At 51.5% G+C, this 144,179-nt stretch overlaps 1 protein-coding gene across 2 annotated transcripts; it reads right to left on the reverse strand.

Annotated features, from left to right (window-relative positions):
- Positions 1–14,549: 14,549 nt before the first annotated feature.
- GNG7 (G protein subunit gamma 7) lies at positions 14,550–90,940 on the reverse strand. Of its 2 annotated transcripts, XM_078670386.1 has the most exons (4): positions 90,787–90,940; positions 69,362–69,457; positions 48,250–48,370; positions 14,550–16,570 (listed from the first exon to the last, which is right to left on the reverse strand). In XM_078670386.1, the coding sequence occupies exons 3-4, from the start codon at positions 48,328–48,330 to the stop codon at positions 16,445–16,447; spliced, it is 207 nt and encodes a 68-aa protein (XP_078526512.1). In that variant the 5' UTR covers positions 48,331–48,370; positions 69,362–69,457; positions 90,787–90,940; the 3' UTR covers positions 14,550–16,444. The 2 variants fall into 2 exon arrangements, with proteins under 2 accessions (XP_078526512.1, XP_078526513.1); XM_078670387.1 differs by lacking the exon at positions 69,362–69,457.
- Positions 90,941–144,179: the final 53,239 nt, after the last annotated feature.

The raw sequence follows: 144,179 nt of genomic DNA on the forward strand, positions 1-144,179 counted from the left end.
TGCTATTGGACCATTTTTGTTGCTAGGTTCACAGAGTGAACCCGTCTAGGAGCTCGCGGACACCGGCCAGGCCTATGGCAGATGGAGACACAGGTCTTCCAGAAGCAAGCACATTCCTAACTTTGCAAGTGTAGGAATTGAGAGGTTCAAGCACTTTCCTAACTTTATGAGTGTAGGAATTGAGAGGTTTAAGCACTTTCCTAACTTTACAAGTGTAGGGATTGAAAGGTTCAAGCACTTCCCTAACTTTAGAAGTGTATGAATTTAAAGGTTCAAGCACTTTCCTAACTTTATGAGTGTAGGAATTGAGAGGTTTAAGCACTTTCCTAACTTTAGAAGTGTATGGATTGAGAGGTTAAAGCACTTTCCTAACTTTACAAGTGTAGGAATTGAAAGGTTGAAGCACTTTCCTAACTTTACAAGTGTAGGAATTGAAAGGTTCAAGCACTTTCCTAACTTTACAAGTGTAAGAACGGAGAGGTTCAAACACTTTCCTAACTTTACAAGTGTAGGAATTGAAAGGTTCAAGCACTTTCCTAACTTTACATAAGTAAGAATTGAAAGGTTCAAGCACTTTCCTAACTTTACAAGTGTAGGAATTGAAAGGTTCAAGCGCTTTCCTAACTTTACAAGTGTAGGGATTGAAAGGTTCAAGCGCTTTCCTAACTTTACAAGTGTAGGAATTGAAAGGCTCCAGGACATTCCTAACTTTGCAAATGTAGGAATTGAGAGGTTCAAGCACTTTCCCAACTTTAGGAGTGTAGGAATTGAGAGGTTAAAGCACTTTCCTAACTTTACAAGTGCAGGAATTGAAAGGTTCAAGCGCTTTCCTAACTTTACAAGTGTAGGAATTGAAAGGTTCAAGCACTTTCCTAACTTTACATAAGTAAGAATTGAAAGGTTCAAGCACTTTCCTAACTTTACAAGTGTAGGAATTGAAAGGTTCAAGCCCTTTCCTAACTTTTCAAGTGCAGGAATTGAAAGGTTCAAGCGCTTTCCTAACTTTACAAGTTTAGGGATTGAAAGGTTCAAGCCCCTTCCTAACTTTAAAAGTGTATGAATTGAAAGGTTCAAGCCCTTTCCTAACTTTACAAGTGTAGGAATTGAAAGGTTCAAGCACTTTCCTAACTTTACATAAGTAAGAATTGAAAGGTTCAAGCACTTTCCTAACTTTACAAGTGTAGGAATTGAAAGGTTCAAGCCCTTTCCTAACTTTTCAAGTGCAGGAATTGAAAGGTTCAAGCGCTTTCCTAACTTTACAAGTTTAGGGATTGAAAGGTTCAAGCCCTTTCCTAACTTTAAAAGTGTATGAATTGAAAGGTTCAAGCCCTTTCCTAACTTTTCAAGTGCAGGAATTGAAAGGTTCAAGCGCTTTCCTAACTTTACAAGTGTAGGAATTGAGAGGTTCAAGCACTTTCCTAACTTTACAAGTGTAGGAATTGAAAGGTTCAAGCACTTTCCTAACTTTAGAAGTGTATGGATTGAGAGGTTAAAGCACTTTTCTAACTTTAGAAGTGTATGAATTGAAAGGTTCGAGTCCTTTCCTAACTTTACAAGTGTAGGAATTGAAAGGTTCAAGCGCTTTCCTAACTTTACAAGTGTAGGAATTGAAAGGCTCCAGGACATTCCTAACTTTGCAAATGTAGGAATTGAGAGGTTCAAGCGCTTTCCTAACTTTACAAGTGTAGGAATTTAAAGGTTGAAGCACTTTCCTAACTTTACAAGTGTAGGAATTGAAAGGTTCAAGCACTTTCCTAACTTTAGAAGTGTATGAACTGAAAGGTTCAAGCACTTTCCTAACTTTACAAGTGTAAGAACGGAGAGGTTCAAACACTTTCCTAACTTTACAAGTGTAGGAATTGAAAGGTTCAAGCACTTTCCTAACTTTACATAAGTAAGAATTGAAAGGTTCAAGCACTTTCCTAACTTTACAAGTGTAGGAATTGAAAGGTTCAAGCCCTTTCCTAACTTTTCAAGTGCAGGAATTGAAAGGTTCAAGCGCTTTCCTAACTTTACAAGTGTAGGAATTGAGAGGTTCAAACACTTTCCAAGTGTAGGAATTGAGAGGTTCAAGCACTTTCCTAACTTTACAAGTGTAGGAATTGAAAGGTTCAAGCACTTTCCTAACTTTAGAAGTGTATGAACTGAAAGGTTCAAGCCCTTTCCTAACTTTACAAGTGTTGGAATTGAGAGGTTCAAACACATTCCTAACTTTACAAGTGTAGGAATTGAGAGGTTCAAACACTTTCCTAACTTTACAAGTGTAGGAATTGAAAGGTTCAAGCACTTTCCTAACTTTACAAGTGTAGGAATTGAGAGGTTCAAGCACTTTCCTAACTTTACAAGTTTAGGGATTGAAAGGTTCTAGCACTTTCCTAACTTTACAAGTGTAGGAACTGAGAGGTTAAAACACTTTCCTAACTTTACAAGTGTAGGAATTGAGAGGTTCAAGCACTTTCCTAACTTTACAAGTGTTGCAATTGAGAGGTTCAAACACATTCCTAACTTTACAAGTGTAGGAATTGAAAGGTTCAAACACTTTCCTAACTTTACAAGTGTAGGAATTGAAAGGTTCAAGCACTTTCCTAACTTTACAAGTGTATGAATTGAAAGGTTCAAGCCCTTTCCTAACTTTTCAAGTGCAGTAATTGAAAGGTTCAAGAGCTTTCCTAACTTTACAAGTGTAGGAATTGAAAGGTTCTAGCACTTTCCTAACTTTACAAGTGTAGGAACTGAGAGGTTAAAACACTTTCCTAACTTTACAAGTGTAGGAATTGAGAGGTTCAAGCACTTTCCTAACTTTACAAGTGTAGGAATTGAGAGGTTCAAGCACTTTCCTAACTTTACAAGTGTAGGAATTGAGAGGTTCAAGCACTTTCCTAACTTTACACGTGTAGGAATTGAGAGGTTCAAGCACTTTCCGGTAGACAGTTGGGCGCCTTTCAATGAAGGACTCACCAGTTTGTTTTGAAGATTTGGGGCATGTAGGGGCTGGTGAGAGAGAGATCTGGACCAAGGAGCATTTGTAGGTTCTCACTTTGATGGCGGATTGCTGCGGCCCCAACCACTAACAGACAAACTGAACAAGTCACATAAAAAGTTGGATTTTTTTTATTGTTAATCACTGTGTAACAACGATTCGGTAAAATATTAAACACTGTGAAAGAAAGTGCTGCAAGCACACCGTAAAGTATTAAAATCAAGATGCAAATAAGTGAGTGAACAATAAATCTACAGAAACTTTCTGAAACACAAGCGATACAAAATATGTTTGGCAACAGACAAAATTTGGCAAAAATTAGAGGAATGCCTGAGAACACAATGTGGACACTTGGGGCTCCATATCCAAGCCCAATTTGTGTTTATTTAAGGACAATAAATGTGTGTAACGAGGACTGATCGATTTGAGTTGGTTCTACAGTCGGTAGGATACACTGGCTCACAATCCATGTCCCCTTCCACTCCCCAGAATACAAACTCTGCCATGTCTCCCCCCGGGGCTCCCGAAATTTGATGACCAGTGGCCCGTGACAAGAGCCCAGAATGCCAGGCTGAATGTCTGCAGTGTTACTATGGACCCAGAGCCACACTTGTGGAGGGCTCCAGGCGCTACGTCAGGCTCACAAGGTAGTACACAAGTCTGACATGAATGTTAAATGAAAAGGATTAAAGTAGAACTTTGAATTCCTAGATGGTGAACACAAACTTTAACAAACGGAAGATGAACTTGGAAAAACTAGATGAGCAAACGAGAGGGTGTAGAGAAGAGGCCTGAAGCCTCTGGTAAGAACAGTATGGAGTCTGGGTCATGGGCACACCAAGGCTACATGCTCACAGAATGTCTCGAGTATCCCTGCCATAGAGCAGTCTCATATCTACCTCCAGAGACAGCAGAGACTTATGAGGCATTCTCTTGAGGCTACCCTGCAGAAAGTCTTTCACAAATATTTAATGCAGATTCAGGGTCAGGAACAGTACACACGCCCTGATGCACTCAGTAGCAAGAATGATTCAAGTACCCGCTGCATACTACATCTCAAGCGATAAAAGCAACCACAAACCAATACTGTATCCCCATCTGAGGAGGAACACAACCAGGTAAACCAGGCAGACTCTTCCTGTGTGCGCTGAGAGCATCTGCCTCTTCGGAAACACCCCCTCTTCTCCATGTGGAGCAGAGAGAACATATGTCTCTTCTGAAACACCCCCTCTTCTCCATGTAGACCAGAGAGAACGTCTGTCTCTTCGGAAACACTCCCTCTTCTCCATGTGGAGCAGAGAGAACATCTGTCTGTCTCTTCTGAAACACCCCCTCTTCTCCATGTGGACCAGAGAGAACATCTGTCTGTCTCTTCTGAAACACCCCCTCTTCTCCATGTGGACCAGAGAGAACGTCTGTCTCTTCTGAAACACGCCCTCTTCTCCATGTGGACCGGAGAGAACATCTGTCTCTTCTGAAACACCCCCTCTTGCACATGTGGAGCAGAGAGAACATCTGTCTCTTCGGAAACACCCCCTCTTCTCCATGTGGACCAGAGAGAACGTCTGTCTCTTCTGAAACACCCCCTCTTCTCCATGTGGAGCAGAGAGAACATCTGTCTCTTCTGAAACACCCCCTCTTCTCCATGTGGACCAGAGAGAACATCTGTCTGTCTCTTCTGAAACACCCCCTCTTCTCCATGTGGACCAGAGAGAACATCTGTCTCTTCTGAAATACCCCCTCTTCTCTATGTGGACCAGAGAGAACATGTCTCTTCTGAAACACCCCCTCTTGTGCATGTGGATTAGCAAGAACACCTTACTCGTCTGAAACAACACCCAAGGGTTCTTTTGATATTCCAGCATGCCTAAATACAGTCTCTCCTAGGAAGAGGGCATGGCGCTGCATCTGGGATGGTGCTAATCCCACAGTTTTGCTTTGCCACCACGACAATCTTCCTGTTTACCATCCCACTTCATGATACATGGCAAGATCTTTTACTTGGAGTCTTAAAGGAAGAGATGGGATGCAGCATTCTCATGACCATTCTGTGGCTACATAATGGTACTCCATGGTCAGGGTGAGGATTGTTGCATCTAAACACATCTTCTCCTCGTTGCCACTGATAGCCATCTGGGACACCCCTTCCTTCCATCACTTGGTGGTCGAGAACTGTGAGGTACAGCTGCACACTACACCCAAGATGACCTCCGTAGCTAAGGCACTACACACACTATTCAGTATTAGTTCCACAGTGCATGGGCCGAGGATTAGTCTTCAATTGTAGCCCAGAAACGTTGATTCATTCGGCAGGTTTGCCACTTCCAGCCATCGTGGAAAGTGCCTTGGAGGGTGGGATCAGAGACTACAAAATGGCTTCTGCAGTCCTTCTAAGTTCTGCAGATGTGTCAGTCTAGGACTCCGCATGCTGCTTACTGGAGTCCTCATTAAATGTTTATATGTTGTCCAGGGGAGCGGCCGGCTGTACCTCGGGAACAGTTCAACTTTCCATACCACCACTGGATCTTAGCATATTGGGACAAGTATACAGAAATGACTGTCTTGCCTATCTCCTCCTATAGCCAGCACTCCGCTCCAGACTTGGGAGCAGACCGCATTGAGTCAGAAGACGACAACTCAACAGCGAGTATCCGATTTATACTTCTCTAGCTCCGACACCACCTCTGGTCTCTGAAGCGCCTACTATTCGTTTTAGTATGCAGCAAGATGACCCACTGTCTGCAACACCCACAGATGCTTCCTGTGCCCTGCAAGACGAGTCTGATACCCTGAAACACCCACAGATACTTCCTGTGTCCTGAAAGACGAGCCTGATACCCTGAAACACCCACAGATGCTTCCTGTGTCCTGAAAGACGAGTCTGATACCCTGAAACGCCCACAGATGCTTCCTGTGTCCTGCAAGTTGAGTCTGATACCCTGAAACGCCCACAGATGCTTCCTGTGTCCTGCAAGTTGAGTCTGATACCCTGAAACGTCCACAGATGCTTCCTGTGTCCTGAAAGACGAGTCTGATACGTGAAACACCCACAGATGCTTCCTGTGTCCTGAAAGACGAGTCTGATACGTGAAACACCCACAGATGCTTCCTGTGTCCTGCAAGACGAGTCTGATACCCTGAAACACCCACAGATACTTCCTGTGTCCTAAAAGACGAGCCTGATACCCTGAAACACCCACAGATGCTTCCTGTGTCCTGCAAGACGATCCTGATACCCTGAAACGCCCACAGATGCTTCCTGTGTCCCGCAGGACGTGCCTGATACCCCGAAACGCCCACAGATGCTTTCTGTGTCCTGCAGGACGTGCCTGATACCCTGAAACGCCCACAGATGCTTCCTGTGTCCTGCAGGACGTGCCTGAGTGCCTGATACCCTGAAACGCCCACAGATGCTTCCTGTGCCCTGCAGGACGTGCCTGATACCCAGAAACACCCACAGATGCTTCCTGTGTCCTGCAAGACACGCTTGACCAAAGGGGTCTTCCTTCCTCACCCTCCTATGGGGCTAGTAGGTCCCATTTTAAAGGACTTGAATATATTAGCCGCTTAATAGTGGAGCGTGATATAGATCACCCCACCCAGTGGAACCCTCTCACCATACCCCGGTAAGGGTGGAGCTCGTTTTCTGTTTATTTTAGGTCCTGATGAATGCCACGAAACCAACTGGGCCAACTGGCAGAAAGATGTCGACCACTCACATCACGGTAGGGGGACAATAGAATCCTCAACACACCGAACATTGATTTTAATTACCATACAGATGCCAGCTACATTAAAATGAGTTTGACATCTGTAATGGCCCTTTAAACCTAACATTGTTTTGCAAGGGCACCCACTTAGCTATGGAAGTGCATCCCTGTCTTCGGGTGTATGCCCGCCCTCTATCAGACCAAGATTTTAGAGGGTGAGGACTGGTCAAAGATGAAGCATGACACCAGGTGGTGTGTGAGACCAGTCTTTCACTTTTTGTAAGATGCCTGCACTCACAAAATAACACTGTAGCACTTAGGTCACTAGACTGAGAGCGGCTATTTTTGTGCTAAACATGCACAGAAGCCACACATGACCCGCTTTAACCACCACCATGTTGCTCTGTTCTCTTTTTGTTTAGTTCACACCAGGTCTTTCCCACTCATATTCACTTCACATTTTACCAGAATTGTGCTCGAGGTCTTAGTCTCTCCACTATTCCTCCAGCCTTTCAAGAAGGGGAATGTCAAGTACTTAAATAAGCCTGCTATCGAGCACGGTACTAACCGCATCTGCCACTTTCCTCAACATATGCAAGATCCGTAGGCTCATGATGGAACCAAAGGTTCTTTGATCTGCTAGGCCCATGGCACAAGACCTTCTATCCGTGAGCATTGCACATCATCATCCACACTGTGTAGCACTGGACCTTCTATCTGTGAGCATTGCACAGCATCGCCTATGCTGTGTGGCACTGGACCTTCTATCTGTGAGCATTGCACAGCATCACCTATGCTGTGTGGCACTGGACCTTCTATCCGTGAGCATTGCACAGCATCATCCACACTGTGTAGCACTGGACCTTCTATCTGTGAGCATTGCACAGCATCGCCTATGCTGTGTAGCACAGGACCTTCTATCTGTGAGCATTGCACAGCATCACCTATGCTGTGTGGCACTGGACCTTCTATCCGTGAGCATTGCACAGCATCATCCACACTGTGTAGCACTGGACCTTCTATCTGTGAGCATTGCACAGCATCGCCTATGCTGTGTAGCACAGGACCTTCTATCTGTGAGCATTGCACAGCATCGCCTATGCTGTGTAGCACAGGACCTTCTATCTGTGAGCATTGCACAGCATCGCCTATGCTGTGTAGCACTGGACCTTCTATCTGTGAGCATTGCACAGCATCGCCTATGCTGTGTAGCACAGGACCTTCTATCTGTGAGCATTGCACAGCATCACCTATGCTGTGTGGCACTGGACTTTCTATCTGTGAGCATTGCACAGCATCGCCTATGCTGTATAGCACAGGACCTTCTATCCGTGAGCATTGCACAGCATCATCCACACTGTGTAGCACTGGACCTTCTATCTGTGAGCATTGCACAGCATCACCTATGCTGTGTAGCACAGGACCTTCTATCTGTGAGCATTGCACAGCATCGCCTATGCTGTGTAGCACAGGACCTTCTATCTGTGAGCATTGCACAGCATCGCCTATGCTGTGTAGCACAGGACCTTCTATCTGTGAGCATTGCACAGCATCGCCTATGCTGTGTAGCACTGGACCTTCTATCTGTGAGCATTGCACAGCATCGCCTATGCTGTGTAGCACAGGACCTTCTATCTGTGAGCATTGCACAGCATCACCTATGCTGTGTGGCACTGGACCTTCTATCCGTGAGCATTGCACAGCATCATCCACACTGTGTAGCACTGGACCTTCTATCTGTGAGCATTGCACAGCATCGCCTATGCTGTGTAGCACAGGACCTTCTATCTGTGAGCATTGCACAGCATCGCCTATGCTGTGTAGCACAGGACCTTCTATCTGTGAGCATTGCACAGCATCGCCTATGCTGTGTAGCACAGGACCTTCTATCTGTGAGCATTGCACAGCATCGCCTATGCTGTGTAGCACTGGACCTTCTATCTGTGAGCATTGCACAGCATCACCTATGCTGTGTGGCACTGGACTTTCTATCTGTAAGCATTGCACAGCATCGCCTATGCTGTATAGCACAGGACCTTCTATCTGTGAGCATTGCACAGCATCGCCTACGCTGTGTGGCACAGGACCTTCTATCCAGGAGCATTGCACAGCATCGCCTATGCATTGGGTGGCACAGGACCTTCTATCTGTGAGTATTGCACAGCATCGCCTACGCTGTGTGGCACAGGACCTTCTATCCGGGAGCATTGCACAGCATCGCCTATGCATTGTGTGGCACAGGACCTTCTATCCGGGAGCATTGCACAGCATCGCCTACGCTGTGTCAGGACCTTCTATCCGGGAGCATTGCACAGCATCGCCCACGCTGTGTAGCACAAGACCTATCTGTGAGCAATGCACAGCATCGCATACGCTGTGTGGCACAGGACCATCTAACAAAGAGCATTGCACAGCATCGCCTATGCTGTGTGGCAGAGGACCTTCTATCCGTGAGCATTGCACAGCATCTCCTGCGCTGTGTGGCACTAGACCTTCTATCTGGGAGCATTGCACAGTATTGTATATGCTGTGTGGTACAAGACCGTCTATCTGAGAGCACTGCACAGCATTGCCTACGCTGTGTGGCACAAGACCTTCTATCCAGGAGCATTACACAGAATCGCCTACGCTGTGTGGGACAGGACCTTCTATCCGGGAGCATTGCACAGCATCGCCTACGCTGTGTCAGGACCTTGTATCCGGGAGCATTGCACAGCATCGCCCACGCTGTGTAGCACAGGACCTTCTATCCGTGAGCATTGCACAGCATCGCCTACGCTGTGTGGCACAAGACCTTCTATCTGGGAGCATTGCACAGTATCGCCTACGCTGTGTGGCACAAGACCTTCTATCCGGGAGCATTGCACAGCATCGCCTACGCTGTGTCAGGACCTTCTATCCAGGAGCATTGCAAAGCATCGCCCACACTGTGTAGCACAGGACCTTCTATCTGGGAGCATTGCACAGTATTGTATATGCTGTGTGGTACAAGACCGTCTATCTGAGAGCACTGCACAGCATCGCCTACGCTGTGTGGCACAGGACCTTCTATCCAAGAGCATTGCACAGCATCGCATATGCTGTGTGGCACAGGACCTTCTATCCGTGAGCATTGCACAGCATCGCCTACGCTGTGTGGCACAAGACCTTCTATCTGGGAGCATTGCACAGTATTGTATACGCTGTGTGGTACAAGTCCGCCTATCTGAGAGCACTGCACAGAATCGCCTACGCTGTGTGGCACAAGACCTTCTATCCAGGAGCATTGCACAGAATCGCCTATGCTGTGTGGGACAGGACCTTCTATCCAATAGCATTGCACAGCATCGCCTACGCTGTGTGCCACAAGACCTTCTATCAGAGAACATTGCACAGCATCGCACACGCTGTGTGGCACAGGACCTTCTATCAGAGAACATTGCACAGCATCGCATACGCTGTGTGGCACAGGACCTTTTATCCGGGAGCATTGCACAGCATCGCCTATGCAGTGTAGCACAGCAACTTCTATCCGGGAGCATTGCACAGTATTGCATACGCTGTGTGGAACAAGACTGTCTATCCGAGAGCACTGCACAGCATCGCCTACGTTGTGTAGCACAGGACCTTCTATCCTTGAGCATTACACAGTATTGTATACGCTGTGTGGCACAAGGCCGTCTATCTGAGAGCACTGCACAGGATTGCCTACGCTATGTGGCACAAGACCTTCTATCCAGGAGCATTGCACAGAATCGCCTACGCTGTATGAGACAGGACCTTCTATCCAGGAGCATTGCACGGCATCGCCTACGCTGTGTGGCACAGGACCTTCTATCCAGGAGCATTGCACATCATCGCATACGCTGTGTGGCACAGGACCTTCTATCTGTGAGCATTGCACAGCATCGCCTATGCTGTGTGGCACAGGACCTCCTATCCGTGAGCATTGCACAGCATCGCCTACGCTGTGTAGCACAGGACCTTCTATGCGGGAGCATTGCACAGCATCGCCTATGCTGTGTGGCACAGGACCTTCTATCGCGGAGCATTGCACAGCATTGCCTACGCTATGTGGCATAGGACCTTCTATACAGGAGCATTGCACAGCATCGACTATGCTGTGTGGCACAGGACCTTCTATCCGGGAGCATTGCACACGATGTGTGGCACAACACAGTCTATCCGAGAGCACTGCACAGCATCGCCTACACTGTGTAGCACAGGACCTTCTATCTGTGAGCATTGCACAGCATCGCCTACGCTGTTTGGCACAAGACCTTCTATCCGGGAGCATTGTACAGCATTGCATACATTGTGTGGCACAAGCCCGTCCATCCGAGAGCACTGCACAGCATCGCCTACGCTGTGTGGCACAAGACCTTCTATCCGGGAGCATTGCACAGAATTGCCTACGCTATGTGGCACAGGACCTTCTATACGGGGCATTGCACAGCATCGCCTACGCTGTGTGGCACAGGACGTTCTATCCGAGAGCATTGCACAGCATCGCCTACGGGCTGTGGCACAAGACCTTCTATTCGAGAGCATTGCACAGCATCGCCTATTGTATGTGGCACAGGAGCATTGCACAGCATCACCTATGCTGTGTGGCACAGGACCTTCTATACGGGGCATTGCACAGTATCGCCTACGCTGTCTGGCACAGACCTTCTATACGGGCATTGCACAGCATCGCCTACGCTGTGTGGCACAGGACCTTCTATCAGGGACCATTGCACAGCATTGCCTACGCTATGTGGCAAGGGACTTTCTATACGGGGCATTGCACAGCATCGCCTACGCTATGTGGAACAGGACCTTCGATCCGAGAGTATTGCACAGCATTGCCTACGCTATGTGGCACAGGACCTTCTATCCAAGAGCATTGCACAGCATTGCCAATGCTATGTGGCACAGGACCTTCTATCCAAGAAGATTGCACAGCATCACCAACGGTATGTAGCACAGGACCTTCTATCAGGGAGCATTCCACAGCATCGCTTACGCTGCGTGGCACAGGACCTTCTATCTAGGAGCATTGCGCGGCATCGCCTACGCTGTGTGGCACAGGACCTATCTAGGATCATTGCACAGCATCACCTACGCTGTGTGGCACAGGACCTTTTATCCGAGAGCACTGCACAGCATCGCATACGCTGTGTGGCACAGGACCTTCTATCTGAGAGCACTGCACAGCATCACCTACGCTGTGTGGCACAGGACCTTCTACCTGGGAGCATTGAACAGCATCGCCTATGCTGTGTGGCACGGGAGCTTCTATCCGTGAGCATTGCACGGAATCGCCTATGCTGCGTGGCACAGGACCTTCCATCCGAGAGCACTGCACAGCATCACATACTGTGTGTGGCACAGGACCTTCTATCCGGGAGCATTGCACAGCATCGCCTATGCTGTGTGGCACAAGACCGTCTATCCAAGAGCATTGCACAGAATCCCATACGCTGTGTAGCACATGACCTTCTATCCTTGAGCATTGCACAGAATCGCCTACACTGTGTGGCACAGGACCTTCTATCCGAGAGCACTGCACAGCATCGCATACACTGTGTGGCACAGGACCTTCTATCCGAGAGCACTGCACAGCATTGCATACACTGTGTGGCACAGGACCTTCTATCCGGGAGCATTGCACAGAATCGCCTACACTGTGTGGCACAGGACCTTCTATCCGGGAGCATTGCACAGAATCGCCTACGCTATGTGGCACAGGACCTTCTAACCAGGAGCATTGCACAGCATCGCCTATGCTGTGTGGCACAGGACCTTCTATCCGGGAGCATTGTACAGCATTGCCTATGCTGTGTGGCACAGGACCTTCTATCAGGGAGCATTGCAGAGCATCGCCTACGCTGTGTGGCACACGACCTATCAGGGAGCATTGCACAGCATCGCCTATGCTGTGTGGCACAGGACCTTCTATCAGGGAGCATTGCACAGCATCGCCTATGCTGTGTAGCACAGGACCTATCAGGGAGCATTGCACAGCATCGCCTATGCTGTGTGGCACAGGACCTTCTATCAGGGAGCATTGCACAGCATTGCCTATGCTGTGTAGCACAGGACCTTCTATCCAGGAGCATTGCACAGCATCGCCTACGGTATGTAGCACAGGACCTTCTATCCAGGAGCATTGCACGGCGTCGCCTACGCTGTGTGGCACAGGACCTTCTATCAGGGAGCATTGCACAGCATCGCCTATACTGTGTAGCACAGGACCTTCTATCAGGAGCACTGCACAGCATCGCATACGCTGTGTGTCACAGGACCTTCTATCCGGGAGCATTGCACAGCATCGCCTATGCTGTGTGGCAAAGGACCTTCTATCGTGAGCATTGCACAGCATCTCCTATGCTGTGTGGCACAGGTCCTTCTATCAGGGAGCATTGCACAGCATCGCCTATGCTGTGTGGCACAGGACCTTCTATCAGGGAGCATTGCACGGCATCGCCTATGCTGTGTGGCACAGGACCTTCAATCAGAGAGCATTGCACAGCATCGCCTATGCTGTGTGGCACAGGTCCTTCTATCAGGGAGCATTGTACAGCATCTCCTATGCTGTGTGGCACAGGTCCTTCTATCAGGGAGCATTGTACAGCATCGCCTACGCTGTGTGGCACAGGACCTTCAATCGGGGAGCATTGTACAGCATCTCCTATGCTGTGTGGCACAGGTCCTTCTATCAGGGAGCATTGTACAGCATCTCCTATGCTGTGTGGCATAGGACCTTCTATCAGGGAGCATTGCACGGCATCGCCTACGCTGTGTGGCACAAGACCTTCTATCAGGGAGCATTGCACAGCATCACCTATGCTGTGTGGCACAGGACCTTCTATCAGGGAGCATTGCACAGCATCACCTATGCTGTGTGGCACAGGACCTTCAATCAGAGAGCATTGCACAGCATCGCCTATGCTGTGTGGCACAGGACCTTCTATCCGGGAGCATTGCACAGCATCGCCTATGCTGTGTGGCACAGGGCCTTCTATCCGGGAGCATTGCACAGCATTGCCTATGCTGTGTGGCACAGGACCTTCTATCAGGGAGCATTGCACATCATCGCCTATGCTGTGTGGCACAGGACCTTCTATCAGGGAGCATTGCACAGCATCGCCTATGCTGTGTGGTACACCAGATACACCAATAGACTTGTGACCAGGGATTTGCAAATATTTGAATGTCTTCAAGGTAAAGGGATGGGTATACATTGCACAACATCTGGCTCTTGGCCTGCTATATATTCATAGAGCATCAGGCTCGTGGCACGGAGACTTGTATATATTGCATGCCATCAGCTTCATGGCACAGGAACATATACATACGTAAAACATTAGGCTCACATGCGGGCCGTGTACACATCATATGAGAGCGGCTCAGGATTGAGTGAACTCCAACTCTCCTGAACACAAAGTTTAATGCCTGTGATGTGCCTGTTCTGACCCTCATCTCAGACCAGGCTCGTGGACATCACCTTCTCCAGTGAACACATCTGGGTCAGTACATTTCAAACTTAAGATTGGTCCCTAGGACAGATCAAGAACATAGAAAGAAAGGGAAAACAAGTACCAGCAGAAGCCTTCAACGGAGTGAGAAGGTGAGCGAAAGGACACAAGGATGGAGTACCCACTCAGTCACAGAATGAGAAAGAGGCAGTGTTTTAACAGTACTGGAGAAAGTAGCAGTGGATGATGAAGTGAGAAGGCAGGGAGCCGCTGGTAGGCACCTTGTTGCATCCACTCACTTTGGCCAAAGTTCAGAGTACAAAATGTAGATAAGAGTTTTACAGAATCCATTTCGAAATGTCCTTTGTCATTCTGCTTAGAAAATAAAAGTGATAATATAGAGAATAATGCCCAAAGTAAAGCTTAGTATGGCACCTTTATTACCGCAGAATGGAGCTGAACTTGGGCCTTAGCAGAGCCACGCCTCTCCTACTGCGGTTAAAGCCAAATATACAGCTTAGCATGGCCACACCTCTACCAGAGCAGAACAAAGTATATTCTACAGCTTAATGTGGCCTTATCTCCACCAGAGCAAAATAAAGTATGGTTTTACAGCTTAGCATGGCCACATTCCACCAGCACAGTGTAAATTCTAATGTACAGCTTAGCATGACCGTGGCACCGTCGGAGCAGAATTAGGTCTAACTTAAAGCTTACCATGACCACAACCCACCAATCCAGGATAAGGTCTAATGTACAGCTTAGCATGGGCAGAGCTCTGGTGGTAAAGAATAAAACATTCTACAGCTGAGCATGGTAACACCTAAGCCAGCACAGAATAAATTCTGATCTAAAGCTTAACTTGGTCATAGCTCAACAGGCCTGACCTCAATCTTAGCATAGCCACACCCCAACAGATCTGACCTCAAGCTTAGCATGGCTACACTCCAACAGATTTGACCTCAAGCTTAGCATAGCCACACTCCAACAGACCTGACCTCAAGCTTAGCATGGCTACACTCCAACAGATCTGACCTCAAGCTTAGCATGGCTACACACAGACCTGACCTCAAGCTTAGCATGACTACACTCCAACAGACCTGACCTCAAGCTTAGCATGGCTACACTCCAACAGATCTGACCTCAAGCTTAGCATAGCCACACTCCAACAGACCTGACCTCAAGCTTAGCATGGCTACACACAGACCTGACCTCAAGCTTAGCATGACTACACTCCAACAGACCTGACCTCACGCTTAGCATGGCTACACTCCAACAGACCTGACCTAAAGCTTAGCATGGCTAAACTCCAACAGACCTGACCTCAAGCTTAGCATAGCCACAGCCCAACAGACCTGACCTCAGGCTTAGCATGGCTACACTCCAACAGACCTGACCTCAAGCTTAGCATGGCTACACTCCAACAGACCTGATCTCAAGCTTAGCATAGCCACAGCCCAACAGACCTGACCTCAAGCTCAGCATGGCTACACTCCAACAGACCTGAGCTCAGGCTTAGCATGGCTACACTCCAACATACCTGACCTCAAGCTTAGCATGGCTACACTCCAACAGACCTGACCTCAAGCTTAGCATGGCTACACTCCAACATAACTGACCTCAAGCTTAGCATGGCCACACCTCCCTCAGCAATGTGTGACACTCAGAATGACTGGATGGCGAGGGGCGAATGAACCCCAGAATCTGATAAGGCTCTCTAAGAAGCAGCCAGAGTTCATGATACATCTATTTACACACGGTCGAGGGACCGTCATGCAGAAACATACTACATTCTTTCATGAGATGGTCACAGACAATAATACAACTGATAAGGTTCGGAGGGTTCCCAAAGGGGCATCAGAGCAGCACGGTAAGACAGCCATTATATTCCAAAACATTCAATCTTTGTAAAAAGAATAAAATAACTGGTCCGCCTCTAAGCCTCACGTTCTAGACTCTACATACAGAGCCTTAGTACAGAAGAGTACTGAGCCCGAAGCGGATCTCAGGTGCTGCAGCTGAAACAAGCAACGCATGTCCGAATCCGTGGGCCTCCTCTGGTGTTGCAGCGCAGTCCGCACACGGTACCCCGGGTCAGTGTCTGCTGCCTGCATACACTGCATTGAAACTCAAATTATTCTGTCATCCGAAAACTTACTCTTCATTCGGTACTTTGAAGCCCACTGAAATACTAGCACCAATTTATTTTCAAATGTAGCTTTGAATTGTACCTAACCCTGACACTTTGTGTTTAATCCTTCACGCTGTGATTCAAGATGTCTTGAATTGGTGCAGGATGTTGCAAACAGCGACTAGAGGATGATGCAGGGCTTTTTGTCCTTAAAGGGGTTCTCCGACGTGGGTACCCCAACCAACAAGGGGTCATTCTTGGCATGCTGCTCACAGTAGTTCATGAGATCGACGGCTGCTTTGGAGACCTGTAGAAGACAGGCAAAACAGGAGCTAAGAATGACAGACAAGGAGAGATGGCCACATTCAAGGGTGCAGGCTGCCAGAAAGGAGTCAATGGCAAAAGCATCACTAAGATGTTGAAAAAGGAAAATGTTACCGACCTCTTACACAAGCATCACATCTCCTCTGCTGCCACTAGTGCTTCAGTAGAAATGGGGTCAGGAGTACTCAAGGGTGTAAACAGCTACTCCTTAGAAAGACTCACCAGCAGTGTCCTCAGCTCTCCGCCTTGACTCCGTCCAGACTGATATATTCCACTACCGAGTTTGGAAGAGTGAAAGGCGTCGGGAGAAAAAGAATTTGGGAACCAGAGAAACATCTGTCAAAGCATGTTCCAGAGCTACAGACGTTCTTAACATGACTCCATCACGAATATAATATCCCATACTGTTATTAATTTTTTTTTTAATTTAGTTTGGACAAAGACGTTCAAATTTTGCCTCTGGCGGAAAAAGTGGTGCCAATGTATAGACTTACACACCGGGTGTCATCTAGATTTTCTATGGTGGGACAATGATGATATCTGATAGAAAATCTGTGTCCTTCTTGGGCCAAGATACTGAAATCACGATAAGAAATGAATATGCTACTTACCAGTATGCATCTGTTCTTGGCATGTAGGGCTGCTAACATTCATATCTATTGCATAGATCGCCGCCTAGTGTTGGGTCCGGATGATTGCACATTGTTGTCCTGGAAGAGTCTTCGAAGTATCACGAGATAGGTGGCTCCTCCCCTGGACTACAGTGCGCATGGGCATCGACTCCATCCCCAGATTGTTTTTAGCCATTGTGGCAGAGATGGAGTGAAATAGTGTAAAGGATGTCCATGCTAATGATGAATGCAAGAGAGTATCTGCAGCCGCTACGGGCACCGGGGAGGAGGGCGAGCGATATGAATGTTAGCAGCCCTACATGCCAAGAACAGATGCATACTGGTAAGTAGCATATTCAGTTCGAGGCATGTGGGCTGCTAAATTCATATCTATTGCATAGAATACATAGCAGTCCCTCCATTAAGGGCGGTTGCCCGTGCCAGCTGCAGAAGCTTGAAAAAGTGTCTTGAGAACAGCCTGTCCTACAGCTGCTTGCTGTTTGGAATGCACATCGACACAGTAATGTTTGGTAAATGTGTGTGGCGTAGACCATATGGCTGCTCTACAAATGTCTTCCAAAGGAATGTTCCCCAGGAAAGCCATGGAGGCCCCCAACTTGCGTGTGGAGTGCGCCCTTGGGGGTATTGTTAAAGTACGCTTAGCCGTTTGATAACAGATTTGAATGCACTTAACAATCCATCTGGCTATTCCTGCTTTGGAAATGGGGTTGCCTTTGTGCTGTGCTGAGAAGGCAACAAAAAGTTGTTGTGTTTTCCTAAAGTGTTGTGTTCTGTCAATGTAGTACATCAACGCTCTCCTAACGTCCAATGTATGAAGCATTCTTTCCGCTACTGTTTGTGGGTTTTGGAAGAATGCGGGCAGGTCAATAGTTTGGTTGATATGAAACTGTGACACCACCTTAGGAAGGAATTTGGGGTTAGTGCGGAGCACTACCCTGTTGGAATGTATTTGGATGAATGGCTCTTGGATTGTGAGCGCTTGCAGCTCACTAACACGTCTGAGCGATGTAATAGCAATGAGAAAAGCCACTTTCCATGTTAGAAATTGAATTTCGCAGGAGTGCAGTGGCTCGAAAGGTGGGCCCATCAGCCTAGTGAGGACCACATTGAGGTTCCACACTGGAGCTGGTGGTGTTCTTGGAGGAATGACTCGCTTCAGTCCCTCTAGGAAGGCTTTAATGGCAGGCACCCTGAAAACAGAGAGATGCTGCCTATTCTGGAGATAAGTCGCTATGGCGGATAAATGTATCCGAATGGAAGCGTACGCTAGATTGCATTTGTAAAGATGTAACAAATAGCAGATGATGTTAGGAATGGATGCATCTAGCGGGTTGATATTGTGGTTTGTACAGTAAATGACAAACCGCTTCCATTTTGCCGCATAGCAAGCTCTGGTAGTGGGCTTTCTTGCCTCCCGGCAGATGTCCATGCATTCTGGAGGCAGGTTGAGGTAGCCAAATTCTAAGACCTCAGGAGCCAGATCGCCAGATTGAGCTGTTGCGGATCCGGATGGTGAATGTCGCCATGGTTCTGCGTCAAGAGCCTGGATGTGAGATGCAGCCTTTGATGCGGTACCACGGACAGTTCTAGAAACGTGGTGTACCATGGTTGGCGTGCCCATGTTGGAGCAACTAGGATGAGAGTCATCGAGTGTTGCTTCAGCTTTCTTGCCACCAGCGGAATGAGAGGCGCTGGGGGAAAAGCGTACACAAATTTGCCGGACCAGTTCATCCATATCGCATTCCCTTGCGATTCCGGGTGAGGGAACCTGGCGGCAAAGCTTTGGCATTTTGCGTTTTCCCTTGTGGCAAACAGGTCTATCTCTGGATGACCCCACTGCTGGAAGTACGGGTGGAGTACTGATGGATGTATCTCCCACTCGTGCATTTGATGGCTGTATCTGCTGAGCAGATCCGCCATCTGATTGTCCTTGCCCGGGAGGTGTTCCGCCATGAGGAAAATGTTCCTCTGAATGGCCCACTTCCACATGCTCTGAGCCAGATGAGACAGCTATGGCGAGTGAGTACCACCCTGCTTTTGGATGTAGTACATTGCTGTCATGTTGTCCGTCCGGATCAACACGACTTTGTTGCACAGATGTACTTTGAAGGATTTTAGCGCCATGAAGATCGCCATCAATTCCAGGTAGTTGATGTGCAACTTCTGTTGCTGAGTGGACCACAGTCCCTGCACAGTGTAGTGGAGCACATGAGCTCCCCACCCTTGGAGAGATGCGTCCGTCGTTAGGATAATCTGTGGCACTGGCTCTTGGAACGGTCGTCCCTTGCAAAGGTTGTGTGGATTCCACCAATGCAGAGAGTTGTATGCCCGACCGGTCACCAACACTAGGTCTGTCAGTTGTCCTTGAGCCTGTGTCCACTGATTTGCCAAGCATTCTTGGAGCGGACGCATGTGCAACCTCGCGTGCGGGACTATGAAGATGCAGGAGGCCATCATGCCTATCAACTGCATGAACACTCTCGCTGGTAGGGAGTGTTGCGGTCTGAACCTCTGGATCAGCGATTGAATATTGTCGATCCTGACTGGGTTTGGCTGAGCCATAGCAGTCAGGGTGTTTATTGTCGCGCCCAGATACTGCCGCACATGGGCTGGTTGAAGGTGCGACTTTGGGTAGTTTAGCGAGAACCCCAGACTGTGAAGGAGGTGAATAGTGTGGGACATGTCCGCGGCGCACTGTTGTTCCGACTTTGCTTGAACAAGCCAGTCGTCTAGGTACGGGTAGACATGTATGTTCTGCCTCCTGAGGTGCGCCGCCACTGTCGCCAGACACTTTGTAAACACTCTGGGGGCAGTAGTCACCCCGAAGGGTAGGACTTTGAACTGATAGTGCCTGTTTTGAATGGTGAACCTGAGGTACCTTCTGTGGGATGGGTGGAGTGGGATGTGGAAATAAGCATCCTTGAGGTCCAAGGTTGCTAGGAAATCCCCTTGGTTTAGCAGGGGAAGAATCTGTTGCAGTGTCAGCATGTGAAAGTGTTCTGACAGTATATACATGTTGAGGGGGCGTAGATCCAGAATGGGTCTGAGGGATCCGTCCTTTTTTGGGATGAGGAAGTACAGGGAATAGACTCCTGTTCCTTCCTCCTCCACTGGTACGAGTTTGATTGCGCCTTTTTTGGACGTTATTCGTCCTGTCATCCTGGAAGCCTTAAACACCTCCATCGTGTCCAGATCGGTCCCACTCCCCTGGAAGTGCGCCATGGTGAGGGCGCTTCTCAAAAAGCCCTCCCTGGACCAGAGCAACTTGTCCAACTACCGCCCCATTTCGCTGCTCCCCTGGCTGAGTAAACTGCTGGAGAGGCACGCCAACAATATCTTAACAGACTATTTGGAGTCCAACTGTCTGTTGCGTGCCTCCCAGACAGGTTTTCGCCCTCAACATGGCACAGAAACAGCCATGTTGGCGGTTACAGAGGAAGCAAGAACGACTTTGGATCGGGGAGGAAAGGTGGCCATTATCCTGTTAGACCTTAGCGCCGCGTTCGACACAGTGAACCATGCCACGCTATTACACCGACTGGCGGGCATGGGCGTGTCGGGCGCGGCTCTAGACTGGCTTACCTCCTTTCTGAGTGAGCGCTTTTTTCAGGTCTTCGAGGGTGAGACAGTCTCTCCCAAACACCCTCTCAGGTGTGGGGTCCCTCAGGGCTCCTCCCTGAGCCCGACCCTCTTTAACGCCTACATGGAACCTCTGAACAGGATAGTCCATCCCTTTGGTGTGCGTATAGTCACCTACGCGGATGATACGCAGCTGGTGGTCTCGTTAGACCACGCAGATGGATCATCCAACACCTTAGGCCCCTGTCTAGAGGCTGTTGCCAGATGGATGCAAGCCTCCTGTTTGAAGCTTAACGGGGAGAAGACAGACATCATTCTCCTCGGAAATCCCTCCCCGTCTGCTCTTGCACCCATCTGGCCTCCATGTCTTGGCGCTCCCCCTGCCCCCAAGTCCCAGATAAAGAGCCTCGGGATCTGGCTTGACACCGCCCTTGATTTCTCGGTCCAGGCTACTAAGACTGCCGCCACTTGCTTTGGACTAATGAGGATGCTCCGGCGGGTGCTCCCTTTGCTCCCTTTCCAGGCGAGGAGGATCATGGTCCAGGCCCTGATTCTCTTTCGCCTGGATTATGGGAATGCTCTTTACCTGGGAGCACCGGCTTCGGTACTGCAGAGGCTTCAGGTCACACAAAACAGTGCGGCCCGCCTACTGTTCAATCTGTCCCGTCGGCAGTCGGCGAGGAAGGCTCTGAAAGACCTCCACTGGCTCCCAATGGCTGCCAGAGTGCAGTTTAAAGCTTTGTGCATTATGCACAAATCCTTTCACCGTGTAGGCCCAGCGATTCTGCATCCTCTGGTCACGCCTTATGTCCCAGCACGCCCCCTTCGGTCTGGTACCTTGCAGCTGGCCACCTCCTCTAAAATTAACAAAGCCCGTTGGGGTGGCCGCTCTTTTTCCCATTCGGCGACCAGACTTTGGAAGGCCCTCCCCTTTGCCATCCGAGGAAATAGCAACCTCCTCTCGTTCAGAAAGGCCTTGAAAACGCATTTGTTTGCTAAATCCTGCTGATCTGCCCCGAGCCTGCGCTAAACCATTTTATCTTCAAGCGCTGCGAGGCCCTAGGGCAGTTATGCGCTATACAAATGCAATTTTTCAATTTTTTTCAATTTTTCCTTTTTGCAGCATCCCCACAACTTCCTGCTGCAATAAGTGCAAGTGCTCTGCCGACATATGACGGTGTCTTGGGGGAATGTTGGGAGGTGTGGATGTTAACTCCAAACAATAACCGTACTGGATAAGTTTTCTCACCCACCTGTCTGTGGTGATGGACGTCCAGACTGGCAGGAACTGTTGGAGTCTCCCCCCGACAGGTGTTGGATGGTCGGGGGGCAGTGACAGAGAGTCACTGTTTGTTGGCGGCAGAGGAACGGGAGTTGTTGTTCCCTCTGCCCCTGCCCTTGGCACTGTTACCTCTGTAACCCCCTCTACCCTGCTTGGGGTACAAGGATTGTGCACCACCTTTTGCGAATTGTGTTTGTTGACCCAAGTATCCTCTGGTAACACCACGTGCTCCTGAGCGACGAAAAGTGCTTCCCCTGAATTGTTGAGATTGAAGCGCCCCCATGGACTTAGCAGTCTCATTGTCCTTTTTAATCTTTTCAAGGGTGGTGTCAACATCTGGACCAAACAGTCTGTCAGGATTGACGGGCTGGTTGAGTATTGTTGTTTGAATGTCGGGTTTAAATCCAGATATGCGAAGCCATGCTTGTCGCCTTAACATGACGCTAGTGTTAATACCCCTAGCCGCTGTATCAGCCACATCAAGTGCACACTTTATTGCAGCGTTTGAGATGAGCTTTCCCTCTTGTATGAGCATTTCGGCTGCTTCCTTAAATTCATCAGGTAGGTGTTGAAGGAGCTGTTCTAGGGTGTCGTAATGCGCCCTATCGTATCGTGCCAATAGTGCCTGTGTGTTTGCTATACGCCAGATATTGGCAGCCTGCGCAGCCACCCTTTTGCCGGATGCCTCAAGCACTGTCGACTCCTTGTCTGGGGGAGGAGCTTCACCCGTTGTTTGGGAGTTTGCCCTTTTGCGGGCATTGGCGACCACCAACGAATCCAGGGGCAACTGTCCCCGAATATATGCAGGGTCCCCAGGTGCTGGCCTGTATTTCTTCTCGATACGTGGGTTCACCACTCTTGCCCTGGTAGGTTCCTTAAAGATCTCTGGGGCATGTTTAAGGACACCTTTGAGCATAGGAAGTATTTTAACTGTTCTTTCTGAAACAGAGAAAGTGTCAAACAAAAAATCTTCCTCCACCGGGTCAGCATGCATGTCCACATCATGATTTGCAGCTGCCCGCTCTATCAAAGCATTAAATGCTCTGAATCCTCTGTTGGTGATGTACGTGCCCCAAAACCCTGTGGATCTTGTACCACCTGATGTCCACCATGGTCCCCAGTGTCGTCATATGAGTCCTGTTGAACATCAGGGTCATTGTCAACTGGGAAATTGTACTGGTCATCTTGGTCCTCATCCTCTCCTCCTGATTGGTTGGGGGAAGGTGATGGACTCCTTCTTGGTGTTGGGAGAATAGGTTCAACAAGGGCAGGAATGTCCTGTGCCGGCCTTTTCTTTTTTAGTGGAATGACATAGGATTCCAGTGGTTGGGAAGTGATTTTCCTCTTGTAGAGGGTCAATTTCCCCGTTTGGGCATCGATGTAATGCTCAGATTGGTCTTCTGAGGCTTGATGTCGATCCAAGCGGCTTTTTTGCGTTGAAGGTTCCGACGTGTCAGCGATTTTCGGCACCGATCTGGGTGCAAATGCCTTCGGTGCCACCTTAGGTGGCAGAGTGTAGAGAAGCTTGGTCGAGGTCTTTGGAGGTGTGTCCACCGATGTCGGAGCCGACGGCGTGGGAGCCGTTGACGACAAAGTCTTCTGCCGAATACGTTTGAGGGAGTCGGTGACCTGCTTTGTGAAGGAAGCAGAGGGTTTTGTAACCGACGACCGATGTTCGGTAGTGTCGGAGTCCCTCGGTGTCGACGAGTATTCCGTCGACGAATCTTCGGCTCTAACGGGTCGCGTCTCCGTAGTAGCCTTTGGCACCGACGCCGTTGCTGCAGATCCGGCATCTTTGTGCCGATGCGTAGTGCCTCCGGTCTTCGGGTCGTGGCTTTTAGTCGACTTTGATTCGACCGTGCGTTTACTTGTAGGCGCCGTAGTGGCGTCCGAAGGCGTGTCAACAGTCTTGGAAGTCCGCACCGGAGCAACCGAGCTCGACACTTGATGGACGGCCTTCTTAGAGGATGGTTCCTTGGGCACCTTTTGCGGCGCTGTCGACTCGACAGCCTTCTTCGACTTCTGTGGGCCGGAGGGCGACGGAGTCGATGAAGGAGCAGGCTTTGATATTTTTTGTTGGACGTCGGCCATTTTAGGTGTTGTCGAATCCGATGGTTTCGGTTTAGTTTTTGGTTGGACGTCGGCCATCTTTGGTGCCGTCGAATCCGAAGGTTTTGGTTTCGGTTTCGATACGTGCAATGGCGGCTCCGCTTGAGTGTCCGTGGCCGGGCCAGAAGGCGGGGCCGGGGATAGCGGTGCAGGGTCGTGGGTAAGGCCGAGTGGCGATCCCGTGACCTGAGCCTGAGTCATGTAGCTTTCGGGGCATAGCTCTTCCTCTGAGCTATCTTCCGCGGCCCCATAAACTTCTTCGTCGTCCCCTACCTCCTCGACGTATTCAAGGTCTTGGCCCTGTCCTTCGACGTGTTATTCGGGATCGGCCTGGACCTCCGTCGACGGTGGTGAAATCTGAAGATGATGGCTACCACCTTCTTCTGCGGGGTCGTCGAATATGTTGTCGGGTGCCGGAGTCGCTCGCTGGGCCTCGAGGCGCGCCGCGCGCCGATGCTTGAGCGTCTTCTTTGACCTGAACTTAGAGCAGGCCATGCAGTTATCCTCGTTGTGGTCCGGCGAGAGGCATTTATTACAGACCGGATGCACGTCGATATGTGGATATTTTGATCCACAGACGGGGCAGAACTTGAACGGGCTCCGCTCCATGTTCAGTACGTCGGGGTCTTGCTGCGACGAGAGGGCCTCGATGTCCGAAGAGTTCCTCGACTCCGCAGAATTCCGGCTCAGAGAGCCGGACGATGCTCGAGACCGTACGCAAACAATACCGACGCAGGTAACGAAGGCCTTTTGGCCTGAAGAACAAATATTTTCGGTTCCGACACGGAGACGTCGAAACCACATCCGAACCCAATGGCGGAAAAAAACAATCTGGGGATGGAGTCGATGCCCATGCGCACTGTAGTCCAGGGGAGGAGCCCCCTATCTCGTGATACTTCGAAGACTCTTCCAGGACAACAATGTGCAATCATCCGGACCCAACACTAGACGGCGATCTATGCAATAGATATGAATTTAGCAGCCCACATGCCTCGAACAAGCCTGTGCTGCACATGCCTCAGTGTCGGGCAGAGATCCACCCTCAACTCTGCCTCAGTGTCGGCCAGAGATCACCTGCCTCAGTGTCAAACAGAGACCCTCCCTCGACTCTGCCTCAGTGTCTGTCAGAGATACACCCTCGAATCTGCCTCAGTGTCGGTCAGAGATCCTCCCTCGACTCTGCCTCAGTGTCAGTCAGAGATCCTCCCTCGACTCTGCCTCAGTGTCGGTCAGAGATACACCCTCGAATCTGCCTCAGTGTCGGTCAGAGATCCTCCCTCGACTCTACCTCAGTGTCGGTCAGAGATCCTCCCTCGACTCTGCCTCAGTGTCGGTCAGAGATACACCCTCGACTCTGCCTCAGTGTCGGTCAGAGAGCCTGCCTCGACTTTGCCTCAGTGCTGGTCAGAGATCCTCCCTCAACTCTGCCTCAGTGTCGGTCAGAGATCCTCCCTCGACTCTGCCTCAATGTCGGTGTAACGGGGTGACACCGCATGCACAACAGGACTTGGGTGACAAGACCCTCACGGAGGACACAGATCACCCCCTCCCTTTCTTCTTGTCATTGCAGAACGACTTACCCTCTGCAGAATCGCCTGTCGGGGCTTCGGAGGAAGAAGGGATGCCCTGGCCCTTTAACTGGGAGACGCATGAGGAGTGGGCGGGGCCCTACGTGGATGCAGCCGCGTCAAATACGGAAGTAAGCAGAGAGACGGGGTGCTTGTTCACCGGGAGAGTTGGAAGTTGAAGAGGCGAGTCGGAAGAGGAGCGAAGCGAGAACGACCGAGAAAGAGCTGAGGAGAAGAGGAGAAGAAGGGAAGCCGTACCACCGACGGAGATAACGCCAGGAGGCCACCATACCCACGAGCCGCCCTGCCACACACCCGGCAGGTGTGTGGCTTTCACAGGTGCCATGGACGTCGACGACCCCAGACACCGGAGGAGCCCAGAGGGATGCCGAAGGACCGAGACTGCCAAACCGAAGACCCGCAGGACTAGCCGCAGTAGATCCCCCCGCCGGGTGGCGCATACAAGGAAAACCTGCACAGATTACTTGTACGCAGCAATAAAGCCTTCTCTAACGTGAACCCATCTCCTGCCCATTCCTTCCGCCCCCGTCACAGTGGTGGAGAATGCGGGCACTGCACCCATCTGTATAGAAGAGATGGAAACCGTAGTGCAACAGCTAATTAAAGGACAGGAACGTCTCGAGTGGGTTGTAGAACAGCAGCTCAACTCAGCACAGGCCGACCGGGAGATATAGATGAAAGCCCTGTCTGCCCAGAACATCGATCCCCCAAAATCGTGGACGGAACCCCCCACGCGGGGTCACAGTGAAGAAAGAATCATTCCCCATGGGTCTGCGGGAGTAGCCGTACAGAAATACTAACCCGGAGAAGACCCGGACTCCTTTATGCTTAATTTGGAGAGGGCATGTGGCTGGCCCATCAGCAAATGGCCTTTTTTTCTGGCCCCTCTCTTAGTCGGTGAAGCTCAAGCGGCCTACCAAGTGGCCAACCCCAACAGGGATACCCCCTACGCCGAAGTGAAGCGTATCATATTGGACCATTTAGGCTTAGATGCGGAAGCCTACTGCCTGAGATTTCGTAAAGAAAGGGGTACCTCTGGGGAAAACCCCAAGACTCTCTTTGTAAGACTAAAGATGGCCGCCGACAAGTGGCTCACACCCAGTGCTTTAAATGGGCCGGTCCTCACCGGTACTGAGTACCGGCACTTCTCCATACTCTCCCACTGACTACCGGGACTTCTCCTGAGGGTTAAGAGCGTACCAGTACTCCCAGTGGCTGGCATGCGGTGGTCAGTCTCTCTGTTTTGGGTGTGTGACAGTTAATGGCGAGTGTATTCCGGCACTAGGTGCGGCTGCAGCCCTACACTCAAAGCCGGCATTTGTTAAGATAGCGCTTTAGGCATTTGGCGCCCTTGCTAATTGTGTCTGAAATGAGGCAGCAGGGGGTCCTTTTTAAGTTGACTGGTCAGTCCCTGGATGAGCAGTGACTGCCCCGTGAACCCAAACACCTCGGGGTCCCCCAGCAAACCTAAATCACCGATAGCTTAGCTGCTAACGGTGATGGGTCTGTTGGTGTGCGTCAGGAGGGGTGAGACAGTGAAAGAGGGTGAAGAAAGGAACACTGAGGTGTTAAAACATGACCCAAAAGCCTAATCAATGCATTCAATCAACTCTAATCTGGCAAGTCAGACAGAGGCGCTGGGACATGAACAAGGCGGTTGCAAGATGACAGGGGGTCTTTATTGCCTTAATGTGCACAGCTCCGTGCGCCCCTCGGAATACTGGCGCCCTGGGCCCAGCTCGCCACTCTACAGGCCGGCCCTGCTCACACCCCTACAGCGCGACAGGACAGAAAGACCCGTGTGGTTTGACAGCTAGAGCTCTCCACATTGGAACTGCAGCACCATTGTCTGTCAGAGGCCTCACGCCCTTCGGCCAACTTCGGCTCGTGTGTGCAGGGCACATTGGTCCATTTTTTGCTTATATATAGTGCAAACTTGGCAGGAGGGCATTAAAGTGCTTTACATGAGAAGCACAAGTTCTACTTGATAGCATACTTTTTGTTTGTATGGCACAGGTTAAATCCCAGCGTGGGTTCAACATCCTGTGATCCGGGGCAAATCACTTAAATCTCATTTTGCCATTAAAAAAAAAAAAGTCTGCTTTCGCGTATAACTTCTGCTTCTCACATTAATGCCCTCGGGCTAAATTCACACTTTATATAATTACAACAAACACCAATTACACCCTGCAGCTATGAGCAGAACTTGGCCAAGGGCACAGGGGCACTTTACATTAGAAAATGCTGATAGTGTACAAGGCTGCCCCGAAGCCACGCACCCAGACACGCCCCTCCCAGGCCCACCCCAATCCATTTGGTGAGTACCGGCACTTCTCTTTCACCATTTAAAGCACTGCTTACACCTACTACCAGCACCAAGGAAGAAATAATGGACCGTATATACTTAAAACAGTATCTCGATGCCCTACCCTATGCCACACAACGATGGTTGCGACAGCATCACAACCTAACAACAGCTCAGGCTATTGAGATGGCTGCCTCCTTTTCCCGAGCACAACCAAAACCCCCCACTTGGGAAACCGACAAATCCACGCGGCTGGCTCCCAAACCAGAGAGACGCCCTCCTCGCGTTCCGGATCCTTCCCGGCCTCGCCCATGGAGGCCTGAGCCCCCTGGACCAACGGGCCCCCAATGTTTTGACTGTGGAAGTTGGGGACACATAGCTAGACTGTGCCCCCGCCGGAAACAACAAGACGAACCCATGGAGGTTGGATACCTTCCGAAATCGGTCCTCTATTCTGCCGAAATGGGGAACTCGTTCCGTGTAAGTGTAAGGGTAAACGGGTCCCTCATACATGCCCTACTAGACTCAGGCTGTCGTCAGTTAGTAATCCTATCCCATCATGTAGCACAATCCCAGTATGAATCAGTGAACATACGGTGTGAACACGGCGATATAAAACCATATCCAGTCGCTAACGTCCCGTTACAGCCCCTAAAAGGGGAGCCCCATGTTATAAGAGTAGGGGTTCTGTCGTCCCTCCCCGAGGACCTCATCATAGGAACCGATAACCCTGATTTCCTACACTTGTTCCGTAGAAGCCTTGAACAGAAACCCCTTTCTCCTGCTCGGGCAAATATACTCAGAGACCCTCTCCCTGCTTTTGTCTCTCCTGAACCTTGGGTGTTGGACCGGAGTTTTAGGTTTGCCCAGGCCAACGATCATACCCTTTTCAACGCATGGGAACAAGCTCATCGAGATCAGGGGAAAGATCCAACCACCTATCCCCGCTTCTTCATCACAAACGATATGTTGTATAGACAAGGCCAAAAAGACGACCCTTCGCAACTCAGGACCAAGTCCTGTTCTTTAATCACAGTCACTTGGTGGCCGGACATACCGGTGCAGAAAAAAACACCCAAAACATCCTCCGGCAATTCTATTGGCCCGGCGTCTACAAAGACACTTTGGTATACTGTCGGGAATGTGAAGTATGCCAAAAGAAAAACATGACGAAGCCCCCTGCAGTTCCACTGCAGCCCCTGCCAATCATTGGAAAGCCATTCGAGAGGGTCGGGATGGATCTAATAGGGCCTCTGCCCAAAACCAAAAAGGGGTACCAGCACGTCTTAGTAGTGGTAGACTATGCCACGAGATTCCCGGAGGCATTCCCTCTAACGACGACCACCACCAAGCAAGTGGCAGACAAAATGATTGAACTGTTCAGTCGGGTTGGATTCCCCAAAGAGATCCTGACGGATCAGGGAACGCCTTTCGTCTCACGGCTTGTGAAGGAAGTGTGTCAGAGCCTCGATATCCATCAGATACACACCTCGGTCTACCATCCGCAAACCGACGGCCTGGTAGAGCGATATAATAGGACGCTGAAATCCACCCTCCAAAAAATTTTGGAAGTTAGCAGATCGGATTGGGATCAGTTACTACCATTGGCCTTATAGGTAATAAGATGACAGACCCAGAGCAGCCATGGGGTCTCCTCTTTTGAACTACTCTACGGACGACAGCCACGCTCTTTATTAGAGATGACTCGAGAGGCCTGGGAGCAAGAAATACCCGAGGAGACAATGAAGACGCTGGAATACGCTCAGAACTTAAAAGCCAAACTGGGAAAGCTGCGAGACCTCGCCTACACCAACCTTCACAAGAGCCAGAGTAGACTAAAAAACGCCTATGACAAAGGAAAGAAGTGGAGACTACTGAAAGAGGACGATTGGGCCCTCGTACTTCTTCCCTCATCCATTCAGAAGTTTAAAGCGGAATGGGTCGGACCATACATGGTGGTGGCTGCTGTCGGACGAACCAGTTACAAACTACAGATTAGTCCCACCAAAACCCAGATATATCACATCAATCTGTTGAAAAAGTGGCTCGGCCCTCTCCCAACAGGAGTGAACCTGGCATCCCGCCCTCCAGGAGGAAATACCCGAGGAGACAATGAAGACGCTGGAATACGCTCAGAACTTAAAAGCCAAACTGGGAAAGCTGCGAGACCTCGCCTACACCAACCTTCACAAGAGCCAGAGTAGACTAAAAACCGCCAATGACAAAGGAAAGAAGTGGAGACTACTGAAAGAGGACGATTGGGCCCTCGTACTTCTTCCCTCATCCACTCAGAAGTTTAAAGCGGAATGGGTCGGACCATACATGGTGGTGGCTGCTGTCGGACGAACCAGTTACAAACTACAGATTAGTCCCACCAAAACCCAGATATATCACATCAATTTGTTGAAAAAGTGGCTTGGCCCTCTCCCAACAGGAGTGAACCTGGCATCCCGCCCCCCAGGGTCGACGTCCACATCCACCCTCGATCAGTTGGTTATCAACGACGCGCTGGAGGAGCGAATGAAAGGGGAGCTACATGAGACGCTTAGACAGTACGAAAATCTGTTTTCGAATCTACCGGGAAAAACCTCCCTTGCCGAGCATTGCATTGAGACCCCCCCCCCGGGCAAAGTGGTAAAGATAAGACCATATCGAATACCAGAGGCCCGACGAAAGGACATCCAGAAAGAGATACAAGACATGTTGGCCCTAGGTGTCATTCGTCCTTCAAAGAGCAACTGGTCCAGTCTCACAGTGATGATCCCGAAACCGGATGGGACTCGTCGTTTTTGTATGAATTTTCGAGCTTTAAATGAGATCTCCAGTTTCGACGCCTACCCGATACCCCGGGTGGACGAGCTCATCGAAAAACTCGGAGATGCCAAGTACATAACGACCCTAGACCTGACAAAGGGAAATTGGCAGGTGCCTCTAAGGGAGGACGATCGCAAGAAGACCGCTTTTTCCACTGAGGATGGGCATTATGAGTTCACCGTCCTCCCTTTCGGCCTTCATGGGGCACCTGCCACCTTTCAGCGATTGATGAATACGGTATTGAAAAACCTGACGGGATTCGCCGCCGCTTATCTCGACGACATCGCCATCTACAGTCCGGACTGGAGTACTCACATAACCCACCTGCATGCCGTATTCAGGGCTTTGGAGCAAGCTGGCCTAAAGATCAACTGCAAGAAATCACAGGTGGCCTACCAAAAAGTGAAATATCTCGGTTATGTGTTAGGACATGGGCTAATCGAGCCCCAAATCGAAAGGGTTCGAGCCACTGCAGATACCCCCTTCCCTAGTACTAAACGAGAAATGAGGGCGTTTCTGGGCCTTGTGGGGTACTACCGAAGATTTATTCCCCAGTTTGCACACCTAGCTGCCCCACTCACTAACGTTCTCCGTAGTACAGGACAATCTCCTACACACATTCAACCCACAGAGACCATGCAGAAGGCTTTCCACACCCTAAAGCACCTCATCAAGTCCACTCCGGTCCTTTCCTCCCCCGACTTTACAAGCCATTCACATTACATACCGATGCCTCAAATTACGGGATCAGGGCAGTACTGTCACAGGTTCGGGAGGATGGGATGGATCACCCTATCCTCTACATAAGTCGCAAACTATTCCCTAGGGAACTTAAGTATCACACCATAGAGAATGAGTGTCTGGCAATTAAGTGGGCGGTGGAGAAACTAGCATATTACCTTGATGGACACCCGTTTACTCTTTACACGGACCACGCCCCCTTACTCTTGATGGCCCGAACCAAATCCAACAACGCCCGGGTGATGAGGTGGTTCCTGTCCCTGCAACCTTACTCCTCCTCTGTGTGTCATCGGAAGGGCTCAGAGAACACTGGCGCAGAATACCTGTCGCGCCATCCCCTCCCTGATCGGGAGCGTCCAGGGGGGAGGTGTGTAACGGGGTGACACTGCATGCACAACAGGACTTGGGTGACAGGACCCTCACGGAGGACACATATCACCCCCTCCCTTTCTTCTCGTCATTGCAGAACGACTTACCCTCTGCAGAATCGCCTGTCGGGGCTTCGGAGGAAGAAGGGATGCCCTGGCCCTTTAACTGGGAGACGCATGAGGAGTGGGCGGGGCCCTACGTGGATGCAGCCGCGTCAAATACGGAAGTAAGCAGAGAGACAGGGTGCTTGTTCACCGGGAGAGTTGGAAGTTGAAGAGGCGAGTCGGAAGAGGAGCGAAGCGAGAACGACCGAGAAAGAGCTGAGGAGAAGAGGAGAAGAAGGGAAGCCGTACCACCGACGGAGAGAACGCCAGAAGGCCACCGTACCCACGAGCCGCCTTGCCACACACCCAGGGGAGGTGTGTGGCTTTCACAGGCGCCATGGACGTCGACGACCCCAGACACCGGAGGAGCCCCGAGGGATGTCGAAGGACCGAGACTGCCAAACCGAAGACCCGCAGGACTAGCCGCAGTAGATCCCCCCGCCGGGTGGCGCATAGAAGGAAAACCTGCACAGATTACTTGTACGCAGCAATAAAGCCTTCTCTAAATCAAACCCGTCTCCTGCCCATTCCTTCCGCCCCCGTCACAGTCGGTCAGAGATACTCTCTCGACTCTGCCTCAGTGTCGGTCAGAGATACACGCTCGATCCTGCCTCAGTGTCGGTCAGAGATACACCCTCGACTCTGCCTCAGTGTCGGTCAGAGATACACCCTCCACTCTGCCTCACTATCGGTCAGAGATACACCCTCGACTCTGCCTCAGTATTGGTCAGAGATACACCCTCGACTCTGCCTCAGTGTCGGTCAAAGATACACCCTCGACTCTGCCTCAGTGTCAGATGGAGATGCTCCCTTAACTCTGTCTCAGTGTCGGTCAGAGATCCGCCCTCGACTCTTCCTCAGTGTCCGTCAGAGATCCTCCCTCGACTCTGCCTCAGTGTCGGTCAGAGATACACCCTCGACTCTGCCTCAGTGTCGGTCAGAGATACACCCTCCACTCTGCCTCAGTGTCGGTCAGAGATCCTCCCTCCACTCTGCCTCAGTGTCGGTCAGAGATCCTCCCTCCACTCTGCCTCAGTGTCGGTCAGAGATCCTCCCTCGACTCTGCCTCAGTGTCGGTCAGAGATACACCCTCGACTCTGCCTCAGTGTCGGTCAGAGATACACCCTCGACTCTGCCTCAGTGTCGGTCAAAGATACACCCTCGACTCTGCCTCAGTGTCGGATGGAGATGCTCCCTTGACTCTGTCTCAGTGTCGGTCCGAGATCCACCCTCGACTCTGCCTCAGTGTCGGTCACAGATACACCCTCGACTCTGCCTCAGTGTCGGTCAGAGATACACCCTCGAGTCTGCCTCAGTGTCGGTCAGAGATACACCCTCGACTCAGCCTCAGTGTCGGTCAGAGATACACCCTCGACTCTGCCTCAGTGTCGGTCAGAGATACACCCTCCACTCTGCCTCAGTGTCGGTCAGAGATCCTCCCTCCACTCTGCCTCAGTGTCGGTCAGAGATCCTCCCTCCACTCTGCCTCAGTGTCGGTCAGAGATCCTCCCTCGACTCTGCCTCAGTGTCGGTCAGAGATACACCCTCGACTCTGCCTCAGTGTCGGTCAGAGATACACCCTCGACTCTGCCTCAGTGTCGGTCAAAGATACACCCTCGACTCTGCCTCAGTGTCGGATGGAGATGCTCCCTTGACTCTGTCTCAGTGTCGGTCCGAGATCCACCCTCGACTCTGCCTCAGTGTCGGTCACAGATACACCCTCGACTCTGCCTCAGTCAGAGATACACCCTCGATTCTGCCTCAGTGTCGGTCAGAGGTACACCCTCGACTCTGCCTCAGTGTCGGTCAGAGATACACCCTCGACTCTGCCTCAGTGTCGGTCAGAGATACACCCTCGACTCAGCCTCAGTGTCGGTCAGAGATACACCCTCGACTCTGCCTCAGTGTCGGTCAGAGATACAGCCTCCAACTCTGCCTCAGTGTCGGTCAGAGATACACCCTCGACTCTGGCTCAGTGTCGGTCAGAGATACACCCTCGACTCTGCCTCAGTGTCGGACGGAGATCCTCCCTCGACCCTGCTTCAGTGCGGGTCAGAGATCCTCCCTCGAATCTGCCTCAGTGTCGGTCAGAGATCCATCCTCAACTCTGCCTCAGTGTCGGTCAGAGATCCATCCTCAACTCTGCCTCAGTGTTAGAAATGGGATCCCTGGCTTTGCCAGGGCTTGCGCCAAGGTCAGTCAGAGACCACCATTCCTACGTCAGGGCAAGGGAGTTACACGCCAAGATAACCCCTGCTCACCCCCTTGGTAACGTGACACGAGCAGTAAGGCTAAACTCGGAGGCAATGTGAGTTAAGTGTTTGCGCACGCACCCCCAGCAACAACACCCAAGGCCCATCACAAAGGAAACTCCACACAAGGTTATATGTAAAAATATCCTTTGTATTGTACAAAACACATTAGATACACACTTTACAATGTGCCATAGGCACGGGCAGAATTTACAGGGGATAAGGTACATGGGACAGGGCCACGGGCGCCACTGTCAGGAAGAAACACTTTTAGAACTAGCACTTGGTAGAATTAGCACTCTGTAGGGATAACCCTCTATACATAGAACAATTGTAGAACCAGATAGAAAATAAAGCACACAACCAGTAACCACTGGTAAGAGGTAAGTACCACCTACGCAACCCTAACCACCTTAGGAGAATATTACGCAGGGAACCTGGGCTTCACTAGCACACCTGTACTAGAAAGAACAACCACCTAAGTATCACCATACATTTAGGAGTATAAGCAAGAACATATTACACATGATGCATCACAACATTCAGAGGTGTAGGGAAGGAAAACACATGATGCATAAACATATATTCAGCAGTGTAAGAACAAGGCACATGACGCATCAAGACACATTCAGAGGTGCAGGAAGAACAATTGCGCAGAAATCACATAAGCATAAACACCAGAACTGTCCCCAGGCCAACTGGCCTCTCTGGGACTAGGACGCCCTGTGTCCCAATGTCAGGGCAGGCTGCAGGCAGCCAAAGAACAAGCCTAAACGTGGCAGCTGCCCACTAAGTGCTGGGCAGCTGGGAACTCGAGACTGGCACTAGCGTGCCTCCTGGCTCTCCTGTGGGCAACCAACAATGTGGGCTGGGAGCCTCGGGGCTCTGAAATACAAATGTACCCCCTGAGCACTCGTGGGCTCTAAGGAAGAAGGCCCCAGGTCGTGGGAGTCCCTCGTGGGAGACTCAAAATAAACTAACTGCCAGCCAAAAGCCTCTCTGGCTCTAAAAATAAATTGCCCCCCTAGAGTCAGGCAATACACAAAATGCCGCTACTTCCGTGGGAGTCCCGCTCGGGGGACTTGCGAACAAATGGGGCACCCAAGAGCCTCTCAGGGCTCGCTGCACAAATGGGCCGGTATAAGCCTCTCAGGGCTCGTGGAACAACAATGCCGCCTGAGCCTCTCTGGGCTCTTTAACAAAATGTGGCCGTTGGAGTCCCGCTCGGGGGACTCAGACTCAGGTGAGGCCCCACGGGCCTCCCAACACTGCGGCCCTCACACTGGAGTGGAGGGGCGGGTACCGGCAATGTGCCCCGACGCCCCCCCTCTCCTTCAAGGCAGGCTTCATTAAACCAATTTAGTGGTTTCTTACCCTTCCCTCTCCCTTTATTTGCAACATATTTAACAAAAAAAGATTTTAGGGACAAAAATAAGCTGGCATGAATAGCTGCAATGTCTAAATTCTGTACACCACAGTTTGCAGTTTCTGCCAGGGAGTTTGAGACCAGAGCTCTGATCTTTGTACGTGCTTCCACGTCTACCGAAACCTTTGGCCATCGCACCCTCCTCATATCATTTGAAAGTACAACCGCCTCCTGAACAGGATTAAGGTGTCGTACATTCAACCCGAGGAAACTAAAATCCTTTAACTCTGCCACCAAAGGTAAGGATCATGGTCACTTTCTTGGCGCGGTTTAACAGACATATCCAGAACCACCGGCCACATTGATATGTCAACTAAAATGTAGTCAATACGACTACTGTGTCTACCATTAAAAAAGGTATAATTACCCATCCTATCCGAGCTAGTCCGACCATTGAGTGCTCGGAGCCCCCAGTTCAGATAAAGACCTTTAATATATACAGCTGCTTGAGACCATTTGATTATCGGGGGTAATTCAAGTTGTGGGATTCCCCAGATCTCGTCCTCTGCATTTGTTAACAGACCATCATCATTACTTAATGGTTCAAAACAGGTATTAAGGTCACCCATAAGCACTACATGACCAGAGTTTACATTGGAACTTAAAAACTCATCTAAGCAAGCAAGGGTGTCTACGACTCTGCCACCCGTCATACCCCTAGCATAAACATTGATCAACAGTATATCCAACCCACTGCCTGTTCGGATGCTAACTATCAATAAATCTAAACAATCAATAAAAATTTCATTGACAGTTACACCTGCAGCTTGACGAACCCAAGTTGTTAGGCCACCCATAGCCCGACCTCTTAGGCCTTTAGTCACGGGTTTATAGAAATTCAAAAAGCCGGGGAGATACACTGGAGAAATTGCCCAGGTTTCCTGAAAACACCAAATATCTCCAAGTGAGATAAACTCTACCCAATCAGGAATACATGTACGAGGTTCTAACCCTGCAATATTCCAGCAACCCATAACAGTTCCCTTGTTGTACATTTGTTCACATAGGTTGGTATTCTCAGACACGTGGGAAACATTAGACAGGGGGGGAGTTTCTTCATGCCCAGGGGCAACCAGGCTTGTACCCAACATCGTCAACCCAGCAGACCCAACTTGAGGACATGGGGGTTGGTTTGCACCCACTGTAATAACATTCATTGAAGGCAAAGGGGTTAGTGACAAATCAAGTGTACCCATCTCCAATTGGTTACTCATACCCCCCTTCATAAAGTTACATGGATGCGCAACAGAACTTCCAGAATTATTAGATGAATTAAGGAGAACCGCCCCCCCTCCCAAGAAGACCGGATGAGATACATCATCCCCTATCGACAATACTGGTCAATCATTTGATGATAACCCTGATAGGGGATCATAAAGGTTCCTCAACGGTATGTTCCAATGATCTTTTGGATTAAAACTAGTTAGATTTGGATAAACTGGATAGTAGTTAGGGAGTTGTTGGACCTGTGGAAAGACATGGTTGAAAGGAACTGTAGGGTACAGAGGATTATTTGTGACAAAGTTATTTGATAAAACTGGTGGGCCGGGGGGTTGAAGTTTAATTTTAGCCCAACCCGGTGTTTGCGGGGGACAGTTGTAAGTAGATTGGGTGTAGGAACGATACCGTTCCTCAGGGTTAATTTGTGGTCCATGATAGCTAGGTGTAAAATTGGACCATTTGAGGAGGCTTTTGGTATTTGAAACATGGGGTCGTTCAGTTGGATTAATCAGGGTCTCAGGATAAAAGTAACTAAGATTCCTGGTAGAAACCCCTCCCTCATGTTTCCCTACAAACCAATCAGAGATGTAAGATACTACTCTGTTGTCCCTAAAGTTGATGATAACTATATCACCCTCTATATCCTTTGGGCGAACCCCCACCCATTGACATCTTCGGACCGTGACTATGTCCCCATTAAGATGTGCAGGAAGGGGTCTATTTGTCTTTAGCCAAAAGATGACTTTATTTTTTAAACTATCAATGTTTTCCCGATCCCCTTCCGAGACAGGTGGCACCCCCGTCATTACAATAACAAAGTTCATAGAGTCCGGCGGCAAGTCCACATTATGCCTCTTTAATGGGGGATTGTGGGAATTACCAATAAAGGGAGCCAGTGTACCCTCCCCTTTCTTTGTCTGTTTCACAGTTCCCTGTGGCGGGAGTTTACTAACAACTGCCCTGGGGTTCGCATTGGCCGTGCTGGCTAGTCTTGGAGGTTTAACAGCCACAGCCGACACTTTAATTGGAATAGTGGCTGCATTGGTTACACTATTAGGGGGTTTACTGGTATTAGTATTTATAGTACCTGTCACGGGTTTAGCAGTTTGGGTGTTGATGGGAACACCCTTACCCTTAACAGAGGTGGAAGGCTGTATTAGCTCAGGGGACACCAATAGGCAATCCAATTTTTCACTCACAACCCTAACCCGCTCCAGCAAAGGTAACATGTAAGACTTAATGAGCTTCTCTATGAAGGCACGAGACGCCTCACTGAGTCCTTCAAGAGCTAGGTCCGGAATAGGCAGGATTTGTATTTCTGGTGTCGGTGACTCTACATGATGAGGGATTAGTTGTTCTGGGATAACAATTGGTGGGGGAGTTATTACAGTTCGGCGGTTTTGGCCTTTCCTTTTTACCCCACCCTTTCTCCTTCTTTTTCTCGGTGGGGAACATACCACCCTCTTAGCATCATCAGGCCCAATAACAGCATCGCCCACACCCTTCAGTGGTGGGTTCTCACTGGGTTCAATACAGACCAGTGAAGGGTTGGGGAACGTGGGACAGGGCCCCTGATCCTTAGGTTTGCTATCTAGAATATTTACATCCACAAAACTCGAGTGATCAATAGGAATACAAAGTAGCTGATCACCACAGGTTGCACTGACACATGGCGGCGAAATAGTAGGAAACCTAAATATGCTAGGAGTTTGGTTAATATCTGTACCATCATCCTCAATCGAGCTCAGCCCTCGGACATCCGTGGCCTGAGTAAGATTTGAGTCTGATGGGAGGGGCAATTGGCTTCTCTTCAGTTGCTCTATTGAGCGTCGTCGCACCGCTCTTCTTTCGGCAAGGAGGAGATCCCTATCTACATCCTTAGTTGTTTTTTTTAAAAATTTGTCAAGAGGGCCAAGTGGAAAACTACCCACACCAGGGGGGGCTGAGTGACTCATATCGAACAGTGGAATAAACAAGAGTAGAAAGAGAATATAATAACTACCCCTTTTTAATACCTTGATACAGAACTGGCAGCGGCAAGGCGGTGGGCAACTATAAAAAAAAAAAAAAATAATTAAAATGACATACAATATTAAAATACAAATGACAATACCGTGGCCCAGCCCGGCCTCCAGCGGCCCCGGACGGCCACAGACGGTCCCGCCCTTGTCCCGGGCTTCTCCCGGGACGCTCCCGCACGCTCCCGCGAGCGGGTGCTGGCTTCCCTTAACATAGGCCAATGAGTTTCAGGCGGGGCGTGGTGGACAGGGAGAGCGGCCAGGTGGTGGTGGGCGGGCGCGGTATGCAGAGACTTCTGGTCCTTGAAGTCCTGCACCGCGCGCTCGCAGCCCTGGTCCAGTCCACGCTCTCGCAGTCCAGCTCCCAGGTGTCACTAGGGCGCAGCGGGACCCGCGGAGCGGGTTCCGCAAGTTGTGAAGTGGTAGTGGTAGTTAAGGGTCAGGAATGCCCTCCGTCCTCAGATCGCAGCAGACTCAAATAAAAACGGCGTCCCCCTTCAAGGCACAAACCGGGTCTTGGGACAGGGGCGGCTCCTCCTCCGGTGCTGCTTCCTGGGACGGCTCTTGCTTCGCCCGGTCCTTCCTTCCGAGGTCCAGGGCTCCGGGGGCGGCCTCAGCCTCCAGTGACGCCGCGGGAGTTTCTTTTAGTCCAGGAGCGCGGGGTGGGCTCCCGTCCGCTTCCTGTTTGTTGCGGGCCTGGCCATGTCCCGCCGCTGCCTGCCTGACTTCCGGTTCAGGGCAGCCAATGGTAGTGCAGCGATTCATCTCTGGGGCCGCCAATGGCAGTGCGGCCCTGGAGATGTGGAGGCGGGCACAGTGCCTCCCAGGAGATCCCCGGGCCAGCCGCGGTAATTCTAGCGCAATATGAGGGGTGGGCACCCTCGAAATAAATAATACAGCGGGCACAAATGGCGGCAAATAAGCAGGGTGGGCACCTGCCTGGAAAACAAGCCATGGGCTGCAGATGAGGATAGCAGCGCTCCTGGGCAGGGAAATCCAGTGCTGCCCAGGCGCTTTTTAGGGACAAAGATTTCCAGGCAGAAAGAAGTCCAACAAAAGTATTTTAGGAGGTGAGGGGCAAGGCTGGGCCTGCCAGGTGCCAGCTCACAGGGTCCTCCTAGGCAGGGAGGCAATCCCCAATGGCGGTCCTCCTGGCGCCCAGCAGCAGCCCCCCCCTCAGGAAAAGGATCCAGGAAGAGAACATTTTCATGGGGTCACAGCCCCTCTTTTATACACCTTTTCTCTTTGTCTCAGGGTGCAGGGTGGGGGCAAACCAGTTGCAGCTGGTTTTGGAGCCCTGTGATGTTCCCAGCCACCCTTCCTATTAACAGGCTAGGATCATCAGTCGCACCACAGGGGGGCGGAGCCAGCATTGTGTGGGGAAAGCCCAGCCCTATTTAGGTCCCAGGTGCACCACTCCCTCACATCACACATGCTAATCTCAACACTCACCACCGGGGCAGACCCATCCAGACTCCTGGAGCCAGGCTCACCAGCCAGCTCCAGCCAATCACACGCCAGCACACGCACACCCATGTCTAGAAGTGGCACTTTCCCACTAGACACAATCACGCCGCATACATCAGTGCGCAGCATTTAACCACATGAGTCCGCACATACCAAACTCGAGCCTGCACACCCCACGCATCAGGAACTACCAGGGATACATACATTCCCCATGCATCCCTATGGGAGGGCAGGCCTAGCACGCACTTTCCACTGGGACACAGTGAAAGTGCGCAGAAACCAAGAATCACCATCCCCAGGTCACATACAAAAAGCAAAATGTTCAGGGGTGAACCTGCCAGAAGGGCCAAGTCCAACACTCAGTGTCGGTCAGAGATACACCCTCGACTCTGCCTCAGTGTCGGTCAGAGATACACCCTCGACTCTGCCTCTGTGTCGGTCAGAGATACACCCTCAGACTCTGCCTCAGAGTTGGTCAGAATTCCACCCTCGGACTCTGCCTCAGAGTCAGTAAGAGATCCACCCCTGGACTCTGCCTCAGAGTCGGTCAGAGATCCACCCCTGGACTCTGCCTCAGAGTCGGTCAGAGATCCACCCCTGGACTCTGCCTCAGAGTCGGTCAGAGATCCACCCCTGGACTCTGCCTCAGAGTCGGTCAGAGATCCACCCCTGGACTCTGCCTCAGAGTCGGCCAGAGATCCTCCCTGAACTCTGCCTCAGTGTCAGCCAGAGATCACCACTGGACTCTGCCTCAGTGTCAGTCAGAGATCCACCCTCGGACTCTACCTCAGTGTTGGGTAGAGCTCCACCCCTGGACTCTGCCTCAGAGTCGGTCAGAGATCCACCCCTGGACTCTGCCTCAGTGTCAGCCAGAGATCACCACTGGACTCTGCCTCAGTGTCAGTCAGAGATCCACCCTCGACTCTACCTCAGTGTCGGGCAGAGATCCACCCCTGGACTCTGCCTCAGAGTCGGTCAGAGATCCACCCCTGGACTCTGCCTCAGAGTCTGTCAGAGATCCACCCCTGGACTCTGCCTCAGAGTCGGCCAGAGATCCACCCCTGGACTCTGCCTCAGAGTCGGTCAGAGATCCACCCCTGGACTCTGCCTCAGAGTCGGTCAGAGATCCACCCCTGGACTCTGCCTCAGAGTCGGTCAGAGATCCACCCCTGGACTCTGCCTCAGAGTCGGTCAGAGATCCACCCCTGGACTCTGCCTCAGAGTCGGTCAGAGATCCACCCTCGACTCTGCCTCAGTGTCTGTCAGAGATCCTTCCACAACTCTGCCTCAGTGTCGGTCAGAGATACACCCTCGACTCTGCCTCAGTGTCGGTCAGAGATACACCCTCGACTCTGCCTCAGTGTCGGTCAGAGATCCTCCCTTGACTCTGCCTCAGTGTCGATCAGAGATCCTCCCTCGACTCTGCCTCAGTGTCGGTCAGAGATCCTTCCTTGACTCTCCCTCAGTGTCGGTCAGAGATCCTCCCTTGACTCTGCCTCAGTGTCAGTCAGAGATCCTCTCTGGACTCTGCCTCAGTGTCGGTCAGAGATCCACCCTGGACTCTGCCTCAGTGTCGGTCAGAGATCCACCCACGACTCTGCCTCAGTGTCGGTCACAGAACCTCCCTCGACTTTGCCTCAGTGTCGGTCAGAGATCCACCCTGGACTCTGCCTCAGTGTTGGCCAAAAATCAACCCTGGACTTTGCCTCAGTGCCGGTCAGAGATCCACCCACGACTCTGCCTCAGTGTTGGGCAGAGATCTTCCCTGGACTCTGCCTCAGTGTTGGCCAGAGATCTACCCTGGACTCTGCCGCACTGTCGGCCAGAGATCACCACTTGATTCTGCCTCAGTGTCAGAGATCCTCCCTCGACTCTGCCTCAGTGTTGGTCAGAGATCCACCCACGACTCTGCCTCAGTGTCGGCCAGAGATCCTTCCTGATCTCTGCCACAGTGTCGGCCAGAGATCCTCCCTGAACTCTGCCTCAGTGTCGGCCAGAGAGGCATCCTCTACTCTGTCTTGATGTCGGGCAGAGTTCCTTCCCAGACTTTGCCACAGTGTCAGCCAGAGTTCCTCCCCCTACGCTGCCTCAGTGTCGGCCAGATTTCCACCCTCAACACAAAATGGATGCTCCCGACCTCTCAACACAAAATGGATGCTCCCGACCTGAGACACATTTATGTCCCCCAGCTGCTGAGGAAGGCAGCATAATAGGTATCCTGTCAGAGAGAGGTGTGGCCACCTCCCAGACAGGATTTAGTGTATTGGGGCTGGGTGGGTGCACTCTGAGCTCCTGAAAGTCTGCACCTGGGGTGCATATGGTGTCCCTGTGCATAGTCCAGTTCAAACCAGTTGTGGTAGCCATTGTCTCCTCCTCTGTTGCGAAACTGGACAAAGGACATGGGAGTAACCTCCCCTCTCTCCTGCCCCTCCCCGAGTAGGGTCCCTAGAATCTGTCACACCGAGTGCTCCGTGTGCTGGTACTTTCCAATCTTGCTTGAGGTCCCCTCGCGACTCCTGGTCATTGGCCCTCTTGAGGGACATCTTGATTCCTGTTAGGCTTTCCTGGTTGCTCCAGACGTGCCCTGACTCCACATTGCTTGGCAACTCCCCTGGACCCTGCTGGTACAAACCGTAACCTGCTTGACATTTCTGTGTGGGTTGCAGTTGCCAAGGCTTGTTGGTGCTCCAGCCGCACACGACACCTCAGCACTTAACATCCTTCGTGGGACAGTTCGCATCTGGCTCCTGGTCGTCATCGATATCGCCGGGTCCTCGTGGCTGCACAGTCAAGCATCCCTTTTTCGCACCTGAAGCACTCGACATCGGTGGGCATTCGTCTACCGAACCCTGGTCACTCTGAAGTGACCCAGACTCTGTCCCCTCTGCTTTCAGGTTCCTCCCTTCCAGAATTGAGGCTTGGATTCCACAGGACCCTTTTCACCTTCACGGCAGCAGTACTTCTTCATAGACTCCATTGCGAACGACTGCGGTTTCCGACACCACTCCAGACCGATGCACCCGGCTCTTCTGGGATAGGTAACTTGGGTACTATGGTATCCACAGGTGGGGTGGCTCTCCAACCTCTTAAGATCCAAAGAGTTTGCTGGAAGTCCTCCTAGAAGGGTCCTTAACTTTAAAATTGCAACTTCCCAATAGAAATGTACGGAGCCCGCGGTCGTGTTAGCACACTGCACCCGTCCTCCGTGGGGTCCCTACCTACTCACCCTGGGTGGTTCCTTGGGGTCCCAGCGACTCTACGTGCTCCAGACCTTGTCTTGACTCAAATCATGATTGTTATACCACTATTTTAGTATATGGTTTGGTGTCCCCCTGGAGCCCACTGTGTATTGTGCTACTTACAATTTTTCTATTGATCTCGTATTGTGTGCTTTGTGTTCTATCCTCATGTAGAGGGTAGTAGAGAGTGTAATATAAATAAATACATATTTTCATATAACTACTGTGTGGTTCTACTTTCATTGGATTAATTCAGGAGGTGATATTCTGGTACAACAAGCTGCTTTACATTCCTTCAAGATTACACCTGAAGGCTGCTCTCCACAGCTACTACTAGGATAGCTTTCTAAAGGTTATCTTTGACCTCATACATCATAAGGGTGGTTTGGACTGGTGCAAGGTGCCCACTTTAATTAGTGGACAGCATATACCAGGCCAACTTCTCACAGTCCTCATACAAATAGATATTGTTAGAAATGGGATTTCAGGTTGGCTGAGGCTTGCGCCAAACCCAGGCAGAAACCACCACTTTAGTCAGGGCAAGGGAGTTACACGCCAAAGATAACCCCTGCTAACCCTCTAGGCAACGTGGCGCGAGCAGTCAGGCTTATCCCGGAGGCTATATAAGTTAAGTGTTTGCGCGCGAACCCAGCAACAACACCCAAGGCCCACCACAAAGGAAACTCCACACAAGGTTATATATAAAAATAGCCTTTGTATTATACCAAACACATTAGATAAAAACACACACTTTACAATGTGCCAACAGGCACGGGCAGAATTTACAGGAGATGTATGCACAGGACAGGGCCACATGGGCCACTGTCAGGAATAAGCACTTTTAGAACTAGAACACTTGTTAGAAATAGCACTTTGTAGAACATAGAATGACAATCACTGTAGCACAAAAATAGAAAATAGAGCACACAACCAGTAATCACTGGTAAGAGGTAAGTACCACCTACGCAACCCTAACCACCTTAGGAGAATGTCACACAGGGAACCAGGACCTCACTAGCAACACCTGTACTAGGAAGAACAACCACCTAAGTATCACTATACGTTTAGGGGTATAGGCATGAGAACATTACACATGATGCATCACAACACATTCAGAGGTGTAGGGAAAAACACATGATGCATAAACACACATTCAGCAGTGTAGGGAAAAGCACATGACGCATAAAAACACACTCAGAGGTGCAGCAAAGAACAATTGCGCAGAAATCACATAAGCCACCACCTATGACTGTCCCCAGGACAATTGACCTCTCTGGGGTGAAACTCCCTGTGTCCCAAATGTCAAGGCAGGCTGCGTAGGCAGCCAAAGAAAGATTGCACAGAAGAACCAGGCCTAAACGTAGCAGCTGCCCACTAAGTCCTGGGCAGCTGTAGAGATGAGGTGGCCAACACGGTGGAGCCTCGCAGGCTCTGGCCAAAGCACTCGTGTCCCTGTGAGTCTCGTGGGCTCGAGATTAAACTGTGGGGCAAGTGGGAGCGACACGCTGCCTTTCGGGGCTGCTCTACCACGAAAGAAGAATGCCCCCGGACGTCAGAGTCCCTCTCGGGGGACTCGAGAACAAATGTGGCACCCAAGAGCCTCGGGGGCGCTAGAACGAAAATGCTGCCTTGAGCCTCTCAGGGATCATCAACAAATATGCCCTTGATTGGTGGAGTCCCTCTCGGGGGACTCGAACTCGCAAAGATGCTGCCTGAGGCTCTCGTGGGCTCCAAAACAAAGAAATGCCCCTGAGCCTCTCTGGGCTCTAAACAAATCTTGCACGGTCGTTGGACTCCCTCCCTGTGGGACTTGAAATCAACGTAAGGCCCCACGGCCCTCACAGGCTCTAAACACTAAGGCCCTCGCACTGGAGGAGAGGGGCGGGCACTGGCAATGTGCCCCGACGCCCCCTCTCCTGGAAATGGGGCCCGGAGCCCTCGTGAACTCTGCTTCTCGCCGTGCTCTCTCCTGCCCCGTCACTCACCAGCTTCTCTGTGCTCCTCCTGCTGACGGCTGGCGGCGGGGATGGAGGCTGCGACGGCTGCCTCTCTCTGGAGCCTCCAAGGCTCCTCTCACACCTGCCTCCCAAGCAGGTGGGCCGGGACTCTCCCTCGTGAGAGCCTCGCTGAAGACACGACACGGCAGGTTCCTTCTTGCTCCGCGGCTGCGGGGTGGGACTTCCGGTTTGGCCTGCAGCACTTCCGGGTCGCCGCGGGCAGTGCGGCGGCCCTTCTCGGCACTCACAGGCGGTGCTTCGGCAAGATGAGGGGTAGGCTCCCTCGAGAAGCGCACAATCACGGGGGCAATGCGGGGTGGGCACCCACTGAAAGCAAATCCCCGGCAGCCGAGGGGTGGGCACCCTCGAAGATAAATAATAAATAACACGGGGTGGGCTCCCGTGATGCAGCAATCTAGCGGGGCAATGCCGGGTGGGCACCGGCTGCGAACAGAGAGCGCTCCCAAGCGCTAGGGGGATATTTACAGCGCTCCCAAGCGCTAGTGGCAAAATAAAGCGCTCCCAAGCGCTAGTGCCCCCAAAGTCCAGCAAGAGTCTTTCAGGAGGGGGGGGGGCAAGGCTGGGCCCAGGGACCAGCTCAAAGGGTCCTCCTAGGCAGGGAGGCAATCCCCAGTGGCGGTCCTACTGGCGCCCAGCAGCAGCCCCCCTCAAGAAAAGGATCCAGGAACAGAACATTTTGTAAGGGGACACAGCCCCTTTTTATACAGTAAATCTCTTTGTCTGTGTGCAGGGTGGGGGGAAAAGCAGTCGCAGCTGGTTTTGGGGCACTGTGATGTGCTCAGCCACCCTTCCTATTCACTAGTCAGGCTAGGGTCATTAGTCGCACCACAGGGGGCGGAGCCAGCATTGTGTGGGGAAAGCCCAGCCCTATTCAGATCCCAGGTGCACCCCTCCCTCACATCAGCATGCTGATCTCCCATCCACCACTGGGGCAGACCCATCCTGACTCCTGGAGCCTGGCTCACCAGCCAGCTCCAGCCAATAACCCGCCAGACACAAATTACACAAACATGCCAACTTCTAGAAGTGGCACTGCGACACTAGACATATTCACGCCGCACACATCATCGCACAGCATTCAAAAACACGAGTCTGCACATACCAAACTCGCACCTGCACCCCCCACGCATCAGGAACTACCAGGGACACATACATTCCCCTTGCATTCCTATGGGAGGGTTGGCCAACCCCACCTCACGCATGCACTTTACCCTTGGACACAGTGGTAAAGTGCGCAGAAACCAAAAATCACTATCACCAGGCAACAATCAAAAAGCAAAAAGTTCAGGGGTGAACCTGCCAGAAGGGCCAAGTCCAACAGATAACACCCACTGTAGATGAAAGAGTTTAGGTGAGTTTGAGGTAGTTGGTTTGACTTTGGACTCGTAAACAATGCCCACGTATCCACTGCTTGAGAGGCTGGTGAACATGCTTGTGATGCAAATGACTGGAGTGGTAGAAATGGTTGTTTGCAAACCTTGTTTTTGAAGGCTCTGGAAACCACTTGTAATAATCAGTCAACAGAAGACAAGCCCCCAACTAAAGCTCTAGGGACCGCCATCATTCCTACTGATAGCACATGTAATGATGCAGAACTTTCCCCACCTCAGTCTGGGGCAGTAAATAAGTAGGCCTGGGCAGCGGGTGCAAATTCTGCAAAGTGACCAAAAACTTGACTTGTCTATGCGGTATTCCCCAAGCGGTGGAGTGCATTAGGTCACGCCCTTCATGTCGATATTTGGCGCCATGTGTTTGTCCCATGTTGGAAAATCAGCACGAAAGGCACCATTCACAGCACAAGAGGGCGCTGCTTCTGTGTGTCGCTCAAATAGAATTTTCTACCTGAGTGGCAGCTTCCTCAAAGCGAATGGATGGTTTCTCTACGTAAGCGGTTGTGAGCATCTGCTACTGCACGTGTTGAAAAATCTCGCTGGAAGGTGGTCTAGCGTCGGATTTTTCTCACTCGCCAACTTAACGTTAGCCAGCGCAAGAAAGGAACGGAGCAGAGTTTTTCCGAACTCCGCAGAGCACAGAAAACTCTGCAAACTCTGCTAACAGAACGGAGCTCACCGCCCAGGCCTATAAATATGCAGACCTTACTCGTGAACAGACTCTGAGCATATCACACATCAAAGGAAAGCCATTTACCACAGCCCACATCCAGGGCGCAATGCTGTCCCCAGCAGTGCAAGCGGGCCCCAACCATCCAGGCACCTCTCCACCCTTTCAAGGGGGCCCCATTCAACCCAAGATCAGGGAATATATGCGAGATATGGGAGACTCCGGGCCCCTCATCACATTCGGCGAGGGGACATCATTTTATGTCACACCGCTGCCCACATCAGCTCTTGATCTCAGCATTCAGTGGGAGGTGCAATTGTCCATTGGCCTCTAATTCTCTCTCCTTTGGTCCTACAGGCAGCACTTGCTATCCTTTTTGTATATTGCCTGCTCCTAAAATGCTTTAAGCTTTGCTGGCACTACCTCAGACTCTCACCTTGATCCTGTCGATGCCGGCCTCGATGCGGAGCTGCTCCACCAGTTTCCTCGCCTGTGCTATGTTGTTAGTGGTTGACATTGTTTGCCATCGGTCTCAAGCCTGATCAATGAGGAGAATGCTGTAGAGAGAAAGAAGCAGAAAGGGTGAGAGACCGCAGAGGAGGAAGGACATGTTCAACCTTCTCAAGGTCAGGACCTTCAGGCCCTCTCTTTTAAAAAAAATGTGGAGACAACTGACATCTTATCACACATGACTCTTCTCATAATACCAGGAACTGTATCTCAGCACCCCACACCTACACTTTGTCGCTGCACTGCAATTAAGGGTCATAATCCTCCCCCAATACTAAACCATAACTCGCCACCCAATTCTGCATCTTATCCCTCCTCTCTTCCAGTAGCTTGCCCCTCCATCTTCTTCTCAGAACATATCTATGGATCTTCATACCAGACCTCATATGTCCATGCTAGGCTAGGGTCATTTTTCCAAGCTCCACTTCCAGGACATTATCCCTTCGTCCCATTCCAGTACCTTATGGTTCATCCCCTTTGAGAACGTTACCCCACATTTCCTTCCAGGACCTTATAGGTTATGCCCCTTCCGTGGCCTTACCCCTTCTTCTAATTCCAGGACCTTGTCCCTCAATGCATTTCAAGGACATGTGCTCTGTGCAGCACATGCTCCCTCTGTGCCAGTCCAAGACTTTGTATGTCGTTCTAATGCAAGTCAAACTCTCTTTACATCTAGACCATCTCTCTCAATCCCTATCAAGGACCCAACCCCTCCATCCCGGTCCAAGACCAACATCTCCAATCGTCAAGAATCTTAATCATTCATCTTAATCCAGCCTGCATCCGATCATGGACGGATGATACTCTTGCCCCAAAGCCTCTTACCCTAACCTTGGAAGGCAGGCACTGGCGGTTAGCACTCGCAGTCCATTTCCACATAAGTTATATTGAGAGATACTCACTGCAGAAGTCTAGAACCGGATAGTCAAAAAGCAAAGAATTCACGAGGATTCAAAAGGTAGAACCTATTATTCTACAATTATGTTAGTTCAGAGGAGGGCCCTGTGCATTCTGTGGGGGCAGGAGCAGGCCCTGTGCTCTCTGTGGTGGCAGGGGAGGGCCCTGTGCACTTAGTGTGGTGGCAGGGGAGGGCCCTGTGCACTCTGCGGTGGCAGTGGAGGGCCCTGTGCAATCTGTGGTGGGAAGAGAGGGCCCACTCTGCGGTGGCAGGGGAGGGCCCTGTGCCACTCTGCGGTGGCAGGGGAGGGCCCTGTGCACTCTCTCTTTGGTGGCAGGGAAGGGACCTGTGCACTCACTCTTTGGTGGCAGGGAAGGGACCTGTGCACTCACTCTTTGGTGGCAGGGGAGGCCCCGTGCACTCTGTGGTGGCAGGGGAGGTCCCTGTGCTACCCCGCGCACTATGTGGTGACAGGCGAGGGCCCGGTGCACTCTTTGGTGGCAGGGGAGGGCCCTGTGCACTATGTGGTGGCAGGGGAGGGTCCGGTGCACTATGTGGTGGCAGGGGAGGGCCCGGTGCACTCTGTGGCGGCAGGGGAGGGCCCAGTGCACTCTGTGGTGGCACGGGAGGGCCCAGTGCACTCTGTGGTGGCAGGGGAGGGCCCAGTGCACTCTGTGGTGGCAGGGGAGGGCCCAGTGCACTCTGTGGTGGCAGGGGAGGGCCCAGTGCACTCTGTGGTGGCAGGGGAGGGCCCAGTGCACTCTGTGGTGGCAGGGGAGGGCCCGGTGCACTCTGTGGTGGCAGGGGAGGGCCCGGTGCACTCTGTGGTGGCAGGGGAGGGCCCGGTGCACTCTGTGGTGGCAGGGGAGGGCCCGGTGCACTCTGTGGTGGCAGGGGAGGGCCCGGTGCACTCTGTGGTGGCAGTGGAGGGCCCGGTGCACTCTGGTGGCAAGGGAGGACCCGGTGCACTTTGTGGTGGCAGGGGAAGGCCCTGTGCGACCTTGTGCCACTCTACTCTGTGGTGGCAGTGGTGGGCCCTGTGCACTCTGTGGTGGCAAGGGAGGCCCAGTGCCACTCTGTGGTGGTAGTGGAGGGCCCTGTGCACTCTGCAGTGGCAGCGGAGGGCCCTGTGCACTTAGTGTGGTGGCAGGGGAGGGCCCTGTGCACTCTGTGGTGGCAGGGGAGGTCCCTGTGCCACCCTGCGCACTCTGCGGTGGCAGGGGAGGGGCCTGTGCACTAACTATGTGGTGGCAGCGGAGGGCCCTGTGCACTCACTCTTTGGTGGCAGGAAAGGGACCTGAGCACTCACTCTTTGGTGGCAGGGGAGGGCCCTGTGCACTCTGTGGTGGCAGGGGAGGGCCCTGTGCACTCTGTGGTGGCAGGGGAGGGCCCTGTGCACTCTGTGGTGGCAGGGGAGGGTCCGGTGCATTCTGTGGTGGCAGGGGAGGGCCCGGTGCATTCTGTGGTGGCAGGGGAGGGCCCGGTGCATTCTGTGGTGGCAGGGGAGGGCCCTGTGCACTCTGCGGTGGCAGGGGAGGGCCCTGTGCACTCTGCGGTGGCAGGGGAGGGCCCTGTGCACTCTGCGGTGGCAGGGGAGGGCCCTGTGCACTCTGCGGTGGCAGGGGAGGGCCCTGTGCCACTCTGCGGTGGCAGGGGAGGGCCCTGTGCACTCACTCTTTGGTGGCAGGGAAGGGACCTGTGCACTCACTCTTTGGTGGCAGGGGAGGTCCCTGTGCACTCTGTGGTGGCAGGGGAGGGCCCAGTGCACTCTGTGGTGGCAGGGGAGGGCCCAGTGCACTCTGTGGTGGCAGGGGAGGGCCCAGTGCACTCTGTGGTGGCAGGGGAGGGCCCGGTGCACTCTGTGGTGGCAGGGGAGGGCCCGGTGCACTTTGTGGTGGCAGGGGAAGGCCCTGTGCGACCTTGTGCCACTCTACTCTGTGGTGGCAGTGGTGGGCCCTGTGCACTCTGTGGTGGCAGGGGAGGCCCAGTGCCACCCTGTGCCACTCTGTGGTGGTAGTGGAGGGCCATGTGCACTCTGCAGTGGCAGCGGAGGGCCCTGTGCACTTAGTGTGGTGGCAGGGGAGGGCCCAGTGCACTCTGTGGTGGCAGGGGAGGGCCCGGTGCACTCTGTGGTGGCAGGGGAGGGCCCGGTGCACTCTGTGGTGGCAGGGGAGGGCCCGGTGCACTCTGTGGTGGCAGGGGAGGGCCCGGTGCACTCTGTGGTGGCAGGGGAGGGCCCGGTGCACTCTGTGGCGGCAGGGGAGGGCCCGGTGCACTCTGTGGTGGCAGGGGAGGGCCCGGTGCACTCTGTGGTGGCAGGGGAGGGCCCGGTGCACTTTGTGGTGGCAGGGTAAGGCCCTGTGCGACCTTGTGCCACTCTACTCTGTGGTGGCAGTCGTGGGCCCTGTGCACTCTGTGGTGGCAAGGGAGGCCCAGTGCCACCCTGTGCCACTCTGTGGTGGTAGTGGAGGGCCCTGTGCACTCTGCAGTGGCAGCGGAGGGCCCTGTGCACTTAGTGTGGTGGCAAGGGAGGGCCCTGTGCACTCTGTGGTGCCAGGGGAGGTCCCTGTGCCACCCTGCGCACTCTGTGGTGACAGGGGAGGGCCATGGGCACTCTGCGGTGGCAGGGGAGGGGCCTGTGCACTAACTCTGTGGTGGCAGCGGAGTGCCCTGTGCACTCACTCTTTGGTGGCAGGAAAGGGACCTGTGCACTCACTCTTTGGTGGCAGGGGAGGGCCCGGTGCACTCCGTGGTGGCAGGGGAGGGCCCGGTGCATTCTGTGGTGGCAGGGGAGGGCCCGGTGCACTCTGGTGGCAGGGGAGGGCCCTGTGCACTCTGTGGTGGCAGGGGAGGGACCAGTGCAACCCTGTGCCACTCTGTGCCACTCTGTGGTGGCAGTGGAGGGCCCTGTGCACTCTGCTGTGGCAACGGAGGGCCCTGTGCACTTAGTTTGGTGGCAGGGGAGGGCCCTGTGCACCCTGTGGTGGCAGGGGAGGGCCCTGTGCACTCTGTGGTGGCAGGGGAGGGTCCTGTGCACTCTTCAGTGGCATGGGAGGGCCCTGTGCACTCTGTGGTGGCTGGGGAGGGCCCTGTGCACTCTGCGGTGGCAGGGGAGGGGCCTGTGCACTAACTCTGTGGTGGCAGGGGAGGGCCCTGTGCACTCACTCTTTGGTGGCAGGGAAGGGACCTGTGCACTCACTCTTTGGTGGCAGGGGAGGCCCTGTGCACTGTGTGGTGGCAGGAGAGGTCCCTGTGCCACCCAGCACACTCTGTGGTGGCAGGGAGGGCCCTGTGCACTCTGCGGTGGCAGGGAGGGACCAGTGCACTCTGCGGTGGCAGGGAGGGACCAGTGCACTCTATGGTGGCAGGGGAGGGCCCTATGCACTCTGTGGTGGCAGGGGAGGGCCCTGTGCATGCACTCTGTGGTGGCAGGGGAGGGCCCTGTGCACTCACTCTGTGGTGCCAGGGCCGGGCCCTGTGCACTCACTCTGTGGAGGCAGGGGAGGGCCCTGTGCACTCACTCTGTGGAGGCAGGGGAGGGTCCTGTGCACTCTGTGGTGGCAGGAGAGGGCCCTCTGCACTCTTTGGTGGCAGGAGAGGGCCCTGTGCACTCTGGTGGCAGGGGCGGGCCCTGTGCCACTGTTGGACTTGGCCCTTCTGGCAGGTTCACACCTAAACTTTTTGCTTTTAATCTTGACTCAGGGCCGTATGCATCATAGAAATTCGCATTCGCGAATTTCGGCCTGTGCGAATGCGAATTTGCTAAATGGGATGTATGACAGAAAATAAGGAATCGCAAAATTTGCGATTCCTTATTTTGCTACTGCATTTAAGGAATCGCAAATTTTGTGATTCCTTAAATGCAATGTATGAAGCTAAAAATAAATTGCTAATTGTCCCTAAGGCATCGCAAATTACCACCAACTTCAAGTTGGTGGTAAATTGCGAATTTTTTTTAAAATGCCAATTTTCGCATTTTTCAAAGTGCCATGTGACGCACATACATGCCCTTAGGGAATGTATATGCACCACATGTGCACCCATGCTTATTTCATGGGTGCAACAGGGTGTCCTTTGGACACCCCTGCACCCTTGAAATTATTCTCAATTTACGATTAGCAAATTGCAAATTGAGAATAAATTCCCATTCCTTCCTATGGGCCTCCTGGCCCATAGAAATGAATGGGAAGTATTCCTTAATTGCGAATTCGCAATTGGCGAATTCGCAATTAAGGAATATCTAAAAAATTGCAATTTTCTTGATACATACCAATTTGCGATTCTAAAATAGCGATTTCTTATAAATCGCTATTACAGAATCGCAAATTGGTACCTTGATACATATGGCCCTCGGTGTTAGATATTTTTTGGGCTTCTGTGCACTTTCACTGTGTCCCAGTGTAAAGTGCGTGCGCTCTCTGAGTGCGTGTGGTGAGATTGGCCTGCACTCCCATAGGAATGCATCGGGAAGGTATGTGGCCATGTAAGTTCCTGACGCGTGGGGGGTGCAGGCTCGAGTTTGGTATGTGCGGACTCGTGTGATTAAATGCTGCGTGATGATGTGTGCGGCATAAATTTGTCTAGTGTGGAAGTACCACTTCTAGAAGTTGTCATGTCTGTGTAATTTATGTGAATTGGCTGTCTGGCTTGTGATTGGCTGGAGCTGGCAGGATGGGTCTGCCCCGGTGGTGAGTGGAGAGATCTGCATGAGTGATGTGAGGGAGGAGTGCACCTGGGACCTGAATAGGGCTGGGCATTCCCCACACAATGCTGGCTCCGCCCCCTGTGGTGCGACTGATGACCCTAGCCCGGCCAGTGAATAGTGAGAGGGGCTGAGCACATCAGAGTGCTCCAAAACCAGCTGCAACTGGTTTTCCCCCCACCCTGCAGCCTAGACAAAGGATTTCTGGGTATAAAAAGGGGCTGTGACCCCATACCAATGTTTTCTTCCCTGATCCTATCTTAAGGGGGGCCTGCTGCTGCTGGGCGCCAGGAGGACTGTCACTGAGGACTGCCTCCCTGCCTGGAGGGCCCTGTGAGCTGGCCCCTGGGCCCAGCATTTGCCCCCCTACCTCCATTCCTTTCTGGATCTTGTTCCTGCACCTTTGGGGCTTTTGTGGCCTGCCAGCGCCTGGGGAGTGCTGGCCTCCCCCTCAACGATAGCGTGTGGCGCCGCTGGTGTGGCGATCCCTATTCCGAGGGATTCCCCGGTGTGGGGATCCCCGTTTGCTGATTTGCGGCACGGGTGCCCACCCCGCACTGCCTGCCGCTTAAGTGCCTGGGTTCTTTTGTTATATAGGCCCTGACGAGGGCCCACCCCGCCAGGGACCTTATTGTGAAGAGGGTGCCTACCCCTCGTTTTGGCCGAGCTGCGAGAGAGCTTCTCCCGGGCCGCTGCCTAGCGTGACCCGGAAGTGGAAGCGAGAAACAGGAAGCGGACGGGAGCCCACCCCGCGCTCCTGTACCTGGAAGGAGATCGTGGCGTTTGTACTCGGGGCCCCCCAGAGCGCGGGAGAGCCCCGAGGTGCAGAGTGAGGCGGAGGGGGTCCGAGGCGCATTGTCGGCGCCTGCCCCCGCTGCAAGGGAATTGCTGCTGCCTTTGAGCCCCGGGGTGACCAGCAAGGGAGGCGGAGAAAAGCTGCAGGGCCGGGAGAAAGCCGAGGGGAGGGAGAGCTTCCCCTACAGCCGCCGCCGAGACCTGAGTCCCCCGAGAACCGCCCGGTGAGTAAAGGAGGGCTGGTGGGGGCTCCGCGAGTGTGACAGTGGAGCCAGTCCCAACCCTGCTCTGGTTCTGAGCGGGCCCGCCGTTGCGGACCGCTCCAACAAAGGGGGCATTTTGGTTATTCCACGAGTCCCCCGAGCGGGACTCCAACGTTATTGGGGGCATTTTTGAATTTAGAGCCCACGAGAGGCTCCGGGGCACATTGCTGTTGAGAGCCCACAAGAGGCTCCTAGGCATTGGGTGATTCCGAGTCCCCCAAGCGGGACTCCAAAGAAGAGGGCATTTGTTGTGGACCCACGAGGGCCCAAGGGGCATTTTCGAGGGTAGAGCGGCCCGGTTGGCAGCGGGCCACTCCCCCAGTGGGCCAGTATTTGTTCAGAGGCCACAAGGCTCCCGGGCCACAGTTGTTTTGGGTCACAGAGCCTGCCAGGCCCCCACATCGTTTTTGGCGCTATTGTTCATTTCAGAGCCCCACAGGAGAGCCAAGAGGCACGCTGGTGCCAGGCTCAGTTCTCCAGTTGCCCAGCACTTAGTGGGCAGCTGCTACGTTTAGGCCTGGGTCTTTTGCGCATTTCTCCTTTGGCTGCCTAAGCAGCCTGCCCTAACATTTTGGACACAGGGCGTTTCAGCCCCTGAGAGGCCAGTTGGCCTGGGGACAGTTCATGTGTTGTGCCCTTGCGTGGGGTACATGTTTGGCCTCATGTGATCTTTGCGCAATTGTGATACCTGCCTAATGTCATTGCTGCATCATGTGTAATGTCTTTGTGCCTATAACTCTGAATGTATTGTGGTGCTTAGGAGGTTGTTTTTCCTAGTATAGGTTATGCTAGTGAGTTTATGATTCCCTGCGTGATATTTTCCTAAGGCGGTTAGGATTGCGTAGGTGGTACTTATCTCTTAACAGTGGTTACTGGTTGTGTGCTCTATTTTCTATTTTATGCTACAGTTATATGTCCTATGTGCTAATTATTATTCATACAAGTGCTAATTCTACCAAGTGCTAGTTCTAAAAGTGCTTATTCCTGACAGTGGTCCATGTGGCCCTGTCCTGTACATAATCCCCCTGTAAATTCTACCTGTGCCTGTTGGCACATTGTAAAGTGTGTGTTTTTATCTAATGTGTTGGTTATAATACAAAGGCTATTTTTATACATTACCTTCTGTGGAGTTTCCTTTGTGGTGGGCCTTGGGTGTTGTTGCTGGGTACGTGTGCAAATACTTAACTTACATTGCCTCCTGGATAACCCTTACTGCTCGCGTCACGTTGCCTAGAGGATGAGCAGGGGTTATCTTTGGCGTGTAACTCCCTTGCCCTGACTAGAGTGGTGGTTTCTGCCTGGCTTTGGCGCAAGCCTTAGCCAACCGGAAATCCCATTTCTAACATTGGTGGCAGCGGAAGGGATCCGGATTTGTGTTTGCGCAGTACTACAGCGACAACTGGCTCCACTACAAAACTCTACATTTTAGATAGTCACATAGAAGGGGATTATTGTTTTTAAGTTTATGCTAAAAGTAATTTCTTGGGAAATGTGTTTTCTTGTGCACCGTGAGTTAGGTGTCACTAGCTCTGGGTGGTTTCTATCCTCTAAATACAGTGTGAGTTTTTCTGGATTCACCAAAGGGTGGGATCCAGGGGTAGCAGCGTAATTGTGTCCAGTACATTAGTTCCCCGCCCCGCTCCCAGAGTAGGGTACCTGTGTCACGTGTGGTCAGGTTGAGAAATCGGGGGCGGTAGAAACTGCCTTACCAGTCCGAGGGGGGGTTGTGTGTGGATGAATGGTGTGTTGCACTAGACAAGTGAGTGTGAGTTCTCTGGGATAGGGAGCTTGCTGAATACTTTGTGAATTGTGTACTCTTGCTTCAGCTCAGACAGTTAAGTCCCCTGTGTTGCAAGTGTCTGTGAGCATCCTGCCAAGATGGAGTCTGCTTTTAATTTCTGGGGTATGTTTATGCATGAGTTGGTAGAGTTTTGCGAAGAGAGAGACATCGCAGTGAATGAGTCAGACACCCAGTCCCAACTTAGGGAAAACCTAACACAATGGCAGAAGGATGACTGGGAACGTGAGTACAGTGAGGAGAGGGCCCGGGTTTCACACCATGAGGGTGGTGGGTCTGAGGGGAGCCCTGAAGAGTCTGAAGCGGAGAGAGAAAATGATAGTACAGGGACACCAGTAGATAGTGAAGACCCCATAGATAGGGAGTCCCTTGCTGGGTCCAGTGTAGGGGGCAGCGCCCCATCCCTTTCCCTGTCCCCCGAGGAGTGGGAAGATAGGAGGAAAGAAAGGGAGCACCAGCTGGCTTTGGAACAGCTCAGGTTAGAGCATGCCCAGGCGATGGCGCAGCTGGGTGTTAAGAAGCAACAGCTAGAGACTGAGAGGGTCTTAGCGCAGGAGAGGATAGAGGAGGCTGAGAGGGCCTTCACCAGAGAGAAATTAGCTCTGGAGGGTAAACTATCCCCTGCACGCAGTTATAATTTTCTGGACTCCCCAGGGAGGGTTGAGTCCAGTGGTGGCAGCTGTATAGAACCCAGTGCAAGAAGTCCCATTCCCAGTTCCCAGAGTATGGTACCTGTTTCCCAAGAGTAGGAGTTAAGGTTGAAATTCAGGGGCTGTAGGAAACTGTCTCACCAGGATTGGGGGGATTTTGTGGATGACTGTTCAGATGCACTGGATGTTTGGCTGGCGATTAGCCCGGACCAGGAGGTGGACGGAATAGTGAATATATTTCTCAAAGAGCAGTTGCTCAGTATTTGTTGTCCAGGGTTGCGCCAGCACCTGTTGAGCTTTGGATACTTTTGTCCTTGGAATCTTTAGGGAACACCAGGTTGGGGACGTAAGCTGTCCAGTGAGTCCACTTGAGGAGGATCACCTAGTATGTAGAGAACCTGGAGCGTCTGTAAATAGAGCTCCAGTGGTTCTAGTGTCCTGCAGTGCTACTCCAGTTGGGAGGGCACAGGAGTCCGAAGTGAGGAGTGATTGGGCGATGAGTTCCCTAGTGGAAGAACCAGTGGACCAGGGACTAGCCAGTTGGGCTAGATTCCCTTCGGGGACCCAGGTGACACCACGTCTGTTCTGGGGGGTATTCACGCACTGTCAGGTGGACAGGAGACGGGAGATCTGCACCAGACAGACAGTCACACGACATATGAGTCATGTGTCAGCCTCAGGGGGATGGTGTGTAAGTCCCCAGAAGTCCTGGAGTGCCAGGCAATTATTCCACCAAAGGTTTTAGACCAGAGGTTGGGAGGCCAGGTTCAGGATCCGCTTGACCTGAAGGGTAGGACGTCTGTAACCAGCGTCCTGACCGGTTCATCTTCCAGGGGGAGAGTGCAGAACTCTGGAAGGGGGTGCAGAGGGTGGGAGAGCCCGCCTCTGACCCCGGTGCAACCTGAGGGGTTAAACCCTAGGTTGGGAGAGTGGTGTTCTAAGGGTACCCCTCGCAGGAGGTGGAGGAACCCTAGAAGGAGAGGTAGGGGGAGGAGAGCCTCCCCTGTGACTCCTGGTCCGCCTGAGGGTGTAGACCCTAGGCTGGAGAACCAGTGGCAGTCTAGCCCTGTCTTACAGACAGGAAGAGTGGAGCATAGCTACTATGTGCCAGGGGTTACTACCCCCCGCTCTGCGAATTGGCAAGGACCGGTGGCACCTGGGTGGCCCAGGGCCTGGTACTGGCCGCGGACAGCTTGGGAGTACCAGTGGGGTAGCCCAGTTGTTCCAGACCGTGTTTTTAGAAGGAACCCCATGGGTTCACCGTGGCGTAGAACAGAAGGGTGTCCCTGCAGTTGCGGGAACGCGTCCGCGTTCTATCGCCCCAACCAGGGAAGCCCATCACGGTGGTGATCGGTCTACCCTGCTGTTGGACTTGGCCCTTCTGGCAGGTTCACCCCTAAACTTTTTGCTTATGAATGTGAATTGGTGGTAGTGATTTTTGGTTTCTGTGCACGTTTTCCCTGTGTCCCAGGGTAAAGTACGTGTGAGTAGTGAGGCTGGCCTGCCCTCTCATAGGAATGCATCGGGAAGGTATGTGGCCATGTTAGTTCCTGATGTGTGGGGAGTGCAGACTCGAGTTTGGTATGTGCGGACTCGTGTGATTAAATGCTGTGCAATGATGTATGCGGCGAGATTGTGTCTAGTGTGGAAGTGCCATTTCTAGAAGTTGGCATGTTTGTGTAATTTGTGTCTGGCTTGTGATTGGCTGGAGCTGGCCGGTGAGCCTGGTTCCAGGAGTCAGGATGGGTCTGCCCCGGTGGTGAGTGTTGAGATTAGCATGCTGATGGCTGAGGGAGGAGTACACGTGGGACCTGAATAGGGCTGGGCTTTCCCCACATAATGCTGGCTCCGTCCCCTGCCTGGCCAGTGAATGGAAAGGGTGGCTGAGCACAACAAAGTGCTACAAAACCAGCTGCGACTGGTTTGCCCCCACCCTGCACCCTGAGACAAAGGGATTTACTGTATGAAAAGGGGCTGTGTCCCCTTACAAATTGTTCTTCCTGATCCAAGCTGAGGGGGGGCCTGCTGCTGCTGCTGGGCGCCAGGAGGACCGCCACTGGGGATTGCCTCCCTGCCTAGGAGGACCTGGTGAGCTGGCCCCTGGGCCCAGCCTTGCCCCCACCCCCTGAAGGACTTTGTGCAGGACTTTCGGGGCCCTGGCGCATGAGAAGCACTTTACTTGTACTTTGCTGAGGTCCTACAGCGCCTGAGAGTGCTGGATTTGCCCCCTAGCGCCCAGTGCTGGGATCCTGCCTTCCTCGAGGGATTCCCCGGCGTGGGGATCCCCCCTTTTTGCAAAGCTTGTTTTTGAGCCACCCCGCTTATTTGCTGCTTTTTGCCCGTACTTTTGTGTTTCCTAACGGGTGCCCACCCCGTATTGCCGGGAAAATCACCGCCGCAGCCCCGAGCTCTCCCCGGTCACCAAGAAAGCAGCACTGCAGCGTCATTAGCGGCGCCGCGCTGGGATTGGACCCAACGCCAGCGCCGCGGTCTGATTGGCTGGGGGGAAGTCGAGGAACCAGGAAGAGATGGGAGGCCACCCTGCGCTCCTGCACGGCGAGAAGGAGAAGCCGTCCCCCAGCGAGGCTCTCCCGAGGAGAGGCCCGGCGGAGAGGAGCCGACGCCGCGAGGAGCCACCATCTCCGCAGGCAGCCGGTGAGTGCGGGCATCCCCGGGGTCACTCCTCCGCTCTGGGTAGTGTGGCAGCAGAAGAGCCCACGGGGCTCAGGGGGCAGTCTGTGATCACGAGCCCTCCGTGAAGGGCTCCAGGAGCATATTTGTTTTACGAGCCGGAGAGGCTCAGGGGCATTAATAATTCGAGCCGCAGAGGATCGTGGCAGCATATTTGTTGATGAGCCCGGAGAGGCTCCGAGCGGCATCATTGTTCAAGAGCTCCCGAGGCTCAAGGAGGCATAATTACATCTCGAGTCCCCCGAGAGGGACTCCGACGTTGTGGGGGCATTTCTCAAGGGTAGAGCGGCCCCGGCTGGCAGCGGGCCGCTCCCCCCAGTGGGGGCACATTGCGCAGAGCCCACGAGAGGCTCCAGGCTCCCACGTCCTCAAGTTGAAAATTCTTTCTCGAGTGAAATAAAACTCGTGGACACTCACTTAAAGACAATTCTGATCCTGGGAGGGACCCTGGTAGTTCCTTTCAAAAACGAACATTTATGTTCCCCACAAGTAACAGCTTTGTCAAGTACAGAAAGGAAACGCATTTCATTGTTTGAAGGAATTTTGACACGTAAATCAAATTCTCACTTAATTGTTAAACAGAACCTTGTGTGTATCTACAATGGAAAAAAGAGCGGCAAGACGCCTGGTAAAGGCAGAGAGCATGTTCAACAAATCAGCATCTGGCACAACTCTTGTAACTACTAAAGGAAGTGTAACGACAAATATAAATCCAACTAGCAAGCAATTGTTCCAACAACTAGAAAAAGACCTGCACAAAGAGATCTAGCGCAGCTGGGAGGTTATAACCTTGGAGAAATACATAGAATTGGGCTTAATACCAAGAGGCTCACGTATTTTTACATTGCCTAATCACCCCGACACCAGCCCAGAGATGCTGGAGGAGTGGGGAGAAAACAACATGGCCTGCTCGCACAGAATGATTCTTATCATTATCAAATATGCAAAGAAAAATGTTGAAGAGCTCCATATAAAGATCAAGGATCTGGAAGAACAAATAACAGCCTTAGGAGAAAGTGAGGACACTGTTAACAACCTGCGCCAAATCATGGATAAAAACTTGGATAAACATGACAGCGAAATCCAAGAAAAAAAACAACGCAAATTTAAACGCGATGAATCTGATTTTGAAAATGGCACAATCTTTACTTTTGCCAAACGATTTGACGCACTGAAACAACAACAACAATTATGTCCTCAAAATGCACAAGACAAACCAGATACCTCATTAAGTGAGACGGAATCTGATTTAAGTGATGGCGAACAAAGATCCATGAGATTCAAAAAGATGTCTTTTTTTTAGACGAAATGCAGATGCTCTACAAAGACCAACAAAATCCAAAAATAAGAGGAAGAGGATGGGGAAATCCGAGAATGAGAGGAGGGGGAAGAGGACAAACTGGGAGTCGAAACCAAGGCGGAAAACCAGAAGAAGCAGGAAATCAAGGGTACCAATTGCGAAACAGAACAGTCATGAAAAAATGAAAAGTATAGAGTTCGTAAAAACGGATCCCAAACTTATAATCAACCTATCAGATTATCAGTTACCAGCAACTGAATGTACACTGTTGAGCAAAGGATTGACATTCTGTCCGGATAAACATCAAGACGAAGTAGAAACCAGGATAGATATGTATAAATATGTTCTCAAACTCAAGCTTAATAAATTCTTTCCAAAAGAAAGAACCAGAGGGGTGTCTAATGAAACATCTGATGAATCAAGTCTGATTGAAGAACAAGAAGACTTTACAGTTGCTGATGCAGGAAGTTTGAGAACTGCATATGAATTAACATATGAAGTTGAAGAAACAGAATTAACTAACACTCAACTCCTTTCCGAAATGGGGATCCCGATAGGTACACATCTAAAAACGAACTTGAAAACGAAGTCAAAATTCTGTCCTGTCCTATACCCAGGCAACAGCATAGATATGTTGCATGACCTGGTGGTGGCAGTACTAGAAACCATGAAGAACATAACAACTAGCAAAGAAAATTTAACAACCAAGGAACGCGAAGCTCTGAATGCCCTACAAACTAATCCTGCAATTGAAATCAAACCAGCAGATAAAGGGGGCAACATTGTCATCCAAAATAAAACAGATTACATGGAAGAGGCATACCGCCAATTGAGTGACATATCCAATTACAAGCAGCTATCACACAATCCCACCACTGCAATGATGAGCACTTTACACAAATCCATCAGTAACTGGCATGAGAAGGGATTAATCAGTAAGGAAGAAAAAGCTTATCTCACTGTACAATACCCAATAATCCCAACAATATACTTCCTGCCAAAAATTCATAAGACTCTTCATAAACCACCGGCTCGACCGATAATTTCCAGTTGTGGGTCACTTTGTGAAAATATGGCATTGTATGTGGATCACTTTCTGGCACCGATTGTCCCAACTTTGAGCTCCTTTATTAAGGACACTGGGGATTTCCTGAGAAACATCATGGAAACGGAATGGCAACAAGAATACTGGCTTTCCACGATAGACGTAGTGTCACTCTACATGTCTATACAAAATGATGTGGGCCTAAATGCAATCAGATACTTTCTGAAACAAAGGCCAATATCGGAGCTGAGTCATACTAACATGTTACTGGACATGATAATGTTTTGCCTACAGAATAACGTGTTCCTTTTTAATAAGAAAATGTATGCACAAATATGCGGGTGTGCCATGGGCGTTTCCTTCTCTCCAAGCTATGCTAATCTCACCATGGGTTGGTGGGAGAAAAACATAGCTTGGAGAGAGGAAAACGAACCATACACCACGGATGGCTCCGATTCATTGACGACCTCTTCGTCCTCTGGAAAGGTCCCAAAAAGAAACTCATTGAATACATCAAAATACTGAATCACAACGAAGTGGGTTTAAAATTCACTTCTAATATCCAGAAGCAAGAAATAGATTTTCTTGACACAAAAGTTTATGTCAAGGACAACAAATTGCAAACAACTGACTACAGAAAGAAAACATCAACTAATAGCGTACTTCACGGTACAAGCTTTCACCCAGCATCATTAAAACAAAGTATACCTTATGGGGAATTTCTACGAATGAAGCGTAACTGTTCGGAGGATGTAGAAATGGAAAGCAAATTTGTCGGAACCAAGTCTCGATTCACTTAACGTGGATATAAATACACTGACATTGTTCGAGGCGAACAAAGGGCAAGAGCAAAAACAAGAGCAGAAACACTAATAGTAACAAGCATTGAAAATGCAATAGGTCTCGCAGCATTAGAGTTAGTGCTTTTAGAATTGTTTATGGGTTTTTTTTGTAAATCTTTAGCATTTTTGTTTCCTGTAGCCAATGCTAAAGAATTTCAAAAAAAAAAAGCCATAAACATTTCTAAAAGCTCTGAAATGCAGTCTGAAATGCTGGATATATATTCAGTACAGATACACTATATTGTTAATGAAGACATAGGATATAATATGTTGTACTGTATACACACAATTAGATGGGAACGTGCTGTGTGTGTCAGCGATTGAAAGAGACTGCACTCAGAGTTGCTGTGCGCATCAGCGAAAAGATTGCAGAGTAGACACGCAATACTTGTACTAAAGTGTTGTGCGATTGTACTGTAGGCACGCAATTTAAAATCCAGCTAAACGCGTCAGCAGAGTTGCTGTGCGCATCAGCGAGTGAACTGTAAACTAGACACGCAGTTTTAAAATCAAGATGTGCGTATCAGCGCTGCTGTGCGAGTCTGCAAGAAAGCATGGAGCTGCTGTGCGCATCAGTGAGTAAACTGTAAAGTAGGCACGCAATTTAAAATCCAACTGTGCGCGTCAGCGCCGCGGAGTTGCTGTGTGCATCAGCGAGTGAAACCACATATAGTCTTTAAATTAAGCTAAATAAGATTTTAATATAACATCGAGTCGAAATGATTTTAATAAAACCGAGTCGAAATGATTTTAATAAAACATCGAGTCGAAATAAGGGGCAACCCACAAGCTGGCTCAGGTTGTAAGAGTTAAAGTTGAGTAAGTTAAGTCATCAAAGTTTAACACACAGACTCTCTCTTTAGTGTTAAATGCACAAGTCCTACACAATTTCAGACCGTGAGCAGTCTGCGTGTTATAGGTTGGAATGATAGCAGTACTGATTCACCCTTTCACACCTTCACACCACAGTCGAAAGACTCACTTCGCAACCCGAACAGTATTTTGCACATAAACAGGTGGTAAAAAATGTCAGCTCAGGGGGCAGTCTGCAAGTCACCGGTTCCATACCTTGAAGAGCAGATTCTCCTTTTCGACAGCACAGTCAAGAGGCTGACTACAAAAGCATAACAACATGTTGCACAATGGGAAGGTGACAACAATATATCTAGCAGCCTGTGCATCACAAGTTATAACCCCAACAGAGTATCCCTTTCAACGTCCACGGTGGGGTAAATACGAGGAGCAACTAAGGTGAGTGGGAACATAGTTGCACCTTTTATTTGCGAATCTAAAAAAGCTTACACGCGACATAAAGTACTGTAACAATATACCATTCTTTCTCAATAAAGAGCACATAACCCTGCTACATGTATGGTCTTGGTAACTCATTTTACGCTCAGCCGTGGTTCTTTACATAACGTTATCTGCCTACATCGGTAAAGATTGGGGAAAGCAAAAATGCAACATAAAGCGCTTAAAAAACTGGAAATCAACAGTATATGAAGAGAGCAAGAAGATACAGGGAGGCTAAAGCGGGAGACGAGAGGAAGAAAGGTGCGAAAGAAATTGAGAGAAAGGAGGAGCTAACACGGATAACATGAGAAGAAAACATTTATTTCCGGTAGTTGTGCATTGCAATGCTTTTTTTAAATCACCTACTATATACTTTGAAGAGAACAGGTTCTGAATATTTGAGAAATGTAATAGGGAGGAAACCGGGTGGTGGCACTCTGATTATAAATGCAGAAACAGGCACAGCCTCTGCACTTCCTGCTTCTGGGGAGCTTCTGCTTATTTTTCCAAGTAAAGTTGCCAAGCTTCACCAGGCTAGGCGTTGTGACCCGACAGGCCTCTCCGGACACTTACCCCGGTGCCATTGTCGCAGACAATCACTTTCCTTCCCTGGCTGTCCATGCTCCGCTTGCCCCCTTGATCACCGCTGGCGCCTCTTCTAAGCTGGTGGCCTCGCCCTGGTCCTGGCAGAGATGCTTCCTCCCTGCCTGCCACAGGAGGAAATGAGGTGGGCGGGGCCGAGTCAGGCAGCTCGAGACCGAGGCTGGACGTAACATCCTGGGCTGGGCTCAGATGGTAAGGGAACAGGAAACCGAGCTAGAAAACACGGTGCGCGCGTAACAGCAACCAGAGAAATTTTGCTACGTCCGCATCCGTTGTTTGCAAAGTAGACTCCAAGGATTTAGCAGATGGGAGGGCGAAAAAGTAAACAAGCGGCTGTGGAAAAGCGTAGCTAGCAATTTAGAATAATATTCCGGGCAAAGCTAATAAGTCTGGCTTGCATTTTTATTCCTGCCCAAAACATAACAAAGCTTTTCTGTAGTGAAAAAAACAAGTAAATAAACCGGTTGTTTTCTGTATACAGTGCATCTTTGAGCTAAATACTTTAGTATAACAAGAAAGGGTGGAGGGGGCAGGGGAGGAGGGGGCAGGGGAGGAGGGGTCCGGGGAGGAGGGAAGGGCCAGAGGGACTTGATGGGAGTGGTGGGGGGGAGGGGGAGGGTATAGAGAGGGAGAGGAGGAGAGACAGGACACGGCAGTAGGAGGAGGAGGGGGGAGGAGAGTAGGGGAGGCACGGCCTAGCGGCAGGCAGGCAGGGGAGGAGAGGAGGAGGGGGGAGGAGAGTAGGGGAGGCACGGCCTAGCGGCAGGCAGGCAGGGGAGGAGAGGAGGAGGGGGGAGGAGAGTAGGGGAGGCACGGCCTAGCGGCCGTGCAATCAAGTAGTGAGGGGGCGGAGCTGGGGGAGGCTGTGAGAGAGAGTAGGCAAGGCAGGCGGCTGGGGGCATGTGCACGCGCTTTTAAGCTCAATGCACATGCGCATTGAGCTTAAAAGTCACGGGCACTGCAAGGAATCGCCACGATTCCTTGCAAGTTAGATAAAGTCTGGATGAGCCCCTATAGTCTCGCTTGCTCGATGCGCATGCGCATCGACAGGCGAGACCTAAAAAACAGAAAAGAAACGGAACCAGATGATGATAAACCTCGATTGATTCTAACATATTCCAAAGAGAGTTTCAAAATACGACAAATCCTAACGAAATATTGGAGTGTCTTGAAAAAAGTCTCAGAAATTGGCACTCTGATAGGGGATAGACCACTGATATCATACCGCAAGGCTCCATCACGTCAAGACACCCTAGTCAATAGCCATTTTAAACAAGAAAAAACGATAACATGGCTACACAAGCAACAGCAAGGCTTTACTAAGTGCCAATCATGTAAAGCCTGTAAGGTTGGACAGAATCTCAAATCAATCATTGATCAAAGAGGGAGGACATTTGAGATACGGGACAAAATAACATGTGAAACCCAATTTGTGGTCTACCAAATATAATGCTATTGTGGTAAAAAATACATTGGCTCAACTATATGTCCTCTGAAGAAAAGAATTTTGGAGCATATAAGATCAATTGAAAATAAGGACTACAGCTATGCGATATCCAAACATCTGAAAATTCATCCAGGGAAAACATGGAAAGACATTAAATATTCGTGCATAGCCAAGGTCAAGGAGAATGAGAGAGGTGGAAGTCGTATTCAGAAACTAAGACGACTAGAATCAAAGTTAATCATTCGCTTTAAAACCAGAAGCCCGTGGGGTCTAAACGGTGACGAGGAGATGCATGTACATCTGTGGCCCCTTTCTCTTTTTGTTAGCAGTAGACTTTGAAGTGAACAATATGGTATGAAGTGTTTTACCCCTTTAAAGTGCTTTGTGATTCAGTTTGGGTAACATTTGTCATCATATAGAGTGAGAATTAGTGACTAATCTTGGGTATTACATGATACCAAAGAGATAGAAATGTGAATCTGTGTTTTATTAGTTTATTTGTTATCCTGGTGAGGAGTGCTGTGAGCCCGGCATGAACAATTTGGGGATAGAGTCATAACAAGGCACTTAGCCATTACTGACTCATGGACACTAAGTCATTATAAGAAACTCACATGAATTAACTAATCACAACTAGTTGCATTGGGGTGAATGAGTTAAAAGTTCACCTAGAATCATTTGTTTATTCTGCGCTAATGAAATCAAAACCAAGTGCAAGAAGGATCCCACTAATATTGTAGATGCCTGACACCAGCACTCCATTACATGTGGATAAGCTCGTAACCGAGAAGAGTATTTCACTACAAAGCCCATAATGCACCTTTATTTGCTAAATGGAGTCTCTTGTATAAATAACTGAAACAGATGATGGACAATTGTTTGTTTACCGTGATCAGGGACAGTGTTTGTCCGAAACGCTTAGGTGGGGTACCTACAGGAGAATTAAACCACAGAATAACATTTAAGTGGTGTGCGGCGTCTTCTTGATTGAAGTCTTTTTGTTGAAGAGATATATATATATATATATATATATATATATATATATATATATATATATATATATATATATATATATATATATATTCACAGCACACGTTCTCCAGTCTCACAAGAACGACGTCCAGGCCAGCTTAGTTTTAAAAAAAACGGTGTTTATAAACACCGGTTTTTTGAAAACTAAGCTGGCCTGGACGTCGTTCTTGTGAGACTGGAGAACGTGTGCTGTGAATTCGTAGGGAGTGGCGCTCCCGTCCTGGCCCGCCGCTGCAAGCGGCCACTTATGCTTCGCGCCAAACGTTGGAGTTGGATATATATATATATATATATATATATATATATATATATATATATATATATATATATATGAACACTCCATCCAGCTCCCACAGAATACACCATAGAAGCAGGCACAGACACAAGGCTGTCAGGGTATGGCATCAATTTATTCTTTATGGACACCCTCAACCCATGAGGTAAGAGAAGAGACGCGTTTCGGCAAAAGCCTTTATCAATATATATATATATATATATATATTCCAAATTCACACAAGGGGTCCTGCTGAGATCCTCTCCTGAGTCAGGTGGCGCACAATGACGGCGAACCCAGCCGTTCCATTTCGATTCAATGTTTATCAAGCGCTATTAAGCAATGCGCACTCAGTAGCAGGTTGCTTAGAGATTTTCTTTATTCCCAAATACGCGTTTCGAGACTAAAATGTGTCTTGGTCACACGATAAACTCCAACTGATCCGGCATGTTAAATAAACATAAACAAGGGAATGGACATATTTGTTTCAGTTCATATGATTCTCAGTACACCTTGATCCGGCATTAAAGAGTGGCAAATTACATCGTTTTTCAGTAAATTACATCGTTTTTAAACAGTAAAAGCCACTCTCGAATGTTCGTATAGTCTGTAATTGTCAGTTACTATAACATATTCATTTATGGCATCAACCAACATCAATTCATTCTGAATCTTTTCCGTAATAAGATTAAATTAAATACTGGGCAAATACGTGGCGTTACACATCACGAGAAATTTCTCGTATAATCTCTCGTATTTTAGGCATGATTGAAAACGTTTATAAACATTTCTGAACCTTTAATAAACATTGTAAAAGCATATCTATGCGTCTTTCTCTCGGTCTAGTGCCCTAAGAGTATATGTTAATATTCTGCCTGCTAAAGTTATTTACATCTGTAAAATTACCATCGCTGCCATATACGAAACGTGAGCCCTCATTAATCTCATTCTCCACTCTTGTCTATTGCCCTCGGTATAGTACCTGAAAATGCAATCAAGTGTTATGCCTCCATAGGGGCAATATTCCTTGCCCTAATATAGTATTGTAAAGGAAAAGCCTAGTGTTCTCTATTAAAGAGAAATCATTATAATCATAATTCCAACATTATTCTCATTCGAATACTCACAATTCTATCGTTATATAGACATATGTGAACCACACTAGTAGGTAAGTACCTACTTCCCGATGTTTACAGAGAGACCCCCCAAGGGCATTTGATCTACTTGTGTGTCAAAATTGATTGCACGAAAAAGTGAGATATAAAAGCAGCATATAACCACCGACATTATTGCTGAACGGTGATCAACCAATAGATTATGGCCAAAATTACAAGTTTATGAAAGTCAAGCTTCTGCCGGATCAAATTACAAAAATAGTGCAAAAAAGTGAAATTTCTTATCTTACTCTATTTACAGTGATGTCTTGGATCCAAATGAAGAAAAGGTTAGGGAAACAGTGAAGTGCACAAAACAGTGAAGTGGATATTCCCTTCCTTTTCCCCTGGAAAAAACATATAGATACATGTTAAAATCAACATTAAATAAAATGTATATACATTACACTATGAATACATCTTGTAAACACACATTCAATTTATCTACCAGACATATTATTATATCAGCAACATGTACTTCATATCTCCTAGCATTCTATATTCCTACTCATGGCAACTTATACTTAATCATGTAAATGAGTTGCCAGTTCCTCCCCGAGATTATGGCCCCCCGGAAATCTAGTTTCGAAGTCCATAATCCACCTTGATTCACGTTTTCTTAATGCCAATTCACGATTACCTCCTCTCTTTCCGATGTTAACTTGTTCCACTACAAAGAAACTAAGTAGGGAGGTATTTGATTGGTGACATTCCTGGAAATGCCGTGCAATGGGGTAGCGTGCATCTACATGTGTAATAGCTCTTAGATGCTCCTGTACTCTTTTCTTAGCCATACAGATTGTCCTACCCACATATCTTTTTTGACACGGACATTCCAAGACGTACACCACGTAATTTGAGTTGCAAGTAAGAAATTGTTTAATTTTCCTTGGTTGTGGAATGCCTGGATTGTTGATTTCCTTGACTATAAGACTCTGTTTGCATGCTCTGCAGTGTCCACATGGGTAAAAACCCTTGAGTCCCTGTATGTGTTGTTTTTTGTTATCACTGATATCTCCTCTCACCAAGATAAGAGAATTATTATTGGTGATCTGTCCCCATCGAGAGCCGTGATTCACTGCTAGAAGCTGCTCCTTACATGGCATGGCACACGTGTGCCCCCAAGGGGGGTAGGACAGGAGGGGCAGCGTCGGGGCTACTCACTGCTGCCACATGACGCCCACGCAAGTGCTGCCCTGCCAGGGGTCCCCCACACCGAGCCATCCCTCCATCCATCAATCCACATGAGCACCCCGTACCACCCCCGCCCTATGACCAGCCATGCACACCCCATGCCATGCGCTCGGTGGACTATACTGCTCAAACACAGACATGCCCCTCCACACGCACAGACACCCATCTACAGACTCTTACACCTATGACAACACCACCCCTCTGATCAGTCATCCAGATCCCTTGCCATGCCCTTGGTGGACATGGGCACCCCCGTCACAGTGGCACCCCACCCCTAGTAATCCACACCCCTTGCCATTTTCTCCTTGGATTTTCTGATTTCCCCATCCATACACTTCAAACACTTAAAGATACTCCCTGTGGTTTGAAAACCAACGTTTTTCAAACTTTGGGGTGTAGCCCTCTGGGGGGGGAGGGGGAGGGAGGGGCGTGAAGTCATCTGAAGGGGGGCGCCAGGTCACGTCCCCCTAGTGGCGTGTTGGACCGCTAGCCTAGAATGCACACACTTGCAGTGTCCTATATTTTAGCCTGTTCTCCTACGTTAACAAGCATTTTCAATGCAATTGGTCTCGAATTGGCAATAGTTTAAGCTATTGGCATTGTAAACGACAATGCCTTTTATTCATTTGTTTTGATCATTAGCACATAAATAAAAGGCATTGTCATTTACAATGCCAATAGCTTAAACTCTCGTAAATGCGAGACTTATTTTATTTCAAAGAAGCGTCCGCTATTGCCCTGGGTGCTTGGAAAGTGAAAGCTCGCATGGTACGCTGAATGTAAGCATTTCGTGCCTGCAGTAGGAGAAACTCATTAAAGAAAATAGTGCTTACAGACTAAATAAGACATACTATGTAACAGAAGTAAAAGGACCAGTCCTCGTGGGAGGTTACAAATTGTAAATGCACTTATATACTAAGGAGAGACTAACAAGACTATGAACGGATCAGAAGCCAGCATATACAAAGGACAATGACACAAGCGCATGACAAATGTGGGCGGGGATTCAAGTCCATACTCTTATACAGCATGATTCGCAGAGCAGCGCATGCTATATATATACACACACACACACGAGGGCTCAGCCAATCAGATCTCACAATTTTCAAATTTATATATCTGTAAATCTTTAAATATCCCAAAAACTACTGAACAGAATTACACCATTTAAAAGAAGCGTGTTTTCTGGACCAAGAGCTATCGCTCTGCCAAATTTGGTGTAATTCTGTTCAGCAGTTTGGGCTGTAGCCGTGTCTAAAGTTTCCTATGGAAATTAACATGGAGAAAACACATTTTGGGCCCCCCCCCTTTTTTTCTCACCCCCCCACCTTAACGAATCACCTGGAAACTTTCAAGACTGAAGCTGACCTGAGTGAACAATTCGTTTTTAAAAATTTGTGAAGATTCATCAAACGGCACCAAAGTTATTGGCAAATCAAAAAAGCTTTTCCTATGGAAACTAGGGGCCAGATGTAGGAAGGCTATTACCGGTCGGTAACGGCCGAAATTAACGAATTTCGGTCGTTACCGACCGGTAATAGGCTTTTCTGGTGTAGGGGCCGAAAATAAGGATTCGGTAATTTACCGAAATGGTAATTTAAGGAATCGGTAAATTACTGATTTCTTAAATACCAATTCGGTAAATTACCGAATTCCTAATGTAGGGAGCACTTAAATTAGTGCTTATCCCATGTTAGGATTCGTTATTTACCACCAACTACAAGTTGGTGGTAAATAACGGAAAAAAACTAAAATCAATTTTATGCAAATTGCTTCAGTGCCATGTTGCAGACATACCTGCCCTTAGGGCATGTATGTCTGCAACACGTGCACCCATACACAATTGAGGGGTGCAACAGGGTGTCAAAGTGACACCCTGCCACCCTTCAATGTTTTCCCCATTTTACCGAATCGGTATTTACCGATTCGGTTATTGCTATTCATTCCTATGGGACTCCAGGCCCATAGGAATGAATGACAATTACCGAATTGGTAAATACCGATTCGGTAAATACCGAATTTTACAGATTCGGTCAAATTTACCGAAAAATTACCTACATACTATTTACCTATTCTTAAATACTGAATCAGTAAAATTCGGTATTTAAGAATAGGTAAATAGTATTTAGCTACATCTGGCCCTAGGTTCTAACTATAACTACCTACTGGCGACCGCCTGTAGGTAATATAAACACACACATATATACCAGCAATTAGTAAAGCACACTGAAGGGTGTTGAAAAAAGAAACATTTTAATAAGCTTAAACCAAATCAATACACTTCTTGAAGCGCAAATGAAATATTTGTTGAAACCCGATTTCCACATATTATCGTCTGGCCGCTACATAGGTTTATCAGTAAAACGGTTTGTGCAAATGTAGTAACCATTCCAGTGGAAACTGTGCTGTCAGTAACTCACAGTGCGCTACTACATGAAGCTGTAATAATACTTTTGAGACTTTCTTGAATTCATTGTTTGGTTTTCACACATGACAAAGTGTCGCGTTACGTGTCATGTTTGACAATAGAATGTCACTCATCAGTACCTTCAAAGCAAGCAAACGTCACACATGAACAACCTGTAAACTTGGCAGCTACGAGTGTGGAAGTTCTGTGCCTTTTCCTTCAAGTGCTCGTGGGTCTGTTATGCACTACTGAGGACTCGAGGTGCTCTAAGGGTGTCAAAGGGCAACTGGTCAAACTTAACCCTATTCAAAATGAGGTGATTACGTTTAATATAGGTTCCCCAAGTATGGCTTTGCCTCCGTGGCAGCCTGTCCAAAGCCTTAATCCTTCGTTAACAAAAAAGATTGCTTCCATGTTCAATCGCCAGTGCATCAGTTTGCCGTGGTGGGAATATCTCTTTTTACTAAATAACATTCTGCATTGACTTTGGATTTCAAGTTCAGCAGTGCCTGGCGTTACTCTGAGACGTGGTTTATTTATTGATGTGGTTTGTGTATGGCGTTCTGGCAGCTTTTCTACTTCTTCAGAGCGGCCAGGAGGTGTGATTGAAAGTAAGAGTAAGTTAGTTAAAACAGGAATGTGGCACTGCCTATGGCTAACAATGAGAGGATTGAATAGGATATTTTAAGAGGGGCTTGCTGAGATTTCAAAAGGGAATACAAAATAGTTTTTTTTGACTGAGCGGGAATTTTTTAACAATAGTAGATAGATTGAACTTTGTGAATGGACCTGGATTGGGCTTCCCAGAAGGGATGGTGGATTGAGATTTCAAGAACAGAGACTGGAGCTGCCCTTTTAGAAGAGGGAATGGTGAGGATTTGAGAGGTAATGTGTTTTTAGGTCTCGCCTAGATGAAAGCAAAAAGCGAAGCTTTTTGCTGTCTAGGGCGAGACAACTTATGTTGTTACTTTTGGGGGAATGTGGACAGCAAAGTGCCACGCGCTTTTTCAGGCCGAGATTTGACCTCGGGAGCGCGCACGTCGCCGTGCCTCATATTCCCATTCCAAACAAAGCCACACTCACGCATGCGCACATACACAGCCACACACACACTGCATACACACACGCACCCCCCCTTAAACAGACACACGCGCACACAGACAGACGCACGCACGCACAGACACACTCAAACAGACACACGCGCGTACACCCCCACCCTCAACCCCACTCACCGGGCTCCTCTCCCCTTACGCATGGGAAGACACTGTGGAGCTCTGTGCCAGCAGATATTGAGGAAGGCAGCGTGGTATAGACTCCCACAGCGGCATTGTAGGGAAATTCTAAGTTGCCTCCCCGTAAACACCGCCGCAGCCCGGGAACTTCGGGAGCCTCAGAAATCCCGAGCGCAGCTCCTCTGACGTCAGAGGAGGAGCCGCGCTGGGATTGGTGCCAGTGGGGCCGTTGCCTGGAAACGGAAGACTCGTCGACACCGGGCGGGAGGGGCTGCTTCGCTCCTCACCCGGGCAGCGCCTGCAAGGATCTAACACCCCGGAGACCCACGGAGCCTCGCACAAGTGCCTACAATCAAATGGTAGAAGTGCACTTCACAAAAAGCCATTACATAACGCACACACAGGTGACCTCACAACTTACTCCTACGGGCTCCCTCACCTTTAAAGTCCTCCCACACAGCATGTCCTTGTGTATAAACACAAACAGGGCAGACTCCGCCCACAGCGCCCCTACCCGACCTGCAAGGACTTCAAAGCCCTGTCCCTGGCAGGCCAGCCTCTGCCCGCATGGTGCGCCCTCACGTTCCGGATCCTCACCCACGCACACAAGTCTCTCCACGACCTGGGCCCCAAGTACCTCAACGACCGCCTGACCTTCTACACGCCCACCCGCCAGCTACGGTCCACCAGCCTCGCCCTCGCAGCCGTACCACGCATCCGAAGAGCCACCGCCGGAGGAAGATCCTTCTCTTACCTGGCTGCCAAGACTTGGAACTCCCTCCCCATCCACCTTCGGCTGACCCAGGACCATCTCGCCTTCAGGAAACAACTCAAGACCTGGCTGTTCGAGCAGTAGCATACCCCTCCCCCCAAGCGCCTTGAGACCCTCCCGGGTGAGTAGTGCGCTATACAAATGGCATGATTGATTGATTGATTGACCTCTTGAGGTTGCTTCGCGATCCCTTATCCGTCGACTTGTGGGTCTCTGAGAAGGGTACTGTAACTTTCAACGGGCTTAACTGGTTGCTCCAGACGTGCCCTAATTCGCCATCACTTGGGGAGTCACCAGGACCTTGCTGGTCCACACCAAAGCCTTTTTACTCTCACCGCGTGGGTTGCTGTTACCAAGGCTTGTTGGTCTCTGATCCGGACACCAACCTCCAGCACTCTACAACCTTTGTGGGACAGCTCACCTGTGGACTCTGGTCGACGTCAACGTCTCCTGGTCCCCGTGGTAGCGGACTCAAGCTTCACCTCATAGTACCTGAAACACCTGACATTGGTGGACATTGGTCTACTGTGCCCCTGGTCACCCTGAAGTGACCCAGGCTCTGTCCCTTCTGCTTTCAGATTCTTCACATCTCCGATCCAGGCTTGGATCACATGGACACTTTTCCTTTCAACAGCAGCAGCACTTTGCAGCAACTCGCCACTGAAAACAGCGACGATTCCCGACACTATTTGGCACCTATACGCGTGGCTTCCCTGGGTGAGGTAACACGAGTACTCCGGTGCTCACATGGGTGCTGGCCTTACAACCTTCCAAGTCTAAAAAGGTTTGCTTCAAGTCCTCTCCGAAGTGTCCTTAATCTTCAAAATTCCAACCGCGACTTTCCCATAAGATTGTACGGAGCTCGCAGCTGTGTTCTCACACTGCACGTGTCCCCTGTATCACTACCTTGGGTGGTTCCTTGGGGTCACAGCGATTCTGCGTGCTCTAGGCACTGTGTCTAGTCAAGTTGTGGTTCCTATACCACTTTCTTAATATATGGTTTGCCCCCCCCCCCCGGGCCCACTGTATATTGTGCTATTTGCTTACCTTCTAGTATGTTGATATTGTGTATCTTGCTATCTAATCTCATAAAGAGGATAGTAGAGAGTGTTTAGAATAAATACATATATTTTATATATACCTTATGTCGTTCCCCTTTCATTTGGTCATTCAAGAGGTTATAGACTGGTAAACCAAGCTGCGTTACACTCCTTCAAGACTAAGCCTGCTCTCCATAGCTACTACAAGGATAGCTTTCAATAAATGTGCGACTCCTGTAGCACATGAGGGCCCCAGCTCCACGGCCATCCCTTGGCACACTACTGCTGATAGTGCCACTCACATTCGCAGTGCCATGCCAAGCACAGCCCTCCCCACAGTGACCCTACCAGCATAAGCATCAGAAGGTACTAAGAGACAGATCCAACCCCGACCCCTGTCACACATGAGGCCCCCAACTCCACGGCCATCCATTGGCACACTACTGCTGCTAGTGCCACTCACATGGGCAGTGCCATGCCAAGCACAGCCCTCCCCACAGTGACCCTACCAGCATAAGCATCAGAAGGTACTAAGAGACGGATCCAACCCCGACCCATGTCACACATGAGGGCCCCATGCTCCACGGCCATCCCTTGGCACACTACTGCTGCTAGTGCCACTCACATGGGCTGTGCCATGCCAAGCAAAGCCCTCCCCACAGTGACCCTACCAGCATAAGCATCAGAGGGCACTAAGAGACAGATCCGACCCCGAGCCCTGTCAAACATGAGGGCTCAGCTCCACGAACATCCCATGGCACACTACTGCTGCTAGTGCCACTCACATGGGCAGTGCCATGCCAAGCACAGCCCTCCCCACAGTGACCCTACCAGCATAAGCATCAGAGGGCACTGAGGAGACAGATCCAACCCCGACCCCTGTCACACATGAGGGCTCAGCTCCTCGGCCATCCCTTGGCACACTACTGCTGCTAGTGCCACTCCCATGGGCAGTGCCATGCCAAGCAAAACCCTTCCCACAGTGACACTACCAGCATAAGCATCAGAGGGCACTGAGGAGACAGATCCAACCCCGACCCCTGTCACACATGAGGGCTCAGCTCCTTGGCCATCCCTTGGCACACTACTGCTGCTAGTGCCACTCACATGGGCAGTGCCATGCCAAGCATAGCTCTCCCAACAGTGACCCTACCAGAATAAGCATCAGAGGGCACTAAGAGACAGATCCGACCCCGACTCCTGTCACACATGAGGGCCCAGGTCCTCTGCCATCCCTTGGCACACTACTGCTGCTAGTGCCACTCACATGGGCAGTGCCATGCCAAGCACAGCCCTCCCCACAGTGACCCTACCAGCATAAGCATCAGAGGGTACTAAGGAGACGGATCCGACCCCGACCCCTGTCACACAAGAGGCCCCCAGCTCCACGGCCATCTCTTGGCACACTACTGCTGCTAGTACCACTCACATGGGCAGCGCCATGCCAAGCAAAGCCCTCCCCACAGTGACCTTACCAGCATAAGCATCAGAGGGCACTGAGGAGACGGATCCGACCCCGACCCCTGTCACACAAGAGGCCCCCAGCTCCACGGCCATCTCTTGGCACACTACTGCTGCTAGTACCACTCACATGGGCAGCGCCATGCCAAGCACACCCCTCTCCACAGTGACCCTACCAGCATAAGCATCTGAGGGCACAAAAAGACAGATCCAACCCCTGTAACACATGAGGGCCCAGCTCCTCGGCCATCCCTTGGCACACTACTGCTGCTAGTGCCACTCACAAGGGCAGTGCCATGCCAAGCACACCCCTCCACAGAGTTACCCTACCAGCATAAGCATCAGAGAGCACTAAGAGACAGATCGAACCCCGACCCCTGTCACACATGAGGGCCCCCAAGCTCCACGGCCATCCCTTGGCACACTACTGCTGCTAGTGCCACTCACATGGGCAGTGCAATGCCAAGCACAGCCCTCCCCACAGTGACCCTACCAGCATAAGCATCAGAGGGCACTGAGGAGACAGATCCAACCCCGACCCATGTAACACATGAGGGCCCCAGCTCCTCGGCCATCCCTTGGCACACTACTGCTGCTAGTGCCACTCACATGGGCAGTGCCATGCCAAGCACAGCCCTCCCCACAGTGACCCTACCAGCATAAGCATCAGAGGGCACTGAGGGGACAGATCCAACCCCGACCCCTGTTACACATGAGGGCTCAGCTCCTCGGCCATCCCTTGGCACACTACTGCTGCTAGTGCCTGTTGGACTGGGCCCTTCTGGACGGTCCACCCCTGAAGATTTGCTTGTTAAATGTGACCTGGGGATGGTGATTCCCACTCTGAGTGCGTGTAGATGGGTGAGGACTGCCCTCCCATAGGAATGCATGGGGAATGTGTGTGTCCCTGATAGTTCCTGGTGCGTGAGGGGTACAGGCTCGAGTCTGGTATGTATGGACTCGTGTGATTGAATGCTACAAGATGATGTATGCGGCGTGTGTGTGTCTAGAAGGGAAGTGCCACTTCTAGACATCGGTGTGTGTGTGCAGTAAGTATGCTGGCGCGTGATTGGCTGAAGCCAGCTGGGGAGCCTGACTCCAGGAGTCTGTGTGGGTCTGCCCCGGTTGGGAATGGAGAGATTAACATGCTGATGTGAGGGAGGGGCTGTGCCTGGGTCCTGTATGGGTCTGGGCTTTCCCCCACAATGCTGGCTCCACCCACCTGGGGTGCGTCTGGTGTCCTAGCCTGGCCAGTAACAGGAAATTCCTTGTAACCAGTTCTAGCTGGTTCTCATCCTGCCTGCCCCTTTTTAGACAAAGGGATCTCATGTATAAAAGAAGGGTGTGCCCTCTTCTCTCTCTCTTTCCTGCTTGTCCTGACTGACTCCTGCCAGGGGCATGCTGCTGCTTGGGCTCAGGGGAAAGGCTTGCCTCCCTGAGCCCTGCCCCTGACCTACTGCTGTCCTGGACCCTACCAAGACTCTGCTGATTTCTGCTACCCTAGCGCCTGGAGGCGCTTTATTCCCAGTTTCTGGCTGTCCTAGCGCCGTGGGGCACTTCATTCATGCTTCCCGCGCTTGGGAGCGCTTCCTTGCTGTCCTAGCGCCTTGAGGCGCTGCCTTTATGCTCCTAGCGCTGAGAGCGCTCTACTCTTCCAGCCGGTGCCCACCCGGCATTTGCCCGTTCGTGTGAGGGGGCCCGAGCCCCCAGCGAGTGCCTACCTCGCTTGCCCCCGCCCTCGCTATCTTTATCGAGGGAGCCCACTCCTCGTTATTTCCCCCGTGTTCACCGCCGCAGCCCGGGACCCTCGTGAGGCTTCCCCCGGGCCGCGCTCTGATTGGCTGCCGGCCCGGGCTGTACTGATGACGTCCTCCCGGGCCGCGCTCTGATTGGCCGGTGGCCCGGGGAGCTGTGGAGGAGAGAGACAGAGAGCCGAGCATGCAGGGAGCGGCGGGAGCCTACTCCGCGCCCCTGCGTCCCCCCAAGACGACTGCCGCTTCCCCCCCGGGGCCCCCAGGAGCGAGAGGGAGCCCCGGAGTGCGAGGAGAGACCGGCGCATCCAACAGCCGGTGAGTGATGCAGGAGGGAGAGGCGGGGCGTCGGGGCACGTGGCCGGTGCCGCCCCTCCCCTCCAAAGATCCTTCGGTGGCGCTCCAAGGCCCGTGGGGCCCCCAGTGATGCCCGTGGGGCCCCCAGTGATGCCGGGTCCCCCGAGGGGGACCCCGCCTGCCCCCATTGTGACCTGAGCCCCGAGAGGCTCCACCGGTGGCCCCTTTGACCTGAGCCCCGAGGGGCTCCACCGGTGGCCCCTTTGACCTGGGCCCGAGAGGCTCCATCCGTATTTTACCCCTGAGCCCCGAGAGGCTCCATCTGTGTCTCCACCCCCGAGCCCGAGAGGCTCCACCGTTTGGCGCCTTTTTCCTCAGAGCCGAGAGGCTCCCACGTGGCCCTGTGTCCCGAGCCCCGAGAGGCTCCCACGTGGCCCTGTGTCCCGAGCCCCGAGAGGCTCCAACGTGTTCCTTTAACCCATGAGCCCCGAGAGGCTCCACTATGTCCCCGCGTCCAGAGCCCCGAGGAGGCTCCACCGCATGTCCCTTGCCCCTTTCGAGCCTGCGAGGCTCCAACGTACTGCCCTCATCATCTACAGCTGCCCAGCACTTCGTGGGCAGCTGCCCCGTTTAGGTTTATTGTTGGCTACCGGCAGCCTGCCCTGAACATCGTGACATTGCCTGTTGGAAGTATCGATTAATGTTAATGTGATTCTGAGAGTTATTATGGGTTGCCTTCTGATGAAACCTCTGTTGTGCTATGTACCTTGTCCTTCCTTCCCCCCTGAGTATCCGATGTCCCGTGTATGTAATCCTGGTTAGAGTGAGTTCTACCGCTAGTTCCATGAAGCTCCTGGGTGTAATGGGTTCTAGTGCTAGTTCTAGGAAGCTCCCAGTGGTTATGTGTTCTAATGCCAGTTCCATCATGTGCATATCCCTGGCAGTGGCCCCATGGCACTGCCCTGTCTATAGTCCCTTGTAAACCCTGCCCGTGCCCCTGGCACCTTGTAAGTTGCGTTGTCCTGTCTAAGTGTGTTCTTCAATACAAAAGCTATTTTCATATATATCTGGTGTGGAGTCCTTTTGTGGGGGGCCCGGAAGGTTGTTGCTGGGGGTGCGTGCGCAAATGCTTTACACATGACCTCCGAGATAGGCCTGACTGCTCGTGCCAAGCTACCAAGGGGGTGAGCAGGGGTTGTCTTGGCGGGTGACTTCCCTACCCTAACTGGAAGTGGTGATGTCTGCCTGGCCTTGGCACAAGCCTCGGCCAACCAGGGATCCCATTTCTAACAGTGCCACTCACATGGGCAGTGCCATGCCAAGCACAGCCCTCCCCACAGTGATCCTACCAGCATAAGTATCAGAGGGCACTGAGGAGACAGATCCATCCCCGACCCCTGTCACACATGAGGGCTCAGCTCCTCGGCCATCCCTTGGCACACTACTGCTGCTAGTGCCACTCACATGGGCAGTGCCATGCCAAGCAAAGCCCTTCCCACAGTGACCCTACCAGCATAAGCATCAGAGGGCACTGAGGAGACAGATCCGAACCCTGTCACACATGAGGCCCCCAGCTCCTCGGCCATCCCTTGGCACACTACTGCTTCTAGTGCCACTCACATGGGCAGTGCCATGCCAAGCACACCCCTCTCCACAGTGACCCTACCAGCATAAGCATCTGAGGGCACAAAAAGACAGATCCAACCCCTGTAACACATGAGGGCCCAGCTCCTCGGCCATCCCTTGGCACACTACTGCTGCTAGTGCCACTCACATGGGCAGTGCAATGCCAAGCATAGCCCTCCCCACAGTGACAGATCCAACCCGACCCCTGTCACACATGAGGGCCCAGCTCCTCGGCCATCCCTTGGCACACTACTGCTGCTAGTGCCACTCACATGGGCAGTGCCATGCCAAGCACAGCCCTCCCCACAGTGACCCTACCAGCATAAGCATCAGAGGGCACTAAGAGACAGATCCAACCCCGACCCCTGTCACACATGAGGGCCCAGCTCCTCGGCCATCCCTTGGCACACTACTGCTGCTAGTGCCACTCACATGGGCAGTGCCATGCCAAGCACAGCCCTCCCACAGTGACCCTACCAGCATAAGCATCAGAGGGCACTGAGGAGACCGATCCAACCCCGACCCCTGTCACACATGAGGGCCCCAGCTCCTCGGCCATCCCTTGGCACTCTACTGCTGGTAGTGCCACTGACATGGGCAGTGCCATGCCAAGCACAGCCCTCCCCACAGTGACCCTACCAGCATAAGCATCAGAGGGAACTAAGAGACGGATCCAACCCCGACCCCTGTCACACATGAGGGCCTCAGCTCCACGGCCATCCCTTGGCACACTACTGCTGCTAGTGCCACTCACATGGGCAGTGCCATGCCAAGCACAGCCCTCCCCACAGTGACCCTACCAGCATAAGCATCAGAGGACACTGAGGAGACAGATCCAACCCGATCCCTGTCACACATGAGGGCCCAGCTCCTCGGCCATCCCTTGGCACACTACTACTGCTAGTGCCACTCGCATGGGCATTGCCATGCCAAGCACAGCCCTCCCCACAGTGACCCTACCAGCATAAGCATCAGAGGGCACCAAGAGACAGATCCAACCCGAACCCTGTCACACATGAGGGCCCCCAACTCCATGGCCATCACTTGGCACACTACTGCTGCTAGTGCCACTCACATGGGCAGTGCAATGCCAAGCACAGCCCTCCCCACAGTCACCCTACCAGCATAAGCATCAGAGGGCACTAAGAGACAGATCCGACCCCGACCCCTGTCACACATGAGGGCCCAGCTCCACGGCCATCCCTTGGCACACTACTGCTGCTAGTGCCACTCACATGGGCAGTGCCATGCCAAGCACAACCCTCCCCACAGTGACCCTACCAGCATAAGCATCAGAGGGCACTGAAGAGACAGATCCAACCCCGACCTCTGTAACACATGAGGGCCCCAGCTCATCGGCCATCCCTTGGCACACTACTGCTGCTAGTGCCACTCACATGGGCAGTGCCATGCCAAGCACACCCCTCTCCACAGTGACCCTACCAGCATAAGCATCAGAGGGCACTGAGGAGACAGATCGAACCCCGACCCCTGTCACACATGAGGGCCTCAGCTCCTCGGCCATCCCTTGGCACACTACTGCTGCTAGTGCCACTCACATGGGCAGTGCCATGCCAAGCACAGCCATCCCCACAGTGACCCTACCAGCATAAGTATCAGAGGGCACTGAGGAGACAGATCCAACCCCGACCCCTGTCACACATGAGGGCTCCAGCTCCACGCTCATCCCTTGGCACACTACTGCTGCTAGTGCCACTCACAAGGGCAGTGCCATGCCAAGCACAGCCCTCCCCACAGTGACCCTACCAGCATAAGCATCAGAGGGCACTAAGAGACAGAACCAACCCCGACCGCTGTCACACATGAGGGCCCCAGCTCCTCGGCCATCCCTTGGCACACTACTGCTGCTAGTGCCACTCACATGGGCAGTGCCATGCCAAGCACAGCCCTCCCCACAGTGACCCTACCAGCATAAGCATCAGAGGGCACTGAGGGGACAGATCCAACCCCGACCCCTGTCACACATGAGGGCTCCAGCTCCACGCTCATCCCTTGGCACACTACTGCTGCTAGTGCCACTCACAAGGGCAGTGCCATGCCAAGCACAGCCCTCCCCACAGTCACCCTACCAGCATAAGCATCAGAGGGCACTAAGAGACAGATCCAACCCCGACCCCTGTCACACATGAGGGCCTCAGCTCTTCGGCCATCCCTTGGCACACTACTGCTGCTAGTGCCACTCACAAGGGCAGTGCCATGCCAAGCACAGCCCTCCCCACAGTCACCCTACCAGCATAAGCATCAGAGGGCACTAAGAGACAGATCCGACCCCGACCCCTGTCACACATGAGGGCCTCAGCTCCACGGCCATCCCTTGGCACACTACTGCTGCTAGTGCCACTCACATGGGCAGTGCAATGCCAAGCACAGCCCTCCCCACAGTGACCCTACCAGCATAAGCATCAGAGGGCACTAAGAGACAGATCCAACCCCGACCCCTGTCACACATGAGGGCTCAGCTCCTCGGCCATCCCTTGGCGCACTACTGTTGCTAGTGCCACTCACATGGGCAGTGCCATGCCAAGCACAGCCCTCCCCACAGTGACCCTACCAGCATAAGCATCAGAGGGCACTGAGGGGACAGATGCAACCCCGACCCCTGTCACACATGAGGGCTCCAGCTCCACGCTCATCCCTTGGCACACTACTGCTGCTAGTGCCACTCACAAGGGCAGTGCCATGCCAAGCACAGCCCTCCCCACAGTCGCCCTACCAGCATAAGCATCAGAGGGCACTAAGAGACAGATCCAACCCCGACCCCTGTCACACATGAGGGCCTCAGCTCTTCGGCCATCCCTTGGCACACTACTGCTGCTAGTGCCACTCACAAGGGCAGTGCCATGCCAAGCACAGCCCTCCCCACAGTCACCCTACCAGCATAAGCATCAGAGGGCACTAAGAGACAGATCCGACCCCGACCCCTGTCACACATGAGGGCCTCAGCTCCACGGCCATCCCTTGGCACACTACTGCTGCTAGTGCCACTCACATGGGCAGTGCAATGCCAAGCACAGCCCTCCCCACAGTGACCCTACCAGCATAAGCATCAGAGGGCACTAAGAGACAGATCCAACCCCGACCCCTGTCACACATGAGGGCTCAGCTCCTCGGCCATCCCTTGGCACACTACTGTTGCTAGTGCCACTCACATGGGCAGTGCCATGCCAAGCACAGCCCTCCCCACAGTGACCCTACCAGCATAAGCATCAGAGGGCACTGAGGGGACAGATCCAACCCCGACCCCTGTCACACATGAGGGCTCAGCTCCTCGGCCATCCCTTGGCACACTACTGCTGCTAGTGCCACTCACATGGGCAGTGCCATGCCAAGCACAGCCCTCCCCACAGTGACCCTACCAGCATAAGCATCAGAGGGCACTGAGGAGACAGATCCAACCCCGACCCCTGTCACACATGAGGGCCTCAGCTCCTCGGCCATCCCTTGGCACACTACTGCTGCTAGTGCCACTCACATGGGCAGTGCAATGCCAACCACAGCCCTCCCCACAGTGACCCTACCAGCATAAGCATCAGAGGGCACTGAGGGGACAGATCCAACCCCGACCCCTGTCACACATGAGGGCTCAGCTCCTCGGCCATCCCTTGGCACACTACTGCTGCTAGTGCCACTCACATGGGCAGTGCCTTGCCAAGCACAGCCCTCCCCACAGTGACCCTACCAGCATAAGCATCAGAGGGCACTGAGGAGACAGATCCAACCCCGACCTCTGTAACACATGAGGGCCCCAGCTCCTCGGCCATCCCTTGGCACACTACTGCTGCTAGTGCCACTCACATGGGCAGCGCCATGCCAAGCACACCCCTCTCCACAGTGACCCTACCAGCATAAGAATCAGAGGGCACTGAGGAGACAGATCGAACCCCGACCCCTGTCACACATGAGGGCCTCAGCTCCTCGGCCATCCCTTGGCACACTACTGCTGCTAGTGCCACTCACAAGGGCAGTGCCATGCCAAGCACAGCCCTCCACACAGTGACCCTACCAGCATAAGCATCAGAGGGCACTAAGAGACAGATCCAACCCCGACCCCTGTCACACATGAGGGCCCCAGCTCCACGGCCATCCCTTGGCACACTACTGCTGCTAGTGCCACTCACATGGGCAGTGCAATGCCAAGCACAGCCCTCCCCACAGTGACCCTACCAGCATAAGCATCAGAGGGCACTGAGGAGACAGATCCAACCCCGACCTCTGTAACACATGAGGGCCCCAGCTCCTCGGCCATCCCTTGGCACACTACTGCTGCTAGTGCCACTCACATGGGCAGCGCCATGCCAAGCACACCCCTCTCCACAGTGACCCTACCAGCATAAGAATCAGAGGGCACTGAGGAGACAGATCGAACCCCGACCCCTGTCACACATGAGGGCCTCCGCTCCTCGGCCATCCCTTGGCACACTACTGCTGCTAGTGCCACTCACATGGGCAGTGCCATGCCAAGCACAGCCCTCCCCACAGTGACCCTACCAGCATAAGCATCAGAGGGCACTAAGAGACAGATCCAACCCCGACCCCTGTCACACATGAGGGCCCCAGCTCCTCCGCCATCCCTTGGCACACTACTGCTGCTAGTGCCACTCACATGGGCAGTGCAATGCCAAGCACAGCCCTCCCCACAGGGACCCTACCAGAATAAGCATCAGAGGGCACTAAGGAGACGGATCCGACCCCGACCCCTGTCACACATGAGGGCTCAGCTCCTCGGCCATCCCTTGGCACACTACTGCTGCTAGTGCCACTCACATGGGCAGTGCCATGCCAAGCACAGCCCTCCCCACAGTGACCCTACCAGCATAAGCATCAGAGGGCACTGAGGAGAGAGATCCAACCACGAGCCCTGTCACACATGAGGGCCTCAGCTCCTCGGCCATCCCTTGGCACACTACTGCTGCTAGTGCCACTCACATGGGCAGTGCCATGCCAAGCACAGCCCTCCACAGAGTGACCTTACCAGCATAAGCATCAGAGGGCACTAAGAGACAGATCCGACCCCGACCCCTGTCACACATGAGGGCCTCAGCTCCACGGCCATCCCTTGGCACACTACTGCTGCTAGTGCCACTCACATGGGCAGTGCCATGCCAAGCACAGCCCTCCCCACAGTGACCCTACCAGCATAAGCATCAGAGGGCACTGAGGAGAGAGATCCAACCCCGAGCCCTGTCACACATGAGGGCCTCAGCTCCTCGGCCATCCCTTGGCACACTACTGCTGCTAGTGCCACTCGCATGGGCAGTGCCATGCCAAGCACAGCCCTCCCCACAGTGACCCTACCAGCATAAGCATCAGAGGGCACTGCGGAGAGAGATCCAACCCCGAGCCCTGTCACACATGAGGGCTCAGCTCCTCGGCCATCCCTTGGCACACTACTGCTGCTAGTGCCACTCACATGGGCAGTGCCATGCCAAGCAAAGCCCTCCCCACAGTGACCTTACCAGCATAAGCATCAGAGGGCACTGAGGAGACAGATCGAACCCCGACCCCTGTCACACATGAGGGCCTCAGCTCCACGGCCATCCCTTGGCACACTACTGCTGCTAGTGCCACTCACATGGGCAGTGCAATGCCAAGCACAACCCTCCCCACAGTGACCCTACCAGCATAAGCATCAGAGGGCACTGAGGAGACGGATCCGACCCCGACCCCTGTCACACATGAGGCCCCCAGCTCCACGGCCATCTCTTGGCACACTACTGCTGCTAGTACCACTCACATGGGCAGCGCCATGCCAAGCACAGCCCTCCACACAGTGACTCTACCAGCATAAGCATCAGAGGGCACTAAGAGACAGATCTAACCCCGACCCCTGTCACACATGAGGGCCCCAGCTCCACGGCCATCCCTTGGCACACTACTGCTGCTAGTGCCACTCACATGGGCAGTGCCATGCCAAGCACAACCCTCCCCACAGTGACGCTACCAGCATAAGCATCAGAGGGCACTAAGAGACAGATCTAACCCCGACCCCTGTCACACTTGAGAGCCCCCAGCTCCTCTGCCATCCCTTGGCACACTACTGCTGCTAGTGCCACTCACATGGGCAGTGCCATGCCAAGCACAGCCCTCCCCACAGTGACCCCCTCAACACAGTGACCCTACCAGCATAAGCATCAGAGGGCACTGAGAGACAGATCCAACCCCGACCCCTGTCACACATGAGGGCCCAGCTCCTCGGCCATCCCTTGGCACACTACTGCTGCTAGTGCCACTCACATGGGCAGTGCCATGCCAAGCACAGCCCTCCCCACAGTGACCCTACCAGCATAAGCATCAGAGGGCACTAAGAGACAGATCCGACCCCGACCCCTGTCACACATGAGGGCCCAGCTCCACGGCCATCCCTTGGCACTCTACTGCTGCTAGTGCCACTCACCTGGGCAGTGCCATGCCAAGCACAGCCCTCCCCACAGTGACCCTACCAGCATAAGCATCAGATGGCACTAAGAGACAGATCCAACCCCGACTCCTGTCACACATGAGGGTCCTCAGCTCCTCGGTCATCCCTTGGCACTCTACTGCTGCTAGTGCCACTCACCTGGGCAGTGCCATGCCAAGCACAGCCCTCCCCACAGTGACCCTACCAGCATAAGCATCAGAGGGCACCAAGAGACAGATCCAACCCGAACACTGTCACACACGAGGGCCCCAGCTCCACGGCCATCCCTTGGCACACTACTGCTGCTAGTGCCACTCACATGGGCAACGCCATGCCAAGAACCGCCCTCCCCACAGTGACCCTACCAGCATAAGCATCAGAGGGCACTAAGAGACAGATCCAACCCCGACCCCTGTCACGCATGAGGGCCTCAGCTCCTCGGCCATCCCTTGGCACACTACTGCTGCTAGTGCCACTCACATGGGCAGTGCCATGCCAAGCACAGCCCTCCCCACAGTGACACTACCAGCATAAGCATCAGAGGACACTGAGGAGACAGATCCAACCCGACCCCTGTCACACATGAGAGCCCCCAAGCTCCACGGCCATCCCTTGGCACACTACTGCTGCTAGTGCCACTCACATGGGCAGTGCCATACCAAGCACAGCCCTCCCCACAGTGACCCTACCAGCATAAGCATCAGAGGGCACTGAGGAGACAGATCCGACCCCGACCCCTGTCACACATGTGGGCTCAGCTCCTTGGCCATCCCTTGGCACACTACTGCTGCTAGTGCCACTCACATGGGCAGTGCCATGCCAAACACAGCCCTCCACACAGTGACCCTACCAGCATAAGCATCAGAGGGCACTAAGAGACAGATCCGACCCCGACCCCTGTCACACATGAGGGCTCAGCTCCTTGGCCATCCCTTGGCACACTACTGCTGCTAGTGCCACTCACATGGGCAGTGCCATGCCAAACACAGCCCTCCACACAGTGACCCTACCAGCATAAGCATCAGAGGGCACGGAGGACACAGATCCAACCCCGACCCCTGTCACACATGAGGGCCCCAGCTCCACGGCCATCCCTTGGCACACTACTGCTGCTAGTGCCACTCACATGAGCAGTGCCATGCCAAGCATAGCTCTCCCAACAGTGACCCTACCAGCATAAGCATCAGAGGGCACTGAGGGGACAGATCCAACCCGACCCCTGTCACACATGAGGGTCCAGCTCCACGGCCATCCCTTGGCACACTACTGCTGCTAGTGCCACTCACATGGGCAGTGCCATGCCAAGCACAGCCCTCCCCACAGTGACCCTACCAGCATAAGCATCAGAGGGCACGGAGGACACAGATCCAACCCCGACCCCTGTCACACATGAGGGCCCCAGCTCCACGGCCATCCCTTGGCACACTACTGCTGCTAGTGCCACTCACATGGGCAGTGCAATGCCAAGCACAGCCCTCCACACAGTGACCCTACCAGCATAAGCATCAGAGGGCACTGAGGAGACAGATCCAACCCCGACCCCTGTCACACATGAGGGCCCCAGCTCCTCGGCCATCCCTTGGCACACTACTGCTGCTAGTGCCACTCACATGGGCAGTGCCATGCCAAGCATAGCTCTCCCAACAGTCACCCTACCAGCATAAGCATCAGAGGGCACTGAGGAGACAGATCCAACCCCGACCCCTGTCACACATGAGGGCCTCAGCTCCTCAGCCATCCCTTGGCACACTACTGCTGCTAGTGCCACTCACAAGGGCAGTGCCATGCCAAGCACAGCCCTCCCCACAGTGACCCTACCAGCATAAGCATCAGAGGGCACTAAGAGACAGATCCAACTCCGACCCCTGTCACACATGAGGGCCCCAACTCCTCGGCCATCCCTTGGCACACTACTGCTGCTAGTGCCACTCACATGGGCAGTGCCATGCAAAGCACAGCCCTCCCCACAGTGACCCTACCAGCATAAGCATCAGAGGGCACTGAGGGGACAGATCCAACCCCGACCCCTGTTACACATGAGGGCCCCAGCTCCACGGCCATCCCTTGGCACACTACTGCTGCTAGTGCCACTCACAAGGGCAGTGCCATGCCAAGCACAGCCCTCCCCACAGTGACCCTACCAGCATAAGCATCAGAGGGCACTGAGGAGACAGATCCAACCCCGACCCCTGTTACACATGAGGGCCCAGCTCCTCGGCCATCCCTTGGCACACTACTGCTGCTAGTGCCACTCACAAGGGCAGTGCCATGCCAAGCACAGCCCTCCCCACAGTGACCCTACCAGCATAAGCATCAGAGGGCACGGAGGACACAGATCCAACCCCGACCCCTGTCACACATGAGGGCCCCAGCTCCACGGCCATCCCTTGGCACACTACTGCTGCTAGTGCCACTCACATGGGCAGTGCAATGCCAAGCACAGCCCTCCCCACAGTCACCCTACCAGCATAAGCATCAGAGGGCACTGAGGAGACAGATCCAACCCCGACCCCTGTCACACATGAGGGCTCAGCTCCTCGGCCATCCCTTGGCACACTACTGCTGCTAGTGCCACTCACATGGGCAGTGCAATGCCAAGCACAGCCCTCCACACAGTGACCCTACCAGCATAAGCATCAGAGGGCACTAAGAGACAGATCCGACCCCGACCCCTGTCACACATGAGGGCTCAGCTCCACGCTCATCCCTTGGCACACTACTGCTGCTAGTGCCACTGACATGGGCAGTGCCATGCCAAGCACAGCCCTCCCCACAGTGACCCTACCAGCATAAGCATCAGAGGGCACTAAGAGACAGATCCGACCCCGACCCCTGTCACACATGAGGGCTCAGCTCCACGCTCATCCCTTGGCACACTACTGCTGCTAGTGCCACTGACATGGGCAGTGCCATGCCAAGCACACCCGCCCCACAGTGACCCTACCAGCCAGTGTTACCAGCATGACCCCCCCTTCACCAGGGTGAGGGGCGTGGTATCACAGGATGGACCCCCTGCCCCCTCTCTAAGGGGAGTTCATTGGCCTCGGTGGGGGGGTTGAGCCCCCCCCGTGACTCCTCGTCCCAGATATGAAGCTCAGGGCCTGTCACCACCCCTCTCATGGGTCCGTCCCACATGTGATCAGACCTGACCCCCCCCCCCCCCGCACCTGCTGTGGCCCCCCCGGGAGCAGAGGAGTGTGACCCCCCCCCCCCCAAGCCCATCATTCAAGGCTCCACCAACCTGAACACCCCCCCACCCACACCCACACACACACACACACACTCCTGACAGTCCAAGCCCCCCCCCTCCGACACCCTAGCCCCCCCCTAGCGCCAAGACGCCCCCCCCCCCCCGTCCAGTCAGACCTCAGCTCTGGGGGTCACCTCTGATATCCCCCCCTTGGGGTGAGGGGTGGTATCACCTGGGGGCCCCTCCCCCCTGTAGCGCCTCGTGCCCCTCCCCGGGCCCCCTCCTCACCGGCTCGGCTCTCCCCGGGTCTCGCGGGCCTGCGTCGGGAGCGCGCACCTGTGCCAGCCGGCGGGCACGAGCCGGGAGCGCGCACCAACGGCAGAGCAGCGGAGCACCCAGCGTCACTGGCGCGTCACGTGACGGACGGTAGCGCGAGCGCGCACAGCTGACAGCGGCGCGAGCCAGCGCAGGTAAGCAGAGGCGGGGTTTGGGATGACGAGTGCAAGAATAAACCAATCGAACGCGACCCTTTGCCGGGAGGCGGGGAGAAAGAGAGACTCGCGCTGACAGCTTCTGAGACCCAGGCTTTGTCGAGAGGCGGGAGTGCGTAAGACAGACTGGAACGTCACCCAATGGAAAGCCACGCTTTACAGCGACAGAGCGTGACGATATGGTCTGATGCCAGACTGCCGACTTTGATCAGGGAAATCAGGGTTCGAGCCTCGGGGTTGACTCCAGGTCCCGTGATTCTGGGCAAATCTCAATCTCCCCATGATAACAAAAAAGAAAGCATTGAAAATGCAATAAATCTCGCCCTCGTTTAAGTTAAAGCAATTTTGTCTGTAATAAGGGGATATTTTTAGCTTTGCTTGTATTAGTGATTTTTCAAACTTTCATGTACATAACATGTATATATGTACATATATGTGTATGTATATGTATGCATGTATTTATATAGATATACAGATATATACATGTTTATACATGTATATATGTATACATATATATATAAATGCATATATATATATATATATATATATATATATATATATATATATATGTGTGTGTGTGTATATGTGTGCATGTAGAGAGAAATAGGTAGAGAGGCACAGAGTGAGTAGTAGAGGTGAGTAGTAGAGAGTAGTAGTAGAGCGTAATAGAGAGTAGTAGGGAGTGAACAGTAGAGAGTAGAGCAGAGCTTTCCAAACCATGTGTCGGGACACAGTACAGTGTTGCCTGCCATGTGTGGGTGTGTCGCGTGATGATGCATAGCTGCCAAGGCTTCAGATTGCGATCATGGGTCCCTCTACAATCAGCGCACACTACAAAGGATTCCACTGCATTCAGTAAATACTTCAGTAGAGCCTCTGAAGTGCGGCTGATGGTGATGCTGGTGCGCTTCCAAATGCATTTCTAAAGACATGTTTTTCGTCTTTAGAAATGCTAATGCGGGACGTTTAAATACCTACAGGGCTGTCATTAAACAATTCCCAGAGCTTTCTCTGCAGCCCGAGTCCAGTTTGCAAAGTCCACAGACCTGTGGCTCCTCCACCTTTTGTATTCTCCTGCTCTGTCTGACTGTGGCGTCACACGTGCTTGTCTTGGGCATTACCAGTAGGTATGCTGGTTGGTCTCATTTCAACAATCTCTGCTATTTCTTCTGGCCATTTTTTCTGGCCGTTTACATTTACTGCAGGACTTGTTAAACGTTTCTGTATAAGACTTTTGGTTCTCGTTTATAAAATGCAAATAAAATATATGGAAACAAAAAAAGAGTAAGAGGGACAGCTAGGAGTCTGTGCTGATCTTGGAGGCTGGTGCTTTTTACCTGAAATATTAGCTTTAGAAAAAAGAAGACTAAAAGGGAAACCTGATTTAGTCCTTACTAGACTGTACCTCACCTGTAACATCTGTACTTTGAGACCCCCCCCCCCCCAACTCCCTTTGGTGGCTCGGGCTCGCTTCCTACACTGCTTTACCGTGTCGCGAAATGATGCATGTCTAGAAAGTGTGTCACCAACATGAAAAGTTTGGAAAGCTATGGCGTAGAGAGTAGTAGAGAGTGAGTAGATAGTAGTAGAGAGTAGTAGAGAGAGAGAGTAGTAGAGAGTGAGTAGTAGAGATGGAATAGTAGAGAGAGAAAGTAGTAGAGAGTGAGTAGTAGAGAGAGTAGTAGAGAGTGAGTAGTAGAGAATGAGTAGTAGAGAGAGGTAAAGAGGTAGATAAAGAGAGACAGGTTCTGAAGATGAAACCACGCCTCTGTCTCCGAGGGACATCTGTGTCACTGCCCCAGGGCAGCAGCTCTAAAAGAAAAGAGCAGAAGTGAACATGGATAATGGGAGGGAGCAAAGTAAACGAGGACAGATAGCGCAACAGGAAAGTTTTAATGCAAGCTGAGGCATGATGCAATTTAGCTGTGACCCAGAAGCATGTTAAAGGTCCAGCCAGGTAGTGAAGTCAACAATCCAGTGACATCTTGCAAACGATTTTCTCTAAAAGCTCAGTGCGCCCCTCTGAAGCAAGGTGCATTAAGGAACAATGTCCTGATAGGTAAGGATGTGTAGGCAATTAATTATGCATGCATACAACATTGCTCACAAGGAAAGAAGGAGAAAACTCATTAATTTGAAGAAAGATAGTTACTCATCTTTATATTACGACATAGGTTCATGATCGGAACATATACAGTTAGAAGCAGCCCTGCATAAATGAATTAGTGACAACCATATAAAACTTGGTGCTCAAGGTGATTATGGTGAAGGTGGCGACGCAAGTGAAGAAGTGAACAGCAAGGACGGCACACTGTGACAGAGTGCAAGTAATTTACAGTGTGTGGCTCCAAGGCAAGTGATAACGTGATATCACAATATACAAAGTTTTTCTTAAATTGAGGGTTGAGCCACGAAAGAGGAGTACGCCTGTTAGTTAGGCTGTTAGGTCGACGGCGTTTCGATCCATCTTAGTTTGGATCGTCATCAGGACTCGGTTGTCTGAATTGGGGCGTGCTTAGTTCCGTGTGTCGGGAAAGGCCATTAGTTATTGGAAGTTCCCATGAATCAGTTGGAAGCAGTCTAATGGGTATCCGGTTCGCCAAGTCAAAGTGATCCCACGTCTGCAAGGAGGCACTGTGGAAATCAATGCTGAGGGCGGCCGTATATGATCCGCCGTTGTGTGAGCACGATTCCTGAATTAATCAGCCTGCTGTCTCAGAATCAATCTAGGCCTCTGAAGCAAGGCGCCCAGTGCCGGGGCCCAGCTTGTACATGGCCAGACACGGCTCTTGTGTCACACTTGGCATGGGACCCTTGCCAGCTGCTATGGGGTGCATTCCTGCTCAGGCCGAGCATTTTTAGACCTGCCGGACCCGGCCCGCTTAAAGCCCCAGGTGCAGGTACTAAAAAGTGCTAGTACTCTACCTTTCAATCTATATAAGTGCACGCACTGGGTACCCTTCAGTACCTAGCCATTTAAGACACTGTTATTGAGAATTTTTAGTAAACTAGACACCGTGACCTAAAGGTTACACAGATCTGAAGAGCTGGGATGCTTCCTTGCAGATCTATTCATATTTTGAAGTCATTGCTCTATGCACTTAATTCACAGAACAACGTAACACCCCTACCCCCCTCACATGCTTTTGAAGACAACACAGCTCCCAGGCAGGTGCCAACCCCAGATCCTGCCTTCCCCCGTTAAAGTGACGGTAACCGAAGGATTGATACGAGAGGCTTTCGCTGTGCATGATGGGAAACCAAAATGCTGCCTGTGCTGACCAACTCAAAATTAAAATTAGCAATTTTTACAGAAATCGACTTGCAGCTCTGAAGAGGAACTTGAGTTTTCTTTCTTCTCGAGCATGGTTTTATTTTATTTTATTGTTTTTACAGAGTGGAAATCTGCGCGTAGATACGCGTAGACAAGTTGCTTTTTCTGTTTTTTTGGGTTTTTTTACCAATTAAAGGGATCAAGATTTTTTTTTATGACGTTTGTCTAGGAAAAAAGAGAGAGTTGGACTGGCCAGTATGGCACCCTACAGACTATTGTTCATCACTGCAGCCTTCTCTCTGCTTCTTTTGTGGGTTCGAGCTTCGACGGGCGCGGCAGTCCTGGATAAAAATGAGGTGAGTGGGCAACACAAAGCGCGCTTATTGGTAGGAATCCTATACAGTGCGAAAGGGAATCCTTATTGGTAACTCAAAATATCCCTGGTTAATGGAACTGTTCCAAAATGGACACACTCCCTGCTTGGGCATTGGATTTTTGTACAAAAGGAATGAATGCATAGAGCTCCCTCGTCCCCAAATTGTGCTACTCCAGCAACAGTCCGAGGGCATAACGTAAATTGACGCCCCCGACCCCCATTAGTCCTGGGTTGAATGCCCCCCGTAGCCTTTGGGGGTCCCTGAAGGCTTTGGGGTGCCGCCGGAAACCAAACCATGTTATGCCTGCTGTCATAGGGCCAGTTACCTTAGCCACCCTCTCACCCTAGGCAGCTTTCAAATAACATAAACAAGTATGGAAATTGGGATCCTGAGCACACGTGGGTGAGTGAGTGTGAGGGCGGAGTAAGATGCTTAACTAAAAAAAAAAATATTTTGTGACTATGTTACTAGACTTTCAGGTAGAGGTGACTACATGTAGAATATAATGCACACACCTTAAACAAAATGCAAATGACTCAAACGAATCGTCACTGTGCAGGAGACCTTCTTTCCTTTTAACCTGATGCGACTCACAGTTGTAATTAACAGTGCAGGAACAGTTATTCTCTTCCAGGTAGGTCGCTTCCCCCCCCCTCTGCTGCAGCTTCACCTGCTCTTGTGCCCTGTACCCCAGATCTCTTTGCTGCCCACCCCTCTGCGCTATTCTTCCTCGCACCCCGTGCCCACTGCTCACTCTCCGCCGATGGCGCACCTAAGGCAAGCCCGTCTCCGCCCGTCCGTGCCTGGACTACGCCCACCGCCAAAACCCCCGGACCCCGCGAACGCCACAACACCAGACTCCACTACGACGCCAGCAGCCTCCACACACTCAAGACCGGTCGAAACCACACCTGCTTCCAGGCCACCCCGAAACTGACCCACGGACCCTTCTCCTCCTGCACCTGCAGCTTCACCTGCGACAGAACCAACAAACCTCCAAGGACTGGACCCAACCACCTCCGCTGCATACTCCTCAACACCCGCTCCGCACACAAACACGCCATCGAGCTCTGGGATCTGCTCGACACCTCCGCCCCAGACGTGGCCTTCCTTGACCGAGACCTGGTGGAACGACTCCTCGGTGCCAGACATCACCATAGCCATCCCGGATGGCTACAAGGTCCAGAGCAGGGATCGCGCCAACGGAAACGGAGAAGGAATAGCCATCGTCCACAAGTCCACCCTCAAGGTCGCCACCCACGCAGACGACACCCTCAACACCACCGAACACCTGCACTTCCGGATCCACACCGACCCCAACACCACCCTCAGAGGAACACTCATCTACAGACCCCAGGACCCCGGGCTCAGTTCAGCGACTCCATCGCCGACCTCACCAGCACCCACGCACTCGCCTCCACGGACTACATCCTCCTCGGGGACCTGAACTTCCACCTCGAGAACAACAACAACGCCAACTCCGCCACCCTGATCGACAACCTCACCAACCTCAGCCTCAAACAACTCGTCACCACACCCACCCACGCCGCCGGCCACACGCTAGACCGCATCTACTCCACAGGCACCCACGTCGCCTTCGACCACACCACCGAACTCCACTGGATCACCACCGCTGCATCCATTTCACCTTCAAGAAACCAACCACGCACCACCGCACCCAACAGTAGCCTCGCTGCTGCTGGAGCAAATTCACCGAAGACCAGCTGATCACCACCCTCACCCAGAACCCACCCACCGACCCCACCAACCCAGACGCCACAGCCTGCAACCTCAGACAGTTGATCGATGACTGCGCCAACACCCTCGCCCGCTCAACAAACACTCCAACAGCCATGCCAGCAAGAGAGCCACCTGGTTCACCGACGAGCTCCAGACCTCCAAACGCGCATGCCGGAAACTGGAGAAAAAATGGCTCCACGAACGCACACCGGACAGCCACGCAGCCTACAAGGACGCCCCCCGCATACACCACCACCTCATCAGATTAGCCAAGAGATCCTCCTTCAAAGACCGCTTGAACAACAATGCACACGACAGCAAAGAACTCTTCAGCTTCGTAAAGGAACTCTCCAACCCCAGCGCCAACGACATCCCGCCCTCACAAGAACTGTGCGACTCACTAGCCATCTTCTTCCACGGCAAGATCACCAACACCCACGGCAGCTTCAACACCACAACCGCCCTGACTACGCCAGACTCCACCTCCCATGTGAACACCACCAGCACCATCCTCCAGACCTCCTGGTCCAACGTCAACGAGACACGCAAGGTCATGAACTCCATCCACTCAGGATCTCCGTCAGACCCGTGCCCACACCACGTATTCAACAAAGCAGATGCAGCCATCGCACCCCAACTATGGAAGGTCATCAACATCTCCTTTGAAACAGTGACATTCTTGGAGAGCTGGAAGCATGCCGAAATCAACGTCCTCCTCAAGAAGCCCAACGCGGACTCCAAGGACCTCAAGAACTTCCGACCCATCTCCCTTCTCCCGCTCCCAGCAAAGGTCATCGAGAAAATCGTCAACAGGCAACCGGCCTGCCACCTGGAAGACAGCAACATCTTGGACCCGTCCCAGTCCAGATTCAGACGTAACCACATCACCCAGACAGCTCTCATCGCCGCCACAGAAGACATCAGGCGCCAACTAGACAACGGCGAAACATCAGCCCTCGTCCTCCTGGACCTGTCGGCCACCTTCGACACGGTCTGCCATCGCACTCTAAAGACATGCCTCCGAGAAGCCAGAATCCAAGAGAAGGCCCTTGACTGGAGCACGTCCTTCCTTTCCGGCAAAACCCAGAGCACCCGCCTCCCACCCTTCCGATCCGAAGCCACCAACATCATCTGCGGCGTCCCCCAGGGCTCACCCTCAGCCCAACGCTGTTCAACATCTACATGGCCCCCCTCGCACAAGTGGCCAGCCATCACGACCTCAACATCATCTCCTACGCCGACACCCAGCTCATCCTCTCCCTCACCAAGGACCCACACACCGCCAAAACTAACCTCCACGAGGGAATGAAGGCAGTCGCTGACTGGCTGAGGAGCTACCGTCTGAAGCTGAACTCGGACAAGACGGAGGGACTCATCCTCGGACACACCCCCTCAGCCTGGGACGACTCCTGGTGGCCGACCACACTGGGAACAGCACCAACACCCACCGACCATGCACACAACCTAGGATTCATCCTCGACTCCTCCCTCTCCATGGCTAAGCAGGTCAACGCCGTCTCGTCCTCCTGCTACAACACCCTCCGCATGCTCCGCAGGATCTACAAGTGGATCCCGATCAAAACAAGAAGAACGGTGACACAGGCCCTTGTCAGCAGAAGACTGGACTACGGCAATGCACTCTACGCAGGAATCCCAGCCAAACACCTACGACGACTACAACGCATCCAAAACTCCTCTGCCCGACTGATCGTCAACGTCTCCCGCCGCAGCCACATCACCCCCCACCTGAGAGCCCTACACTGGCTCCCCGTCGACAAGAGGATTACCTTCAAGCTCCTCACCCATGCACACAAAGCACTCCACAACGCAGGACCAGCCTACCTTAACAGCAGACTCAGCTTCTACACCCCCACCCACCAGCTCCGCCAGCCTCGCCTTTGTCCCCAGCATCCGCAGATCCTTCTCCTACCTCGTCACCAAGACCTGGAACACCCTCCCTACCCACATACGGCAGACTCAAGACCTACTCGCCTTCAGAAGACTCCAAAAGACCTGGCTCTTCAAGCGGTAACAGGACCCCCCCCTCCCCTCAGCGCCTTGAGACCCTCACGGGTAAGTAGCGCGCTCTACCAGTACTCTGATTGATTGATTGATTGCTTGGGATCTATTTTGATGAAATGTAAACAAGCTCTCGACATTGCACAAAGGCAGCCGCTAGTTTATATTGGCATTGTGCTTTCACTTTAATTGAAAGTGCGATGCAAAAATAAACACGCTGCTGCCTTTTACGGGCCGTCATGGGACGTGAACGGCTCTTTAAAGGGAGGACAGAAGATGTACACACGGGGAGGGCCTTTACTGGCGGCGATAAAAGAAGTTCCCAGTGTATCAAGCCGCCAGTAAAGGGGCCAATCCCCGCGTGCACATCTTTTGTCTTGTCTGTCTCCCCGCGTGCATGCTGGAATCGTATTGATTCCAAAAGGTCCTCTGCATGGCCTAAAAATGAATGTGTCCTTGTGGAATGCAACTGGTGCTCATGTAAAGCGCTCCAATACCTTCAGGTCGAGTTCCCACTATATAAATCTGCAAAAAAAAATGGATAGATGTTATTCAATGGGATAGGGAAGTCGGTGTGTGTGAAGGGCTGAGGCGGCAGCGCACCGCAGCGGCTCGGAGCTGGGGGGGGGCTGACGGGCGCTCGGTCCGTGGCCTCGTGCACTTCTCTTCGGTTCCTGCTCAGTACTGGTTCCGTGGGGGTTGTACCCGCTTTGCTCGGCGGCTGCCTGCGGTGTGTGGCGCACACCAGTACCTCAGTGTAGAGAGGCAGATGATCGGGTGCTTGCCATGGCCGTACCTCGGTGTAGTGAGGCTGGTGATCCAGTGCTAGCCTCAGTCGTACCTCAGTGTAGTGAGGCAGGTGATCCTATGCTAGCCTCTGTCGTACCTCAGTGTAGTGAGGTAGGTGATCGGGTGCTAACCTCAGCCGTACCTCGGTGTAGTCTGTCAGGTGATCGCATGCTTGCCTCAGCATACCGGGTCCTTGCCTCAGCCGTACATCGGTGTAGTGAGGCAGGTGATCCTGTGCTTGCCTCAGCCATACCTCGTTGTAGTGAGGCAGGTGATAGGGTGCTTGCCGCAGCTGTACCTCAGTGTAGTGAGGCAGGTGATCGGGTGCTAACCGTAGCCATACCTCAGTGTAGTGAAGCAGGTGATCGGGTGCTTGCCTCAGCTGTACCTTGGTGTAGTGAGGCAGGTGATCGGGTGCTTGCCTCAGCCGTACCTCGGTGTAGTGAGGCAGATGATCCTTTGCTTATCTCGGCCGTACCTTGGTGTAGTGAGGCAGGTGATCCTGTGCTTGCCTCGGCCGTACCTCGGTGTAGTGAGGCAGGTGATCAGGTGCTTGCCTCAGTCGTACCTCGGTGTAGTGAGGCAGATGATCAGGTGCTTGCCTTGGCCGTACCTCGGTGTAGTGAGGCAGGTGATAGGGTGCTTGCATCAGCCGTACCTCGTTGTAGAGAGGCAGGTGATAGGGTGCTTGCATCAGCTGTACCTCGGTGTAGTGAGGCAGGTGATCCTGTGCTTGCCTCAGCCGTACCTTGTTGTAGTGAGGCAGGTGATAGGGTTCTTGCATCAGCTGTACCTCAGTGTAGTGAGGCAGATGATCGGGTGCTAACCTCAGCGATACCTCAGTGTAGCTAAGCAGGTGATCGGTTGCTTCACTCAGCCGTACTTCGGTGTAGTGAGGCAGGTGTACCTTGGTGTAGTGAGGCAGGTAATCCTGTGCTTGACTCAGCCGTACCTTCGGGACACCCTCCGGTCGTGGGCGCCATCTGAATACAGTAGCGGTAGCTACAGGGTTGGTTTAAAAAAAGTAAAGAAAAAACACTTACCTGAAACAGCTGCCGCCTCTCCTTCATCCTCAGTCCCTCCGACATCTTCCTGCACTCCCGGCCAGCAGCAGGAAGCACCCGCCCTCCCAGCCTCCCCATAGCCAACCACAATGTTGTAATGCAGAGTTGTGATTGGTCTGAGCACCGTGGATCGGCGCTCGGACGGGGACTGGGAGGGTTTGCATGTTCCTCACCAGGCTGTGTAATGCAGGACATGCAAAGTGTGCAGGACTGCTCGGGGAGGCATTAGAGGGCCGGCAAAACAGTCCTCGTCACTTCAGGAGTGAAAACCACTCCTCTCTCTACTCCGCCACCCCACCCTGCCCGGCTCGAAAGCCACTGACGTGTATATAAGAAAAATATAATAGTGTCAGAACCCCAAGTTTTCAGATCGGGTTGATAGCGTGGTCTGGCAGAAACAGTAAACAGAAGTGTTTTCAGGGAAATCTGTGGACTCAGTTAGTTCACCAATGGAATCTACGAATGGCCACTGACGCCCTGCTAGGTCAGCGGTCTAGTCTTTCCCCACAGTAATTATAAAATGCTGGTGAGGCGCGCGAGTACGGGGAACTGCGCACTTCACCAGAGTCTTAGCCCGAGGAAGAGCGTTTTCAGTCCAGAGCCTGAGAGACCCAGAGTTTGCCTTAGAAGTTTATCCTATCCTTGTATTTATTCCCCCTTAGTGTTAGTTAGATAGAATTTCCCTCTTTTCCTCCCCTTTTTCTTCCCGTTCCGCTTCTCATTCCAACCCCTCAAAGAACTTGCCGTTCCAGTCAGTCGGCATTACCGAACTTGGTATTCGTCCCCCTTCCCTTCCCTTTACTAACAAACGTGCCGTTATTTGAGTCGGCATTTCCTTTCCCTGAGCCCCCGTCCCCGCTTCGTTGAATCAGTGTTTTGGAACAGTGCCGTTCCAGTCAGTCGGCACAGCAGAGACCTCTAGTGGCGGTTGATGAGACGTCACGTGGGGTTGTCTTCACACGGAGATTTTAGAAGCCGGCGTATTTGAGAGCCCAGCTGAAACAAAAAGACGAGAGAAGAAGAGCTAAGTGATTTAAGGATAGCTATTGTTGTGATGAAGTCGTTAGGACAGGTTTATATGATTCAGTAGCAGCCCTAGCACCAGAGAATCTTCTTTTAAATGAAACACTAAGGAGAACAAATAAAGAGGACAACACGGACCCAAAGAATAAAACCTATTTAGAAGACAGCATTAAGTGAGTTATATATATATATATATATATATATCTATATATATATATATATATATATATATATATATATAAAAGCTATTCGTTTAGTACAGGAGTAGAAGACAGTGAAGGTAAATGCTAATAGTAGGATTATCTCATTCTAGCGTACCAGAAAATTCCACTAGAACACAGACAAACAGGCAACACAGAGTTCAGAAAAAGAAAAACACAGAAGGTTCATTAAGTAAGTTGAGGTAAAGACTGAATAGGGAAAGGTCAGAGAAAGTAGGTGCACAATATTAAGTGAGTTTGTATTTTGCAGAAAGATTCACTAGTGAGCCTGCGGCATGTAATTCCTTGTGAAGAAAGGAATAAACCAGAAGAGAAGCAGAGTTCTGGAATAGTCATGGTAGGAAAAACATAAGAGTAAACCTGAGAGATAGAATACGTGGGCAGGGTACAGGAGAGTTATTTCAATGTTGTAAATTCTTGCAGGTAACCCTCCAACCGAAATCTGCTGGACAGACTACAAGAGGAACCGCCAGAACTCTCTCTTCTCTCTTTTGTTATTTTATCCACTACCCCCTTCCCTTAGGGTAGCATACCAGGAGACTTGTTGGTCCAAGCTCCGGGCTGCTGCTCGAGGGGATTTGGGAACTAGCATCTCTGTTCCTGTGTACTAATACAGTAGTACTTGGAGTTCTGACAGAGTGAAGTGCCCAAGTTGCATTTTACACCCGAACAGAGATGGCAGAGGGGATAGATTTGCAGAGCCTTGGAACTATCTTAGATACCATACAGAAGGAGTTGAGCGCAGTCAGGGAGGAGAACCAGAATCTTAGATTAGAGGTTGTAAATTCGAGAAAAGAGACTGCAGAGCTAGCTCACCGACTAAGACAACCACTTGGTTCAGGGCTTGGTGGGCAAACCTCCAATGCAGAAGGTGCCAATAGAGTAACCTCTCAAGTAATTCACTCATTGTCGCCAGTTATTCCCTTAGCTGCACCAGAGCGTTTTAGTGGAGACCCCCAGAAGGCGCAAATATTTATCACACAATGCTCACTCCACTTTATGTGCCGCCCTTCGATTTTTCCAGATGCGCAATCCAGGGTCGCTTTTGTATTGTCGTATCTGAGTGGGGATGCAGCGTCTTGGTCTTTACCGTTAATCACTAAGGATGACCCGATATTGAGAAATTATGAAAACTTCAAGGAGGAGTTCCTTCGGATTTTTGACAGACGCCGAATTTCTCAAGCAGTGGATAATGAATTACTCAACCTGAAACAAGGAAACCGAGATGTGGTCTCTTATTTAGCCCAATTCAACAAGTTAGTGGTAGAAACAAACTGGCCAGAGAGCAAGAGGGCAGCAGTATTTTATCGTGGACTGAAGGATGAGCTAAAGGATGTGTTGGCTGGAATACCTAACCGACCTACAGAAGTATCTGCGTTAGTGGATCTGGTGTTGGAAATAGACTTTCGGCAAGGTGAAAGGAAGGGTGAAAAAAGAAAAGATTATAGACCAACGGTTGCTCGATTTGATAGAGTCAGATCGGAAGGAGGCAGAAGTTATGACGGTCAACAGGGAGCCGAACCGATGCAAATAGGAAAAGGAGAAGAGAAGAACCAACAACTTGTGCATGTATTGTGGATCAGGCGGTCATTTTGTTAGAAACTGTCCAAAAAAGCCCAAAACCATGTACAAGCCGAAGGAAAACTAGAAGCACCACCCGTTGTCGGAGTTGAACGGGTGGATGCAATTCAGAAGAAAACTCCCGAAGAACATCGAGTAGCAAACACATTGCAATCGGCAGCCCCTCATTTGATCTTACTGATGGAGGTGAGGTTTCGAGACATCACCTTAGTTGGAGTAACGGTAATGATAGATTCTGGAGCAACTGGAAACTTTTGCGATATAAGATTTGCAAGTGAAATGGGAATCCAATCAATCAAGAAATCAAAAAGCGAACCAGTTAGAGCTGTGGATGGGACCAATTTGTCATCAGGTCCCATAGTGAGCCACACGGAATTGATCCATTTAATTTCGAATGATGGACATGGGGAGAGAATTCAGTTCAATTTGATCAACGCTCCCCAATTTCAGTTGATACTAGGACTACCCTGGCTCACAGAGCATAACCCCACGATAAACTGGAGTACCCGGACCATTCAAATGGAGTCCAGTTATTGTCAGGAAAATTGTTTTGGAATACCGGAAAAGGAGCAAGAAACAAATCCTGCCCACTCGTTGTGTCTAGCCGGAGGGTCAATCAATGTGATTCATGTCCAAGAGATTCCGGAAGAATATCAGGATTATAAGGAGGTCTTCAATGAAGTTGAGGCGGAACAACTCCCTCCACATCGGACCTACGATTGTAAGATCGAGTTCGAACCAGGCTCAAATTTACCCTGCAGTCGAGTTTATGCCCTTACTGAAAAGGAACACCATCATCTTCGGGAATATCTCGACAAGTATTTGGCCAATTGGTTCATCCGACCCTCTCAATCCCCAGTATCTTCACCTTTGTTCTTTGTACCGAAGAAGGAAGGAGATTTGAGAATCTGTATTGACTATAGAGCCATTAACAAGATCACAAAAAAGAATCGATATCCGTTACCACTCATATCAGTGTTATTGGATCAACTAAAAGGAGCCAAGATCTACACCAAATTGGACCTGAGAGGGGCGTACCATTTGGTGAGAATGAAGGAGGGCGATGAGTGGAAGACGGCTTTTCGAACTAAATTCAGACTATTTGAATATCAAGTCATGCCCTATGGTCTCTGCAACGCCCCGGCTGCTTTCCAGTATTTCATAAATGATGTTCTAAAAGAGTTTATTGATCAGTGCGCCATCGTGTACATAGATGACATACTTATTTACTCTGAAGACGAAGAGAAGCATCAAGACCAAGTCAGAGGAGTATTACGGAGGTTGAGAGAAAACCGACTGTTCGTGAAATTAGAGAAATGCGCTTTTTATGTCAACCAGGTAGAATTCCTGGGTTTCGTCATTTTGCCTACAGGAATCCACATGGACCAGAAGAAAATCGAAGCAGTAATGGATTGGAAACCCCCGGAGAGTGTAAAAGAGGTCCAAAGTTTTATTGGATTCGCCAATTTTTACCGAAGGTTCATCAGTGAGTTCTCACATAAAATTCTACCTCTTACCCGATTGTTAAAAAAGGGTTTCAAGTTTGAGTGGACAAGAGACGCAGAACTTGCCTTCCAGTCACTAAAGAAAAGCTTTACGACAGCCCCGATCCTACAACATGCAGGTCCAGCTGAGCCTTTTTATGTGGAAACGGACGCATCGGATCAGGCTGTGGGAGGAGTCTTGTCTCAGCGAAATAAGTTAACTGGCCAGTTGCACCCGGTAGCCTATAGATCGAGAAAATTAACTTCGGCTGAGGTTAACTACACAATAACAGAGAAGGAACTATTGGCTATAAAAGATGCTTTCAAGGAGTGGCGACATCACCTAATGGGAGCGCAACACCAAGTAACAGTCTTCACCGACCACCGAAATCTGAAGTTCCTGAAAACGGCCAGAACACTCACCCGAGACAATTACGCTGGTCACTGTACTTTTCCGAATACGATTTTGTGATTACTTATCGACCGGGAGCACAAAACGGAAAAGCAGATGCTTTGTCCAGGTTAGACACAGAAAACCAGAAGACTCCTTTAGAGAAGCAATTAATCATTCCCAGCGAGAGAATAATTGGAGCGGTCACTTCCATCCGCCTTGAACAAGGAATACTAGAAGCAATGGATTCAGAGGCAGTACAGAATTGGGTACAAGAAGGAGAAGGCAGGAGGATCCATCATCAGTTGCCCTATTTTCAAGAAAGACTGTATGTACCCACCAAAGAATTGCAACAACAGGTTATAGAAGAGTGCCATGACACAAAATTGGCAGGTCATAAGGGTGAGGTAAAGACCAAGGAACTGATTAAACGACATTATTGGTGGCCAAATATGTCTAAGGAAATTGAGGAGTACGTGAAAACTTGTGAGATTTGCGCACAGGGAAAATCAGAACGGCAGGCACCAAAAGGTTTACTCATGCCCTTACCAACACCACCATACCCATGGCATACAGTTACCTTAGACCTTATCACTGATCTACCACTTAGTCAGGGACACAACACAATACTGGTAATGGTTGATTCCTTTAGCAAAATGGCACACTTTTTGGCGCTGAAGGGAGTACCAACGGCTAAGCAGTTGGCTGCTCATTTTAGTAGTCAAGTAGTGAAGATTCACGGAATCCCAAAGGTAGTGATAACCGACAGAGGTCCACAGTTCATTTCTCACTTCTGGAAATCTTTTATGGAAGGATTGGGGAGTGAAGCTCGGATTTCCACTAGTTACCACCCAGAGACCGATGGTCAAACCGAGAGGGCGAACCAGGAGCTAGAACAATATTTGAGATTGTTCCTTCTCAAGCAGGAAGGGAATTGGTCAGATTACTTATGGGCAGCAGAGTTTGCACACAATAATGCTAAGAATGTCTCCACTGGTTATTCACCTTTCTACATGAACTATGGGAGGCATCCAAACTCCACCATTAGACAAACAGATCTTTCTGTCCCAGCTGTTGAGGAGATAGTTACCCATTTAGATCAGGTACACCAAAGTGCTAAAGAAAATTTAGAGTTAGCAAAAAAGAAATACAAGAGTTATGCAGATAAGAAAAGGAGAGTGGGCCCCCTGTTGGAGATAGGGGATCATGTTTGGTTAAGCACTAAGAATTTGAGATTAAAAGGCAACCGGAAGTTTCAACCAAGGTTCATAGGTCCATACCCTGTGGCAGAAAAAATCAACCCAGTAACCTTTCGAATCACCTTACCACCCAAAATGAAGGTTCATCCAGTCTTTCATATTTCCCTGTTGAAGAAGGCTTCTAAGGAATTACGAGTTAAACTACCTCCTAAACCACTTCAACTAGAGACTGGGGCTGAATTTGAAGTTAAGGTTTTCCACCAACGTTACCCAGCCAAGCCAGGGGGGAAAAAATCTGCCTTGTTGGGGGGTACTGTCAGAACCCCAAGTTTTCAGATCGGGTTGATTGCGTGGTCTGGCAGAAACAGTAAACAGAAGTGTTTTCAGGGAAATCTGTGGACTCAGTTAGTTCACCAATGGAATCTACGAATGGCCACTGACGCCCTGCTAGGTCAGCGGTCTAGTCTTTCCCCACAGTAATTATAGAATGCTGGTGAGGCGCACGAGTACGGGGAACTGCGCACTTCACCAGAGTCTTAGCCCGAGGAAGAGCGTTTTTAGTCCAGAGCCTGAGAGACCCAGAGTTTGCCTTAGAAGTTTATCCTATCCTTGTATTTATTCCCCCTTAGTGTTAGTTAGATAGAATTTCCCTCTTTTCCTCCCCTTTTTCTTCCCGTTCCGCTTCTCATTCCAACCCCTCAAAGAACTTGCCGTTCCAGTCAGTCGGCATTACCGAACTTGGTATTCGTCCCCCTTCCCTTCCCTTTACTAACAAACGTGCCGTTATTTGAGTCGGCATTTCCTTTCCCTGAGCCCCCGTCCCCGCTTCGTTGAATCAGTGTTTTGGAACAGTGCCGTTCCAGTCAGTCGGCACAGCAGAGACCTCTAGTGGCGGTTGATGAGACGTCACGTGGGGTTGTCTTCACACGGAGATTTTAGAAGCCGGCGTATTTGAGAGCCCAGCTGAAACGAAAAGACGAGAGAAGAAGAGCTAAGTGATTTAAGGATAGCTATTGTTGTGATGAAGTCGTTAGGACAGGTTTATATGATTCAGTAGCAGCCCTAGCACCAGAGAATCTTCTTTTAAATGAAACACTAAGGAGAACAAATAAAGAGGACAACACGGACCCAAAGAATAAAACCTATTTAGAAGACAGCATTAAGTGAGTTATATATATATATATATATATATAAAAGCTATTAGTTTAGTACAGGAGTAGAAGACAGTGAAGGTAAATGCTAATAGTAGGATTATCTCATTCTAGCGTACCAGAAAATTCCACTAGAACACAGACAAACAGGCAACACAGAGTTCAGAAAAAGAAAAACACAGAAGGTTCATTAAGTAAGTTGAGGTAAAGACTGAATAGGGAAAGGTCAGAGAAAGTAGGTGCACAATATTAAGTGAGTTTGTATTTTGCAGAAAGATTCACTAGTGAGCCTGCGGCATGTAATTCCTTGTGAAGAAAGGAATAAACCAGAAGAGAAGCAGAGTTCTGGAATAGTCATGGTAGGAAAAACATAAGTGTAAACCTGAGAGATAGAATACGTGGGCAGGGTACAGGAGAGTTATTTCAATGTTGTAAATTCTTGCAGGTAACCCTCCAACCGAAATCTGCTGGACAGACTACAAGAGGAACCGCCAGAACTCTCTCTTCTCTCTTTTGTTATTTTATCCACTACCCCCTTCCCTTAGGGTAGCATACCAGGAGACTTGTTGGTCCAAGCTCCGGGCTGCTGCTCGAGGGGATTTGGGAACTAGCATCTCTGTTCCTGTGTACTAATACAGTAGTACTTGGAGTTCTGACAAATAGTGATCATTTATTTAATTTTTCCTTTTTTCCGGTGGACCGACGCTCCTCTGGCTTAGTGGAGGAGCCGCCACTGTCCGGGTTTCCCAGGGAAAGCCAACAGAAGCTCAGCAAAGATCTGACATTAGCAGTGTTGATTAAAAAAACACGTTTTTAATTGTTTACGAAAGTTGGGAAGCAGCTTTTCCCTCCGCATTGCAGCGGGTAAGGAATGAAAGTGTTCTGTGAGACCCATACGGCCCCTTAGAAATCTCACTCAAAGTGGAACATTTGAAAGCTGCTCAGGATGTTTCAAACCTCGAGGGGTTCGTCCCTGCTCCAAAACTGGCAACTGCTTGTCTTCTAACCAATAAGGCATCACTCTGGGACATGTGCACCCACCTACCCAGAGCAGCAGGTGATAGATTTAAGCCCTGGCCCACTAAACTTAATGCCACAAATAGTGCACATGTTTTCCTGAAGTATTTTGTTCTTTTCAGGTAAATCCTGAGTGGCAGATTGACACTGGCGCCACTTTTGCGTCATTTCTAACATGGGAAAAGTGAGGCAAAAGTGGTGCATGGGGCTTGTAAATAAGCCCCGTAGTGCCCTGCCCTCATCTAGCAATTGGATGGCTTTATGTTCCTCTGACTGGGAAGAGAGACAACATGGGTCGCACCAAATCCTTCAAACCGTGAAACAGAGATATTACCTTAGGGACAAAGTGTGCACTAGGCCTGCGCACCACTGTATCGGCAAAAAATCTCAAAAAGGGCTCATGTGACAGCAACGCTCCTAGTTCCCCAGCCCTCCTAGCAGATCTTAATGCCAGTAAAAATACTGCGCTAGCCGTCAGAAATGTAAATTCCACCTGAACTAACAGCTCAAAGGTATTCTCTGCAAAGCCTGAAGCACTACGGTAGATCCCAGGAAGGCAAAATATTACGTGGCTTCTTGAGAAGAAAGGACTCAACAGCCTAGCGACCACAGAGGCCACTCCCTCAAACTAAGGATCCTTCAATAGGATGCCTCCGATATAAAGCAACACTATGCTGCCAGGGTTTTCCCCTTGTTGACCTTCCCTTGACATTTGTAATTTCTGTTCTTATTACCTGGATATGTTTCGTTACGATATGATCACTGTCATTATTCGATATCACTGCAATGCTTTTGTTTTATCATGCACTTGTTGAACTGGTATCTTGAGTTGATCATGTTTTGGCATTATTTTTATTTTGGATTTGCTCTTCGTCCTATGTGAAACTTTAAATAAAGTTTAAAAAAAAAAACAAAAAAAAAAACTAAGGATCCTTGAGGGCTCGTACTGCAGCCCGCGGAGCTCTGAATGTAGATACTGCCAACCCTAAGTCAACACCATACTTCACAAATCACGACTCAACATCGGCTCCATCAGAATCCAGAGATTTGTTTAAGGCACCGCTTATTAAAGTATTTCCAATGTCTACCATACCTGATAGAGGGATGCCATGACCGTTAAACGAATGATGCTACCTCTGGCGAACAGCCGCTTTGCTCCAAACATAACATCTCAAGATCTAAGCCCCCGATTTGAGTCTCTGGAGGGTTAGGCAGACAACCGAGGGCCCCTCAACGGATAAAGATCCAATGCGATCATCTAGGGTAGAGCGACTGCTAGGTGCAGAAGAGAGACCCATGGGCGACGAACCCACACTGGAGCTACTAGCAGCATGTTCACCTTGTCTTTGATCTTCTGCAAAGCCCTTTGGATCAGCAGAATCCGGAGACAGCATAAAGAATGTCTTCTGACCAAGGAAAGGACATTGGGGCATATTATCAACAAGTAGCGATATTTATCGCTAACTAAACTTAGCGAAATTTTTTCTATTGCTGTGCTTCGCCTGATTTTATCGCAGAGATAACGTGCTATTAGCAACGTTTATCTCAAATGCGATAAAATTTCAGGCGTTAGCGGCAAAATGCGTGAATATCGCTGGTAATCCAGCGATATTCAAGCATTATCGCCAATGGGGACTTAGCCAGAATATCCACCTCCTATTGGATACAATGGCTAAGACCTGGTCTGAGCAGGCATTCGTTTTCAGCGATATTCGCGCTTAACACACATTTTTTTTTTCACTACGCCTGCCTTGCTAATAGGCGATAGCGATGTTATCGACTGCTTTCAGTCGCTAACAGGTTGGGTACGCCCACTTGCATGTCATTAGTGATAAATATTGCCGACATGCAAAGCGGGCCCCAAACCACTCGCTATCGCCTACAAACTGTCGCTAACTGCTGTTAGCGACAGCTTGCTAATAGGGCGATAAAAATATCACCGCTTTAGCGGGAAAAAGTCCCGCTAAAGCGGCGATATAGCCCTTGATAATATGCCCCATTGTGTTTGCTCTCCTGGCTTTTTGAGATGGTGTAAGTGTGCAGAACTGGTGAGCAGAGTACTTTCCCACAATGCAAACAAATCCACCTATGGGGCAGTCAAACCTCTTATCCAGTTGCAGGAATAGCTGCCTCGTTAATAATAATTGGGTAATTGACGGGAAGACTCTGATGAACTGATCTGCAACCAAATTCTCTCTCACTAGCAAACATATACCAATACTGAGAGGTTGTGTCTGCCTATAAACAAATCTTGTGAACAAGACTGTTCAGTAATTGAACTCTGCAACTGCCCTGATGATTTATGGAGCTTATAACTGTTCTGGTCTATACCACTTGATGTTGTATTAATGGCGCAAAACGTAGCAGAGCTAATTGTACAACTTAGAGTTTCCTCCGATTCGAAGAGTTCCATCGTTCTCGTGTTGACCATTGGCCTTGCTCTGGGTGCTGGTTCAGCGCTGTTCCCCGACCTGGAAGACCGGTGTCTGTCGTGATAACTGTGGTTGATTTGAATCTGAATTGGGAAACAATGTGTAGATTTAATTCCCCTAAACACCATTGCATTTCCTACTCAATCTAGATACTCACTGGGGCCCCTGGATCACAAAATGCTAGGAGATGATTCTTTAGTGGATATGGATGCAAACTGGATCAAGGGAGCATCATGACAGTAGATGCCATTGGACCATGAACCCTCCACCACTCTCTGACAGAAGTCAGGAGAGAAAGCAGTTTTATCAATACAGGATACAGCCTTAGTATTTGTAACTGATGAAGACAGATCTGTCCCACAGTGGTGTTGAAGAGTCCCCAGTGAATCGTAGACTGACTGTACCAGCTGGGATTGAGGAGTAGACCACATTGCTTTAGAGTACCTCAAACCTTGCAGACATCATCTTTAGCCTTAGGAAAAGGAGAGCAAATGAGCCAGTCATTAAGGTACAGAAATAATGAATAACCAATTTATGAGTTACCGCCAACAAAGTGGCATAACTGTTGTGAAAATCCTGGGCGATAAGATAAGTCGTAAGGGAGTACCTGAAACGGATAGCGACTCTACCACAGAGAAACTTAGGATCTTCTGTGAAGATGAGTGTATCAGGACCTGCAGGTAAGCATTGGGGAGAGCTATGGAGGCAAAATAATCTCCCTTGTAGACACAGCATTATCCTATGGAGGCAGGACAGCTTGAATTTCACATTCACCCACTGTAGGTCCGGTTCATGAGAGGTGGTGCAGAACGTGGAGGGCAGAGCATAATGTACGGATGCTCGCTCTCCCTCGGAGAATAAAGTGGCATAAACATATCCTGTGTGCCGCGTCATCTCTCCTCCGGGACACCACATAAATACACCACAGGAACTAGAGGGCCAGATGTAGGTAATCCCAATTTACCTATTCTTAAATACCGAATTTTACCGATTCGGTATTTAAGAATAGGTAAATGGGATGTAGATACATTTTCGTTAAAAATTACCGAATCGGTAAGATTCGGTATTTACCGAATCACTATTTACCGATTCGGTAATTGCCATTCAGCCCATAGGAATGAATGGCAATTACCGAATCGGTAAATACAGATTCGGTAAAAGGGGGGAAACATTGAAGGGTGGCAGGGTGTCACTTTGACACCCTGTTGCACCCCTGAATCGTGCTTGTGTGCAGATGTGGCACACATACATGCCCTAAGGGCATGTATGTCTGCCACATGGCACAGTTGAAAGTGCACAGATTTGCATTTTCAAAGGTATTCCTTATTTACCACCAACTTACAGTTGGTGGTAAATTACGAATCCTAAAATGGGAAAAGCACTCATTTGAGTGCTCCCTACATTGCAAATTCGGTAATTTACCGATTCCTTAAAATACCGAATTGGTAAATTACCGAATTTGCAATTTAGGCACATCCCAAATGCCCAATACCGGTCGGTAACGGCCGAAATTCGGTAATTTCGGCTGTTACCGACCGGTATTGGGCCACCTACATCTGGCTCTCTGTGTCTCAATTTGAAGACTCCCAATTGTTTGAAAACAAAGTTCAGCCTTAACCCTATCGAAAGATCCTTTTGAAGTGTCACACAGCCAGGCTTTTGGATTGCATTGGCTAATAATTCCCTCGACTGCTGGTACCGGGCTTCATCGGTGGTAGGCGAACCCATGAAATGTCCGCCTCCCTCGAAAGGGCGGACAGCAGCCATGAGTTTGACCGAAAGTCCTCTTGGTGCCGGAGAATATCCCTTTAAACACTTCTTATCCCAGAGTCAGCTTCTTCTTGTTTCCAGCAGACTTCTTAACCATTGTCTCTAACTGAACCTCCAAACAACGCTGTCCCTGAGATGGGAATCTTTATGAGCAGATTGCTTTGTGCTGTGTTTGTCTTCCAAAGCCTCATCCACAGTTGGCGGCTGCGGTCACTGACGGCGCCGCACTCAGGGAGTGGTAAGACATCTCTGAAAGAAACCTCACTCACTGCCCCCCCCCCAGTGATCCTCAGGGCCCTCACTCTGTATGCAGAGCCCCTTCTGTGGCCCCTCCCCCTCCAGTGATCCTCGGGCCCTCACTCTGTATGCAGAGCCCCTTCTGTGGCCCCTCACTCCTGCCCCCCCCCCCAGTGATACTCAGTGACCCCACTCTGTATGCAGAGCCCCTTCTGTGGCCCCTCACTCCTGCCCCCCCCAGTGATCCTCAGGGCCCTCACTCTGTATGCAGAGCCCCTTCTGTGGCCCCTCACTCCTGCCCCCCCCAGTGACCCTCAGGGCCCTCACTCTGTATGCAGAGCCCCTTCTGTGGCCCCTCACTCCTGCCCCCCCCAGTGACCCTCAGGGCCCTCACTCTGTATGCAGAGCCCCTTCTGTGGCCCCTCACTCCTGCCCCCCCCCAGTGATCCTCAGGGCCCTCACTCTGTATGCAGAGCCCCTTCTGTGGCCCCTCACTCCCCCCCAGTGACCCTCGGGGCCCTCACTCTCTATGCAGAGCCCCTTCTGTGGCCCCTCACTCCTGCCCCCCCCCCATGGATCCTCAGGGCCCTCACTCTGTATGCAGAGCCCCTTCTGTGGCCCCTCACTCCCCCCCAGTGACCCTCGGGGCCCTCACTCTGTATGCAGAGCCCCTTCTGTGGCCCCTCACTCCTGCCCCCCCCAGGGATCCTCAGGGCCCTCACTCTGTATGCAGAGCCCCTTCTGTGGCCCCTCACTCCTGCCCCCCCAGTGACCCTCAGGGCCCTCACTCTGTATGCAGAGCCCCTTCTGTGGCCCCTCACTCCTGCCCCCCCCAGGGATCTTCAGGGCCCTCACTCTGTATGCAGAGCCCCTTCTGTGGCCCCTCACTCCTGCCCCCCCCAGTGACCCTCAGGGCCCTCACTCTGTATGCAGAGCCCCTTCTGTGGCCCCTCACTCCTGCCCCCCCCCCCAGTGATCCTCAGGGCCCTCACTCTGTATGCAGAGCCCCTTCTGTGGCCCCTCACTCCCCCCCAGTGACCCTCGGGGCCCTCACTCTCTATGCAGAGCCCCTTCTGTGGCCCCTCACTCCTGCCCCCCCCCATGGATCCTCAGGGCCCTCACTCTGTATGCAGAGCCCCTTCTGTGGCCCCTCACTCCCCCCCAGTGACCCTCGGGGCCCTCACTCTGTATGCAGAGCCCCTTCTGTGGCCCCTCACTCCTGCCCCCCCCAGGGATCCTCAGGGCCCTCACTCTGTATGCAGAGCCCCTTCTGTGGCCCCTCACTCCTGCCCCCCCCCCCAGTGACCCTCAGGGCCCTCACTCTGTATGCAGAGCCCCTTCTGTGGCCCCTCACTCCTGCCCCCCCCCCCAGTGACCCCCAGGGCCCTCACTCTGTATGCAGAGCCCCTTCTGTGGCCCCTCACTCCTGCCCCCCCCCCCCAGGGATCCTCAGGGCCCTCACTCTGTATGCAGAGCCCCTTCTGTGGCCCCTCACTCCTGCCCCCCCCCAGTGACCTTCAGGGCCCTCACTCTGTGTGCAGAGCCCCTTCTGTGGCCCCTCACTCCTGCCCCCCCCCAGTGACCCTCAGGGCCCTCACTCTGTATGCAGAGCTCCTTCTGTGGCCCCTCACTCCTGCCCCCCCCCAGTGACCCTCAGGGCCCTCACTCTGTATGCAGAGCCCCTTCTGTGGCCCCTCACTCCTGCCCCCCCCCAGTGACCCTCAGGGCCCTCACTCTGTATGCAGAGCCCCTTCTGTGGCCCCTCACTCCTGCCCCCCCCCCCAGGGATCCTCAGGGCCCTCACTCTGTATGCAGAGCCCCTTCTGTGGCCCCTCACTCCTGCCCCCCCCCCAGTGACCCTCAGGGCCATCACTCTGTATGCAGAGCCCCTTCTGTGGCCCCTCACTCCTGCCCCCCCAGTGACCCTCAGGGCCCTCACTCTGTATGCAGAGCTCCTTCTGTGGCCCCTCACTCCTGCCCCCCCCCCAGTGACCCTCAGGGCCCTCACTCTGTATGCAGAGCTCCTTCTGTGGCCCCTCACTCCTGCCCCCCCCCCCCCCCCCAGTGACCCTCAGGGCCCTCACTCTGTATGCAGAGCCCCTTCTGTGGCCCCTCACTCCTGCCCCCCCAGTGATCCTGGGGCCCTCACTCTGTATGCAGAGCCCCTTCTGTGGCCCCTCACTCCTGCCCCCCCAGTGATCCTCGGGCCCTCACTCTGTATGCAGAGCCCCTTCTGTGGCCCCTCACTCCTGCCCCCCCTGTCTTGTGCAGCGTTGGAGGGGGGGGTCTTTGCTCCAGAGCCCCCCCTCTGCCCCCCTCATCTCTTCCCTGTCCTCCTCTCAGAGTGGGGGCTCCGTCGGTGGAATGCTGAGGCAGCCAATCACCGGGCCCTGCCGCGGTGGAGCTTGCAGTCATGGCAACCCACGTCATTGGTGGGGGGGTTGCCAGGCAACGGCACGTGCGCAGGTGAGGACCGGTGGTGCAGCAGGGTTTGGGGGGGCCTCGAGGGGGCCTCTCCTGCGGACTCTGCCCTTTCACCCCTGGCCTCTGACCTGCGCTGCATGTGACCCGCGGTTCTCTCACCTTTGACCCCAGCCTCCATCCTTCCATCACATTTCAAGCCGACACTGACTGCAGCCCACCCGCTCCACCCATGACCCTTCACCCTTGACCTTGGAACGCCCACCTCTGACCTGCAGTGGACGGGCGAGTCAATCTGACGTCACTTCTGTGTGCTGCACCGGACCATGACGTCATGCAGCCAGAGAGGAACAAAACCTGGGCCCACAGTTACTAAAAAGTCAGGCAACGCAGCAAGACACCGTGTGCAGCGCCGCGAGGCCGCGCTGTATGTACTAAGATATGAGGCGCTACCTGGGGCCCCTTCCTGCTCAGAGCAGTCTTTAGAATCGCTGGGGCCCCTTCCTGCTCAGAGCAGTCCTCAGAGTCGCTGGGGCCCCTTCCAGCACAGAGCAGTCCTCAGAGCCGCTGGGAGCAGTCCTCAGAGTAGCTGGGGCCCCTTCCTGCTCAGAGCAGTCCTCAGAGTCGCTGGGGCCCCTTCCTGCTCAGAGCAGTCCTCAGAGTCGCTGGGGCCCCTTCCTGCACAGAGCAGTCCTCAGAGTCGCTGGGGCCCCTTCCAGCACAGAGCAGTCCTCAGAGTCGCTGGGGCCCCTTCCAGCACAGAGCAGTCCTCAGAGTCGCTGGGGCCCCTTCCTGTACTGAGCAGTCCTCAGAGCCGCTGGGGCCCCTTCCTGCTCAGAGCAGTCCTCAGAGCCGCTGGGGCCCCTTCCTGCTCAGAGCAGTCCTCAGAGCCGCTGGGGCCCCTTCCAGCTCAGAGCAGTCCTCAGAGTCGCTGGGGCCCCTTCCTGCTCAGAGCAGTCCTCAGAGCCGCTGGGGCCCCTTCCTGCACAGAGCAGTCCTCAGAGCCGCTGCCCCTGTCCTTGTGCGCTGCAGAGCAGTCCTCAGAGTCGCTGGGGCCCCTTCCTGCACAGAGCTGTCCTCAGAGTCGCTGGGGCCCCTTCCTGCTCAGAGCAGTCCTCGGAGTCGCTGGGGCCCCTTCCTGCTCAGAGCAGTCCTCAGAGTCGCTGGGGCCCCTTCCTGCTCAGAGCAGTCCTCAGAGTCGCTGGGGCCCCTTCCTGCTCAGAGCAGTCCTCAGAGTCGCCGGGGCCCCTTCCAGCACAGAGCAGTCCTCAGAGTCGCTGGGGCCCCTTCCTGCTCAGAGCAGTCCTCAGAGTCGCTGGGGCCCCTTCCTGCTCAGAGCAGTCCTCAGAGTCGCTGGGGCCCCTTCCTGCACAGAGCAGTCCTCAGAGTCGCTGGGGCCCCTTCCAGCACAGAGCAGTCCTCAGAGTCGCTGGGGCCCCTTCCAGCACAGAGCAGTCCTCAGAGTCGCTGGGGCCCCTTCCTGCACAGAGCAGTCCTCAGAGCCGCTGGGGCCCCTTCCTGCTCAGAGCAGTCCTCAGAGCCGCTGGGGCCCCTTCCAGCTCAGAGCAGTCCTCAGAGTCGCTGGGGCCCCTTCCTGCTCAGAGCAGTCCTCAGAGTCGCTGGGGCCCCTTCCAGCACAGAGCAGTCCTCAGAGTCGCTGGGGCCCCTTCCTGCACAGAGCAGTCCTCAGAGCCGCTGGGGCCCCTTCCTGCTCAGAGCAGTCCTCAGAGTCGCTGGGGCCCCTTCCAGCACAGAGCAGTCCTCAGAGTCGCTGGGGCCCCTTCCTGCACAGAGCAGTCCTCAGAGCCGCTGGGGCCCCTTCCTGCTCAGAGCAGTCCTCAGAGCCGCTGGGGCCCCTTCCAGCTCAGAGCAGTCCTCAGAGTCGCTGAGGCCCCTTCCTGCTCAGAGCAGTCCTCAGAGCCGCAGGGGCCCCTTCCTGCTCAGAGCAGTCCTCAGAGCCGCTGGGGCCCCTTCCTGCACAGAGCAGTCCTCAGAGCCGCTGCCCCTGTCCTTGTGCGCTGCAGAGCAGTCCTCAGAGTCGCTGGGGCCCCTTCCTGCTCAGAGCAGTCCTCAGAGTCGCTGGGGCCCCTTCCTGCTCAGAGCAGTCCTCAGAGCCGCAGGGGCCCCTTCCTGCTCAGAGCAGTCCTCAGAGCCGCTGGGGCCCCTTCCTGCACAGAGCAGTCCTCAGAGCCGCTGCCTCTGTCCTTGTGCTGCAGAACAGAGCGAACATAGAGAGGGGCCAACGAGGAGGAATAAACATTTCTCCTTGCTACGCCTCTGTTGGGACGGCGGAGCATTTTGGCGCATTCCTAGGTTTACTAATCTTAGTAAACGGGTAAATTTCCTCAAAATCATGGGTGGACGCGTTGGGACACCCACGCTCCATGCATGGACCAGCGTCCCTATGTAGTGCAACGGAAGGCAGGGACTTGCGCTGCCTTACGTTACTATAATTTAGTAAGGCACGCAGAACTACGCAGAACTACGGCTTGTGTTGTCTCTTGTCACCGTGCGTGGCGCAAACCAGCAAAAGCCCAACTTGATACATCTGGCCCGGTGCCCGATGGCACAGGGCAATGCCGCAACGCCACTAAGCACGCCAGCACGATGTCAAAACACATCACAATGTCACCTAGCACTGCCCTTATGTATTGTATTGTAATTGCATTTATAAAGCGCTTACTACCCCTGACGAGGCGTCAAAGCGCTTTTTCGGCGAGTAGCACGCTACTCCGGGGCCCACAGAGGATTAGTGTTGAATTAGGATAGTGGAACATGCAAGTACATTTTAAGTGGTGGATTGGTTAGTCACTTATTTGGATTTGGAATAATAGCAGAAGGATAGAGGAGGACAAAGGTTTGTAGTTATTTATCGCTCGCTTGTTGACGCACACTATTCAGGAAGCCTACAAAGGATTAGTGGTGAAATATGAAGGAATTTCAGTGGTGGATATCAGTCAGTTATTTGGAGTGAGAAGGATAGCGGATGGATAAAAGGGGAAGAAAGGTTTGCATTCATATAGCACTTGTTACCCCTGATGAGTGTTGAAGCGCTTTTCTGGCGAGTAGCACACCACTCCGGAACCCATAAAGGATTACTGTTGAAAATTAGTATAGTAAAATATGAAGTAATTTGAGGAGTGGATATGTTAATCAGTTATTTGGCTAGAGAAGGGTAGGTGGTGGGAGAGAAGAGGGAAAGAGGTTTGCATTTATATAGCGCTTGGTACTCTGCAACCCAGCAGGATTAGTGTTGAATTAGTATGGTGAAACATGAGAGTAATTTTAGTGGTGGATATGTTAGTCAGTTATTTTTATTGAGAAGGGTGGGGAGGGGTAGAAAAGGAAAAAAGTTTGAATTTATATACCGCTTTTAACCCTGATGGGGTGTTGAGACGCTTTATAGGCGAGTAGCAGGCTACTCTGGAACCCAATAAAGGTCACAAAACACATCATGATATCACACAACATTATTATGAGCTCAGACAGCAGTCATTATATCATCCAGTGCTGGCACAGTGTCGCGCAGCCCCGCCCTTACATTACATGGGGCTGTCATGATGTCGTCAAAAGCTGCCATGATGTCACACACCATTGCCATGACGTCAGCAAGTGTTGCCCTGTTCACATGCAGCGCTTCCATGGTTGCAGACAGAGCTGCCATGATGCCGGACAGCATTGCCAAATTATAATACAGTGCTGGCATGATGTCCCTCGCACTGTCATAATATACAGTGATGCAATAACATCACACAGAATTAGCATATTGTCCTTCAGCGCTGCCATATCACATCTCTGAGTATTCCTAGTGGTCGAGCAGACAGCATGCTGGGTAATATCATCGAGTGATCCCGTTGGACCAGCGCACAGCATGCTAGTAAGACTAAAGGGCGAGTTGGGTGCTTTGGAACCAGGAGACTAGAGGGTGAGTTGGGAGCTTTAGGACCAGGAGAAGAGGGTGAGTTGGGAGCTTTGGAACCAGGAGACTAGAGGGTGAGTTGGGAGCTTTGGAACCAGGAGACTAGAGGGTGAGTTGGGAGCTTTGGGACCAGGGGACCAGGGTGAGTTGGGAGCTTTGGAACCAGGAGAAGAGGGTGAGTTGTGAGCTTTGGGACCAGGAGACTAGAGGGGGAGTTGGGAGCTTTAGGACCAGGAGACTAGAGGGGGAGTTGGGAGCTTTGGAACCAGGACGCTAGAGGGTGAGTTGGGAGCTTTGGAACCAGGAGACTAGAGGGTGAGTTGGGAGCTTTGGAACCAGGAGACTAGAGGGTGAGTTGGGAGCTTTGGGACCAGGAGAAGAGGGTGAGTTGGGAGCTTTGGAACCAGGAGAAGAGGGTGAGTTGTGAGCTTTGGAACCAGGAGACTAGAGGGCGAGTTGGGAGCTGAGGAACCAGGAGAAGAGGGAGAGTTGGGAGCTTTGGAACCAGGAGAAGAGGGTGAGTTGGGAGCTTTGGGACCAGGAGACTAGAGGGGGAGTTGGGAGCTTTGGGACCAGGAGACTAGAGGGTGAGTTGGGAGCTTTGGGACCAGGAGAAGAGGGTGAGTTGGGAGCTTTGGGACCAGGAGAAGAGGGCGAGTTGGGAGCTTTGGGACCAGGAGACTAGAGGGGGAGTTGGGAGCTTTGGGACCAGGAGACTAGAGGGGGAGTTGGGAGCTTTGGGACCAGGAGAAGAGGGTGAGTTGTGAGCTTTGGAACCAGGAGACTAGAGGGTGAGTTGGGAGCTTTGGAACCAGGAGACTAGAGGGGGAGTTGGGAGCTTTGGGACCAGGAGAAGAGGGTGAGTTGTGAGCTTTGGAACCAGGGGACTAGAGGGGGAGTTGGGAGCTTTGGGACCAGGAGAAGAGGGTGAGTTGTGAGCTTTGGAACCAGGAGACTAGAGGGGGAGTTGTGAGCTTTGGAACCAGGAGAAGAGGGTGAGGTGTGAGCTTTGGAACCAGGAGACTAGAGGGTGAGTTGGGTGCTTTGGGACCAGGAGACTAGAGGGTGAGTTGGGAGCTTTGGGACCAGGAGACTAGAGGGGGAGTTGGGAGCTTTGGAACCAGGAGACTAGAGGGGGAGTTGGGAGCTTTGGGACCAGGAGACTAGAGGGTGAGTTGGGAGCTTTGGAACCAGGAGAAGAGGGTGAGTTGTGAGCTTTGGAACAAGGAGACTAGAGGGTGAGTTGTGAGCTTTGGAACCAGGAGACTAGAGGGTGAGTTGTGAGCTTTGGAACCAGGAGACTAGAGGGTGAGTTGGGAGCTTTGGGACCAGGAGACTAGAGGGTGAGTTGGGAGCTTTGGGACCAGGAGACTAGAGGGTGAGTTGGGAGCTTGGGGACCAGGAGAAGAGGGTGAGTTGTGAGCTTTGGAACCAGGAGACTAGAAGGGGAGTTGGGAGCTTTGGGACCAGGAGAAGAGGGTGAGTTGTGAGCTTTGGAACCAGGAGACTAGAGGGTGAGTTTTGAGCTTTGGAACCAGGAGAAGAGGGTGAGTTGTGAGCTTTGGAACCAGGAGACTAGAGGGTGAGTTGGGAGCTTTGGGACCAGGAGACTAGAGGGTGAGTTGTGAGCTTTGGACCCAGGAGACTAGAGGGTGAGTTGTGAGCTTTGGAACCAGGAGACTAGAGGGTGAGTTGGGAGCTTTGGGACCAGGAGAAGAGGGTGAGTTGTGAGCTTTGGAACCAGGAGACTAGAGGGTGAGTTGGGAGCTTTGGAACCAGGAGACTAGAGGGTGAGTTGGGAGCTTTGGGACCAGGAGAAGAGGGTGAGTTGGGAGCTTTGGAACCAGGAGACTAGAGGGTGAGTTGGGAGCTTTGGGACCAGGAGACTAGAGGGGGAGTTGGGAGCTTTGGGACCAGGAGACTAGAGGGTGAGTTGGGAACTTTGGGACCAGGAGACTAGAGGGGGAGTTGGGAGCTTTGGGACCAGGAGAAGAGGGTGAGTTGTGAGCTTTGGAACCAGGAGACTAGAGGGTGAGTTGGGAGCTTTGGAACCAGGAGACTAGAGGGTGAGTTGTGAGCTTTGGAACCAGGAGACTAGAGGGTGAGTTGGGAGCTTTGGGACCAGGAGAAGAGGGTGAGTTGTGAGCTTTGGAACCAGGAGACTAGAGGGTGAGTTGGGAGCTTTGGAACCAGGAGACTAGAGGGTGAGTTGTGAGCTTTGGAACCAGGAGACTAGAGGGTGAGTTGTGAGCTTTGGAACCAGGAGACTAGAGGGGGAGTTGTGAGCTTTAGGACCAGGAGAAGAGGGTGAGTTGTGAGCTTTGGAACCAGGAGACTAGAGGGTGAGTTGGGAGCTTTGGAACCAGGAGACTAGAGGGTGAGTTGGGAGCTTTGGGACCAGGAGACTAGAGGGGGAGTTGTGAGCTTTAGGACCAGGAGAAGAGGGTGAGTTGTGAGCTTTGGAACCAGGAGACTAGAGGGTGAGTTGGGAGCTTTGGAACCAGGAGACTAGAGGGTGAGTTGTGAGCTTTGGAACCAGGAGACTAGAGGGTGAGTTGTGAGCTTTGGAACCAGGAGACTAGAGGGGGAGTTGTGAGCTTTAGGACCAGGAGAAGAGGGTGAGTTGTGAGCTTTGGAACCAGGAGACTAGAGGGTGAGTTGGGAGCTTTGGAACCAGGAGACTAGAGGGGGAGTTGTGAGCTTTAGGACCAGGAAAAGAGGGTGAGTTGTGAGCTTTAGGACCAGGAGACTAGAGGGGGAGATGGGAGCTTTGGAACCAGGAGACTAGAGGGGGAGTTGGGAGCTTTGGAACCAGGACGCTAGAGGGTGAGTTGTGAGCTTTGGAACCAGGAGACTAGAGGGTGAGTTGGGAGCTTTGGGACCAGGAGACTAGAGGGGGAGTTGGGAGCTTTGGGACCGGGAGAAGAGGGTGAGTTGGGAGCTTTGGGACCAGGAGAAGAGGGTGAGTTGTGAGCTTTGGAACCAGGAGACTAGAGGGTGAGTTGTGAGCTTTAGGACCAGGAGAAGAGGGTGAGTTGTGAGCTTTAGGACCAGGAGACTAGAGGGGGAGTTGGGAGCTTTGGAACCAGGAGACTAGAGGGGGAGTTGGGAGCTTTGGGACCAGGAGACTAGAGGGGGAGTTGGGAGCTTTGGAACCAGGAGACTAGAGGGGGAGTTGGGAGCTTTGGGACCAGGAGACTAGAGGGGGAGTTGGGAGCTTTGGGACCAGGAGACTAGAGGGGGAGTTGGGAGCTTTGGAACCAGGAGACTAGAGGGGGAGTTGGGAGCTTTGGAACCAGGACGCTAGAGGGTGAGTTGTGAGCTTTAGGACCAGGAGAAGAGGGGGAGTTGTGAGCTTTGGAACCAGGAGACTAGAGGGTGAGTTGGGAGCTTTGGGACCAGGAGGCCAGAGGGGGAGTTGGGAGCTTTGGAACCAGGAGACTAGAGGGTGAGTTGGGAGCTTTGGAACCAGGAGACTAGAGGGTGAGTTAGGAGCTTTAGGACCAGGAGACTAGAGGGGGAGTTGGGAGCTTTGGAACCAGGAGACTAGAGGGTGAGTTGGGAGCTTTGGGACCAGGAGACTAGAGGGGGAGTTGTGAGCTTTAGGACCAGGAGACTAGAGGGTGAGTTGGGAGCTTTGGGACCAGGAGAAGATGGCGAGTTGGGAGCTTTGCAACCAGGAGAAGAAGGCGAGTTGGGAGCTTTGGGACCAGGAGAAGAGGGTGAGTTGGGAGCTTTGGGACCAGGAGAAGAGGGTGAGTTGGGAGCTTTGGGACCAGGAGAAGAGGGTGAGTTGGGAGCTTTGCAACCAGGAGAAGAGGGCGAGTTGGGAGCTTTGGGACCAGGAGAAGAGGGCGAGTTGGGAGCTTTGGGACCAGGAGAAGAGGGTGAGTTGGGAGCTTTGGGACCAGGAGAAGAGGGTGAGTTGGGAGCTTTGGGACCAGGACACTAGAGGGACAATTGGGAGCTGAGGAACCAGGACGCTAGAGGGCCAATTGGGAGCTTTGGGACCGGGAGACTTGAGGGCGAGTTGGGAGCTGAGGAACCAGGAGAAGAGGGTGAGTTGGGAGCTTTGGAACCAGGAGAAGAGGGTGAGTTGGGAGCTTTGGGACCAGGAGAAGATGGCGAGTTGGGAGCTTTGGGACCAGGAGACTAGAGGGGGAGTTGGGAGTTTGGGACCAGGAGAAGAGGGCGAGTTGGGAGCTTTGGAACCAGGAGACTAGAGGGGGAGTTGGGAGTTTGGGACCAGGAGAAGAGGGCGAGTTGGGAGCTTTGGAACCAGGAGACTAGAGGGGGAGTTGGGAGCTTTGGGACCAGGAGACTAGAGGGGGAGTTGGGAGCTTTGGGACCAGGAGACTAGAGGGGGAGTTGGGAGCTTTGGGACCAGGAGACTAGAGGGGGAGTTGGGAGCTTTGGGACCAGGAGACTAGAGGGGAAGTTGTGAGCTTTAGGACCAGGAGAAGAGGGTGAGTTGTGAGCTTTAGGACCAGGAGACTAGAGGGGGAGTTGGGAGCTTTGGAACCAGGAGACTAGAGGGGGAGTTGGGAGCTTTGGAACCAGGACGCTAGAGGGTGAGTTGTGAGCTTTGGAACCAGGAGACTAGAGGGTGAGTTGGGAGCTTTGGGACCAGGAGACTAGAGGGGGAGTTGGGAGCTTTGGGACCAGGAGACTAGAGGGTGAGTTGGGAGCTTTGGAACCAGGAGACTAGAGGGTGAGTTGGGAGCTTTAGGACCAGGAGACTAGAGGGGGAGTTGGGAGCTTTGGAACCAGGAGACTAGAGGGTGAGTTGGGAGCTTCGGGACCAGGAGAAGAGGGTGAGTTGTGAGCTTTGGGACCAGGAGACTAGAGGGGGAGTTGTGAGCTTTAGGACCAGGAGACTAGAGGGTGAGTTGGGAGCTTTGGGACCAGGAGAAGATGGCGAGTTGGGAGCTTTGCAACCAGGAGAAGAGGGCGAGTTGGGAGCTTTGGGACCAGGAGAAGAGGGTGAGTTGGGAGCTTTGGGACCAGGAGAAGAGGGTGAGTTGGGAGCTTTGGGACCAGGAGAAGAGGGTGAGTTGGGAGCTTTGCAACCAGGAGAAGAGGGCGAGTTGGGAGGTTTGGGACCAGGAGAAGAGGGCGAGTTGGGAGCTTTGGGACCAGGAGAAGAGGGTGAGTTGGGAGCTTTGGGACCAGGAGAAGAGGGCGAGTTGGGAGCTTTGGGACCAGGAGAAGAGGGTGAGTTGGGAGCTTTGGGACCAGGAGAAGAGGGTGAGTTGGGAGCTTTGGGACCAGGAGAAGAGGGTGAGTTGGGAGCTTTGGGACCAGGACACTAGAGGGACAATTGGGAGCTGAGGAACCAGGACGCTAGAGGGCCAATTGGGAGCTTTGGGACCGGGAGACTTGATGGCGAGTTGGGAGCTGAGGAACCAGGAGAAGAGGGTGAGTTGGGAGCTTTGGAACCAGGAGAAGAGGGTGAGTTGGGAGCTTTGGGACCAGGAGAAGATGGCGAGTTGGGAGCTTTGGGACCAGGAGAAGAGGGCGAGTTGGGAGCTTTGGGACCAGGAGACTAGAGGGGGAGTTGGGAGTTTGGGACCAGGAGAAGAGGGCGAGTTGGGAGCTTTGGGACCAGGAGACTAGAGGGGGAGTTGGGAGTTTGGGACCAGGAGAAGAGGGTGAGTTGGGAGCTGAGGAACCAGGAGGCCAGTGGGCGAGTTGGGAGCTTTGGGACGAGGAGACTAGAGGGCGAGTTGGGAACTGAGGAACCAGGAGGCCAGAGGGCGAGTTGGGAGCTGAGGAACCAGGATACTAGAGGGCGAGTTGGGAGCTTTGGGACCAGGAGACTAGAGGGCGAGTTGGGAGCTTTGGGACCAGGAGGGCAGAGGTCGAGTTGGGAGCTTTGGGACCAGGAGGCTGGAGGGTGAGTTGGGAGCTTTGGAACCAGGAGACTAGAGGGGGAGTTGGGAGCTTTGGGACCAGGAGACTAGAGGGGGAGTTGGGAGCTTTGGAACCAGGAGAAGAGGGCGAGTTGGGAGCTTTGGGACCAGAAGGCCAGAGGGCGAGTTGGGAGCTTTGGGACCAGGAGACTAGAGGGGGAGTTGGGAGTTTGGGACCAGGAGAAGAGGGCGAGTTGGGAGCTTTGGGACCAGGAGACTAGAGGGGGAGTTGGGAGTTTGGGACCAGGAGAAGAGGGCGAGTTGGGAGCTTTGGGACCAGGAGACTAGAGGGGGAGTTGGGAGTTTGGGACCAGGAGAAGAGGGTGAGTTGGGAGCTGAGGAACCAGGAGGCCAGAGGGCGAGTTGGGAGCTTTGGGACGAGGAGACTAGAGGGCGAGTTGGGAACTGAGGAACCAGGAGGCCAGAGGGCGAGTTGGGAGCTGAGGAACCAGGATACTAGAGGGTGAGTTGGGAGCTTTGGGACCAGGAGACTAGAGGGCGAGTTGGGAGCTTTGGGACCAGGAGGGCAGAGGTCGAGTTGGGAGCTATGGGACCAGGAGGCTGGAGGGTGAGTTGGGAGCTTTGGAACCAGGAGACTAGAGGGGGAGTTGGGACCTTTGGGACCAGGAGACTAGAGGGGGAGTTGGGAGCTTTGGAACCAGGAGAAGAGGGCGAGTTGGGAGCTTTGGGACCAGAAGGCCAGAGGGCGAGTTGGAAGCTGAGGAACCGGGAAACTAGCGGGCGAGTTGGGAGCTTTGGGACCAGGAGGCCAGAGGACGAGTTGGAAGCTGAGGAACCAGGACACTAGCGGGCGAGTTGGGAGCTTTGGGACCAGGAGACTAGAGGGCGAGTTGGGAGCTTTGGGACCAGGCGACTAGAGGGCGAGTTGGGAGATGAGGAACCAGAAAACTAGAGGGCGAGTTGGGAGCTTTGGGACCAGGAGACTAGAGGGCGAGTTGGGAGCTGAGGAACCAGGATGCTAGAGGGCGAGTTGGGAGCTTTGGGACCAGGAGGCTAGAGGGCGAGTTGGGAGCTTTGGGACCGGGAGACTTGAGGGCGAGTGGGAGCTGAGGAACCAGGAGAAGAGGGCGAGTTGGGAGCTTTGGAACCAGGAGAAGAGGGTGAGTTGGGAGCTTTGCAACCAGGAGAAGAGGGCGAGTTGGGAGCTTTGGAACCAGGAGAAGAGGGTGAGTTGGGAGCTTTGCAACCAGGAGAAGAGGGCGAGTTGGGAGCTTTGGAACCAGGAGAAGAGGGTGAGTTGGGAGCTTTGGGACCAGGACACTAGAGGGACAATTGGGAGCTGAGGAACCAGGACGCTAGAGGGCCAATTGGGAGCTGAGGAACCAGGACGCTAGAGGGCCAATTGGGAGCTTTGGGACCGGGAGACTTGAGGGCGAGTTGGGAGCTGAGGAACCAGGAGAAGAGGGTGAGTTGGGAGCTTTGGAACCAGGAGAAGAGGGTGAGTTGGGAGCTTTGGAACCAGGAGAAGAGGGTGAGTTGGGAGCTATGGGACCAGGAGAAGATGGCGAGTTGGGAGCTTTGGGACCAGGAGAAGAGGGCGAGTTGGGAGCTTTGGGACCAGGAGACTAGAGGGGGAGTTGGGAGTTTGGGACCAGGAGAAGAGGGTGAGTTGGGAGCTGAGGAACCAGGAGGCCAGAGGGCGAGTTGGGAGCTTTGGGATGAGGAGACTAGAGGGCGAGTTGGGAACTGAGGAACCAGGAGGCCAGAGGGCGAGTTGGGAGCTGAGGAACCAGGATACTAGAGGGCGAGTTGGGAGCTTTGGGACCAGGAGACTAGAGGGCGAGTTGGGAGCTTTGGAACCAGGACACTAGAGGGCGAGTTGGGAGCTTTGGGACAAGGAGGGCAGAGGTCGAGTTGGGAGCTTTGGGACCAGGAGGCCAGAGGGCGAGTTGGGAGCTGAGGAACCAAGACACTAGAGGGCGAGTTAAGAGCTTTGGGACCAGGAGGCTGGAGGGTGAGTTGTGAGCTTTGGGACCAGGAGAAGAGGGCGAGTTGGGAGCTTTGGGACCAGAAGGCCAGAGGGCGAGTTGGAAGCTGAGGAACCGGGAAACTAGCGGGCGAGTTGGGAGCTTTGGGACCAGGAGGCCAGAGGGCGAGTTGGAAGCTGAGGAACCAGGACACTAGCGGGCGAGTTGGGAGCTTTGGGACCAGGAGACTAGAGGGCGAGTTGGGAGCTTTGGGACCAGGCGACTAGAGGGCGAGTTGGGAGATGAGGAACCAGAAAACTAGAGGGCGAGTTGGGAGCTTTGGGACCAGGAGACTAGAGGGCGAGTTGGGAGCTAAGGAACCAGGACGCTAGAGGGCGAGTTGGGAGCTTAGGGACCAGGAGGCTAGAGAGCGAGTTGGGAGCTTTGGGACCGGGAGACTTGAGGGCGAGTGGGAGCTGAGGAACCAGGAGAAGAGGGCGAGTTGGGAGCTTTGGAACCAGGAGAAGAGGGTGAGTTGGGAGCTTTGCAACCAGGAGAAGAGGGCGAGTTGGGAGCTTTGGAACCAGGAGAAGAGGGTGAGTTGGGAGCTTTGCAACCAGGAGAAGAGGGCGAGTTGGGAGCTTTGGAACCAGGAGAAGAGGGTGAGTTGGGAGCTTTGGGACCAGGACACTAGAGGGACAATTGGGAGCTGAGGAACCAGGACGCTAGAGGGCCAATTGGGAGCTGAGGAACCAGGACGCTAGAGGGCCAATTGGGAGCTTTGGGACCGGGAGACTTGAGGGCGAGTTGGGAGCTGAGGAACCAGGAGAAGAGGGTGAGTTGGGAGCTTTGGAACCAGGAGAAGAGGGTGAGTTGGGAGCTTTGGAACCAGGAGAAGAGGGTGAGTTGGGAGCTATGGGACCAGGAGAAGATAGCGAGTTGGGAGCTTTGGGACCAGGAGAAGAGGGCGAGTTGGGAGCTTTGGGACCAGGAGACTAGAGGGGGAGTTGGGAGTTTGGGACCAGGAGAAGAGGGTGAGTTGGGAGCTGAGGAACCAGGAGGCCAGAGGGCGAGTTGGGAGCTTTGGGACGAGGAGACTAGAGGGCGAGTTGGGAACTGAGGAACCAGGAGGCCAGAGGGCGAGTTGGGAGCTGAGGAACCAGGATACTAGAGGGCGAGTTGGGAGCTTTGGGACCAGGAGACTAGAGGGCGAGTTGGGAGCTTTGGAACCAGGACACTAGAGGGCGAGTTGGGAGCTTTGGGACCAGGAGGGCAGAGGTCGAGTTGGGAGCTTTGGGACCAGGAGGCCAGAGGGCGAGTTGGGAGCTGAGGAACCAAGACACTAGAGGGCGAGTTAAGAGCTTTGGGACCAGGAGGCTGGAGGGTGAGTTGTGAGCTTTGGGACCAGGAGACTAGAGGGGGAGTTGGGAGCTTTGGAACCAGGACACTAGAGGGCGAGTTGGGAGCTTTGGAACCAGGACACTAGAGGGCGAGTTGGGAGCTTTGGAACCAGGACACTAGAGGGCCAATTTGGAGCTTTGGGACCAGGAGGCTAGAGGACAAGTTGGGAGCTTTGGGACCAGGAGAAGAGTGTAGTTGAGAGCTGAGGAACCAGGACACTAGAGGGCGAGTTGGGAGCTTTGGGACCAGGAGAAGAGGGAAAGTTGGGAGCTGAGGAACCAGGAGAAGAGGGAGAGTTGGGAGCTGAGGAACCAGGAGACTTGAGGGCGAGTTGGGAGCTTTGGAACCAGGAGAAGTGGGAGAGTTGGGAGCTGAGGAACCAGGAGACTTGAGGGTGAGTTGGGAGCTTTGGGACCAGGAGGCTAGAGGGCGAGTTGGGAGTCGAGGAACCAGGAGAAGAGGGCGAGTTGGGTGCTTTGGGACCAGGAGGCTAGAGGGAGAGTTAGGAGCTTTGGGACCAGGCTAGAGGGAGCGTTGGGAGCTTTGGGACCAGGCTAGAGGGTGCGTTGGGAGATTTTGGACCAGGAGACTAGAGGGCGAGTTGGGAGCTGTGGAACCAGGAGAAGAGCGTGAGTTGGGAGCTTTGGGACCAGGGGACTAGAGGGGGAGTTGGGTGCTGAGGAACCAGGATACTAGAGGGCGAGTTGGGAGCTTTGGGACCAGGAGGCTAGAGGGCGAGTTAGGAGCTTTGGGACCAGGCTAGAGGGTGCGTTGGGAGCTTTGGGACCAGGCTAGAGGGTGCGTTGGGAGATTTTGGACCAGGAGACTAGAGGGCGAGTTGGGAGCTGTGGAACCAGGAGAAGAGCGTGAGTTGGGAGCTTTGGGACCAGGGGACTAGAGGGCGAGTTGGGAGCTGAGGAACCAGGATACTAGAGGGCGAGTTGGGAGCTTTGGGACCAGGAGGCTAGAGGGCGAGTTGGGAGCTTTGGGACCGGGAGACTTGAGGGCGAGTAGGGAGTCGTAGAACCAGGAGTCATGGTTAGGTCTCGCGACCTATCGATGCGCGCAAGCGCATCGAGCGGAGCGAGAATTCATGTCCTGAAAATCCTCGTGAAACCAAGGGCTTCTTGCGCTGCGGTTTTCTTTAAGTTCACGTGAATCACGTGACAGCAAGCTCCTTCGTGCACGAGCTTGCCTGAGCCTTCTGCCTATCAGCCTGCCAGTTCTCCTCCCCTAATTATTCACTTCACTTGTAACTCCCCACATCAAAGCCTCAGCCTCCCTCCCTTGCCATTTGCTTCCTAACCAGCCTGCCTCGCATACTTGCATCAGACCCGACACTTCAAAGGAATGCGCCCCCCCCCCCCCAGAGCCACTTTCACGGCCGTGCATTTCTCTTCCCCCCCTCCCCACAGCAAAGCCAGGAGCTTCTTTTTAAATGCTTCAATGAGATAAAACAGAGATGGCAATGCGTTGCATGCAATGATACAGTTTAAAAACTCAATTCGGTTTTACTTTACGAGCCGTTTTCCAAGGTGCAACAGAGATGGCAATGCGTTGCATGCAATGATACAGTTTAACAAGCATTGGCATAGCCAATAGGTCTCGCTTGTGGGACCTTATAAGTATTTAGTTTTGCAGCACAATATCCTTGGTGCAACCAGGATATTGTGCTGCAAAACTAAATACTTATAAGGTCCCACAAGCGAGACCTATTGGCAATGCCAATGCTTGTTTTTAATCTCGGCCTCTCCATTTGGCAAAAAGTGGGTACTCTTGGGCAATACCTTTTTGAAGTTATTTCTCTCCTCTTATTTGTTGTCAAAGATTTTCTTACTAAATCTCCTTGTTTTGGATGAATGTATTTACTTTGCAACTTCTGAAACCTCTGAGTTGTATATGCTGTTTTTCCTTGAAAATAAAAAATGCAAAAAAAAAAAAAAAGATATTTAGAATCAATGGTAAAAGCTGTTAATTTGTGTTAGAAAAAAAGAACTTGCTTGTAAAGTCCCTCTTGCGAGGGTGGGTATGCACTGTCCGCCCTCGTGCACTGGTCACCAAACTGCAATGTGGTGGTAATTCATTAACATCCTTTGAAAGAAACGCTACTGCTATGCAATCTCCCATCTCCATAACAAACTGTTTGTTATTGGGAGAAATCTATGCCCCACTGTCCCTCTGGGTGACTTGCCAATAAGATGCACTTTAAAAAAGGTTTAATGGAAGAAATAAACTCCAAGGCAGGCTCCTTAGACAGTCCCAGGCATGGCCTTTATTTATGTATTCAGGGTTGATTCAGTGGAGATGCCCACGGTGTCCATTAGCGTCACAGCAGGCTTCATGGAGCTGGCACTGTACAGGGAGATGTGGGCACTTGTACCTGGTCCCTCAGTTCCTCTGCGTGCCTCCGCATGGTACACAGGCACCTGGCACCTTGTCCGCCAGATCCCCAGGGTGCAGGGTGATGTCTGGCACCGTATACATGGTACACACGATCTAACTAGTGGTTAGACTCACGCACTCACTGGTACACTTGGTAATTGAATTAAACTTATTTAGTGGTGCTGGTTGGTAAATCCTCCTGAGTATGAGGTGTAGTGAATCAACGATAATGACTGTCTCCAGGAAATGGGGGTGACCCCTAACCGCACTCAAATAACTCTCAAAATGTGTAGAGTTAAACACAAGAATTCTTTTTTGTTTGTTTTGTTTCCAGGAATCGCGTTCTTAGTCATTTTGTAGTATCCATTTGAACTGACTTTGATCAAACTCATATGTCCATAACATAAATATGCCCAATGCATTTCGGGCAGCGCCCTTCATCAGGGGCTCAATCTAATGAAAATAGAAGAAACTTAAGCTTAGTTCAATATTGTACAATATTTCAATCCCAAGAATCTATCCTGGTATTGATGGTGATGTGGAATAAAGGCTCATATATCTCCAATAGATCATGCGTGTTGTTAATAAACTGTCTGAAAAAATTCTAATGTTGCAACCAGTGAATTCATGCCACTCACATGCTCGTAAAACCAACGAAGAAACCGTGTATTGGTGATTTTGTAAAGTGAAATGTCTGTGAGATCAAAACAATGGTTACCTAAAAACTGCTGTTAGTGGCAGAGCTTGGCGAGTGAAGAGTGTGAAACCAACCTTTAATAATTCTGGCGACACATATATATCAAGGAGTTAACCATGCTAATGACTGTGAAAACGACATTAGTGAAACTTACTGAAGCGCTATATATTGTTCGCGAAAGGTTGCGGATCCATTTCCACATTTTCAATGGTCCCAGAATTTTACCTTTAAAAATAACATGAAGTAAATTATTTTACCGAACAATAGTAATACAAATACTTATATTCTACGCAGGAATCCCAGCCAAACACCTAAGATGACTACAACGCATCCAAAAGTGTCATTACTATTTAGCAAAAGTGTTATTCAGTTTATTCACGTGATGTTCATTGTAGAATCTTTTTCATCTACATCATTTGCAAAATGTACAAGAGAGTGGCACAATGCGATTTTGGAAAGTCTTTGATTTACTATGATTACCATCATATGTTTAGAACAATTGTATTTTCATGTCAAAGCAGTATATAATTGATGATTTGTTATTACCTGGCTATTATCTAATGTACTTACCACATTGAGAAGATTAGTTTACAAGTCGAGGTAGTGATTTTTCAAATAGTGCAGTATTACACCTAGACGGTCATTCAATTTATGATACCTTGTTTATTACACAGGTGGAAACTAACAGAAATCTGGGATTATCGGAGCCCACTTCTGAAATTCACTTATTTGCCAGTGTCATTTGTAAAAAATACTTACTTTTTTAACATCCGTTCATACTGTCCAACACTTTTTGCCATTTAGTGCGCGTTTGTTTTTTCACTACTTTAGTTTTGTGTAAGTTTTACTAACGCATTACACGTGTATTCGCTTACAGGTGAAGGAAGTATGTATATCCGGTACACCGTATATCGGAGAACACTCACTATGGCACCACGGGAACCGGTTTTCGCAATACTATGGGGCAGATTTACAAGCCCCTTGCGTCTCTTTTACGCCGCCGTTGCGTCACTTTTGTGATGCAGTGGCGGCGCAAAGCCAGCGCCATGCTGCGGGGTATTTACGTGACGCATCTGTGAGATGCGTCACGTTGTAAAGCCCTGCGGCACATGTAGGCGTTCCGGCGCAAGGGGGGGGAGGGGGCGTTCCGGTGCAGGAATGCCTCCTAAAAGTGGAGATTTCACTTAGTCACTTTTACAGTCATGCTGCATCAAAACTCTGCGCCTGCTTGAAGCAGGCGTAAGGATTGACGCAGCATGTTAGGGATAGGGCACCCCAAGCCTTGCTGGAGCTGCGTCGCGCTTGCGACGCAACTCCAGCAATGCGCCGCCTTTCCGACGGGGGATGCGACACGCATCTGCCCATCCATGCACCACGGTGCGCCGCATTGTAAAAGCGGCGCATCAGTGGTGGTGCACGAGTGGGCAGATGCATCGCAACTCTTATGGCGCATCCTTGCTGATTAGCAGAGATGCGCCAGAAGTAGTAAATCTGCCCCTGAGTTTTTAAATGGGTAAGCTCATAGCCTTAGCATGGTTGAGTGTGCCTATAAGTATTTGTATTACTATTGTTCGGTAACATTAATTACTTGACGTTATTTTTAAAGGTAAAATTCTGGGACCATTGAAAATGTGGAAATGGATCCGCAACCTTTCGCGAACAATATATAGCGCTTCAGTAAGTTTCACTAATGCCGTTTTCACAGTCATTAGCATGGTTAACTCCTTGATATATATGTGTCGCCAGAATTATTAAAGGTTGGTTTCACACACTTCACTCGCCAAGCTCTGCCACTAACAGCAGTTTTTGTGTAACCATTGTTTTGATCTCACAGACATTTCACTTTACAAAATCACCAATACACGGTTTCTTCTTTGGCTTTACGAGCATGGGAGAGGCATGAATTCACTGGGTGCAACATTAGAATTTTTTCAGACGGTTTATTAACACGCATGATCTATTGGAGATATATGAGCCTTTATTCTACATCACCATCGATACCAGGATAGATTCTTGGGATTGAAATATTGTACAATATTGAACGGAGCTCACGTTTCTTCTATTTTCATAGGTTTGAGCCCCTGATGAAGGGCGCTGCCCGAAATGCATTGGGCCTATTTATGTTATGGACATATGAGTTTGTATTAAAATCAATTAAAATGGATACTACAAAATGATTAAGAACGCAATTCATGGAAAGAAAACAAACAAGACAATATTTTGTGTGATTAACGCTACACATTTGGAATAATTCCATTTCAAAGTTGTTATTTGAGTGCGGTTTGGGGACAACTCCCATTTTCTGGGGACAGCGCATTATTGTTGACCCTATACGTGGTACCCTGTTCCTGAGAGCCCGACAGTGCCGTGGCGAAGGGCGATATATGCACATGGTACCTGGTCCCTCAGTTCCTCTGCGTGCCCTTGTGCAGTGATGTTAGGCCTGGTACACATGCACCTGGTACCTTCTCCCACAGAGGCTCAGGGCACACTGGTGCAGGGTGATGCATGACCCATTACTCATGGACAAGGTACCCTGTCCCTAGGATAGCTAGGATGCAGGGTGATGTGTGGCAGCCTATACATGGTACCCTGTTCCTGAGAGCCCTACAGTGCCCTGGTGCAGGGTGATGCTTGGCATTGCACACATGCGCCTGGTATCTTCTCTCCCAGAGTACCAGGACCCCCTTGTGTAGGATGTTGTAGGATACCTTGCCTGATTGTTGCCTCATTTTGGTGCTGCTCTACTGCCTTGCCCCCCCCCGACTGGGACACTCTGCCACCGGACTTTGCTGGGTGATTACATTCCTCTCGAGCGCAAGCCGCGGACTGCCTGGGACTACATTTCCCAGAGGGCAGTGCGGTCCCGCGAGAGGTGCAGCTCCTGCCAGTTATCCAGGCCCATAAGAATCTCGGAGGGCTTCTGCGGCGTGGGACGCGCTTACTTGCCTGATTGTTGCCTCATTTTGGTGCTGCACAACTGCCTGGCCCCACGACTGGGACACTCTGCCACCGGACTTTGCTTGGTGATTACATTCCTTTCGAGCGCGGGCCACGGACTGCCTGGGACTACATTTCCCAGAGGGCAGTGCGGTCCCGCGAGAGGAGCAGCTCCTGCCAGTTATCCAGGCCCATAAGAATCCCGGAGGGCTTCCGCGGCGCAGGATGCACTTACTGGCTTGATTGGTGTCTCATTTTGGTGCTGCTCTACTGCCTGGCAACCCGACTGGGGCACTCTGCCACCGGACTTTGCTGGGTGATTACATTCCTCTTGAGCGCCGGCCGCGGACTACCTCGGACTACATTTCCCAGAGGGCAGTGCGGTCCCGCGAGAGGTGCAGCTCCTGCCAGTTATCCAGGCCCATAAGAATCCCGGAGGGCTTCCGCGGCGCAGGATGCGCTTACTTGCTTGATTGTTGCCTCATTTTGGTGCTCCTCTACTGCCTTGCCCCCCCGACTGGGACACTCTGCTACCGGACTTTGCTGGGTGATTACATTCCTCTCAAGCGCGGGCCACGGACTGCCTGGGACTACATTTCCCAGAGGGCAGTGCGGTACCGGGAGAGGTGCAGCTCCTGCCAGTTGTCCAGGCCCATAAGAAGCCCGGAGGGCTTCCACGGCGCGGGATGCGCTTATTTGCCTGATTGTTGCCTCATTTTGGTGCTGCTCTACTGCCTGGCCCCCCGACTGGGACACTCTGCCACCGGACTTTGCTGGGTGATTACATTCCTCTCGAGCGCAAGCCGCGGACTGCCTGGGACTACATTTCCCAGAGGGCAGTGCGGTCCCGCGAGAGGTGCAGCTCCTGCCAGTTATCCAGGCCCATAAGAATCTCGGAGGGCTTCGCGGCGTGGGACGCGCTTACTTGCCTTATTGTTGCCTCATTTTGGTGCTGCTCTACTGCCTGTCCCCCCGACTGGGACACTCTGCCACCGGACTTTGCTGGGTGATTACATTCCTCTCGAGCGTGGGCCGCGGACTGCCTGGGACTACATTTCCCAGAGGGCAGTGCGGTCCCGGGAGAGGTGCAGCTCCTGCCAGTTATCCAGGCCCATAAGAAGCCCGGAGGGCTTCCACGGCGCGGGATGCGCTTACTTGCCTGATTGTTGCCTCATTTTGGTGCTGCTCTACTGCCTGGCCCCCCGACTGGGACACTCTGCCACCGGACTTTGCTGGGTGATTACATTCCTCTGGAGCGCGAGACGCGGACTGCCTGGGACTAGATTTCCCAGAGGGCAGTGCGTTCCCGCGAGAGGTGCAGCTCCTGCCAGTTATCCAGGCCCATAAGAATCCTTGAGGGCTTCCGCGGCGCGGGACGCGCACGGGCTCGCCCGGGAGAATCCCGGGTCAAGGGCGGGCCCGTCCTTGGCCGTCATCGGCCGGAAGAGGCTGGGCCATGGCTTTTGGTTAATTGAGCCCGATAATTGCATAAGGTACTGTGCACTTCATTTGTAAGGGACTTTGACCGAAGGACTGTGCAGTTTGCAAGGGAACGCGAATCTGTGCAAGTTTAAGAGTCAATATTTTAAGTGCATAAGATCTTGTTTCTGTATAACTAATCCAATATGGGAAAACGTAAAACTGTAACTACTCTACCTAAAAAGAAACAGGTAAAAACGGGGGAAGGGCCCTGTCTATCGCTAATGAACTATCTTACTGGTGCTGGGGTGCCATCGAGAAGCAAATATCAAGTGTTGAAGAGGCTATCACCTCAGATAAATCTAATAGCTTAGAGGCCCCGATTGTATCGACCAGTGTTAGCAATAATACCAACATACTAACTGATCCGCAAATGGAAAAGCCAAGTAGCACAGATGGATCTGAAGTTAGAAACGGTTGTGTGGTAAATATCTCAGACCACATTGATGGTTCTGACTCAGAGAGTGACCACCAGCCGCCCTTGAAACGATCTCGAAACCCTGATAATTCCCTTAAGCAGAATACGGAACATGGCTTAAAGGATACGGCTATAGTACACTCAAAGCAAACAAAAGTATTAAAAAAGGGTAGGACAACGGCACAAAATAAAATCTGTGGGTGGGAGAAAGCCCTAGCTAGCTCTGAAGCACGATTGCAGAATTAAGTCCTAAAAGTGCAAATTAAATTGGAAGCCTTAGATACTTATCTCAGGGATATTCTAGGGAAACTAAGTGGAAGACTGGGAGCAATAGAAGATATGTTGATTAAGCCTTATAGTAAAACCGAACCTCCTCTTAAGGTTACACAATATGTAAGAAAAGATGATACCTTTTCAAACTTTGGTACACACTTACAATCTCATAGCCAAAGTCCACAACGAACAATGGGAGGTGGGACTGGAAATACGGCGACTAATTCCAGATCAAGCATTCAAAATGGATGTAATAATAACCAGCATGAGGGGCATAGCGTGACTAGGACCTCAGCGGTACCAAGAGGTTTAGAGTTTGTGAAACAAGTGCCATATATAGATCTACCTCCGGCAGTAACTCTGTACGCTGTGGTACTATCTAATGTACCGAGGCTCCGAAAAGGGACAGAGGAGACATGGGAAAGCCTAAGAAATAAATCCCTATCCTGGCTGGGGTCCAGAACAGGCTTGACAGACAGTTTATTTAACGAGTTTAAAATAGCTAGAAGGGTGGGGTGGATTAGAAAGGGACAAAAAGAATGTGAGGGAGATTGCGTAATTCTGAATTTTAAAATCCCCTCGTTTAACTGAACCAATCTTTGGTAGGGTGTTTAATAGCCCAATTAGCGAAGACCAGATTAATATTGTTCCTTTGGGTTATTTCTATAAACCAAGCCAGTTTGGCTTTGTTACCCAGAGAAAACTCGCCCGCCGATATTTCCTAGTACAAGCTATGGAGTACCCACATCCAATCGTTTTAACACGTTACTGAATCTGGAAGAAGTAGATTGACAATATGGGCCTGTTACTTCTAGTTTGAGGGGAGCTCCTATGTTATCTAGTGTTTTAGTAGGGATCGATTACAAATGAATTATACGCCCAATGCTGGTATAGGGGATAGTGGAATTATGGGATCATATGAGAATGAAGTACATGGGAATATTATGGAAAGTGACCTATCACTCAGTGTTAATTCTGGAAATCCTGGTGACATGGATATTGCTCATAAAATATTGAGGGATCCTATTCCCGGGCCAAGTATAGCAGAAAGCTTGATATCCGAAAAAGTACCTAGGGCAGATGCAATTATATGTTTTGGAACATAGCTGGTTTAAAATCAAAAGTGAATAACGTGCTATGGTCCAGTTTTATTCAACAGTTTGATGTCTTTAGCCTGCAGGAAACATGGGTGATAGAACCAATTCATATTAATGGTTATAGAACCTTTCACACCAATGCGATAGCCTCCAAACATGGTAGAGCAAAAGGGGGGCTAGGTACGTATATCTCAAATTTAGCTAAATTCGAGAAAATAGAGTTGGTGTGTGAGGATAGTTTTTATCAAATCATTAGTATGAAGGTGGATACTAGCTGTATAGTAATACTTCGGAACTGCTATAATAATATCCCCCAGATTTTAACACTGCTCACTGTCAATATTCGGAGAATGGGAATTGTGGTGTCACGTACGATATGGAGATTTTTCTACCCCATTTTCCACATACTCTGTATGGTGATTGTTTAAATGAATTAATATTTGAGTTTGACCTAGGTCTTGCAAATATCCTAAGTAGTCTTTCAGTCCCTCTGGGCCCAACGTTTATTGGACATGGATCTCCTTCCATAATAGATGTTATCCTGGTCTCGAATCGCTATGGGTCAATTGTTGAAGATTTCACCCAATATCCAATTGCTCTGAGTGATCACCTCCCACAAAGCGTAGGATTATCGTTATTTAGACAAAATACAGGTAAAGCTAATAGTCAAAATATTATTCTAGAAAATATTGTTTTGACTAGACAAAATGGCTATAGCCTGAGCTGGGAAAAGGTGATACCTTCAGACTTTATGGCTGGGATGGTAACTAATTGCTATGAGGCATTTATGACATGCTTGGAGGAAAAAGCTCAGTCTAAGGATGTTATTGATAGCTTTATTGTAATTACAGATTATTTTAAAAAGGCGCTTACCATCAATATAAAGCATAGGCCTAACCATAATGGGGGAAAGGGTTGGTTTGATTCTAATTGTACCAAGACCTACTGAAATTTAAAACATGCTTCACATAGTGATGTCAAGGATAGAGATAGAGTTAGAGGGGCACGGAAATAATATAAAATGGCCCTAAAGGATAGAATAGAAAAATTGAAAGCAGAAGCCTGGATTACACTTCACAAAGCATCAATTGCTAAAGATCCCTGTGCATTTTGGAGGGCAGTTAATGCACCGTTCCTTAATGATAAGGCTCCATCATCAATTGAGGTCGCAATCCCCGAGAATAGATGGTTAGAGCATTATTCGTCTTTATACAATGCTACATCTCTACATATACATGAGAACAGGGGAATTGAGGGTGAGCACGACATCTTAAACTGGGATGACATGCAGGATCAAGGTCTGTTATGTTAGGATCACGGAAACGCAACACTATTTGAGCTCAGGGAGGTTAATCTGGCCATTGTTTCAAGTAAGGGAGGGAAGGACGCAGGGCCGGATGTTGTCCCTGTCGATAATTTTAAAGCAAATATCGCCCTACGGGGCCCTTTACTTACGCAAGTATTTAATGCATCCATTTTAACTGGTTTTAGCTCAACATGAAACGAGTCTATCCTTGTTCCAATATTCAAGAAAGGGGATAGGAATGACCCAGCCTGTTACAGACCTATATCGCTGTTAGACTCAACGGTGGAAATCATAGGCAGGATTTTACTCAACAGGTTACAAGATTGGGCAGAAGAACGGTCAGTGATAACTGACCTACAGTTTGGTTTTCGTAAAAAGGCTAGGTACCACAGAGCAGGGTTTAAACCTAAATATTTTACTGAATAAATATATCAAGGCAAAAAAGTGGCCATTATATTTGGTCTTTGTCGATCTATCATCGGCCTTTGATTGTGTAAACCAGAATAAATTGTGGCTTACCTTAGAGGAACTGGGTGTCGACTCCTTTTTAATTTCTTTTATAAGAGAGTTTTAACTAAGAGCTAGGGCACGGGTTGGTTTGGGAAAGGTGGTGAATGCACGAGACACTTTAAAGTAAAACGAGGTGTCAGGCAAGGGTGCCTTCTTGCACCCTTCCTTTTTACTCTATACATAAATAGTGTTGAAAAGGTTCTAATTCAAGAATGTAGAGACCTACCCGAGGCTGATAAAAGGCCCATCCCCACATTATTATACGCGGATGATGCGGTCTTAATGGCGCGCACTCCGCTGGGATTACAAAAGGTGGTTTCCAGCTTTGCTAATTTTATGTCAGATAGAGGCCTTACAATAAATTCTTCTAAAACATATATAATGAATTGCGGTCCAGGTTGTGTTAAGAATAAATCTATTTTTATCGATTACAAGAGGATAGAATCCACTAATACCTTCTCATACCTCGGAATTTTGTTTGATCGTACAGGGTCATGGGTGCAGGGTGTAAAAGCAAGGAGGCTACTTTATATTAAGACCTCATCTGCCCTTTCCAATTTCAGCAGGAAACTGGGTAGACGTCCTGTTGTGGAACTCTTTGAAATCTATAAAGCGAAATGCGTTAGCGTAGCCACGTATGGAGCTGGCATATGGGAATATGCGGATGTGGGTTCACTCCAGGTAGCTGAAGATATGTTTTACATTTTTTTTCTGATGGTTACAAATAGTACCTCCTCCTTTGTGTACCATACTGAACTAGGTTTGACTTATCTAGAAGATATTATGAAGATTCAACCGGTCCTGCTATGGCACAGGATATGGATAACAGTGGAGACTAATTTTAACAGAGGCATTTTAGTAGATAGTAGGGGTCTGGACGGGGCAACAAGGATTGGATGGTTGTCTTATGTAAAAACATTTTTAAACAACCTATGACTTTATGAATTTTATGATAATCCATCCTCAATGGCTGAAATGAGAAGAAAATATCTTAAGAATATTTGTTCGAATTTTCTGGCAGAACAGAGATTGTGTGCTGAATTATATAAAACCTCGGTTCAGGCACACAATCTCACATTAACCACCTTCTGCCTTCAGCCATACCTACGCCTGTCGATGAATGATTATGACCGTTTCCTACTAATGCGTTTTCGCCTGGGTTCCCTACATAGATCGATCAGTTTCCCAGTAGCTAATGATTGGACAAAACAGCGCTGCAAATGCCCATGTGACGACACCTCTGAGCATTCTGCAATGCATGTGTTATTGTTTTGTAAATTTTACACCATCCAGAGGAAAAAATGGATTGTCCCTGCTTTAAAAGAACTAGGAATGAGGTATTGCTGCCCTGCGTTTTTAGTACTCCAGCAAATAGAGTCAATTTATGTTGTTTTTTCCATTTCGGTATTTTTAAAACATGTTTTTAGACTGAGAAAAACGATTATAGTGTGATAAAGTTTTATGATGTTTTTATATGAATATATTATATGTGCTTTTATTGTTATATATTTGTGTAACCGAATAAAGTGTTGTTGAATTGAAACCTTACACATACATGGTACCTTTTCTCTTAGCGCCGGTTGCATGGTAATATTTGACACTTTACACGCAAACATTGTATCTTGTCCCTCGGTGTACTCCAGCACAGGGTGATGCATGTCATCTTACACATGCACACGGTACCTTGCATGTCAGTGTCTTGATACAGGTGAGGTATCTGGCACTTCACACATGAATGTTGCATCTTGCCCCTCTTTACTCTGGTAATTGGTGGCCCAGTACACACGAGCAATGTGTGTTGCCCCTCAGTACCCTACGTGCCCAGCGCAGGGTGGTGGATAGCACTGTAAACATTAACATTGACCTCGTCTTTCAGTGCCCGGTGCAGGGTGCTTCATGGCACCATACACTTGGACGTTGTACCTTGCCTCTCAGTGCCCTGCGCGCCGGGCTCATGTGCTTTGTGCCACTCTACACATGGATGTTAATGCTCGTCTCTCAGTGCCCTGTGCCCAGCGCAGGCTGCTGGATGGCATCGTACTCATGGACATTGTACCTTGTCTTTTAGTGGCCCATGTGTCCAGCACAGGGAGCTAGATGGCCCCTTACAAAACAACGTTGTACCTTTATTCTAAGTCCCCAGTGTGCCTGGGGTGGAGTGGCATTGTACCCGGTCTCTCAGTGCCCAGGGGAGCGTGCAAGATGGCGCCTTAGTTACATATATTGATGTTGGACCTCTGCTCTCCCAGTCCCCCAGTGTGCCCAAGGCAGAGTGACCGGTGGCATCGTATGCATGGGGGCTGGACCATGGCCATTCTACCTTGAAGGGTCAGATTTCCGGCCAGTCTCCCTAGTGTAGAGACTCTGGCAGTCAGATCCTCAGTGTTGTTGGCTACTCTTGGCCATCCTAGCCCCACACTTTCAGCACGACCTTCTCCTTCCAATGGCCCATTCTGAAGGACATATGACCCCTGTGTGAGGCCCTGGGGGGTCATGACCTGCCCTCCACTAGTAGACTGTTACTGGGACCCCTGGAGGAACCCGATGTGACACAACACACTGCGGGCCACAGAGAAAAGACGGTCGGGGTCTACCAGATCACACTGACGAGGGACTGAGTAGATGGGACCACCATACATCGACGAACCAAGGACTCAGAAGTTTGCCCCCGCACCCAAAAAAAGAAATCTCAGTATAACGATCAAGCAGGGACATGGGCGATGTGACTCCAGAAAGCCATTCCAGATCATGACAAACCTGGGATTAAGGAGATGGGACCCCCCAGAGGAGCTTACGGACCGGGTTAAACTATGGACCAAAGAGATGACACTCCAGCAGAGTCCTCTCAACCACCATGAACCAGGGATAAGGAATAGGACTCTCAGAGGATCTGCCTGTACCAGGAGGAGCCAAGGATTGAGGTAAAGGGACCCCAGAGGACCTACTTAAAGCAGGCTGCAGCACGAACGCGCAGCAGATGTGCCGCCAAAGACTGGCCCGTCAGCGCCCGCACGTGCCTGGACTACACCCAGCGTCACAACCCCTGGCCCTCCGCACCCCAGGCGCCGCAACAAACACTGCCACTGCACTGACCCACGCTCCACAGATGACCTTTCACATGCACCCACTGCCACTTCACCTCCCACTGAACACGCACACCAGTCTACTGACCAACTTCACCCGACCACACAACAGACACCAACTGAACAAAAACACCAAATCACATGCACCCGTCTCAACACACGCTCCTTATGCCAGCATTCCACTGAATTTTGGGACCTCATTGCCACCCTCGTATATGACATAGTCTTCCTCAATGAGACCTGGCTCAACCCCACATCCACCCTAGACATTGCCAAAGGAATCCCAACTGACATAAAACCACTCACCAGGACGGCACCAAAAAGATGAGAGGAGGAACAGCCATCAAGCACAGAGACCATACAGTGTACCACCACCATTGACACCACTACCCCTATGGAACATCTCAACTGCAAGCTCCACACGGACAAGTGAACCATCAGAGGCACCCTCGCATACCGACCCCAAAGCCTGCGCTCCAGCTTCTGCAACATCATTGCAAACTTCAATGCACCCCTAGCCTTAAACTCCAAGGGATACATCTTTCTCTGAAACCTAAATATCCACATCAACAACCCCAATGACAAGAACACTGCAGACCTCCTCGACAGTATGAGCAGCCTCGGATTGACCCAGATCGTCCACGACCCTATACACACCACAGGTCACAAGCTGGACTGAATTTTCACTTCAGGCAACCGCGTCAAATACAGCCATGTCATAGAACTCGCATGGACCGCTTACTTCATTTTCCACATCAACATCTCCAGCCCCCACACACTGCCACCTCCAAGATGACCAACGTTCCACACTGGAGGTGGAAGAAAACCTTGGAGACCAGCTGGGCGACCACCCTCAACACCTCCAACCCTGCGACTGCCACCAACCTCCAACAGGGGGTGAAAAAATTCCACGCCTGGGTCACCAATCGTGGAGACAGCCTTGTCCCCATCAAGAGCAACATCCAGAGAAAATCCTCTAAAAAGCCCAGCTGTTACACGCACAAACTCAGAACAGTGAAACAAGACAGGAAACAGTTGGAGAGGAGATGGTGCACCAGCAAGGACACCTCTGACAGGGCAGCCATCAATACCTCTCTCAACCTCTACCACCACCTGCTGAGGGCAACCAAGAAGACAGCCATTGCTGCATGCATTGAAACCGGCACCAACAATACCAAGGAACTTTCCAGCATCGTTAGGGAATTCTCCAACCCGACCTCCAGCGAAAACAACATCACACCCTCACAGGTACTTTGCAAAACCTCGCCCACTTCTTCCACAAGATTGCAACCACATACAGAAACTTTGAACCGCAACCCATTCCTACGACTTCCTCGACAGATACGCCACCACCATAACTGACAGGAACCACACATTGACCACCTCGAACATCCTATCCTCCCAGGACACCACCCCCACCATTAAATCCATCCACTCGGGAGCTCGCAGAGCACCATGTCCACACCACATCTTCAACTTTGGAAATCAAAGGATTGGCTAGGAACTCACCACCCTACTTAACCCCTCTATCTCCACTGCAACATTTCCCAGTGCCTGGAAACACGCCACAGTCAGGCTCTAATCAAAAAATAATTTGCCGACCCCAGCAAACTCAAACACTAGCCGCCAATCTCCCTAGTCCCATTCCCAGCGAA

This window comes from Lissotriton helveticus, chromosome 12, assembly GCF_964261635.1.
Source record: "Lissotriton helveticus chromosome 12, aLisHel1.1, whole genome shotgun sequence".
Taxonomy (NCBI): Eukaryota; Metazoa; Chordata; class Amphibia; order Caudata; family Salamandridae; genus Lissotriton; species Lissotriton helveticus.

Excerpts from the sequence above, each read along its gene's own strand:
- GNG7 (XM_078670387.1), bottom strand. The coding sequence starts at position 48,330 with ATGTCAACCACTAACAACATAGCACAGGCGAGGAAACTGGTGGAGCAG. Across the intron at positions 16,571-48,249 it reads CCGGCATCGACAGGATCAAG|GTCTCCAAAGCAGCCGTCGA; the intron begins GTGAGAGTCTGA and ends TGTCTTCTACAG.